Raw genomic sequence first — 120,183 nt, forward strand, 5'->3', positions numbered from 1 at the left:
CTTGCCAAGTTAGATGCTACACAGAGAAGACAGCTGGTGCAGGAGCCCCGGTAGTCATGGCTATTCTGCCTCCCACTCTCCCATCCAGACAGGGTGAATTCTCAGGATGCCAGGCTTCTGGCCAAGGCTTCTCAATGCACAGAATAGTCCTGTTTCACCCTAAGTACCCCTCCCAGTCAAAGACCCTGTGTACTGGGGCATTCTAACTTAGCCTGGCACCTAAGTGCCCTTCTGCTCCTCAGGTAAAGGTGGGATGCATCTCATCCACAAGCCTGGCAACAGCCACCAACCTCTGAGTCAAGCCAGCTGACTATCTCCCAGCCAGGAACACAGTGTGCCAGTCTCTTCTAAGAACAGCATCCCCAGCAGGCCCCATTCTCCCTCATTCTACCGCCTACCCCTTCAGGCTCTGTTGCTCATGCCAGGCAAGGAGGAGTTGCCAGACCTTTCCAGCAAAGACTCCTGGAGTGGAGACACTCCCTTCCTGGATACTTTCCAGGGTCTTCTCATTTCTTGCTCACTGACTCAGAGGCAGCAAAGTAGTGATTTGGGGTCCCATTTCACAGATGGGGAAAACTGAGCGAACTGACCCAGGGGTGCATAGTCTTTCCCACCTCAGGATGCTGAAGGAGCCCTCGAAGGCTTAGACCACTCACCTGAGCCACATCCAGTAGGTAGATCTGAAGGAAGAAACCCAGGGCACAGCCCGTCACCTGGTAGGGGGCTCCCCCAAGTGCATAGCAAAGCTTGTTGCAAACAGACAACTGTTGTTTCTTCTTTTTCGGTTCTTTCTGGGAAGAGGAGGAAAAGATGAAAGGCCCAAGGTTCTGGCCTCCATCCAAGAAGGTTCCACAGGAAGGACCATCCCTCTGGCCAGCTCTACCAGAACAAACAACTCTGCTTTGACCTGTTCCTATCCAGGAGATCCCACCTAATTTTTTTTTTCTTTTTTTTTTGAGACGGAGTCTCGCTCTGTCGCCCAGGCTGGAGTGCAGTGGTGCGATCTCGGCTCACTGCAAGCTCCGCCTCCTGGGTTCACGCCATTCTCCTGCCTCAGCCTCCCGAGTAGCTGGGACTACAGGCGCCCGCCACCACGCCCGGCTAATTTTTTGTATTTTAAGTAGAGACGTGGTTTCACCATGTTAGCCAGCATGGTCTCGATCTCCGAGATCCCACTTTATACAAAAGAAAGGTGTTCTCCATTCTTAGGAACATGGAAAAGGGGAATCCATACTTGTGTGAAAGTTGCCCCTAAGCCACCTCCCTCCTGGAGATTCTAAGGAAACTTATCAGCCCACCATCCCTAAAGAACTCCTCCCAAGGCCTCAGGCACTGCTCCTTTCCAGGTTTCAGGGGGAGCATGCTCCAGCAGCCGACCTGTCCCCACCTGGCACCAGCTGCCGCAACCTGAAAATCCGCTTGCTGCCAAGAGCTGCCCGAGCCCAGCCCAGGCTCCCACCCTGCCTCAGAGACAGGATCCACCTGACTACTCCTGGTGAGAGCTCTAGAGAGCTATGGGGGCCCGGCCCAGCTGGCTGCAGGCACAGCTGTTCCACCTATCCCAGAGCATCCCTGACCACTATAGGCAGCCAGAGCTTCAGGCGGACTCAGGAACTGTCCTACTCTCCAGCTTCCCGACCCATCGCCCTCCACCCCCGAGCTCCTAGAGGACCTTGGAGACGGGAGGAAAGGCCTCCAGGTTCAGGCCTGATCCCTCTCCGGGCGGGGCACTAGGGAGGTTGGGTTGCCCAGGGAAAGTAGATATTACTCATACATAGTAACAGCATAATTGCTCACCCAGCTCCTTCCAAAGATCAGTTAATAAAATTAAAAGGAAAAGGCAGTCACCTCCCACGAAGGTATCTATTGCCTGAGATCCTTTCCTAGGGGGCCGCCTCATTTTATTTGGTCCTTCAATAAGTCCCCAGGGCTGGGGATGTGGTCGATGGTCTCGATGCGCAAAGCACCGTTCCCGCGCGAACATCCACATTCAGACAAATGCCTGAGGGACGCGGCTCCTTTAAGAGCAGAGCTCTTGTTCTTATGAATGAACTTGAGCGGCCCTAACAGCAGAGTTGAGGCGCAAGAGTAGGTGGGTGGAGTGGGAGGTAGGGGATGAGAGATGGGGAACCAAGGGGAGTTTCCCAGATTTCTGGGGTCATCTCTGGCGTTTGGGGCGGCAAGCCCCAGCCGCTCAACACGGAAGAATGGAAACCGGCTAGGCAGAGCGGGGAATCACATGGGGCTGCCGGCAGAGCCTCTCCGCAGAGCGTGGAGTGCGGGCGAGCAAAGGGGGGCGAGGGCGCCCACAGCTTTTCTCCGTCACCCCCTGTCCCAGGGTACCCCCAGGTCCTCTCTGGCTCGTAGGCTTCCTGTCCCTGGCTATCCCAATGGTCCCCTGACCAGGCCGACCCCGGGACGCCCCTGATCCCCCATTTCCGCCTCCTCCCTCCCCTCGCCCTCCACGCGGGGTGCCAGGCCCTCACCTTCACCTGGGCCGGGCGTTCAGTGCTTTGGAGGATGCTGGTGGGCAGCAGCCCCGCCGCGGAGCCGCTCTCGGCGCCTTCTCCTTTGGCCATGACCCGCGGGCCACGCCGCCTGGGACCTGGTAGACGGGATGCTCCTCTGCCCCGCAGGCCGCTGCTCCTCCCAAGCTCGCGTCGTAGCAGGCTTAGCCACGGCCGCCGCGCGCTAGCCAAGCCGGCTGGCAGACGAGGTACGCACTCTGCTGCACGCCCCCTCCGCGCCTCTTATAGTTCTGCCCAGCCCTCTCGGTTGCGGCCAATCCCCGAGCCCCGCTGCCCCGCCTCCAGCCAATCCCGTCGCCCGCCTCCCTGCCCCCGCCTCGCCCGGCGGCTCTGTGCCACCGAGCCACGTTCTCCAAGCCCCGGAACCGGCATCTGCCTGCGCTGGCTCCTAGCAATCCGAGAAGCAGGCCGCGAGACCTCCCAGACACCGCGCGAGGAAACCGAGGCCCCAGGCTGAAAGTGATCTGCCCGGGGTCCCCGATCTGCCCGAGGTCCCCAAGGTCCGACTCTCCCCGAGTCGGGCCTACCACACATGACTTCTGACCCCCAGGCCTAGGAAAGGTAGGGGCTCTGAAGCCCACTTTAAAATCTGGAGTCAGGGCCTCTCCTTCTTCAAGCCTAGAGGACGTACGCTGACACTTTCCCTCCTGATGCCTCTCTCTCATCCCCGAAGACACACCATTCCCCCGTCCTGCCCTTGGCATCCGGGCAATGGGGAGAAAGATGAGGCAATCCAGTGGCTGCCCCTGCCAGAAGGGAGCTCCCAAGTCGTGGAGAGAAGCCGGGGCTACGCCCGCTAGTACACTATGACAACAGTGGCCTTTTATGGATAGCTTCCTCCATGCTTAATATGATCTCTTTCGGCCCTCAAAAACCACCAAGTGAGGGTGGTACTATTATTATCCCCATTTTACAGCACAGGAAGGGGAAACTTGGAGAAGTGAAGCAACTGTTATGTAGCAGAGCCAGGCTTGAAAGGTTTTGTCCGATACCAAAGCAGTTGCTCTCAACAGCCCTGCTCTATCCCTCTTAGCATAAATTACAGACGGCTGAATGGGGTGTATGTGTCTCCCCAACAAGAAGCCCTGGGAGATACAAGGCTCCAGAGGCACTGAGGGTTGAAACAGGGATAGTTTTGAAAAAGAGAATGCCCAGAAATATGGTCCTCAAAAGAAGATGGGAGGGCATTAGTTTGGAACAGAAGGCAGGCACGGATGCCAGAAAAGAACAGTCTTTAGTTCCACCTCTGAGTCCCTTATGTGAATGTCACCCTGGTCTTTCCAGTTCTCTGATTAGTGAAGGGGCTGCTGGAACTCTCAAAGGCCACCCACCCGGTTCCTGTGCTCCTTAATGTCAGCCTCCTTCTTCCTTTCTTTAAATCTCTGATTGCAGGGAGGAGAGATAAGGTCTATCTGCCCCAGGATGGTCACACCATGCTCCCTCATACACCAGCAGATCCCATCTGGGCACACAGCTCTTGGCCATTGCTGAGCAGAAGAGAGCCAAAGTGAGGCACTGAATACTGTGGAAAGGGAATGGCTGGCCCCATGACTCCAAGCTGTGTGACACTGTTCTGTCTCTTTTCCCCTCTCCAGGCTTGGTTAGCTAAGCTCCCTTGCAGCCCCCAAATCTTCTCTCCCACAGTCACACCATACCACAAGTGATCTGTATCCCCCGGTTGACAATGAGCTCCTCAGGTAGGAACCACATCTTTTTCACTTCTGTGTCCCCACCAACTAGCTTAGGGCCTGAATTATTGTGTTCAGTGAATGAATGTTCAGTCTTCCCCTGCTAAGGTACAAGCACACAGAAGCCCATTAGGAAAAGCCCTAAGCGTCTCCATTTACTAGCTGTGCGGCTGACTCTGAACAACTCAGTTAACCTCCCTGTGTAAAATGGTGATATTAATAGTAGCTACTGGCCAGGCACCCTGGCTCACGCCTGTAATCCCAGCACTTTGGGAGGCTGAGGTGGGTGGATCACGAAGTCAGGAGTTCCGGACCAGCCTGGCCAATATGGTGAAACCTTGTCTCAACTAAAAATACAAAAATAAGCCGGGCGTGGTGGGGCACACCTGTAGTCCCAGGTACTCAGGAGGCTGAGGCAGAAGAATCGCTTGAACCCAGGAGGCGGAGGTTGCAGTGAGCCGAGATCGTGCCACTGCACTCCAGCCTGGGTGACAGACAAAGACTCTGTCTCAAAAAAAAAAAAAAAAAAAATTAATAGTAGCTACCTAATAGATTTGTTTTGGGGATGAAACAAGAAAATGCACAGGAAGCATTTAGCACAAGTGCCTGGGAGCTGAAGCTAGGCTGGTCCCCCTCCTGGCCTGATTCCAGTCTGTCAGTGTAGCAACGCAAGATTCCAGATATGGCCTGACCAAGCGAGCACAATAGGCCTATTATTTTTTCCAGTCTGGACGCGACACATTGTTAATGCAGCCTAAGACTGCTGGGCTTCAGAGCCTTTCTCTCCCATGATTAGTTCCCATCAGGTTGTGGTCAACTAAATCATTCAGATCCTTTTCACTGGAGCCGGGGTCAAGTCAGGTCTCTCCCCGATCCTCTGCTTTCTGTAATGTCTTGAAGCTCACAACAGAACAATGTCATCTTGCTTATTCCAGCCTGTCGAAATTGTTGTGGATGCTGGTTCTATGGCTCACTGTTTTCTCTCACTCTAAATTTAGATCTGGCTGTCCCTTGCAACTTCAACTCCACCAGCCATGTTGTTGGTCAGGACAGAGCCCCATAACACAGCACTAGAGACACTCACTGTCACCACTAACTGAATCACGGCACCGCCAATACAACAGCTCCCAAATACCAAGCAGCCACTGGTATGCTGGGCAGCGTGCCCCATAAGTGCTTTAAATATACTATCTCATTTACTTCTGTTTTTTTTTTTCTTTGTATCTCATTTAGTCCCAACAACACCACTGGAGAGAGTTGTTTTTATTACCCTCATTTTATTTATTTTTATTTTATTTTCTTAGAGATAGGGTCTTGCTCTCTCCTCCAGGCTGGAGTGCAGTGGCACACACGATCATAGCTCACTGCAGCCTTGAATTCCTCAGCTCAAGTGATATGATTAGGCTTTGTGTCCCCACCCAGATCTCATCTTGAATTATATCCTAATAATCCCCATAACCCCACAATCCCCACATGTCAAGGGAGAGACCAGGTGGAGGTGACTGAATCGTGGGAGTGGTTTCCTCCATGCTGTTCTCATGACAGTGAGTGAGTTGTTACAAGATCTGATGGTTATAAAAGGGGCTCTTCCCCCTTTGCTCAGCATTTCTCCTTCCTGCTGCTTTGTGAAAAAGATGCCAGCTGTGTGCAGTGGCTTACGCCTATAATCCCAACACTTTAGGAGGCCAAGACAGGTGGATCACTTGAGGTCAGGAGTTTGAGACCAGGGTAGTCAACATGGTGAAACCTGTCTCTACTAAAAATACAAAAATTAGCTGGGTGTGGTGGTGCACGCTTGCAGTCCCAGCTACTTGGGACGGTGAGGCAGGCGTATCACTTGAACCCAGGAGGCGGAGGTTGCAGTGAGCCGAGATCACACCACTGCACTCCGGCCTGGGCAACAGAGCGAGACTGTCTCAAATAAAAAAAAAAGAAGAAGAAGATGCCTTGCATTCCCTTTGTCTTCTGCCATGATTGGAGTTTGTTGAGGCCTCCCCAGCCATGCTGAATTGTGAGCCAATTAAACCTCTTTCCTTTATAAATTACCCAGTCTCAGGCAGTTATTTATAGCAGTATGAAAACAGACTAGTATATTAAGCAGTCCTCCTGCCTTAGCTTCCTGAGTAGCTGGGACTACAGGCATGTGCCACCATGCCTGGCTAATTTTTAAGTTTTAAAAAAATTGGCTGGGCGCGGTGGCTCACGCCTATAATCCCGGCACTTTGGGAGGCCGAGGCAGGCAGATCACAAGGTCAGGAGATCGAGACCAGCCATGACCAACATGGTGAAACCCCATCTCTACTAAAAATACAAAAATTAGCTGGGCGTGGTGGTGTGTGCCTATAGTTCCAGCTAGTCAGGAGCCCGAGGCAGGAGAACCCAGGAGGCAGAGGTTGCAGTGAGCTGAGATCGGCCAAAAAAAACTTCTGAGAAGACTGGATTCAGAGAGCTTCTGGCTAGCATGAATACACAGAGCTTCCTGAGGGTAATGTCCCAGCCAAGGCATGGAAGCTCCACAAGCCTTCCTCCGTATCTCACCTTATGCATCTCTTCATCTTTATCCTTTGTAGTATCCCAAACCAGTCAACATGAGTGTTTCCTTGATTTCTGTAAATAACTCCAGCAAATTAATCCAACCCAAAGAGGGGATCATGGGAACCTCAATTTGAAGCCAGCTTGTCAGAAGTTCCAGAGGCCTGGCGTTGTGCTGGTGTCTAGGGTTCGGGAGACAGTCTTGGGAACTGAGCCCTCCACCTATGAGATCTGATCTCCAGGTAGGTAGTGTTGGAATTGAATGAGAGGACACCCAGCTGGTGTCCACTGTTTAGTGTGTGGGGGGAGAAAAGAAAACCCATACCCGTGGTCAGATCATTCTTCTATGTTGGTGATTGTGGTGATGGTGGTGTGACAGTAGAGGAAAAACACAGTTTGAGAGGTTTTTCCTAAACAACTGGTGTCAGGAGTGGGATATTCTGGGCTGATCCAGGCTCAAGGAAACATGTGGTTTGGGAAAAGAAAGTACAAAAAGATGAAAGATGAGGAACCTTTGATTCCTGGGTGGCCATGTGCTCACCCATAGTATGAAGCCACAGGGACACACGTAGTATGTACCTAGATTAGGTACTAAAAGTCAAAGATACCAGGGAAATTTAGAGATGGCTCCAACTCCCAGGGAGTTGATTGACTACATGCATAAGGAAATGCAAATTAATAAGAAAAAAAAGCTAAATATTCAGTTCCTTGGTTATTATCTGTAATGGCTAACGTGAAATTAAAAGAGAATGCTGGGTGAGACCTTGGTGCTAGACCAGCTTAGACCTCAATCAGTCTGAATTTAGGCCACCAGCCTCAAAGCTGCCCCCACAGGGCAGAATTATGCAGAGACAACAGAAAGTACTTCTAAGACTTGTGTTTACCAAGAAAGTAATCACTGTGGAAGGAGGGCAAAACCAAGTAACTATTGAAACCAGAGGGCATAGTGTGAAGGAATTATTCCATTTTGTAGATCCTTATCATCAGCTTCCTGAGGAACTTTTACGAAAATGAATTCTGAGAGTAAGTAGTTTAGGAGCAGGATCTTTGGTTTGAATTGCTGCAGAGTGGAAGAGCCTGTTTGGGTTGATGCAGGACCCACAGCTCACTAATGAACAATGGCAGATGGGTATATGTGATTCAGACACACAAAAGATGTATTTCTGAGGGAATGACCAGCCTTGGACTGGTTTTATCCAGTGGACTGGATAAAAGCCACTATAATATCTATTTACCCTGAGAAGCGGGGACTGTCCAACTCCACCTAGAAATGCCAAGGGGACCACCCCAGATGAAGCAGCCCATATGCTTCATATGCAAGCCATATGGGACTGGCTTTATGATGGCAGGGACATTCACCCACTGAAGACGCCCATTACCCAAGTCATGCTAAGTGCTGTGGTTAAAGGAGCCTCTTCTACACTGGCACCCCATGTAAGCTTACTCCTGCAGAATCAAACAGCAGTTCAAATTTGCTGTCTCAGCTTCCCTTCACGGGTCTTAGAGATGCTAATAAAAGCATAAGGTTAGTTAACAAGAGAATGAGAAAAGGCAAAAGGTAGAGTCAAAAGACTCATCCTAAGAAGACTGAAATTTTTAAACGGTTATTAAGAAATAAGATGAATAAAGAAAACATTTAGCCAGACGTTGTGGTTCAGGCCTGTCATCCCAGCACTTCGGGAGGCCAAGGCAAGCAGATCGCTTGAGCCCAGGAGTTTGAGGCCAGCCTGGGCAACATGGCGAAACCTGTCTCTCCAAAAAAATATTAAAAATTAGCCGTGCATGGTGGCACATGCCTGTAGTCCCAGCTACTCAGGAGGCTGAGGTGGGAGAATCACCTGAACCTGGGAAGTCAAGGTTACAGTGAGCTGTGATCACACAACTGCACTGTAGCCCAGGTGACAGAGTGAGGCCCTATCTCAAAAAAAAAAGAAAGAAAACATTGATAGGGTTGATGGGATGAAACTAAGAGGAAAAAGAAAGGGAGAGTTGGCCGCGCGCGTTGGCTCACGCCTGTAATCCCATCACTTTGGGAGGCCGAGGTGGGCGGATCACGAGGTCAGGAGATCGAGACCATCCTGGCTAACACAGTGAAACCCCGTCTCTACTAAAAATACAAAAAAAATTAGCTGGGTGTGCTGGCGGGCGCCTGTAGTCCCAACTACTCAGGCGGCTGAGGCAGGAGAATGGCGTGAACCCCGGAGGCGGAGCTTGCAGTGAGCCAAGATTGCGCCACTGCACTCCAGCCTGGGCGACAGAGCGAGACTCCGTCTCAAAAAGAAAAAAAAAACAGAAAAAAAAGAAAGGGAGAAGTTATGGGACTCATCCCCATGGGGTGAAAATCTTTAAATGGTTATTTTCAAAACTGAATGAATAAAATGAAAATTGATGGCTTTAAAACAAAGATCTTAATATAACACTTTTGAAGCCTGGGTGGACCAAAGGGAACCCTTACTGGTCCCCAATGTTAAAGGGCCCCAAACCAGTTTTCTATATTTCCCCCAGCTGGGAGAAATTGAAAAATCTGGAAGGCAGAGATTACAATCAGAAATGTGATCTGAAATTGCCTAGGGAAACAGTCAAACAGATTAATCAAGATGTAGATCAAGGCAGGGTGTGGTGGTTCACGCCTGTAATCCCAGCACTGTGGGAGGCCGAGGTGGGCAGATTACTTGAAGTCAGGAGTTCAAGACCAGCCCGGCCAGCATGGTGAAACGCCGCCTCTATTAAAAAATACAAAAATGTATCCCAGCTACTAGGGAGGCTGAGGCAGGAGAATGGCTTGAACCCGGGAGGCAGAGGTTGCAGTGAGCCGAGATTGCACCACTGCACTCCAGCCTGGACAACAGAGCAAGACTCCATCTCAAAAAAAAAAAAAAAAAAGATGTAAATTGAGGCCCTGTGTAGTGGCCTCTGTCTGTAATCTCAGCCCTTTGGGAGACTGAGGCAGGAGGATCACTTGAGGCCAGGAGTTCAAGATCAGCCTGGGCAACGTAAGGAGACCCCATATTAAAAAAAAAAAATTCAAAAAATTAGCCGGACATGGTGTCACGTGCCCGTAGTCCCAGCTACTCAGGAGGCTGAGATAGGAGGTACACTTGAGCCCAGGAGTTTGAGGCTGCAGTGGGCCATGGTTGTACCACTGCACTCCAGCCTGGGCGACAGGACGAGACCCAGTCTAAAAAAAAAAAAGATAAAGATAGCCAAAAGCAAAAGGGCCACGGTCCTTTGGCTCAACCCCTGGCTGGGAACCCAAAGCTTTTTGCACAAGAGTGGGTAAAATGGTCTAGGGATGGAGAAGTTCCTGAAACTAGGACATAAAAATGTAAGAGTTGATAGGATTTTGAAAGTTGGTATATTTGAATACACCTCATGTGAAGTGGTTGCATCTCTTTTACCTGATTGTAGCATGGGAATGAACACTGTATCTTATTGGAGAATGTTTCCCCTACCTGGTTTTGTAAAACAGAAGGCATGTAAATCTGCCCTTCAAGCATTATTAATTGAACATGCTAAACGGTAACCTATAAGTCTGCCAAGCCCACATGGTGCAGAGTAGAAGATATAATACCAGTAGGTTCAAATTCTTCATTCGATAGCCCTATGTTGAACATTTCCTGGCCTTTTGGCAAAAGGCTGTGAGCGCTTCCCAGCAACGACTCCTGGGACTTTGGACTAGAGAATTTCCACTTGAGGGGTATTTACTACCTTGTTATGGAACATAAACTAAAGCTGTCCCTATGACCGAAGGGCATAAAATAATCTTGAAACCTGAAATACCCATGATGTTTTCAGTGATATCAGAGAAATACTCTAATGGGGATGGCAGTGCCCAGAAGTGTTTCATAATAAAATCAAAATGGTTTATACAGGATCGTGCTACCTGAAGAGTGCAAGGAGGAGACACTCAAGCAGAGAGCCTCTTTACCCCAGGACAGACACTGAAACTGTGTGAGGAGCTGCTGGATTCCATTGACACTTGGACAGTCCAGTATGAACAGCTCTCAATTGACCAACAAGGAACTGCTTGGTTTTGTTGTGAGGTGCTTTTTTTGGAGGGGGGTGGGGGGGCGGGTATTTTTTATTTTTATGTTTTATTTTATTTTATTTTTTTTGGAGACAGAGTCTCGCTGTGTCGCCCAGGCTGGAGTGTACTGGCGTGATATTGGCTCACTGCAACCTCCATCTCCCGGCAAGCAATTCTCCTGCCTCAGCCTCCCAAGTAGCTGGGACTACAAGCACATGCTGCCACGCCTGGCTAATTTTTTGTGTTTTAGTAGAGACGGGTTGTCACTGTGTTGCCCAGGCTGGTCTCGAACTCCTGAGCTCAGGCAATCCGCCTGCCTCAACCTCTCAGAGTGCTAGGATTATAGGTGTGAGGCACTGTGCCTGGGCTGGGTAGGGAGTGGTTTGAGATGGGGTCTTGTTTTGTCACTCAGGCTGTACTGCAGTGGCTCAATCATGGCTCACTGCAGCCTTGACCTCCTGGGTTCAAGCGATCCATCCACTTCAGCCTCCCGAGTAACTGGGACTACAGGTACAAGCCACCATGCCTGGCTTATTTTTGTTTCTGTTTTTTAAGACAAGGTCTCGCTATGTTGCCCAGGCTGGCCTTGAACTCCTGGGCTCAGGTGATCCGCTTGCCTTAGCCTCCCAAAACACTGAGATTACAGGTGTGAGCCACAGTGGCCAGCCCAAGGTGCTTGGTTTACAGACTGCAGTTCCGAAGTGAATGAACAACATCCTGTTTGGATGGTAAAAATAGATCAACTTGGTGGGCTGAGCTGCATGCTGTTTTTCTAACAGTAATGGAAGAATTGAACAGTGATGGAAGCCCTTGTGTTTGGGTTTCTACTGACTTATGGGCAGTGACCAATGGCTTGGCCATACACTCAGGTAAAAGGGCAATGGAAACCTGGCTTATTAAAGGATGCCCATATGGAGCATGGCTCTATGGAAATTTGAGGGGTGTATTACAGTAGAACAAGTTAACACCTGTCAGAACTCCCTTTCGCATTCAGAAGGTGACTAGAATTGACAAGAAGATATCTCTGTGTACTCCCTAGAGGTGGCCACCTGTGTCCATGAAATGAGTGGATATGGGGGTATTGCAGCAGTATAGAGATGGGCTGAATCTAGACATGTTCCTTTTGCTTCCTCTCAGGCACATAATGCCAGTAAAAACTGCTCTGTTGGTCGGTAAGAGAGACAGAGACTGCCAATGGCTATGGAACAGATTTCCTGATGGGAAGGCCCTAAACACAACTGGCAAGTGAGACTGATGTTGGAAACCCGGGAAGGGCTAAAAATGGGTCTTTAAAAATTTTTGTTTAAACAGATACAGGGTCTTGCTATGTTGCACCAGGCTGGTCTTAAACTCCTGACCTCAAGGTATCCTCCCGCCTCTGAAAGTGTGGGGATTGAAAATGGGTCATGCCAGGCGTGGTGGCTCACGCCTGTAATCCCAGCACTTTGGGAGACCGAGGCAGGCAGATCACGAGGTCAGGAGTTCGAGACCAGCCTGACCAACATGGTGAAACCCCGTCTCTACTGAAAATAGAAAAATTAGCCAGGCATGGCGGCATGCACCTGTAATCCCAGCTACTCAGGAGGTTGAGGCAGGAGAATCGCTTGAACCCTGGAGGCAGGGGTTGCGGTGAGCCGAGATTGCACCATTGCACTCCAGCCTGGGTGACAGATCGAGACTCCGTCTCAAAAAAAAAGGGGGGGTCTTGACATGCCGGGCAGAGTGGCTCACACCCGTAATCCCAGCACTTTGGGAGGCCAAGGTGGGTGGATCACTTGAGGTCAAGAGTTTGAGACCAGCCTGGCAAACATGGCGAAACCCTGTCTCAACAAAAATACAAAAATTAGCTGGGCATGGTGGCATGTGTCTGTAGTTCCAGCTACTCAGGAGCCTGAGGCAGGAGAACTGCTTAAACCCACCAGGCAGAGGTTGCAGTGAGCCGAGATCGTACCACTGCACTCCAGCCTGGGCGACTAAGTAAGACTCCGTCTCAAAAAAAAAAAAAGAGTCTTGACAGAAATAAACACTGACTCTGAGGTGGGCTTTGCTTACACAGTGAAAGATAAAAATGCTCAGAGTGCCATTAAAAAAAAAACACACAGGCTGGTCTGAAGGTACTGAGTTATCTCAATTGTGCACAGTCAGTTACAGATGGAACTCCTTGTTCTACCCTTTCCCTGCTTCTTACTACTGCACTTGACTAGTCTTAAAAAACTAAATAAATAAAATTTAAAAATGAAACCAGAACAGAAGATATTGCACGGATTTGGATGCCCAACTGTCATTTTATCAGACCAAGGAACACACTGTACCGCCCATAATGTCCAACAATGGACAGAGGGAGATATCCTCCTTAGAGTAATAGTTTGACGGAGAAATAGAACAGGCAATTGAAACATATGGTTATGTAAAACAGGGGGAGATAAAAGCGAGGAGGGTCCTCATTACATTTTTGTTTTTCTGGTTGATGTGGGGAGGAGGAGGTGGGAGGATGCTGGTATGACTATGCAATTTTTGCCGAGAGAAGAGTACACTTTTTTCTTCCCCGAATCACCTAAAAAAAATTTTTTTTTCTCTTCTACCTCAGCAGTGGTCCTAGGACCACGGCTACAACTGAAGTGCTGGAAGCAGGGATGATTTCTAAGCAAGAAACTAACTGTGTTTTTAAATCTTATGTCAGAATTCCTAACGGCCTGATGGGAGTAGCCTTCACCCCTCTAGCAAAGTTGGGGTTAAGAATGAGTATGCCTGGCTGGGCATGATGGCTCATGCCTGTAATCCCAGCACTTTGGGAGGCCAAGGCGGGCGGATCACCTGAGGTCAGGAGTTTGAGGCCAGCCTGCCCAACATGGCGAAATCCCGTCTCTACTAAAAATGCAAAAAATCAGCTGGGCATGGTGGTGGGTGCCTGTAATCCCAGCTACTCAGGAGGCTGAGGCAGGAGAATCGCTTGAAGCCGAGAGGTGGAGGTTGCAGTAAGCCAAGATCGCACAACGGCACTCCAGCCTGGGGCGACAAGAGTGAAACTCTGTCAAAAAACAAAACAAAACAAAACAAAAACCAGAGTGAATACGCCTATATTGCCTGGTGGTAAAATGGCTCACTCCTTCAGAGCCGATGTAACCCTACGCTCTATGAATGGGAATGGACCGAGGGAGAGACACTTGCTAGACTAGCATTGCTACCAGTGATCTGGACCAGAGCACTGAATGAACCTCATGTCCCTTCTGGAGGTGGAAAAGTTTGGGTAAGAATAAATGACAAATTGAGAAAAGGAGAAATAACAGCTGAGAGTAAAGAAATGAATAGATGGGTTACATTAACACCTTAAAATAGGCTCAGAGCCGGAGATGACATTGTCTCTTAGCTCAATTACACAATGCCTGAAAGAGTGAAGCTCTATGTTTGCCAAGACCACTCCTGCTTTTGGAACTTAACAAGATTAAAAGGAAACCTGGGCCAGGTGCAGTGACTCACACCTGTAATCCCAGCATTTGGGAAGCTGAGGCAAGAAGATCGCTTGAGGCCAGGAGTTTGAGTCCACGTGGCCAATAAGCAAGACTACATTTCTATTTAAAAAAAAAAAAGTTAAAATAATAAAACAGAAAAAGAAACCTGCAAACCTGAGTGGCCTCAGTGTGGGAGATGTTCATACAATATGATGGACTGGACTAATTATTAGTGACTAAATGGGATTCTAATGATGTGGCAGTATCTTTTGAAATGTATATTCTTTTTTCTAATCTCTCAGCTCTGACTAAATGTATATTCTTTTGATGTAAGGGATCTGTGTTTGAAAACCAGGGGGTGGCCTGTGGTGTTAAATGTATGTATTGGTTTTCGTATACAGTTCCAGGCTCATAACTCCCACAGCCTTTGTTAGTCTTTTGTTATAATGTTGATATTAGGGCTCAGAGACAGGGCTCAGGAAACAGAATCTCTCTGACTTTCTCCTGCCCTCTCTTTACCTGCCGAGGTCCGAGGACTGGGTTTGGAGAGCTTCTGGCTAGCTGAACACATGGAGGTTCCTGTAGGGTGGGGTCCCAGGGAGGGCATGGAAGCTCCATGCTCCTTCCCCCATACCTTGCCCTATACATATCTTCATCTGTTTCCTTTGTAATATGCTTTATAATAAACTTGTAAATGTGTTCACCCAAGTTCTGTGAGCTGTTCCAGTAAATTAATAGAACTCAAAGAGAGGGTCATGGGAACCCCACTTGAAGCCAGTAGGTCAGAAATTCCAGAGGCCTGGGCTTGTGACTGGTGTCTAGGGTTAGGGTTGGGGAGCAATCTTATGGGCTGAGCCCTCAACCTGTGAAATCTGACATTATCTCCACATATCTGACACTATCACCAACACTATGCATTTGGTATGGGGAAAAATTCCCACACCTTTGGTCACAGATGTCTTCTGTGTTGATGATTATTGTGGTGGTAGTATGAGAGTAGAGGAAAAACACAGTTTGAGGCTTTTTCCTAAACACTTGAGCTCTCCAGCACTCATGCACCATTAACTGAATCAGGACACTGCCAATACAACATCTCCCAATTATTGAGCATGCACTGTATGCTGGGCAAGTACTGTGCTAAGTGTTTTGTTTTTATTTTTATAATAGAAATGGGGTCTCCTTATGTTGCCCAGGCTGGTCTGGAACTCCAGCCTCAAGCGAACCTCCCAAAGTGCTGGCATTATGGGCATAAGCCCATGGGGCTTTGCTAAGGCTCCAGTCCATAGTGGGCAGAGGGCAATCTCACCAGGAGACTGGAGCAGAGACCTGGGCCCCTTCTTCATAGCAATATTCTTTCCATCTAGAACAGCAGGAGCAAGAATGAGAACTTTTTCCTGAGGGACAGACAGCTTCACACTCTGTGGCAGCGTTACAGTAGGTAGTCACACATGAGCAGGGTAGGAGAGGCACTCCCGACATTCCCAAGAATGTCAGGCAACCATCAGGTGATAGTCAGGTGGTTGTCAAACTGTTTCTCTAAAGTATTAATTGGTCGCAGCCAGCAACAGGGAAAGACAATCTCCCAATAGATGGAAAAATCTGAAACTGGTCATCAGCAGCTTCCCGATAACATCTCAGGAGTTGGGTAAATAGGGTCAAGCATGTGCACTAAGAGGGAAAATGGTGGTTAACTGGTACATGAACTTCCTTTAGGAATGCTTGACTGGTAAAGGGAAAAATGCCTCAAGTGAGCGTGCACACAACTTCAGTAGACACACTGAGCATGCGGCCCCTCTCAAGTTCTGGCCAGTCCCTCTCAAGTACTGGCAGGCCAAGGGCAGAATCAGGGGAGAAGTAATTCAACCTCAGAAACATGCCAACATATAAAACCCCAAGTCATACGTCAAAATGTGCACTTGAATCTCTCATCACCCGCTTGGCACTCTCACATGTGCTCTGGTGGCTCGAGGTGGTATTTCCAACATAGTGGGATGCTGTCAGGGCAGGATTACCAGGTGGGGCTATTGGGGTGTTGGTGCTAGGAGACTGTTGCTGAGTGAAAGTGCTGCTGGATTCTGGCGTTGCCAGGTGAGGTAGCTTGCAGTCTATTATCCAGTGCTAAAATCTCTTCAGTCCCTAACTGGCAGATCTACCACCTGACTTCTGGAGAAAAGGAGCCATGCCCATGCCTTGAAACACACTTGGTTCTACGGTCACTAGGAAATTGATATCTTGGGAGGTGCTCTACGGGAATGGTCAGGTTGGAGAGGTAAAGGTTGGGCATGCTCTGCAGCAAGGGCTTCCTGGAACATCTGCTGTGATGGGGATGCCTCAGCCTGTTTCCTATCTTGCCCCTTTGTTTGCCCTGTGGGGAAGCAGGTAGGACAGAAAATAGGAAGGAGAGACTCTTGAGGGTCCCAAGAGAGGCTCTTTGGGCAGGAAGTATTTCAGGGCCCTTGAAGTCACTTGAGGCTGCCAGTTCCTGCCTGGATGTTGGTTGGGCAATAGTGGCATAGGTACAGCCTCATGGCTGATCCATCTGATCTCATGAGGCTATGGACCATGCCACAGGGAGGCCCTCTGTGGGCCTTGAGACTGGGCTGGCTGCTGAGCCTCAGTTCTTGGGGGGCTGAGGGGCATGGAGAGCACCCAGAGATTCTTTAGGACAGCTGGTGCCCTTCCCACCACCAACCTGTGTCCCAGCATCTTCTCATCCTAGACTTTCCCAAGGTCAGGATCCTCCCCAGAAGACAAAGACAGCTGTACTTTTTCAGGGAGACTGACTGCCAAGAAGACGTTAAGAATGACAGAGTGTGAGAAGCTGCGTAACGTCAGCCTTGGCACAGACAGCTACGCCATCCGAGGCCAAAGTGTACCTCTAAGGGAGCCCCAGAGGTTGGACCAAGCTACCAGGTGGCCTCAGAGGACAGCGAGGGGGCTGAAGCCTGAGGAATACCTCTTTCTTCCTGGCTGCCCAGAGCCCTGCCCTCATGCTCACACCACATTCCTGCAAGGAGACATTGCCTTGGTCTGCTAACCTGGACCCTCTCAGAGTTGGAAGGGCCTTTTAGAGTAAGTGACTTGCTGGACTCAGACCAGGGTGGCAGAAGTAGAATCTGCCTTGGGCACCCCTGGAGTCGTTCCCCCTCTTTGGGCCTCCTTTTGCCCATCTGCACAAAAAGCATGTTGGGCAACCCAGAGCTTTGTGACGGCTACTTCCTCCACTGTGGCAAGCCAAGACCTCCAGCTCTGGGTGGCTGGCTTCAGAATCAGCAGAGCGACGCTGTGATCTCATGCTGATTAAGAGCAAGAGATAACAGCATAGGTGGGGCTATGTGGGCCTGGAGTCAGCCGCATCAGGGCTTGAATCCATTTCTGTCACTAGCTAGCCATGTGACTTTAGGCAGGTCACAACTTCTCTGAGTCTCATTTATATGATCTGTAATAATACCTCATAGTGTTATCCTCAGGATCCAGTGAGACAATATGTGTGCAAAACAAGCGTTACAGTTTGCTCTCAACAAATGTTCATTTTGTTCCTTTATCCTTTCCCTCTGATTGGCAGGATATATGTCTTCGATTAATAGAAAATGGCAAAACAAGTTCCTTACCATGTTCCAAGATTAAAAATGTAGAACATGGGAACCTTAAGGAAAAAAATTATGTAAAAGGATACTTGGAGATATAAAGGTGGCCTTGTCAATATATTCATTAAATTTACTCTTGGCCCACCCAGCAATATATATGAATGAGGTATGGAAGATCTTGTCCTTTGAAGGAGTCACATCTAGTTGTGGAGATAAACACAGCAGACTGTTACAAAATTATTTTGGCCCAGGCACGGTGGCTCACACCTATAATCCCAACACTTTGGGAGGCCAAGGCAGGAGCATCTCTTGAGCTCAGGAGTTCGAGACCAGGGCAACATAGGGAGATTCTAGGGAGGATCTCAAAAATAAAAGAACAAAAATCTCCTTATGTTGTCCTGGGCTTGAACTCCTGGGCAACATAGGGAGATTTTTATTATTTATTTAATTGTTTTTTTCACAGAGTCTCACTCTGTCACCCAGGCTGGAGTACAGTGGCATGATCATGGCTCAATGCAACCTCCACCTCCTGGGCTTAAGCAATTCTGCCACCTCAGCCTCCTGAGTAGCTAGGATGACAGGGGCCTGGGCAACATAGGGAGATCCTGTCTCTATGAAAAATAAAAAATAAAAAATGAGCTGGGTGTGGTGGTGCACCCCTGTAGTCCTAGCCACTCAGGAGGCTGAGGTGGGAGGATTGCTCAGGAGGTGGAGGTTACGGTGAGACATGATTGCGCCACTGCACTCCAGCCTGGGCGACAGAGAGCGAGACTGTGAAAAAACAAACTAACTAACAAAATGATTTGGCAAAGGCCTAATCGAGGTCTGCCTGCATGTACAAAACTGAGAACACCAGATTCCATTTGGGCGTGGTGGTCTGGCAAGGCTTAACAGAGGAGGCGATAATGGAGCTGAGCGCAGAAGGTTGAGAAGGAGTTCCCGTGATGGGTAAGGGCATGCCCGGCAAAGGGAACACCACAGACATGGAGGCATGATGGAGGGTGTGGGGAGCAGAATCAGTGAGCAGCTTGGGCTGCTGTATGGGAAATTGGTGGCCCCTGAGGCCAAGAAGATAGAAGGAGGCCTTGCATTCTCATCCTGAAGACTGTGGGGAGCCACCGAAAGGATTCTTAACAGAAGAGTCAAATGACCACATCTGTGCTTTATAAAGATGACACTGCCACTTGCTATCTTCAGACCTTCATCCCATCTCTTCTGGACTGTTGCAGCAATGCCTAAGTGTTCCCCTCTGATCCAATCTCCAAAAACAGACCAATTTTTAAAATAAAATCAGATCATTTTATGCCCCTGTTTAAAATCTACTTACTGTCGCTGGGCGTGGTGGCTCACACCTGTAATCCCAGCACTTTGGGAGGCCAAGGCGGGCGGATCACCTGAGGTCAGGAGTTTGAGACCAGCCTGACCAACATGGAGAAACCCCATCTCTACTAAAAATACAAAAAAATTAGCCGGGTGTGGTGGCACATGCCTGTAATCCCAGCTATTCGGGAGACTGAGGCATGAGAATCGCTTGAACCTGGAAGGCCGAGATTGCGCCATTGCACTCCAGCCTGGGTAACAAGAGTGAAACTCAGTCTCAACAAAAAAAAGAAAAGAAAAATCTACTTATTGGGCCGGCACCTGTAATCCCAGCACTTTGGGAGGCTGAGGTGGGAGGATCGCACGAGCCCAGGGGTTCAAGACCAACCCAGACAACACACTGAGATCCTGTATCTACAAAAATAAAATAATTACCTGGGCATGGTGACGTGCACCTGTAGTCTAGCTACTCAGGAAGCTGAGGCGGGAGGATCACTTCGGCCCAGGAGTTCGAGGCTGCAGTGAGCTATGATGGCACCACTGCACTCCATCCTAGGCAACACAGCAAGACTCTGTCTCTAAAACAAATTTTAAAAATTAAATAATATAAATCTACTTATTATATGTGCTCAATAACTGTTTGATGAATAAAAGAATAAATGAATTAGCTGGGCATGGTAGTGCATGTCTATAGTCTCAGCTACCCGGGAGGCTGAGGCAGGAGGATTTCTTGAGCCCAGGAGTTCAAGACCAGCCTAAACAACATAGCAAGACCTGTCACTAAAAAGAAAAGACACAATTAAAAGGGTTATCTGTAATAGTCCCTTCCTCCATGTTTCTGGGTCTGTGGGTCTAAATAAAGCATCTTCTGATTTCCTCCTGATTTCCTTTCTGGGAAAAGTAAACCCAGAGAAGGTAAGGGCCTTGTCCAAGGTCACACTGCAATTTAGCAGTGCCAGCCCTCTGCATTCTATCCCCTTGGGGTTCTGAGGGGGAGCCCTTGCAGAGAAAACCCCAGGCCATGTTTTGCCTGGTCTCTGAATCCCCAGGATATACCCTCCAGACCACTACCAGGAGGACCACAGAACATTCCCCTTCTAACACACACAAACACCATTCCCTTGTCTTCTCCTGCCAGTAGTAGGGTTGGGGTCTGGAATCTCCCCTCCTGAATGTGCAGGCTTGGCTTCTTTCTTTGGGGCTGCCTCTAGGAGGAGCATCAAGGAACTGCTAGGCTGGGGTTAGGATTCTAGGCCACAATGACTATTAGGCTGGACTCAGTTCTGGAGCTAAGATGGAGTCTATCCTAGGTTCTTTGGAGTGAGTTCTGAGCTGGACTCTGGGCTCCTCTGGTCCCCAGACTGGGCTTAGCTTTAGTCTGAATTCTGGGCTCTGGGTCTGTGGGCTAGGCTGTAGATCCTGGGCTTGGCTCCAAGTTCTGAGCTCTGGTCTTTGGACCTGGCTGGACTTTGTGCCTGGACTGTGTTGTGCTTGTAGTTCTGTGGTCTGGGTTCTGGGCTCTGGGCTTTAGTTCTGGATTCTGAGCTGGACCTTAGACTAGGACCAGCCTGGCTTGGGCTTTGGGTTCTAGGCTCTAGGTTTTGGTATGAGCATGAGGATGGGTTTTGAGCTCAGGGCTCTGGATCTAGGCTGTGGGCTGGGCTGGGCTGGGTTCTAGACCTTAAGCAGTAAGCTATGGTCTCTGTCCTCTAAACTCCAGGCTCTAAGCTTATGATGGGAAGTGGGGGTTGGGGGAGAGGGTCACAGAAGGGAGAGTGGTAACTTCCTGACCCTGTGCCTTCTCTCCACTCCTCTTCCTCAAGACTTTCAGCCTTGCCCCCTCCCTCTAGGAGAGATGGTCAAAGTGAAAGTGGTAGTAGACTTCCTCAAGCTGCGTAAGGACTCCCCTGGCCACCAGGAAAAAGCGGTAGGTAAAGCATAGGGCAGGTGGCGCAAGAGTGTATCCTGAGGTGGCCAGAAGCCATCCTGCTTATCAAGGATGTTTCTGCAGAGCAGAGAGCAGTAAGGAAGCCTAGGCGCAGGCCCACAGCCTGGCTCCACGAGGGAAGGCAGGGTGGGTAGGCAGCAACCAGGGCCTGGGACTGAGTCTGAGGAGCTCCCCCCATCACTGTCCTACCTCATTCTCAGAGACTTTACCCCATCCTCCATTCCAGCCAGGAATTAGACTTGAAGCTTTCAGTCCCCAGAACAGTCTCTCCAGGGCTCTCCTAAGCCTCTTCTGGAGCCCTGCCTCTTATCCTGATCGCCTTGTCCTTTACAGAAAACTGCACCCCTTTTGTTCCCCATCAGGGTCCCCTTCCTCCCACCTCTGCCTGAGCCTCCCACCCAGCAGGATTCATCCGCAGCTGTACTGCTGGTCACGCTCGCCTGTCAAGGAAGTTTCCTTAACATAGACTTCCACAGGAGACGGCCAGGAGTAGGCTACACCCCCTTTATTTGCCCACCCCCTGACTTGCCCCTCTAGCGCCACAAACTCAAGGCCCATGTGCATGCAAGACTTCCCGAAGAGGCAGGAATTCTTGTAGGAAAATACAACTAGAAGAAATAATTTAAAATTGCACATATCACATAACTGCCCAAGGAAAAAACAAGCAAAACCTGTTATATTTTTTCACAGCGTCCCTCATGGGTACACTTGGTTCCTAACTTTATTCTCTCATCTCAGATCCTCCCTCTCCACACCCACAAAAAGACTACCTTTTCAATTCTCCACTGGGCAAAATATCCACCAGACTCTGTACAGGAAACCTCACCTAGTAAGCCACATGCAATAGGATCAAAAGGATAAGAAACACTTAGTAGGAGTATTTCTTCTTCCCACGAGTCTAGAATAGTATCAAAGGAGGATGGAAGGGTGCAGAAAATAGGTTTCAGCCAAACAGTCTAGGGTAGGCTTGGCAATTTTGATCCTCGTGGTCCTGTTCCTTTAATGTCTTTCTACCAATGAGAAGTGATGAGCTATGCCTCCTCCTCATTGTTCAGACTTGGCCTTTTAGAGCAAGTGAGGATGACCGTAGGGTGCTTAAATGCAGATCAAATATACACATACACACACCCTTACAAAAGACAAGTGTTTATTCTCAGCAAAGATGCAGTCTAAATCCATCTTGAGGAAGAGAAACATTTTCCTAAGAGCCCTATAGTCTGATCCCTGCCTGCAGTGGGGCTAACACTCAAATTATTTTTCAGGGTGATGTCAGATGCTCTGGGTGCATTGTCCTGCTTCCAGGCTGTGCCTCCACCTATCCTGTGCAAAAAATGGGCCTAGTAAAGAGCATCAACCCACAATGGCCCTCCTTGGATACATAATGTCCTTGTAAGAGCTTTGAAATGATTACTTTCTTTACATTAGACCAGATGAAAATCATGGGGGAAGGGGCTGAAATTCTTCCACCCCTAAGCAGAACAATCCAGAAGTGTTAGCTATTGGTTTTTCTCTTTTTTTTTTTTTTTTTGAGACAGAGTTTCATTCTTTTTGCCCAAGCTGGAATGCAATGGTGCAATCTCGGCTCACTGCAACCTCCACCTCCTGGGTTCAAGTGATTCTCCTGCCTCAGCCTCCCGAGTAGCTGGGATTACAAGTGCGTACCATCATGCTCGTCTAATTTTTTGTATTTTTAGTAGAGATGAGGTTTCACCATGTTAGCCAGGCTGGTCTCGAACTCCTGACCTCAGGTGATCTGCCCGCCTCGGCCTCCCAAAGTGCTGGGATTACAGGCGTGAGCCATCACGCCCGACCGCTATTGGATTTTCTAAGTATCTCCTCATTCTTTCCATCTCCACTCCAGTCTCCCACTCTGACCACCACATCCTCCCTTACAGCTCTGTTGGTCTCTCCTAGGAAAGCCTCAGGGGTGTGAACCTCTAGTCTTGCTCAGTTCTTGACATGTCTCACGTTGATTCATTCTGTCTCCCTGACCAGGCTGCAGCTTCTGGGTGCAGGAACTGGGCCAGGATCCCTTCATTCAGGCGGGCACTTACTGAGCCCTGACTCTGTGTCAGAGTCCTCGAGGAGTTCAGAGTCTGAGGGAGAAACCAACAGGTAAATAAATCATTGCAGTAAGAGTGTGATAAAAATTATGATAGAAGAAAACAGAGGAAAGATATGGGCAAAGTTGCCACATTGCACAACTCTGGGGGTCCGTATGACTCGTCTCCTCTGGGGTTGTGCAATGAGCCCTGGTCATGCGCAAGACCAGAGGAGGAGTCTCATCCAGTGTGGGAGGTCCCGGCAAGCGCCTCAAGGAGACCAGGCGTTAGCTGAGGCTCAAAGGGCAAGTTTGCCAGGCAGATGGGGAGTGAAGGGCAATCCAGGCAGAACAAACCACATGTGCAAAGCCACAGCGGGATGAGGAAACATGTTAAATGTTGGGAAATATCAGGAAATACATTTTGGCTGACGTACTGGGTACATGTGGGAGAATGCCTAGAGCTTGCTTGTTAAATGAATTAATGACTATAATAATAAAAATCATAATCACCAACATTTGTTAACCACTCTGTCTATGCCAGGCACTGTGCTAAGTGGTTTACATGCATTTGTTCATTCTAACTTCACAACAACCCCGTGAGGTAGGTTCTTTATTACCCTCCTCTCTGCAGATAAGGAAGCAGAGGCTCAGAGAAATTAATCAACTTGCTTAAGGTCACAGAACTAGTGAACTGCAGAGCCAGGTTGGAAACCTGGATCTCCTGATTCTAGAACACTGAGCCCTTGACCACTACTTCCCTCAACACTAGTGTCCTTGACTTTGGGCAGTCGTGGCTTCAGTGCAGACCGAGGAAGAGACCAGAAGTCACATCAGGCCCCCTTTAAGCTTCTCCAGCAGCAGGGCTGTCTGTGGGTATTGGCATTGACAAGGGTCAACTCCACTGAGACCTGGAGCAGGAAAAGGGGAAAATGGGGAGGGGGCCTCATGAGCTAATTCTCTCTGCATATATGAAAAGCCTCTGGGATTCCCAGAGCTCTCCAGAAGGAATTTGAGGGAGGCAGGGTCCTGCAGAGCCAGAAAAACACTATTTGGTGAAATTGGGTGTTTTTTGTTTTTTGTTTTTGAGACGGAGTCTCGCTCCGTCCCCCAGGCTGGAGTGCAGTGGCATGATCTCAGCTCACTGCAACCTCCGCCTCCCGGGTTCAAACGATTCTCCTGCCTCAGCATCCCAAGTAGCTGGGACTACAGGCACGTGCCACCACGCCCAGCTAATTTTTGTATTTTTAGTAGAGATGGGGTTTCACCATGTTGGTCAGGCTGATCTTGAACTCCTGACTTCAAGTGATCCGCCCGCCTCGGCCTTCCAAAGTGCTGGGATTACAGGCATGATTCACTATGCCTGGCCTGAAATTTTTTTTTATCCTGGGCATGATGTAGCCTGGTCACACCCTGAAAAATGTCAAATTCTCTTCTGTTCACTCACACCTGCATTCCTTCTCATGTCACCTGTTTTTTTTTGTTGTTGTTGTAGTTGTTTTTGTTTTTTATTGAGACAGTGTCTTGCTCTGTTGCCCAGGCTGGAGTGCTGTGGTGCAATCACAGCTTAATGCAACCTTCGCCTCCTGGGCTCAAGCGATTCTCCCATCTCAGCCTCCTGAGTAGCTAGGACTACAGGTACCCACCACCATGCCCAGCTAATTTTTGGATACTATTTTTGGTAAAGATGAGCTCCTGCCATATTGCCCAGGCTGGTCTCAAACTCCTGGGCTCAAGCTATCTAACCACCTTCACCTCCCAAAGTGTTGGGATTACAGGCATGAGGTACCACGCCTGGCCTGTCACCTGCTTTTTGGTTTTTGTTCTTTTTTTTTTTGAGATGGAGTCTCGCTTTGTCGCCCAGGCTGGAGTGCAGTGGCATGATCTCAGCTCACTGCAACCTCTGCCTCCCAGGTTCAAAGGATTCTCCTGCCTCAACCTCCCAAGTAACTGGGATTACTGGCACACACCACCACACCCAGCTAATTTTTGTATTTTTAGTAGAGATGAGGTTTCACTATGTTGGCCAGGCTGGTCTCAAACTCCTGACCTCAGCTTATCTGCCTGCCTCGGCTTCCCAAAGTGCCGAAATTACAGGCGTGAGCCACTGCACCCGGCCACCTGTTTTTGTTTTGTTTTGTTTTTTTGTTTTGTTTTGTTTTTGAGATGGAGTTCCACACGTTGCCCAGGCTGGAGTGCAATGGCACTATCCCAGCTCACTGCAACCTTCACCTCCCAGGTTCAAGCGATTCTCCTGCCTCAGCCTCCCAAGTAGCTGGGATTACAAGCATGCACCACCACGCCTGGCTAATTTCTGTATTTTTAGTAGAGATGGGGTTTCACCATATTGATCAGTCCGGATGGTCTTGAACTCCTGACCATGGGTGATCCACCTGCCTCGGCCTCCCAAAGTGCTGGGATTACAGGCATGAGCCACCACGCCCAACCCAGCCACCTGTTTTTTAACACCATCAGGACCATCCATCCTGCCACCCTTCCATCTTCTCCCCAACTAGAAGCCCGTCCTAGTTGTACTTTGTTTTTCCTCCCACAGGGCTGGTATTTCTCTTGCTATACCTTCCCTTGCCCTCATCCTGGGTTAGGCCCAAGTGATTCCTCTCCCAGTCTACTGTGAGCTGCTGAAGGAAGGCATGTGATCTCTGAGCTCGCCTGCTCTGCAGCCCTTTGCCTGGTCCTTGTCAGCTCTCTATCTCTTTCTCGGCCATATCCTAGGGCTTTATCTCCTCAACGTGACCTTAAATCATAAAGCTCTGAGGACCTCTTCCTTTAGTTCTCTTTTCTCTTTACCGCATCCTCTCCCACCACCTCAGTGACCATATTTATACCAATAACTCCCAAATCTATAACTCTGCCCAAATCTGGATACCTGAATGTGTATTTCACACATTTGTTCATACAACTGACATTTTTTTGGTTTGTTAGACACTGACATGGACACTGCCCTCGTGAGCTCCCAATCCAGTGAGCAGATATAACCAAGAAATTAGAATGAGGCTGGGCACAGTGGCTCACACTGTAATCACAGCACTTTGGGAGGCCGAGGCAGGCAGATCACTCGAGCCCACAAGTTCGAGATCAGCCTGGGCAACATGGTGAAACTCTGTCTTTAAAAAAAATAGAAAAATTAGTTAGGTGCAGTAGTTGCACCCTGTAGTCCCAGCTACTTGGAAGGCTGAGATAGGAGGATCACTTGAACCTGGGAGGCAGAGGTTGCAGAGAGCCAAGATCATACGATTGCACTCCAACCTGGGCAACAGAGTGAGACCCTGTCTCAAAAAAAAAAAAAAAAAACACAAAATACATAGACCGGGCGCAGTGGCTCATACCTGTAATCCCAGCACTTTGGGAGGCCAAGACAAGTGGATCACCTGAGGTCAAGAGTTTGAGACCAGCCTGGCCAACATGGTGAAACCTTGTCTCTACTAAAAATACAAAAATTAGCCAGGCATGGTGGCGGGCACCTGTAGTCCCACCTACTCAGGAGGCTGAGGCAGAAGAATCACTTGAACCCAGGAGGCAGAGTTTGCAGTGAGCTGAGATTGCACCACTGCACTGCAGCCTGGGCAACAGAGCAAGACTCCATGTCAAGAAAAAAAAAACAGAAAAAAATAAAGAAATTGGCCGGGCGCGGTGGCTCACGCCTGTAATCCCAGCACTTTGGGAGGCTGGGGTGGGAGGATTGCCTGAGCCCAGGAGTTCAAGACCAGCCTAGGCAACATGGCAAGACCCCCATCTCGAAAAAAAAAAGAAGAAGAAGAAAGAAAGAATAAGAAAAGAAAAGATAAATTAATTAATTAAAAACAGTTCCTGGAAGTTGCACAAAACACTTTGCATACAATCTGTTGGCTAGCACTTAGTTACACTTAGCTCCAGGAATTCCAGAAAACACGGTTTTTACTGCAGGCCAACCATGTGTGTAGCTAAAAATCAGCCTTTTATGATTAAGGACAAGCAAGATGATATGGATATTAGGGGAAAACTAGTAGTTTTAGCTTCAGAAAGCATTCGGACGAGCTGACGCTGAACCTGAATTTTGAGAGATGAATCAAAGTTAGCCAGGCAGAGTAGAATGTTTTTGGCAGTAGGCTACAGAGTGCGTTTTTGGAAATGCAAGTGATTCCGGGTGTCTCCAGCATGAAGTACATATTGGAGTGTAGTACGACACACCAACAAGATCACCTCATTTAAGCAGTCATTCTGAGAGGGGAAGCATGGCCCATTCTGAGGAAAGAGGCACACCTAGAGGTGGAGCACTGGGGGGCCAGCCTGGGCTAAAATTAGATTCTTCAGTAGAGGAGGCAGCTTGGGTATGGCTTGGCCCTAGAAGTCCCTAAACTCTCCTCCCTCACAGGCCTAAAGGTCCAAGAAACGCTGATTTGCAATTAGGACAACCCCCCTTAGCAAGGAGGTCCTGGAAGCTCTGGAGCTTAGCTAAAGTGCTGAGATAAGAGTCTAGGACTGGCTAGTGGCATTAAGGCCATTGGCCCCACCAGCCTCAGCCACTGGTCAATGGCAGGGCAGTGGGGAAGGGAATAGAGCCCGTATGGACTGCCAGCTGGAGCTCCTCCCCAGACACATCACCAGGACTTCCAAAGGTTGTGTTTATTTCCCTGATGTGTTTGCAGACATCAGGGCAAGGCAGCTGGCTGGGCACAGGGTGCCTGGCATTCTGGAGGAATGAACTCAACCCCCGTGGCTCTGCTTCCACTGCCCTTCTCTGCTCCTGCAGCAAGTGGACAATGACCCTGGCCCACGTCACCTCAGAGAGTTCAGCAGGGAATCTCAAATGTTCTAGCACCTGTCCACCAACTGGCAAAGCCCTCCAGCTCCCAGTGGCTCCTGTCCCCTCTCCCAAAGATGCACATCACATGCAGACACACCAAACATATTGTTGACACAAGTGGTCCCCAACCTTATTGGCACCAGGGACTGGTGTCATGGAAAACAATTTTTCCACAGACTGGGGTGCGGGAGGATGGTTTCAGCATGAAACTGTTCCACCTCAGATCATCAAGCATTAGTTCGATTCTCATAAGGACCGTGCAACCTAGATCCCTTGCAAGTGCAGTTCACAATAGGGGTCATGATCCTATGAGAATCTAACGCAGCCACCGCTCTGACAGGAGGCAGAGCTTGGGTGGTAATGCTCGCTCACCCACCACTCACCTTCTGCTGTGCAGCCTGGTTCCTAACAGACCACAGACCGGTACCAGTCTGCAGGCCAGGGGTTGAGGACCCCCAGCTTATACCACATACCCACGTCTTCATCTATCTCCAGATATACAGTTATACAGTTATTCACACACAAAAGTCACACACACTACACATATGCTACATGTAGATACATGTACCCACATCACTACCCACATCACACATAGAGACACCCACCCTGACACCCACATTACATACAGACATCTACACACTACACACGATAGTCTAACATGCTTCCACTCACGACACACCATACCATATGTACACATCCCACACATACATCCATACCCAAACACTCACCTAACATTACACCCAGACCCCCATCGATATTTGTTCCTATGTTTGGGGGGCAAGGATCTCCAAGTTCTCATATTCATAGGAACCCTTGTCTTCAGAGCTTTGATGGGGCAGAGACTCAGCTGTGCAGTTAGAGGGGAGAAGGAAGCACCCCTACCTCCCCAACTCAAATACATATCCTCAGCCCACAGCAAAGAAGGGAGACCAACCTTTCCCCCACTACCCCATGGACCTATGTTTGCCCCTGACATTGAGGACATGGAGTTCTGGGCAGGAGATCCAGTGTGATGCCTCGGCCCTGCCCAAGATGCCCTAGGGACAACAGTCACAGCCAGCAGCCTGGAATCAAGGCTGGGCCAGGCCGACCAATGTCACAGTGGCAGGAAAAGCCCTTATGCAACAGGCACTGGGGAATGTACAGGGAACCCACAGGAGCTGACCCAACAGGCCGGGAAAACAGTAAAGAGGAAAGGCCCTCACGGTTATTGACATCTGCTCTCTGCCAAGCACTGTACCCAGAGCTCCACAGCATTGTCTCCTGTCGTTCTCATACCAAATATTATCCCATTTTATAAACAAGAAAACTGGAGTCCAAGGAAGTGCTCAAAGCCTCACAGACCGTAAATGGTAGGGTCTTACTTTGGACCAGGGACTACCTGTTCCTACAGCACTGGCCAGCACCCTAGAGTTGGGCTGGGATGCTGCAGCCAGGTGACCCCAGGGCAGGGGTAAGGATCCCTGGCTGGATGGGGCTCTGTCCTGGGCCTCTGCCTCCTTGCCTCCCCCTAAGTGGGGAGCACTGAGGCAGGAAACTTGAGCCCAGGCACTGGGCTCAGGAGAGAGGCAAACAGATGGGTTATAAGTTTGGTCCGAATGCCATAGGCTAAGCCCACATTAGTCCTGGATATTGAGCCAAAGCTGGTGCCAGGCTAGGGGCTGGAACTACAGCTTGAGGCAGGTCAGAGCTAGAATCGAAGTTGATGCTGAGCCAGGAGCCAAACCTGGAACTGCTGCTGCTGCTGGAACAGATCCAGATCAGGGCAAGGAGCCAGAGATGAAGGGGACGGAAGACAGAGGCTCAGGTGCCCCCTCCACACACTCTCAGAACTCCTCAGCATATCAGGTACCACGCCGGGCACAGAAGAAGGGATACACAGGAGCTCAAACTGCTCAGTAGGGGAGAGAGAGAGGAACGCAAAGAACTTTAATCCAAGGCACACCGAGCTCTGGCCAAAAGGCACTCCATGAAGCTGGGCTTTGAAGGGTGGCCAGAACTTCAGTCATCAGAGATGGGTGAGAGAGATTGTGGTGGGCAGGGTCGGTGATGGGAACGAAGGCCCAGAGGCAAGAAGGCCCAGCCCAGGGCCTGTTCCCAGGAGGGAGAGTCAGCATTCTATTTGGTGAGAGTGCACAGCAGGCCAGCAGAGCAGTCAGCATGAGGCTGCTGAGGTCAGTGACAAGAGCCCACAGAACCTGGTGACCTGTGCGGGAAGTTGAACTTTAGCCAGAGAACAATGGGATATCATTAGCAGGCACTAAGAAGATCAGACTTGTGTTTTAGAAGGGCCCTCTGGCTGCTGATGTGGAGGAGAGATGGGGCAGGGTGGAGGTGGGAGAACTGGCAGGCAGGGAGACCAAGGAGGAAGCTGACGTCATAGCCAGGGCAGGAGACCATGAAGCACAAGCTGGGCGAGTGAGCCAGGGGTAGAGGGAAGGGGACAGATGCAAGATCTGTAGAAGGGGAGGGCTGACAGGACTTGGTGATGATTTGGAGGATGAGTGTGAGAGAGGGTGGAGGCTAGAAAGACATCCAGGTGTCAGGGAGGCAAGAGGCCGTTGCAGAAGTGGGGCCACCCCAGGGAAAACCAGAGACACAGAGCCTGAACTCCAGGCTTGTCCTCCCAACTCTGCCTGTCACCAGCTGTGAATCCTTGGCTTGGGACTTGTGCTCTCTGAACCTCAGTTTTCTCTTCTGTAGAATGGGGGAAATTGTATTAGCTTCCTAGGGTTTTCATGAGGATTAGACAAAACATGTATGAGAGTGTCTGGCATATAGTGAAAGTCAATGCATGCTGCATGTGCAGCCCTACTCAGCCCAGATCTCCAGCTCCCAAGCAAGATGCTGGCTTCTGTCAATGATGATCTCCATGCGTCATGGCCACAAGGAGTGGAGCTCACTACCCTGGCCTGCAGCCAGCCTGATGTCTCACTGGGGGCAGTCTGAGGAGCTAGTATGGCAGCCCTGGGCACCTCTGGCCTCCCAACTTCCCCACAGCTGAGAAGAATGTCCTGGGTGTCCTGTTTGCTCACTCTCTAACCAGTGGGGCCCAGTTGGGGCCTTCTTCTCAGCTTCCCTTCTCAGCAGTGTCCCAGAGGCCCACTAAGTGGCCCTGGAGAGCAGGAGGGAGCTGCTGAAGGGCACTTAGGTATCCTGAACTTGCCTAGAATCTTGTCCCACCTCACACTTTATCTGATGACAGCAGGCTCTGGTCAGAATCCCTCCTTCCCAACTGTTCCTCAGTCTGCCTCTGTAGTAAGGTTTTGGGAATAGGTCCAGCCCAGCAGGATGGAGGCTAAGGCCACCTGTGAGGCAGCTGGACCTGCAGTCTTTTGGGCTCCTCTCCTCCTCCTTTAACTTTCTTCCAATTCCTTAAAAACTTTTTTTTTTTTTTTTGGAGACAGGGCCTCACTGTGACCTAAGCTGGAGTGCAGTGGTACCATCACAGCTCACTGCAGCCTCAGCTCAGGTGATCCGCCTGGGCTCAGGTGATCTTCCCACCTCAGCCTCCTGAGTAGCTGGGACTACAGGCGTGTGCCAGCACTCCCAGCTAATTTATTTTGTATTTTTTGTAGAGACAGAATTTCACCATGTTGCCCAGGCTGGTCTTGAACTCCTGGACTCAAGCCATCCACCCACCTTGGCTCCCAAAGTGTTGCAATTACAGGCATGAGCCACTGTGCCCAGACCCCATAACCTCTTTTTTTTTTGAGACAGAGTTTCGCTCTCATTGCCTAGGCTGGAGTTTCACCATGTTGGCCAGGCTGGTGCTGAACTCCTGACTGCAGGTGATCCACCCACCTCAGCCTCCCAAAGTGCTGAGATTACAGCCGTGAGGCACTGCACCTGGCCACACATCTTTAATCCCTTAAATACAAATGGATCCTCACTGTGCATCCTAGGCCTCTGGCTCTTTGCAGACAGCTCAGTGAGGGTGATTTTACCACTCCCCAGAGCCTCTGTCTTACCAATGGTGAATCTTAAGCCCAGCTTCCTCTCCTGAGCACCAGAGCCCCAATATTCCACTGATCTCCTCATTGCTGACCCAGACTTGCAGACCCCACACAGCTAAAAGCAAGCCCATTCTCCTCCTCTGGATCCTCAGTTCAGTGAATGGCTCCTCCTTCCACCCATTCTCCCAGGCCAGAAACCCAAGAGTCAACCTTGTCCTCTCTCTCCTCCAGACCCCACATCCTATCAGTTCTTCCTTCTAAATACCTGTCCCCTGTCTGCCCCTTCTCTCCATCTCCACTCTACTTTCAGGTGAGATAAACACTTCTTCCACCCAGTTACTAACTTCTGCCCTCTAACCTCCAGTTATGCAAACCTAAAGGCCTACAAATCTTTTCCTTGGTTCAGGGGACTCAAATGGCATAACCAGCTCATTCTGACATGTTTGAGAAATCTTTCATTAGATGTCTCAGAGCCAGGTGTGGTGGCTCACGCCTGTAATCCCAGCAATTTGAGAGGCTGAGGCGGGAAGATTGCTTGAGCCCAGAAGTTCAAGACCAGCCTGGGTAACGTAGTAGACCCCTGTAGTTCCAGCTGTTCAGGAGGTTGAGGTGGGATGATCAGTTAGCCGGGGAGTTTGAGGCTGTAGTGAGCTATGATGGCACAGCTGCACTCCAGCCTGGGCAACAGAGCAAGACCTTGTTAAGAAGGAGAAGGAGGAGATTATTTCCAGAAAGCAACATTTTAATAATCAGGCAATCAAGAATCATAACTAAATAAGGCTGGGCTGGGTGGCTCACACATGTAATCCCAACACTTTGAGAGGCCGAGGAGGGCAGATCACTTGAGTTCAGGAGTTTGAGACCCACCTGGGCAACATGGTGAAACCCTGTCTCTACCAAAATACAAAAAATTAGCCAGGCCTAGTGGTGTGTGCTTGTGGTCCCAACTACTCAGGAGGCTGAGATGGGAGGATTGCCTGAGCCCGGGAAGCGGAGGTTTCAGTGAGCCGAGATCACACCACTGCACTCCAGCCTGGGTGACCCTGTCTCAAAAATAAAATTAATGAATGAGACCCTGTCTCAAAAATAAAATTAAATTAAAAAAAATCACAACTAAATAAAATATCTGCCTTTCAAAATAAACTTGCTTTTCAGACCCTTGTAACAGGGAAATTGTCTAAGAGTTTTTTTATTGTACAACTAACACCACTTTGCAAGAGGCTACAAATAATATTTAAAATAATGTATTACATTATTTTAAAAAGCCCCTTGCCCCCAGCATAACACTCTTTTTTTTTTTTTTTTTTTTTTTTTTTGAGACGGAGTCTCACTTTGTTGTCCAGGCTGGAGTGCAGTGGGGTGATCTCAGCTCACTGCAACATCTGCCTCCCGACTTCAAGCAATTCCCCTGCCTCAGCCTCCCGAGTAGCTGGGATTACAGGTGTGCACCACCACTCCCAGCTAATTTTTGTATTTTTAGTAGAGACGGGGTTTCACCATATTGGTCAGGCTGGTCTCGAACTCCTGACCTCAGGTGATCTGCCCACCTTGGCCTCTCAAAGTGCTGGGATTACAGGCGTGAACCACCGCACCCGGCCCTCTCTAGCATGACACTCATCAGCAACTTATATAACACAAGCATCTCAGATCTTCAATCCCTTCAAAAGAAGCCAAAATCTGAGTTTTAAATGAAATTTCATAACTTTTAAATGTTGACAATCAGTCCAGGCGCAGTGGCTCATGCCTGTAACCAACTCCAGCACTTTGGGAGGCTGAGGCGGGCGGATCATCTGAGGTCAGGAGTTCGAGACCAGCCTGGCCAACATGGCGAAACCCCATCTCTACTAAAAATACAAAAATTAGCTAGGCTACTCCGAAGGCCGAGGCACAAGAATCGCTTGAACCTGGGCGGTAGAGGTTGCAGTGAAACGAAATCACGGCACTGCACTCCAGCCTGGGCGACAGAGTAAGACTCAGTCTCAAAAAAAAAAAAAAAAAAAAAAAAAAAATCAGACCTCCGCGAATAAGTTTACTGAGAGTCTGAAGGAACTCCCCAAACCTCCATGATTTAGCAGGAGTACGGTCCCTGCGATCATGAACTATGTTTTTGTGCACTAACTCCTGCCGCAGCTCGATAACTGATGGATGCACGAATGAGTGGATGCGTGAATGAATGAAAGCCAGCGCAGATCTAGTATCCTCTGCCCGGTTAATACCTGTCTGAAAGCCGCGGGCCCTGCCCCAGCAGCGGATGCCAAGAGCGCGAGCCAGAGGTCACAGAGGCTCAGCGGGGAGCGGGGCTCGCACAATGCAGGTGCCGGCTGCTCCCTCCCTTCCGCCGCTTTGAGGCTCTAGGACAACCTTGGAGCCGCTTCCTGCGCGCAGCCTGGGGCCTGCGACGTCCGGCTGCCGACCCCCACCTCTGCCTCCTCCAAGCCACAGGCCTAGGTTGTCGGGGAGGATGGGTGGGGGTAGAAGCGCCCCTTGCTAGGCTTGGAACATCTGGCCGAGTCCTGGGCGGAGGGCTGCTGTCCAGTCCCTGGTCCACTTCCCGGCTGTGTGACTGGACACATCTGCCAACTGTGCTGTAATGGATTTGTTGCCTCCTAGTCCCGCCCCTCCTTCTTCCTTGACACACAGGGTGTCAGAGTAGACCCGCACTCAGAACCGATTTGAATTCGGCACCCCCCATCCCAAGTATGAAAACAATAATAGCTTTGACATCATGGAACACCTTCTAGGCGATGGAAACGCCCAGCTGAGAGTTTTGCATGGATGATCCTATTTAATCTTCACCACGGTCAGGCATGATAAGCAGGAATCTCCCTATTTGACAGGTTAGGAGACAAGACCAGTTTGGTTTAGATGCCTTTCTCAGGTCACACAGTTAGGGGTGGCGCAGCCTAGATGTGCCTAACTCCAGTGTCTTGCTTGTTCCTGGGTTTTCTGTGTGGCGGCTCCAATACTTAGGCCCAGGGACTTGAGCCAGGCCTGAGGATATGAACCGAGGTGGGGGCTTCCCTGCCCTTCATAAAGCTTCCTTTCTGATGGGGGATGATCGTTCTAGCACTGGATGATCACCAACCTTACTTCGTTGCTAGGCAGACAGAAAGGGATGCCTGAGCACTTAAGTATAGACCAATTTCCGGTGGATGGAACAGTTGCGCAAAGCTGGAGTCAGGGTGGGAACTTCCAGGTCACCTTCCTGCAACAACACAACAATGCTCCCATGATGCCCCCAACAACTTCTACCGGCTGAAATGGGGTGCTCCCTCCACAGGGATATCTCTGAGTGTGTCTGTGTCAGCAAGACCTCTGGAAAATTCCATGTCCTCCCCATAACACCTGATGTGGGGATGCCTAAGCAGCGATAGCCTGGCAAATGTTTAACAAACTGGAAGGTGGGCGGCAGGAGGTGGGGAACCCTGATTTGTAGCATTTGTGGGTTTCCATGAAGTAAATAATCTGTCATGACCAACTGCAAGCTACCAAAGTTGAAGTTGGGCCGGGCACAGTGGCTCACGCCCGTAATCCAAGCACTTTGGGAGGCCGAGGCGGGTGGATCACTTGAGCTCAGGAGTCTGAGACCAGCCTGGCCAACACGGTGAAACCTCGTCTCTACTAAAAAAATACAAAATTAGCCAGGTGTGGCAGCAGGCACCTGTAATCCCAGCTACTTGGGAGACTGAGGCAGGAGAATCACTTGAACCCAGGAAGCACAGGTTGCAGTGAGCCAAGATCGCGCCATTGCACTCCAGCCTGGGCAACAAGAATGAAACTCCATCTCAAAACAAAACAAAACAAAACAAAACAAAAAATCAAAGTTGAAGTTGGACAGTAGCAAACCACTACATAGTACTTTCACCATAACTGATACGATAGGCAGATAATAGTAAAACATAATAAAATAATTAGGGATTGATTTTTATTTTATTTATTTATTTTTGAGACAAGGGCTCATTCCATCATTAGGCTGGAGCGCAGTGGCGCAATCACAGCTCACCGCAGCCTCGATCTCTCAAGCTAAAGTGATCCTTCCACCTCAGCCTCCCAAGTAGCTGGGACTACAGGCGCTCACCACTATGCCCAGCTGATTTTTGTATTTTTTGTAGAGATGGGGTTTCACCCTGTTGCCCAGGTGGGTCTCAAACTCCTGGGCTCAAGTCATCTGCCCACCTTGACCTCCCAAAGTGCTGAGATTATATGTGTGAGTCACCATGCCCAGCCAATATAGTTTATTTAAATGTAAATTTATATAGTTTAATTTTTACTTTATTAATTTTGTGCCCTAAACCCATGACACATTATAATTTTTATTTTTTTAATTTTTATTTTATTTTTTATTTATTTATTTTTTTGAGACGGAGTCTTGCTCTGTTGCCCAGGCTGGAGTGCAGTGGCATGATCTCAGCTCACTGCAACCTCCACCTCCCAGGTTCACACCATTCTCCTGCCTCAGCCTCCCGAGTAGCTGGGACTACAGGCGCCTGCCACCACACTCGGCTAACTTTTTATATTTTTAGTAGAGATGGGGTTTCACCGCGTAAGCCAGGATGGTCTCAATCTCCCGACCTCGTGATCCGCCCGCCTTGGCCTCCCAAAGTGCTGGGATTACAGGCGTGAGCCACCATGCCCGGCCTTTTTTTTTTTCTCTCTTTTTTAAATTTGAGACATGGTCTTGCTCTGTCTCCCAGTTTAGAGTGCAGTGGTGCAATCATAGCTCACTGCAGCGTGGACCTTTCAGACTCAAGTGATGCTCCCATCTCAGCCTTCTGAGTAGCCGGGACTAGAGGTGCACACCACCATGCCTGGCTAATTTTTTTATTTTTTTGTAGAGACAAGGGTCTCCCTATGTTGCTTAGGATGGTCTCGCACTGGGCTTAAGCGATTCTCCCACCTGGGCATCCCAAATTGCTGGGATTACAGGTGTGAGCCACCGTGCCCAGCTATAATTTAATATTTAATGACCAAGTTTACCAACCAGCTCTCAAGATTCCTGAAAATGCAACAGTCAATTCTCACTAAGCTGATACAAGCCAGTTCCAGCACAGCACTGAACCTAGATCACTGAGTCCACTGGCTCCTGGGGCCGTCAGCTCCTTCTGTTTCCTCCAGCCTCAGGGCTCCCACGCATCTAGCCTGGGTTTCCCTCCCCATCTCTCTAGCCTGGGTTTCCCTCCCCATCTCTCTAGCCTGGGTTTCCCTCTAGTGGACAGAATTGTTATTTCCAGGTGATTATCTTGCTCCACCTGTGCCCAGAGCTCAGTACCTTAAGAAGGGTGCGGAGGAAGTTTGTCATCAATCCTCCTTAAGACGTTAAGGGGCTGCTCTGCCTATGGAATAGCCATTCTTTTATTTCTTTGCCTTCTTGATAAACTTGCTTTCACTTCAAAAAAAAAAAAAAAAGTACCTTAAAAAAGGTACATAACAGTCTCACAATTGCCCTCAAGCACAAGTCACTTAGTATTATGTCCCCGTGAGGGGGAGTGCCAGGAGGGCCTCCTTGGGCTTTAGTCATTATCACAATCTCCAGAGCTGCTCAGAAATCCCATCTCATCCTCTGTGTGGCAGCTCAGGCTGGCTATATTAGCCCTTCAGGTTTGGGAAATACCCCGCCTGACCCTGACCCCTGCAATTAATTAGCTCTATCTCTGAGAAGGTAAACTGGAAGATTCAGTTTGTGTTAGGAATCAAGCTCTCACACAATTCATAGCCCACTGGGGAAACACTGATGGAGGCCATTCATGTGTTGGGCAAAGATGAAACCATGGAGTCTGTTAGATGCAGATCTGGGGCTCAGGATGCTGCATCCTGCATTACGCCAGGACTCTTTTCTCCCAGAAATGATCTTTCCAAAGCACAGATATATCTGTCACTCTTCCGTTCACAAGCCTCCTATGATTCTCCAATGCTTTCAGCTTTAGTACAATTTCCTTAGCCAGGCTTTGAGGGCCTTGATTGGGACCTTACCCAGATTGTTTACCTTAAATGTCCAGGCCGGGTGCGGCAGCTCACAACTGTAATTCCAGCACTTTGGGAGGCCGAGGCCGGCAGATCACGAGGTCAGGCGATCGAGACCATCCTGGCCAACATGGTGAAACCCCATCTCTACTAAAAATACAAAAAGTAGCTGGGCATGGTTGCATGTGCCTGTAGTCCCAGGTACTTGGGAGGCTGAGGCAGGAGAATCCCTTGAACCTGGGAGGCGGAGGTTGCAGTGAGCCAAGATCGCACCACTGCATTCCAGCCTGGCAACAGAGCGAGACTCTGTCTCAAAATTAAAAAAACAAAAAGAAGAAGAGAAGAAAATTGACATTTTTGGAATTCTCCTCTGTGCCAGGCACTGTGCTAAAACTTTGCAGTTTAATTTAATTCTCCAATAATGCTGCTAGATAGGAAAAAACCTCTCTACAGATGAGAAAACTAAGGGTCAGTACAAGCCTGCTCAGCGTGACACTGCTTCAGAGTAGTTTTTCCTTCATCCTACTTCTGTTTATTTTTTATTTTTATTTTTTTGAGATGGAGTTTTGTTCTTCTCACCCAGGCTGGAGTGCAATGGCATGATCTCGGCTCACTGCAACCTTCGCCTCCCAGATTCAAGCAATTCTCCTGCCTCAGCCTCCCGAGTAGCTGGGAATACAGGTGCCCGCCACCACACCCGGCTAATTTTTGTATTTTTAGTAGAGACGGGTTTCATCATGTTGGCCAGGCTGGTCTTGGAACTCCTGACCTCAGGTAATCTGCCCGTCTCAGCCTCCCAAAGTGCTGGGATTACAGGCGTGAGCCACCACTCCTGGCCTGTTCTTGAAAGCTGCTGTTTTCTCTCTAAGCCTGGTCCCTTCCCCAGGTTGGCTGCAGAGGGAGACACAAGGTCTCCTGAACCCCTTTTTCACTGAACTTAAAGCAAGGCCACATTCCTTAGGGTTCTAAGGAAAGCACAGCTTTGCAGTGAAACCCAAGCCAAGGTAACAGAGCCACAGATATAGGATAAGAAACCAGATTTTAAACCTGGTTAATTCTTCTGGGGCCAGCTCCAGAGCCCTTCCTCTTCCTAACTCTCCCCTCCCTAAATCTTTTTTCTCCTCCTCTCCCCTCTTCACCTCCTTACTTCCACTAAAATCCTAGACATCTTATGGATCAGATCAAATTTCCCTCCTCCAGAAAGCCCTCTCAGACAACCTGGATCAGGAATCTGCCTAATGAAAATAAGAATTGTTGGCCGGGCACAGTGGTTCACGCCTGTAATCCCAGCACTTTGGGAGGCCAAGGTGGGCGGATCACGAGGTCAGGAGATCGAGACCATTCCGGTCAACAAGGTGAAACCCCATCATTACTAAAAATACAAAAATTAGCTGGGCATGGCGGCTCATGCCTGTGATCCCAGCTACTTGGGAGGCTGAAGCAGGAGAATCGCTTGAACCTCGGAGGTGCAGATTGCAGTGAGCCAAGATCATGCCACTGAACCGTAGCCTGGCGAGACTCCATCAAAGGAAAGAAAAAAAAGAAAGAAAGAGAGAGAGAGAGAGAAAGAGAAAGAAAGAAAGAAAGAAAGAAAGAAAAGAAAAGAAAAGAAAGAAAATTGTTGCAGCTTTAAAGGACTCCATCAAAGGAAAGAAAAGAAAGAAAGAGAGAGAGAGAGAGAGAGAGAAAGAGAGCGAGAGAGAGAAAGAAAGAAAGAAAGAAAGAAAGAAAGAAAGAAAGAAAGAAAGAAAGAAAGAAAAGAAAAGAAAAGAAAAGAGAAAAGAAAAGAAAAGAAATTGTTGCAGCTTAAAAGGAAGAACAGCCCAGATGCAGTGGCTCATGCCTGTAATCCCAGCATTTTGGGAGCCTGGGCAAGTGGATCACTTGAGTCCAGGAATTCAAGATCAGCCTGGCCAACATGGTGAAACCCTGTCTTTACTAAAAATGCAAAATTAATCGGGTGTGGTTCCGTGTGCCTGTAGTTTCACCTACTCCGGAGGTTGAGGTGGGAGAACCGTTGAGCCCAGGAGGTGGAGGTTGCAGTGAGCCGAGATTGTGCCACTGCACTCCAGGCTGGGTGACAGAGCAAGACCCTATCTCAATCAATCAATCAATAAATGGGAGAACAAATTTCTGGCTAAATATGAAGATTGTTCACATGTGCTTATCTTCACTCCTGAAATTCCACTAAAATGACAGCAAGTGGATTAGAAGAAATTGTTTTAATTTACAAGCACACACACAAAAAAAGGAACACCAGGGGTGGTGGCTCACGCCTGTAGTCCTAGCACTTTGGGAGGCTGAGGCGGGTGGATCACCTGAGGTCAGGAGTTCAAGACCAGCCTGACCAACATGGTGAAACCCCATCTCTACTAAAAATACAAAAAAAAATTAGCCAGGCATGGTGGTGGGCGCCTATAATCCCAGCTGCTCCGGAGGCTGAGGCAGGAGAATCGCTTGTACCCGGGAGGTGGAGATCACGCCATTGCACTCCAGTCTGGGTGACAGAGCAAGACACCACCTCAAAAGAAAAAAAAAAGTCTAGTATCCAGTTTTATCCCCACTGACACTGAGCTCTGAGTGGCTCTTAAAAATATATAAAATTTTATAAAAAGAGTCTAGTATCCAGACTATATAATAAATTCTTACAACATGACAACAAAAAGACAACTCAGTTAAAAATGGGCCAGGTGGCTGGGTGTGGTAGCTCACACCTATAATACCAGCACTTTGGGAGGCCCAGGCAGGAGGACCCTTTGAGGCCAAGAGTTCAAGACCACCCTGGGCAACATAGAGAGACCTCCTTTCTACAAAAGATCAAAAGATTAGCTGGGGCCAGGCATGGTGACTCACACTTGTAATCCCAGCACTTTGGGAGGCTGAGGCAGGTAGATCATTTGAGGTCAGGAGTTGGGGACCAGTTTGGCCAACATGGTAAGATCTGGGTATCTACTAAAAATACAAAAATTAGCCGGGCATGGTGGCATGCACCTGTAATCCCAGCTGCTCGAGAAGCTGAGGTAGGAGAATCACTTGAACCCAGGAGGCAGAGGTTGCAGTGAGCCAAGATAGAGCCAGTGCACTCCAGCCTGGGCGACCGGGTGAGACTGTGTGTTGAAAAAAAAAAAAAGATTAGCTGGGTGTGGTGGCTGGCCTCTGTAGTCCCAGCTACTCAGGAAGCTGAGGTAGAAGGATCACTTAAGCCCAGGAGGTAGAGGCTGCAGTGAGCCATGATCATGCCACTGCAGTCCAGCATGGGCCATAGAACGAGACAATATCTCAAATAAATAAATAAGCAAGCCAGGTATGGTGGCACATGCCTGTGGTCTCAGCTACAGTACTCAGGAAACTGAACGGGGAGGATTGTTTGAGACCAGGAGGTCAAGGCTGCAGTAAGCTGTGATGGTGCTACTGCACTCCAGCCTAGGTGACAGAATATGACCCTGTCTCAAAAAAAAAAAAAAAAAAGTGGGGAGTGACAAAGGATTTGAATAGACATTTATCCAAACAAGATATATTAACAGCCAATAAGCACATGAAAAGATACTCAACATTATTAGTTGTTAGAGAAATGCAACTCAAAACCACAAGAAGGCCCGGCACGGTAGCTCATTCCTGTAATCCTAGCACTTTGGGAGGCCAAGGTGGACGGATCATTTGAGGTCAGGAATTCCAGACCAGCCTGGCTAACATGGTGAAACCCTGTCTCTACTAAAATACACAAATTAGGGCCAGGCACAGTGGTTCATGCCTGTAATCAGAGCAGTTTGTGAGGCTGAGGCAGGCGGATCACCTGAGTTCATGAGTTCTAGACCAGCCTGGCCAACATGGTGAAACCCAGTCTCTACTAAAAAATACAAAAATTAGCTGGATGTGGTGGCATGTGTCCGTAATCCCAGCTACTCAGGAGGCTGAGGCAGGAGAGTTGCTTGAACCTGGGAGGCAGAGGTTGCAGTGAGCTGAGACATGCCACTGCACTCCAACCTGGGCAACAAGCGAGATTCCGTATCAAAAAATAATAATAGGCCAGGTGTGGTGGCTCATGCCTATAATCCCAGCATTTTGGGAGACCAAGGCGGGCAGATCACACGAGTTCAGGAGTTCGAGACAAGCTTAGCTAACATGGTGAAACCCTGCCTCTACTAAAAATACAAAAATTAGCCGGGCATAGTGGCACACGCCTGTAGTCCCAGCTACTCTGGAGGCTGAGGCAGGAGAATCGCTTGAACTCAGGAGGCAGAGGTTGCAGTGAGCCAAGATCACACCATTGCGCTCCAGCTTGGGCAACAAGAGCGAAACTCCATCTCAAATAATAATAATAAAAATAACATAAAATAAATCGGTAAAATACAGAATTACCCAGCCTTGGTGGTGCATGCCTATAATCCTAACTACTCAGGAGGCAGAGGTGGGAGGATTGCTTGAGCCCACTAGAAGGCAGAGGTTGCAGTGAGCAGAGATCATGTCATTGCACTCCAGCCTCGACAACAGTGTGGGACCCTGTCTAAAAAAAAAAAAAAAAAAAAAAAAACAAAATAAAAACAAAAAAAACAAAAACAAAAAAACCACAATGAGATACCACTTCCACACCCATTAAAGATGGCTGTAGTAATAATAATAATAAGCTCGAGAATAACGGGCGGGGCTGTGGCTCACACCTGTAATCCCAGCACTTTGGGAAGCCAAGGTAGGCAGACCACTTGAGCCCAGGAGTTCAAGACCAGCCTGGCCAACGTGGTGAAACCCCATCTCTACTAAAAATACAAAAAAAATTAGCTGGGGGTGGTGGCGCGCACCTATAATCCCAGCTACTCTGGAGGCTGAGGCAGAAGAATCGCTTGAACCCAGGAGGCGGAGGTTGCAATGAGCCGAGATCGTGCCACTGAATTCCAGCCTGGGCAACAGAGCAAGACGGCATCTCAAAAAAAGGGAAAAAAAAGAAAATAACAAATGTTGGCACAAATAGGCAAATAAACCACTGAATCACACACTTTATTTTTTATTTTTATTTTTTTTTATTTTATTTATTTATTTATTTATTTTAATTTATTTATTTTTATTGATCATTCTTGGGTGTTTCTCACAGAGGGGGATTTGGCAGGGTCATAGGACAATAGTGGAGGGAGGGTCAGCAGATAAACAAGTGAACAAAGGTCTCTGGTTTTCCTATGCAGAGGACCCTGCGGCCTTCCGTAGTGTTTGTGTCCCTGGGTACTTGAGATTAGGGAGTGGTGATGACTCTTAACGAGCATGCTGCCTTCAAGCATCTGTTTAACAAAGCACATCTTGCACCACCCTTAATCCATTTAACCCTGAGTGGACACAGCACATGTTTCAGAGAGCACAGAGTTGGGGGCAAGGTCACCGATCAACAGGATCACAAGGCAGAAGAATCTTTCCCAGTACAGAACAAAATGAAAAGCCTCCCGTGTCTACCTCCCTCTACACAGACATGGCAACCATCCGATCTCTCAATCCCCTCCCCGCCCTTCCCCCGCCTCTATTCCACAAAACCGCCATTGTCATCATGGCCCATTCCCAATGAGCTGCCGGGTACACCTCCCAGACGGGGCGGTGGCCGGGCAGAGGGGCTCCTCACTTCCCAGTAGGGGCGGCCGGGCAGAGGCGCCCCTCACCTCCCGGGCGGGGCGGCTGGCCGGGCAGGGGGGCTGACGCCCCCACCTCCCTCCCGGACGGGGCGGCTGGCCGGGCAGAGGGGCTCCTCACTTCCCAGTAGGGGCGGCCGGGCAGAGGCGCCCCTCACCTCCTGGACGGGGCGGCCGGCCGGGCGGGGGGCTGACCCCCCCACCTCCCTCCTGGACAGGGCGGCGGGCCAGGTGGGGGGCTGACCCCCCCACCTCCCTCCCGGATGGGGCGGCTGGCCGGGCGGGGGGCTGACCCCCTCACCTCCTTCCTGGACAGGGCGGCTGGCTGGGCAGAGGGGCTCCTCACTTCCCAGTAGGGGCGGCCGGGCAGAGGCGCCCCTCACCTCCCGGACGGGGCGGCTGGCCGGACAGGGGGCTGACCCCCCCACCTCCCTCCCGGATGGGGCGGCTGGCCGGGCAGAGGGGCTCCTCACTTCCCAGTAGGGGCGGCCGGGCAGAGGCGCCCCTCACCTCCCGGACGGGGCAGCTGGCCGGGCGGGGGGCTGACCCCCCCACCTCCCTCCCGGTCGGGGCGGCTGGCCTGGCAGGGGGCTGACCCCCCCACCTCCCTCCTGGACGGGGCGACTGGCCGGGCGGGGGGCCGACTCCCCCACCTCCCTCCCAGACGGGGCGGCTGGCCAGGCGGGGGGCTGACCCCCCCACCTCCCTCCCGGACGGGGTGGCTGGCCGGGCGGGGGGCTGACCCCCCCACCTCCTTCCCGGACGGGGCGGCTGGCTGGGCAGAGGGGCTCCTCACTTCCCAGTAGGGGCGGCCAGGCAGAGGCGCCCCTCACCTCCCAGACGGGGCGGCTGGCCGGGCAGGGGGCTGACCCCCCCCACCTCCCTCCCGGACGGGGTGGCTGGCCAGGCGGGGGGCTGACCCCCCCACCTCCCTCCCGGACGGGGTGGCTGGCCAGGCGGGGGGCTGACCCCCCCACCTCCCTCCCGGACGGGGCGGCTGGCCGGGCGGGGGGCTGACCCCCCCCACCTCCCTCCCGGACGGGGCGGCTGGCCGGGTGGGGGGCTGACCCCCCCACCTCCCTCCCGGACGGGGCGGCTGGCCTGGTGGGGGCTGACCCCCACCTCCCTCCTGGATGGAGTGGCTGCCGGGCAGAGACGCTCCTCACTTCCCAGACGGGGTGGCTGCCGGGCGGAGGGGCTCCTCACTTCTCGGGGGGTGGTTGCCAGGCGGAGGGTCTCCTCACTTCTCAGACGGGGCGGCTGGGCAGAGACGCTCCTCACCTCCCAGACGGAGTCGCGGCCGGGTAGAGGCGCTCCTCACTTCCCAGACGGGGCGGCGGGGCAGAGGCGCTCCCCACATCTCAGACGATGGGCGGCTGGGCAGAGACGCTCCTCACTTCCCAGATGGGATGGTGGCCGGGAAGAGGCGCTCCTCACTTCCTAGATGGGATGGTGGCCGGGCAGAGACGCTCCTCACTTTCCAGACTGGGTAGCCAGGCAGAGGGGCTCCTCACGTCCCAGATGATGGGCGGCCAGGCAGAGACGCTCCTCACTTCCCAGATGGGGTGGCGGCCGGGCAGAGGCTGCAATCTTGGCACTTTGGGAGGCCAAGGCAGGCGGCATGCTTCGCCAGGTGGTCAGAGCTATTTGCCCATAGTCCGTAGCCCAGAGCCGGGGCTGCTCGGCTCTCCGTCCCGGGGGGCCGGGGCCGGGCTGGAGGCGTGCGAGCCTCTCATCGCCGCCTCCCAGCGCAGCCCGACTCTGTCTCTTAAAAAAAAAAAAAAAAGCCTAGGCATGGTGGCTCATGCCTGTAATCCTAGCACTTTGGGAGGCCCTTTTATTTTTTTTATTTATTTATTTTTTTTTGCAACAAGTTCTTACTCTGTTGCTCAGGCTGGAGTGCAGCGGTGCAATCATGGCTTACTGCATCCTCAACCTCCCGGGCTTGAACAGTCCTCCCGCTTCAGCTCCCTGAGTGAGCAGCTGGGACTGCAACGCACAACACCACATCCAGCTAATACATTTTTTTTTTTTTTTTTTGAGTCAGAGTCTCGATCTGTCGCCCAGGCTGGAGGGCAGTGGCGTGATCTTGGCTCACTGCAAGCTCTGCCTTCTGGGTTGAAGCGATTCTCGTGCCTCAGCCTCCTGAGTAGCTGGGATTACAGGCCTGTGCCACCATGCCCGGCTAATTTTTTGTATTTTTAGTAGAGATGGGTTTTTGTCATGTTGACCAGGCTGGTCTCAAACTCCTGACCTCAGGTGATCCGCCCACCTTGGTCTCCCAGAGTGCTGGGATTACAGGTGTGAGCAACCATGCTGGCCAGCTAATATTTTTGTCTTTTTTTTGTAGAAATTTTACCCATGCTAGTCTCGAACTCCTGGGTTCAAGCAATTTGCCCACCTTGACCTCCCAAAGTGTTGGGATTACAGGCATGAGCCGCTGCACCTGGCCTGAATTGCACACTTTAAATGGTTAAAATGTTGAATTTTATGGCATGTGAATTTTTCCTCAATTTTTAAAAAAAGAAAATGAGGGGGAGAAGACAACAGCAATTGACAGATATATACAAACCTTGTGAAGCTTGAAAGCAGACAGATAAGGGCTGGCTGATTTAGCAAAAGGCCAGAAAAATCAGAAACTAACTGCTTATGGTGGGAGTGGGAGAAGGAGAAGTATCAACAAGGAGCAAGCCCATGAGTGCATCAGAACCCAAGAACAGCTCATCAACTGGAGGCACTGGATATTTCTAAAGGCAGGATGGTAGGATGGGGCTGAAAAGAAGAAGATTGGATGAAAGTAAAAGGAATTAGTCTCCTAAATTTTCTCCCTCAACTTCTGTAATCAGGTGACTGCCCTCTTCCTACCTGGTGGGAGACAGGTTGAATTGAGAGGCTGTGGATTTGGGATCACCAGGCACAGCTGAGAACAAGAGTGATGGACTGTACTGAAGTCAGGGAGGGATTAGCTGAACCATAAGATAGATCCCTTCATCTCCTTTCCCCTCTTGGTACCCAGAAGGCTGGCAGCCAGGTTTCTAACCTCGCCCTGGTAGATTAGAGGCCTTCTATATGTGAAAATAGAAAGGTAGGTGGCTCATGCCTGTAATCCCAGCACTTTGGGAGGCCGAGGTGGGTGGATTACCTGAGGTCAGGAGTTCGAGAACAGCCTGGCCAACACGGTGAAACCCCGTTTCTACTAAAAATAAAAAAAATTAGCTGCGGCTGGGCGCAGTGGATCACACCTGTAATCCCAGCACTTTGGAAAGCTGAGGCAGGTGGATCACGAGGTCAGGAGATTGAGACCATCCTGGCTAACACAGTGAAACCCCGTCTTTACTAAAAATACAAAAAAAAAAAGAAAATTAGCCGGGCATGGTGGCAGGCGCCTGTAGTCCCAGCTACTTGGGAGGCTGAGGCAGGAGAATGGCGTGACCCTGGGAGGCGGAGCTTGCAGTGAGCCAAGATCGTGCCACTGCACTCCAGCCTGGGCGACTGAGCAAGACTCCGTCTCAAAAAAAAAAAAATTAGCTGGGCATGGTGGCAGGCGCCTGTAATCCCCAGGTACTTGGGAGGCTAAGGCAGGAGAATAGCTTGAACCCAGAAAGCGGAGGTTGCAGTGAGCCGAGATTGCACCATTGCACTCCAGCCTGGGTGACAAGAGTGAAACTCTGTCCCAGAAAAGAAAAGAAGAGAAAAGAAAAGAAGAAAAAAGAAAAGAAAAGAAAGGAAAAGAAAAGAAGAAAAGAAAAAAGAAAAGAAAAGAAAAAGAAAGATGTACTCATACTGACAGTTGAGGAGTCCCCTGCTAGGTACCTGCCTAAAACCCTTTAGTGAAGCTCAGTAATCAATACCTCCCCACACACACATATAGAGCTTTCAATCAGCTTTTAATGCCTCACTGTTTTGTTTTGTTTTCTTTAACATGTGGTCTCACTATATTGCCCAGGCTGATCTTGAACTCCTGGGCCCAAGCAATCCTCCTGCCTCAGTCTCCCAAGGGATTACATATGCACACCACCATGCCTGGCTCTACTCTGTAATATACATAAACATCTATACCAAGGATTATCGGATGTTTGAGAAAGCCTCTAATGAAACACACAGAACAAAGTAAGCAAGGGAGAAGTCAGAGAAAACAGAGAAAACAGGGAGCAGGAAAGACTTTCAAAATTTATAATAAGTATGAAAACTATTATTAATAGCCTCAGAGGAAAATGGGAAAAAGATTGTGTCCATGGAAAAAGAACAGGAAGCTCCAAAAAGGGAACATTTAGGGAACAACAAGAAAAAGAGGTCTTAAAAATTAAAAAATATCAGTCAAAAAATGTTTAAGTTGAGAAAAGGATTGGAAGTTGAGAACATGAATAAAAGGATTGGACGTTTGGCTGGGTGTGGTGGCTCACACTAATAATCCACCTGTAATCCCAGCACTTTGGGAGGCTGAGGCAGGTGGATTGCTTAGCTCAGGAGTTTGAGACCAGCCTAGCAAATATAGGGAAACCCTATCTCTATTTTTATTTTAGAAAAAAAAAGGATTAGAAGTTTGACTCCTAGGAAGTTGAACAGAACACATAAAGGTAGAGATGAGAGAAAAGAAAAGACAAGACAGGAGTTTCAGAGAGGGAGAAGGGAAAAAAATGGAGGGGAGGAATTTCCCAAAGGAATAATTACAGAGTGAATTGGTTTCCAGATTAAAAGATTTAGGGCAGCTGGGTGTGGTGGCGCCTGCCTGTAATCCCAGCACTTTGGGAGGTCAAGGCAGGCAGATCACTTGAAGTCAGGAGTTCAAGACCAGCCTGCCCAATATGGGGAAACTCCATCACTACTAAAAATAACAAAATTAGCCAGGCGTGATGATGGGCACCTGTAATCCCAGGTACTTGGGAGGCTGAGGTGGGAGAATTGCTTGAACCCAGGAGGTAGAGGTTGCAGTGAGCTGAGATTGTGCCACGGCACTCCAGCCTGGGTGACAGAGCAAGACTCCGTCTCAATTTAAAAAATATAAATAGCAGGGCATAGTGGATCACGCCTGTAATCCCAACACTTTGGGAGGCTGAGGCAGGCAGATCACGAGGTCAGAAGATCAAGACCATCCTGGCTAACATGGTGAAACCCCATCTCTACTAAAAATACAAAAAGTTAGCCGGGCGTGGTGACGGGCACCTGTAGTCCCAGCTACTCGGAAGGCTGAGGCAGGAGAATGGCGTGAACCCAGGTGGCAGAGCTTGCAGTGAGCCAAGATTGCGCCACTGCACTCCAGCCTGGGAGACGAGCGAGACTCCATCTCAAAAAAATAAAAATAAAATAAATAAATAAATAAATAAAAAGGCTTAGCGCAAAGAATTCAAAAAGATGCTGCAATGCAATTCTGACACTATCTAGAGTTAGGCCAAACTTCACAAGTTAATGGCACAGTCTCCACAAGACTGCCTTCACTTCAGAAACCAGCTATTAATAGAAGCTCAGGGTTTCCCAGGCCACCCACACTTCTGACCAAATGACTACAAATCTGGGGGTTCCCGCTACCTACTTAGGTTCAATAATTCCACAGAACACCAAACTCAGGAAAGCACTAAACTTATAGTTACAGTTTTATTATAGCAAAGGCAATACAAATCAGGACCAGGCAAAAGAAGAGACACAAAAGGCAAGGTCTTGGAGGATCCCAAACTTAAAGCTTCCAGTGTCCTTTTCCCATGAAGTCAGGATGCATCATCCTCTGGCACATTGATGTGTAACAATACACACAGACTATTATTAACCAGAAAAGCTCACCAGAGCTTCAGTGTCCAGAGTTTTTATTGAGGGTTCATTATGTAGGCACGATTAACCGAATCATTGTCCAGATTATTTAACTAAATCTCCAGCCCTCTTCCCCTGCCCAGAGGTCAGATTGATTATCAAGTGGCTCAAAACCCCAGCACTCTAATCACATGGTTTGTCTTTCTGGCATGGACAGCCCCTATCATGAGTCATCTTAAACTATCTAGGGGTCCCCCATGGGCCACCTTATTAGCATAAGCTATCAGTGCCTGCCATAAATAACAGACACACCTATTACCTGGGAAATTCCAAGGATTTAGAGGTTATCTCCAAGGAACTGGGGAGAAAGGCCAATAAATTCTTTATTCCAACAGACCCACACCAAGGCACATCATTGAAAACATTTAAAATGCCAGGGACAAAGAATATATCCTAAAAGCTACCAGAGAAACAGGTCACATACAAAGGTTTGTAGATAAAATGACATCAGTCTTCTCAATAGCAATACTGGTTGCTAAGAAACAGAAAAAAAGTACTTTTAGAATTCTCAGGGGAAATTATTTTCTAATCTAATATTCTCTAGCCAGCCAAACCATCAACCAAAGGGTATACCAAAGAAAATTTCAGAAACACAAAGTCTCAAAACTTTTACTTCCCAAGTACCTTTTCTCAAAGCAGCTGCTGGAGGATATGCTCCACCAAAGTGAGGAAGTAAAACGAGAAAGAGGAAGAAACGAGCTCCAGAAAACAGGGGATGCGACACAGGAGAGAAGCAGAGGGAATTTCCAAGATGATGGTAAAGGGAAGTCACAGGATGACAATTGTGAAGCAGGCCAAGAGATCAATAAGTTCAGACTAGAACAGGAAGACAAAGGACTCCAACCAAGATGATTCCTAGAAAAAAAATGTAACTGATAGACTGATTACCTAGTGTGTTTGACAATATGGAGTAATCTTTGTAGCTCTAGTGGGAATGTGTAGGGTTAAATTCATAATAGGTATGTAGAAATCTAAGCAAAAGAAAAACTGAGGCAATTTAACACTGAAAAAAAATATTGTATAAGAAAGGAATTATAAACTGGGTACAGTGGCTTAGGCCGGCATTTGGGGAGGCCCAGGCAGGAGGATCACTGAGCCCAGGAGTTCAAGACCAGCCTGGGCAACATAGTCAGACCCTGTATCTACAAAAAAAAAAAGAAAGAAAGAAAAGAAAAAAAAATTTTTAATTAGCCAGGTGTGGTGGTGTGCACCTGCAGTCCTAGCTACTAGGGAGGCTGAGGTAAGAGGATCGCTTGAGCCCAGGAGGCTGAGACTACAGTGAGCCAAAATGGTGCCACTGCACTCAAGCCTGGGCAACAGAGTGAGACCTTGTCTTGAAAAAAGAAAAAGAAAGAAAGTAAAGGAAATTTAGGCTGGCTCTGGAAGCTCTACCTATGAGTATGAGTTAGGCTTGCTCTGCAAGGGCAATTTAAAAAAAGAAAAAGAAAAGAAAAAGAAAAAGGGCCGGGCATGGTGGCTCACGCCTGTAATCCCAGAACTTTGGGAGGCTGAGGTGGGTGGATCACCTGAAGTCAGGAGTTTGAGACCAGCCTGGCCAACATAGTGAAACCCCATCTCTACTAAAAATACAAAAATTAGCTGGGCATGGTGGCGCACACCTGTAGTCTCAGCTACTCAGGAGGCTGAGGCAGAAGAATTGCTTGAACTCAGGAGGTAGAGGTTGCAGTAAGCAGAGATCATGCCATTGCACTCTAGCCTGGGCAACAGAGCAAGACTCCATCTCAAAAAAATAAAGAAAAAGAAAGAAATTTAAAAATCAGGAAAAAGTAGATCTCTGTATTGGTCAAAATATGGAAAGAAATATGAGGGACAGGCCTGGCATGGTGGCTGAGGCGGCCAGATCGCAAGGTCAGGAGTTTGAGACCTGCGTGACCAACATGGTGAAACCCTGTCTCTACTAAAAATATAAAAATTAGCCGGGCATGGTGGCACACACCTGTAATCTCAGCTACTCAGGAGGCTGAGGCAGGAGAATTGCTTGAACCCAGTAGTCGGAGGTTGCAGTGAGCTGAGATCACATCACTGCATTCCATCCGGGGCGACAGAGTGAGACTTTGTTTCAAAAAACAAAAACAAAAACAAAAAACAAAAAGCTAAAACAATAGCTGCCTTTGGGGAGTGGGAATCAGTTGATGGCAAGACAGAAGATGGCCTTTTTTTTTACTTTGCCATATGCCTAATTGATTTTTTAAAAAATTATTACATGTATTTTGATTAAAAACATATTTTAGAAAAAATAAAGGAAATAAAATATTGCAGAAAAATGGAAGGTCCCTGGGGTAGCATTTGTTACCTTGGTAAATTCATCAGCATCCTGGGTCCAGCTTAGAAACCAGAGTTGTTAGCCCTAAAAGCAGCAGCATCTCTACAGAACAGACACACATTAACCAGGCTCATGAGACTGATATTTCAAATCAGATGCCAATTCATTAATTTATAAGAGGAAGCAGGGCTTTGAAGCAGACTGGATCTTCCTGTTCAATGATGAGTGCATTCTCTCCCTGTAGACTGATCTACATAGGAAACAGAATGGTTTTTGGAGGGTTGCTTGGTGATCCAGAGCATGAGTGAGGTAGGGGGTGAATTGAGTGGCTCCAAAGAATGGTACTTCCATCTCCCTTTTTCCTGGACCAGCATCTTTGTCCCCAGAGAATGGACACTGCTGGTGATTGTCTTGGCAACTCTCCCTGATCTCTGGCTTCCTTGGCTGCCCAGACCCTCCTAACTGGCACCCTCTTTCTTTTGCTGCATTGATACTTTTAACCAGGTTGTAGTCTAGACTGGGCCTGAGAGTTCTTCTGTCTCTGTAAGGTATAGTTTGGGTCTGCGTCTGCAACCAAATCTCATCTCGAATTGTAATCCCCATGTGTCCAGAGAGAAACCTGGTAGGAGGTGACGGATCATGGGGGCAGTTTCCCCCATGCTGTTCTTGTGATAGTGAGTGAATTCTCACGAGACTCGATGGTTTTATAAATGGCAGTTTTTCCTGCACTCACACACTTTCCTGCTGCTTTGTGAAGAAGATGCTTGCTTCTCCTTCCCCTTCTGCCATAATTGTAAGTTTCCTGAGGCCTCCCCAGCCATGCGGAACTATGAGTCAATTAAACCTCTTTTGTTTATAAATTACTCAATCTCAGGTGTTTCTTTACAGCAGTGTGAAAACAAACTAATACAATTGGCATATCTCTACTTTAAAGCATTAGAGGTGGGATGTGGTGGCTCACATCTGTAATCCCCGCACTTTGAGAGGCCAAGGTGAGAGGATCATTTGGGCCCAGGAGTTTGAGACCAGCCTGGGCAGCATAGGGAGACCCCATCTCTACAAAAAATTAGCCAGGTGTGGTGGTGCATGCCTCCTATGGTCCCAGCTACTCAGGAGGCTGACGTAGCAGGATCCCTGGAGCCCAGGAAGTCAAGGCTGCAGTGAGCCATGATTGCACCACCGCACTCCAGTCTGGGCAACAGAATGAGACCCTGTCTCCAAAAAACATAACAAAAAAATTCGGAGGCCAAGGCAGGTGGATCACTTGAGGTCAGGAGTTCAAGACCAGCCTGGCCAACATGGTGAAACCCCATCTCTAGTAAAAATACAAAAAATTAGCGGGGGGGGGAGGGATAGCATTATGAGAAATACCTAAAGTAAATGACGAGTTAATGGGTACACCAACATGGCACATGTATACATATGTAACAAACCTGCACATTGTGCACATGTACCCTAGAAGTTAAAGTATTAAAAAAAAAAAAAAAGGGACAGAAGCAGTAAGATCTTTAAAAAAAAAAATTAGCTAGGCGTGGTGACAGGTGCCTGTAATCCCAGCTACTCGGGAGGCTGAGGCAGGAGAATCACTTGAACCGGGGAGGCGGAGGTTACAGTGAGCCGAGATTGCGCCACTGCACTCTAGCCTGGGCAACAGAGTGAGACTTGTCTTAAAGGAAAAAAAAAAAACGCAAAAACTAAAACATTAGAGTTTTGTGTTCAGTCATATACTCAGCACCCATGATGTGCCAGGCTTTGTTCTAAAGCCCTGGGGTACAGCCATGAATAAGGCTGACATCTGTCTGCCCTCATTCAGTTTACAGTCTGACGAGGAAGACATTAAACAAACAAAAGTATGCAAAGTGAAGAAGCAGTGTAACTCTCAGAAGACAACTTAATTTCCTTTTTCCTACTTCTTGAGGAGGGGCAGCACCTCCTGGTTGCCCCCATATATCATCTACAATGAAACCATGGGAAGAGCTGCAGGGTGGGGGCTGTAGTCTAGGTAAAGAAGGCCCATTCTCCAAACATAAATTTCCAGCCTCCCTTGAGGTCTATACCACCAATTATTCCAATAAAGTCATTTTCTGCTTACATTTGTCTAAGGTTGGTTTTTTGTTTGTTTGTTTTGTTTTGTTTTGTTTTTTTGTTTTGAGACAGAGTCTCGCTCTGTCGCCCAGGCTGGAGTGCAATGGCGCAATCTCAGCTCACTGTGAGCTCCGCCTCTCGGGTTCACGCCATTCTCCTGCCTCAGCCTCCTGAGTAGCTGGGACTACAGGTGCCCACCACGACACCCGGCTAATTTTCTTGTATTTTTAGTAGAGATGGGGTTTCACCGTGTTAGCCAGGATGGTCTCGATCTCCTGACCTTGTGATCTGCCCGCCTCAGCCTCCCAAAGTGCTGGGATTACAGGCGTGAGCCACTGTGCCCTGCCTAAGGTTGGTTTTTGTTATTTGTAACCAATAACCCAGACTAGTACAGCAACCATCTCAGACATCTGTGGACCAGAGAAAAGTCACTAAAGGACAATCCAATGCCTGTGCCTTGGGGCTGCAACCAAACCTGGAACCCTTCTGATTTGTGTCTTCCGTTTAGCACAAAGCAGGGCACACAAGCTGTCTCAATGAAATCTGGTTGGCTGAGTCCCTCAGTAAGTCAGTTAGTTCACAAATGTCTGCCAGAAGCTGTTCTAGGTGCAGAAATCACAAAGCAAGTAGGAGCAGGTTTCTGCCTTCAAGATGTCCCACATGTAGCACAGACCCAACGTATCTAAAACGGAAGGCTGTCATTTTCCCTGCCTTCCCAACCCATATAACAACACACATCCGTGTCCCATGCTCCAACCACACTGAATTGCTTGCCCTTCTCACTTCCGTCTGCCAACAGTGAGTAGTTTGGTGTTCTTAGACCACAGGGGTGGGAGGGAAAGAGAGAGACAGAAGACAATCAGGCTGGGGTAGACAGACACCAGACCTTGATGCCAGGTGGAGGAATCTAGATGTATTGGCTGCTGTCCCAAGTTACTCTCCTCTGGCCTAAATCTCAGACTGGCCGTATAGTTTAATTTTTTCTCTTCCACCAAAGGTCATCTGTGTAGAAGATGACACAAAGGGGGACCCAGCACGGTGACCCGTGCCTGTAATCCCTGCACTTTCGGAGGCTAAGGAGGGAGGATCATTTGAGCCCAGGAGTTCGAGGCTGCAGCGAGTCATGATCGAGCCACTGCACTCCAGCCTTGACGCTGAGTGAGACCCTGTCTCTTAACAAAATATATTTAAAATTTAAAAAGAAGATTATACAAAGGGGTTATCTATCATCTTGGCCAGCAATGCAGGGCAAAACTTGAAACAACTTGGTCCTGCAGTATTTTCCAGATGCCAAATCCTCATTCTCTACTGTACAGCTCCTACAGTGTTTTGTGTGAGATGAGAGGGAGCATGGCGGGTCTCAGCCCTGGCTTTGCCCTGGGAAAAAATTCCTCATTTCTGCACCGCCTCCCCAAAGCGGGGGCTAAGCCAGCGCCGTCTGCCTCTCCACCTAGCCCAGGCCCCTTCCCTAGATGCTCTTATTTCCCTAAAGCCTCACAACAACCCTGTGAGGCAAGCATTACCATCCCTTCATTTTACAGATGAAACTGAAGCTCAGGAAGGTTACGTTTCGGGCTCTAAATCCCGGAATCTTCGCTTCGATGCCATCCAGGCTTGGGCCACTGAGCTCAAGAAACGGGCCGACGGGTGAGACCAGACGGACGCCGGGACCAGCCCAAGTTCAGGGCTGAGGGCCGCCAGGTGGCGCGTTTCCCTCCCCCTACCCCTCGCGGCGGCTCGGGCGCACCTGAACCCAGCGGGGTGCGCCGCGGAAAGTAGGCGCGCAGGGTGGGGCGGGGAGTAGCCCCAATTCCCCAGCTCGGAGTGGGCAAGGAGCACGGTTTAGCTCAGCCGGCTGGCACCGCCAAGCGGCCGCCGGGCCGCATCAGCCCTCCTCCTGTTTGCGCTCCCCAGCGTGCAATTTATTTGGGGGGCTACCGGGGATTGAACGGAGCGGGCGAGCGCTGCCAGGAGGTGGGGCCGGCCCCACCTGTCGACTGCCCGTAGTGGGCAGGGAGAGGGCGGGGTTTGTCCCATAGGGCCCGCCCCCCAGTCCCTGGGTCCCGAGCGCGCGACGAGATATAAGGCAGGCAGGAAACAATGCGGCTGCAGCTCGCGCTCCCGCGCCGATCCCGAGAGCGACCGGGCCGCCGTGCGCGAGCGAGGGAGGGCGCGCGCGCGGGGGGGCGCGCTCGTGAGTGCTGGCCGCGCTCTCGGCGGCGCGCATGTGCGTGTGTGCTGGCTGCCGGGCTGCCCCGAGCCGGCGGGGAGCCGGTCCGCTCCAGGTGGCGGGCGGCTGGAGCGAGGTGAGGCTGCGGGTGGCCAGGGCACGGGCGCGGGTCCCGCGGTGCGGGCTGGCTGCAGGCTGCCTTCTGGGCACGGCGCGCCCCCGCCCGGCCCCGCCGGGCCCTGGGAGCTGCGCTCCGGGCGGCGCTGGCAAAGTTTGCTTTGAACTCGCTGCCCACAGTCGGGTCCGCGCGCTGCGATTGGCTTCCCCTACCACTCTGACCCGGGGCCCGGCTTCCCGGGACGCGAGGACTGGGCGCAGGCTGCAAGCTGGTGGGGTTGGGGAGGAACGAGAGCCCGGCAGCCGACTGTGCCGAGGGACCCGGGGACACCTCCTTCGCCCGGCCGGCACCCGGTCAGCACGTCCCCCCTTCCCTCCCGCAGGGAGCGGACATGGACTACGACTCGTACCAGCACTATTTCTACGACTATGACTGCGGGGAGGATTTCTACCGCTCCACGGCGCCCAGCGAGGACATCTGGAAGAAATTCGAGCTGGTGCCATCGCCCCCCACGTCGCCGCCCTGGGGCTTGGGTCCCGGCGCAGGGGACCCGGCCCCCGGGATTGGTCCCCCGGAGCCGTGGCCCGGAGGGTGCACCGGAGACGAAGCGGAATCCCGGGGCCACTCGAAAGGCTGGGGCAGGAACTACGCCTCCATCATACGCCGTGACTGCATGTGGAGCGGCTTCTCGGCCCGGGAACGGCTGGAGAGAGCTGTGAGCGACCGGCTCGCTGCTGGCGCGCCCCGGGGGAACCCGCCCAAGGCGTCCGCCGCCCCGGACTGCACTCCCAGCCTCGAAGCCGGCAACCCGGCGCCCGCCGCCCCCTGTCCGCTGGGCGAACCCAAGACCCAGGCCTGCTCCGGGTCCGAGAGCCCAAGCGACTCGGGTAAGGACCTCCCCGAGCCATCCAAGAGGGGGCCACCCCATGGGTGGCCAAAGCTCTGCCCCTGCCTGAGGTCAGGCATTGGCTCTTCTCAAGCTCTTGGGCCATCTCCGCCTCTCTTTGGCTGAAGCTGCCCGTGTAGTCCCCAACCGTGTCTGTCTGGCACGTGGGTGTGTTGGTAAACAGTTTGGAGAAGTGGCGTGGGAGCCAGCCTCCCTTTGATGATTATTGGAGCCCCAGGGGACAAGGGATTTGAGGTGAGGGTTGGCGCTTAGAGAGGACAATACTGGGGTTGGACTGTAAGGGATTGAAGGGGGTACCTTAAGAGACACTCCAAACCTGAAGTTTTTTTGCTGCTGCCTCTTTCCCTAGGAAACTCACACTCCCCTAGGGGGAGAAGAAGCCGAGAGCCTTTTGTGCAAAGCCAAAGCCTTCATCCTTTTAAAAACCTAGGTCTCCAGTTGGCTTTACTTTAAAATGCCAATAATAAATGCCCTCTTCTCGTGCCTCCCCACCACCACTTACCACTCGTGCATCCCTGAGACAGGGAAGGAAGAATGAACACTCCCCATTAACAGATGGAAAAACTGAGGCTTAGAGATAGACAATCACTACAAGTCAGCTCCAGCTTTCTGCCATCTAGCCAGCCCCTCTTCCCCAATGCTCCATCCCAACCAGGCACCTCTTGATGTTTGGGTCTTTGTGGTAGCTTATCTTAGAAGCACTACACCTTGCTTTGCTGTTTGTCCTGAGATGGAAAAGTGTCCTTCTTGCTCCCCCTCAATAGATCTCCAGCGTCAGCTGCTCCCTGGCATTCAACAAATATTCACTGGCCCCTACTTTGTGGCAGTCTGTGGGCTACGTGCTGGGGTCAAGGCAGTAGAACTCCAGGCCCTCCTCTCCCATCCTTGATGCAAGTGCAACCTCGCTAAGGGCAGACTGGGGCATCCTGTGCCACTAAACTACATTGTTCTTATTCTGGCATCTTAGACCTCCACACCCGTGAGAATCCTGGAGAGGGTATTTTTGTAGAGTGTAGACTGTGGCTAGTGACAAATAAATTAGGACCAAGAAAGCTCACTGTAGCTTTTAGGAATAACTTTTACATGACCATTTGATAGGGAACTGGGGAATGGGGTATGGAAGTTTTCATACACTTGAGAGAAAAAATAGGATAACAAAAATTAAAAGTCTTTTTTTTCCTGGTCCACTGTGTTAAGGTCATTTTTAACCAGCTTGCTTTCTACACCAAGAGTTTATGTTTGTTTAATGGCTGGAAAGAGAATCTTGAGATCAAAAAACCAATAAAGATGTATCTCTACAACGGCTGGTGGAGTGGTAGAGTGGAAAGAGCATTGCTTTGGAAGTTGGACATTTTAGTTTGAGATCCAGAACGTTACAAAGGTGATATGTGGACTTCGCTGATCTGGGCCTCAGTTTCCCCATTTGCACACGATGGGGTTGGACTTGATTGTCCTGCTGATGACATTTCCTTGTCTGGGTAGAGTAAGACACTACTCTCTGAAAGGGAGAATGGTGTCTTAAATTATTTCTTTCTTAGATAGAATCTTCCTGAGCCACGAGGCTTAACACTGAAAATTAAAGGTTTGGGATGTAGGGAAGCCTGCTGAATCATTTTCTAACCTACCCTTTAACCTGAACCTGTTTGTGAGCTTCTAGTTCACTCACAGGCCACATGGCCTGGAACAAAATGCAACAGATTGCAAACAATGAGGCGGGGGGTGGGGAAAGTGATTGGCAGCAGAGCTCACCCAATAGGGGCTAGGGGCTGGGTAAGACAGAATTCCAAACACAGCGTAATCAGCCAATCATGGGCTTTGGGGCCAGGAGGGCTGAATGGTCAGGTTTATTAATGGAGAAATAATGCGATTGTCCACACAATGGAAGCCTTCCTGACAAAGGGGCTCAAGCTTCCTGATATGCAAAGAAGCTGAGAACGGAGCTCTTCCGTTGCGAGGCCGAGATCCATTAAGGTGGACTTCTGTGTGGAGGCCGCAAAATGTGTGGAGCAGGAGGAGACTTTTCTCCCAATTGCCCCTCTCCTGGTTAGGTTAACCTAAGAGACCTTCAAGCCAGTGAATGAGAAGGGCATGTCCAGGTGTCTCCAGGTCTCTGGTGTTTTGAGCCCCATATCTGGGACATTCTGCTGCCCAGTCTCTGCCTCTGGTGCAGGTAGTTTGGAAATGGTCGCTTGTACCTTTGTGAAGTTCCTGCAGCTTCGCCGACCTATGATTACAAATCTAACCTTCTAGTCCAGGGAAGGAGGTGGGGCAGGCGACCTATAAATGATGGATGACTTTAGAAACCCATTGAACCCAGGAGCAAAATGCTCCTAAGGGAAACCCTTTCCCTCCCCTCTGTGGGTGAAGAGGGATGGGTTGTAGCCCTCCCTTCTCTGAATCTTCAGCTGAAAGGGATGGCAGAATAGAGAGGTGGGGGAATAATAGGATTTATAACTTGTGAAAAGTAACAATTCCCCAAGTGCAGGCTGTGCTGGGCAGGAACAAAGGGCAGCTCTGCCCACAGACCCCTCATTTACAATTCTGATGGGGCATGAAAGAGCCCGACTGGGGAAGATCTTTATAGCTAAACTTTGTCCCAGGCCGGTAGCTCTTTCTCTCCAACCCCTCCGTGGGGGAGGGGAGAGCCTTTGCAGACTGGGGGCTGTTGGCTTGGGTCTGCCTTTTGTTCTTATCTAAGCCTTGCTGTGCAAAAGGAAATTGGAGAATATTTTCCTTCTTGCTAATGTCCCCTCCTTTCCTTCACTGTGCCCTTACCCCATTACAAATGAATCAGCTTTCTGCTCACCTCGATTTGTATATATCTAAATTGGAAAAATGTCACCTACCTTCCCAAGCACCAGCATAGACACTAAAGCTGTAGGGTCTATATTTGTGTTTCTCATGGGATGTGTTTCTTCTCTTGATCTCTTTTCTCGGACAGAGAATGAAGAAATTGATGTTGTGACAGTAGAGAAGAGGCAGTCTCTGGGTATTCGGAAGCCGGTCACCATCACGGTGCGAGCAGACCCCCTGGATCCCTGCATGAAGCATTTCCACATCTCCATCCATCAGCAACAGCACAACTATGCTGCCCGTTTTCCTCCAGAAAGCTGCTCCCAAGAAGAGGCTTCAGAGAGGGGTCCCCAAGAAGAGGTTCTGGAGAGAGATGCTGCAGGGGAAAAGGAAGATGAGGAGGATGAAGAGATTGTGAGTCCCCCACCTGTAGAAAGTGAGGCTGCCCAGTCCTGCCACCCCAAACCTGTCAGTTCTGATACTGAGGATGTGACCAAGAGGAAGAATCACAACTTCCTGGAGCGCAAGAGGCGGAATGACCTGCGTTCGCGATTCTTGGCGCTGAGGGACCAGGTGCCCACCCTGGCCAGCTGCTCCAAGGCCCCCAAAGTAGTGATCCTAAGCAAGGCCTTGGAATACTTGCAAGCCCTGGTGGGGGCTGAGAAGAGGATGGCTACAGAGAAAAGACAGCTCCGATGCCGGCAGCAGCAGTTGCAGAAAAGAATTGCATACCTCAGTGGCTACTAACTGACCAAAAAGCCTGACAGTTCTGTCTTACAAAGACACAAGTTTATTTTTTAACCTCCCTCTCCCCTTTAGTAATTTGCACATTTTGGTTATGGTGGGACAGTCTGGACAGTAGATCCCAGAATGCATTGCAGCCGGTGCACACACAATAAAGGCTTGCATTCTTGGAAACCTTGAAACCGAGCTCTCCCTCTTCCCTGACTCATGGGAGTGCTGTATGTTCTCTGGCGCCTTTGGCTTCCCAGCAGGCAGCTGACTGAGGAGCCTTGGGGTCTGCCTAGCTCACTAGCTCCGAAGAAAAGGCTGACAGATGCTATGCAACAGGTGGTGGATGTTGTCAGGGGCTCCAGCCTGCATGAAATCTCACACTCTGCATGAGCTTTAGGCTAGGAAAGGATGCTCCCAACTGGTGTCTCTGGGGTGATGCAAGGACAGCTGGGCCTGGATGCTCTCCCTGAGGCTCCTTTTTCCAGAAGACACACGAGCTGTCTTGGGTGAAGACAAGCTTGCAGACTTGATCAACATTGACCATTACCTCACTGTCAGACACTTTACAGTAGCCAAGGAGTTGGAAACCTTTATATATTATGATGTTAGCTGACCCCTTCCTCCCACTCCCAATGCTGCGACCCTGGGAACACTTAAAAAGCTTGGCCTCTAGATTCTTTGTCTCAGAGCCCTCTGGGCTCTCTCCTCTGAGGGAGGGACCTTTCTTTCCTCACAAGGGACTTTTTTGTTCCATTATGCCTTGTTATGCAATGGGCTCTACAGCACCCTTTCTCACAGGTCAAAAATATTTCCCCAAGACACAGGGAAATCGGTCCTAGCCTGGGGCCTGGGGATAGCTTGGAGTCCTGGCCCATGAACTTGATCCCTGCCCAGGTGTTTTCCGAGGGGCACTTGAGGCCCAGTCTTTTCTCAAGGCAGGTGTAAGACACCTCAGAGGGAGAACTGTACTGCTGCCTCTTTCCCACCTGCCTCATCTCAATCCTTGAGAGGCAAGTTTGAAGTTCTTCTGGAACCATGCAAATCTGTCCTCCTCATGCAATTCCAAGGAGCTTGCTGGCTCTGCAGCCACCCTTGGGCCCCTTCCAGCCTGCCATGAATCTTTCCCAGAATCTGGGCGTTTCTGAAGTTTTGGGGAGAGCTGTTGGGACTCATCCAGTGCTCCAGAAGGTGGACTTGCTTCTGGTGGGTTTTAAAGGAGCCTCCAGGAGATATGCTTAGCCAACCATGATGGATTTTACCCCAGCTGGACTCGGCAGCTCCAAGTGGAATCCACGTGCAGCCTCTAGTCTGGGAAAGTCACCCAACCTAGCAGTTGTCATGTGGGTAACCTCAGGCACCTCTAAGCCTGTCCTGGAAGAAGGACCAGCAGCCCCTCCAGAACTCTGCCCAGGACAGCAGGTGCCTGCTGGCTCTGGGTTTGGAAGTTGGGGTGGGTAGGGGGTGGTAAGTACTATATATGGCTCTGGAAAACCAGCTGCTACTTCCAAATCTATTGTCCATAATGGTTTCTTTCTGAGGTTGCTTCTTGGCCTCAGAGGACCCCAGGGGATGTTTGGAAATAGCCTCTCTACCCTTCTGGAGCATGGTTTACAAAAGCCAGCTGACTTCTGGAATTGTCTATGGAGGACAGTTTGGGTGTAGGTTACTGATGTCTCAACTGAATAGCTTGTGTTTTATAAGCTGCGGTTGGCTATTATGCTGGGGGGAGTCTTTTTTTTTTATATTGTATTTTTGTATGCCTTTTGCAAAGTGGTGTTAACTGTTTTTGTACAAGGAAAAAAACTCTTGGGCAATTCTCCTGTTGCAAGGGTCTGATTTATTTTGAAAGGCAAGTTCACCTGAAATTTTGTATTTAGTTGTGATTACTGATTGCCTGATTTTAAAATGTTGCCTTCTGGGACATCTTCTAATAAAAGATTTCTCAAACATGTCAGAGTGGGGGCAGCTTATGCCACCTGAGTCCTCCTCAACCACGGAAAACTATTTCAGGGTAGCCACAAGTGATCCAGAGGGCTGCACTTCTCTAACCATGTTGCTAACCTGGTCATTCCACTCTGGGTTCCTGAAATGCCATTTCAGACATGTTGAAACAATGTAGGCTCAGTACTCAGTGAACACGGAATTCTCTTGTGAATTGCAAAGAGTGCTGAATTTGTACTTTAGAAGGCTTGAAATCCTGGCTCCACCACTTCTGCAGCCTTTAGTTTTATCTTTCTGAGTCCTAGTTTCCTTATCGGTAAAATGGGGATAAATGCTACTTCACTGGGTTTTTGCAGGTATTAAATGAAGTGGTAGACTTCAAACTGCTTTCTAAACTGTAAAGCCTTATACTCTTTAGGATGGTGTTATTCTTATCTTAGTGGTATGATGACCTTCTGCAAGATGTCTTTTAAAATTTTTTCTGAGAATTTATGTTGCAATGTACTTTTTTCTTACAGAAAGATAGTTTTAAAATTCTTTCTCCTGGCTGGGTGCAGTGGCTTATGCCTGTAATCCCAGCACTTTGCGAGGCTGAGGCAGGCAGACTGCTTGAGCTCAGGAGTTCAAGACCAGCCTGGGCAACATGGCAAAAACCCATGTCTACAAAAAATACAAAAATTAGCCAGGCATGGTGGTACACGCCTGTAGTCCCAACCACTCGGGAGGCTGAGGTGGGAGGATGGCTTGAGCCTGGGAGGCAGAGGTTGCAGTGAGCCAAGATCGCGCCACTGCACTCCAGCCTGGGCAACAGAGCCAGACCCTGTCTCAAAAAAAAAATTCTTCCTCCTTAATTAATGAAAGAAAGTTTAAGCTTCATTTTCCTCCCATAGTTCTCATAAACTTGCTGTAAATGCAAGACAGGGGAATTCAGTAATAGCTGTTCCTCATAGGGCACTGCTTATGTCTGAACACTCTGCCATATCAACCATGTGTCAGGGCTACAGATGAGGAAACTGAGGTTCTAAGAGTAAACAAAGCTATGCAAATTCACAAGCTTGTAATTCAGTTGTGATTTGAAACCAGCTCTGCCTATCTCCAGAGCAAGAGGTCTTAGTCACTACATTATGATGATCAGCTTGTTTGTTAGCACGGGGCATGTGGAGAAGGTAAACGTGGAATTCCGTCATTTAACTGCTTGTTGTAACTCTCTCTCTTTGGGGCTATTGTGCCTGCCACTTATTGGGATGAAATGGAGCAAATGTCCCATGACCAGCAACTCTGAGGCATATGTGTGCTGGGTGGCATAGTCTTGCTGCAAAGGGGCCCCATCTGGGACTGAAAAGCAATCAGTTGCTGTTCAGGATGGCCATGAGCATCATGGTGAAAGAAGCCTCCACTAACTCCTCCCTACAGATGGGACTTGGGTTGGTATTGCCCACCCGAATTCCTATGGAGCCTCAGTACGGTCAAAAAACTCCTCTTAATTCCTCACATTTACAAAATGACCCTCTTGTGACCCTCCAACCTGGTAAGTAAGCAATATCTGCCTGATGGTACTGGAGCCCAGAGAGTTTTCTTGCTCAAAGTCACATAGCAAAATCAGGATTCCAAGCCCAGTCTCTTATCAGGTAAGCTTTTTCCCCCACTGCACATAGGTAACACACTTAGAACCTAAGAAACTGTTTGGTAAAACTGACATGGATTATTGGAACTCTTTTCTTAAAACTCCCAGTGTATTTTTCTTCCTTTTTTGAGGCCATTAGTCAAGGGTCTGGTTTGTAGGACCTATCTCCCTTTACTGGACCTTGAAAGAATTCAATAAAAATTTTTGAAAGCACTTAGTACAATAGTATGGACCCATGGGTACAGGCATGAATGTTAGTAGTTTTGCATATCTTAATTCTTACAATAACTTGGAGAGCAGGATGCTGTCAGCCCCATTTCACAGAAAAGCCAACTGAAGCTCAGAGACATTTAAGTTGTTTGCCTAAGCCCACACACCTAGTACCAGCTGCCTGACTCCAAGCTTCAGCTCTTTTGAGTCAACTCTGCTGAGAAAGGAGTGGGAATAAAGCCATCTCCTGGGGGAAGGGAGGGTGTTTCTGGAATGCGAAGTATTTTAAGCTCCTTCCTAGCTCATTTCTACAGACTCCTACCTCTATCTTTGTCTGAAAATAGTCAGAAGTTTATTCCTGGATTTCAGAGGACAATTTCTACAAATTAGGTTTGCCTCTGAATAATGCACCTAAGGATCACACTCCCAACTCAGGACATAGACAATACGGGGTGACCCAGAAGCCACACTTGGTGTAGCAAAGAGAGAAGGACATCATCTCTGTTAGACAATAAAAGGCTAAAGTGTATGTTTAACTTCTGCCTCTGTTGGCAGTTATTTTGGGGAACTGAGACAGGTTGAACTATCTTAGACGTGCTGAATTTGTCTACAGTGCTCCCGAGGTCAGGATATTCCAGAATATTAACTTTAAAAGGGGAAAAAGAGGATGGGGATGGCTTTGCTGATCTGTGATAAGTGATAGGAGGGAGTGTGAGAGAGGTTTCTTTTTAAGGATAAGATAACCAGCTGGGAGATGATTGATGACCGGGTGACTGGGAAGGCGGAAAGAGGAGGTGTCTAAATGTGTCAGCTAGAGTTCTGTTGGTTGGTGTGTGGGCATTTCTACTGTAAGCCCAGTGGGCGGCTCTTGTTAATGTCTGTTTATTTACACTCTTGGCCAAAGGGAGCAACTGTATTAATGTTACCATTCTCTTGGCAAGCAAATGTAAATATTTAAAAAAGAAAGTCTCTAATCAGGTGTGTTATTAAATGATTAGGCTCAGTGCCAAGGGTCCAGTAGGTGCCCAGTAAATAATGGATTTCTTTTAAACTTGTGGGAAGCAGTATGATTAAGTGGTCACCCACACCCAACAGGTCTCAGTTCCAAATCTTGGCCCTGCATTTTCTAGCATTTTCTTGACCTTGGGCAAATTATTAACCTTTCCTAACCCTAGTTTTCTTATCTATAAAATAGGTAGAAATAATAGCATGCACTTCATTGGGTCGTCAGGGCAATAGTAAGTGCTCAGTAAATGATTAGTATTATTTAAACCATGTTAACAAGCCACAACCAGAATATAGATTAGTCATATTTGAAAGATGATAGAAGGAATTGGTAAAATAATAAATCTTCCCAGAGTGCACATATTGATGCTTCAAGAGGTGGTAAATTATTAGGAAAGAAATAGCCAGGTTTGGGGAGCTTGAAATAGGCAGCGGAGGAGGGAGGGCAAAGACTGGAGCCTCAGACTGGTTCACAGCATTCACAGCCCATGGCCAGCATAGGTTGTGCATCAGCAAAGCCATTGCACATACAAACCCTCTACTTTTCCTTACTGGGCACTGTGGTGCCTTTAAACTGAGCTAGAGTCAACTGACTCCATTTAGTCATTAATGCCTATATTATTAAGACAGTGACTCTCTAACCTGAGTGTGTCTTAAGAATCTACCCACCCGGCCAGGCGCGGTGGCTCATGCCTACAATCCCAGCACTTTGGGAGGCTGAGGCGGGCGGATCACGAGGTCAGGAGTTCGAGAGCAGCCTGAGCAACATGGTGAAGCCCCGTCTCTACTAAAAACAAAAATTAGCCAGGCATGATGGCGTGTGCCTGTAATCCTAGCTCTTCGGGAGGCTGAGGCAGGAGAATGGCGGGAACCCGGGAGGCGGAGCTTGCAGTGAGCCGAGATCGCGCCACTGCACTCCAGACTGGGAGAGAGAGCGAGACTCCGTCTCAAAAAAAAAAAGAATTTGCCTACCGTAGGTCAGGGCCAGGAATCTGCATTGCTAACAAGCAAGGAGGGAGGTGAATTCCTGAGGGCACACTTAAAAAAATATTGATATAAGGGGTTGGAGCCCAGGTTTTGCAAAGACAAAAAGTATTCACAGAAGGTGGTGTAGATGCCATGGTTAAGAACTTGGGGCCAGGCACAGTGGCTTATGACTGTAATCCCAGCACTTTGGGAGGCAAAGGTGGGAGGATCACATGAGTTCAGGAGCTTGAGACCAGCCTGGGCAACATAGCAAAATCCCATTTCTACTAAGAAATTTAAAAAAAAAAAAAAATCGCTGGCAAGCGAGGGTCTGTGCCTGTAGTCAGTTCCAGCTACTCCGGAAGCTGATGCTGAGGTGGCAGGATCACTTGAGCCCAGGAGTTTGAGGAGTCTGCAGTGAGCTATAATTGTGCCATTTCACTCCAGCCTGAGTGACAGAGTGAGACCCTATCTCTAAAACAACAACAACAACAACAAAAAACAAGGAGTTGGGGTTACTACCTGTGTGATGTTGGGCAAATCACTCAACCTCTCTGAGTCCTACAAGTATCCTTCTTCTGTAAAATGGAGATAATAATGATATCTATGTCACAGGACTGTTGTGAAGATTAAAGGAGTTGTTACATGTAAAGTTCTTAGAACAGTGCCAGCTACATAGTGACAGCAATATGTTTGCAATGATACATGAAGGTATGGTTCCTTCCTTCTGGAAGTTTATGAGCACAGAAACACAATCAGAAAATATTCTGGTCTGAAGTAATATAATAATAACAAAAAGATAACACACATGATCACAAACTAAGGCAATATGTGTCTCAAAGAAGTGCTATGAACCTCAGAAGGGGAAGAGAACATTTTGTTTGGAGTCATCATGAAAGTTTTTGTTGGAAATTGTAACATTAACCAGAACTAGAAGTACAGGTAGTATTTGGCTAAATGAAAAGAAGGATGTTCTAGGCTAAGAGAATAGCTTTGGGGAAGAGCAGTTAAGAAGGTTGTGTCAAATCTGGGGACAGGGGAGAAATCTGGTCTGATTTGCTGGCAGGGTAGTCTCATTTTTACAAAATAAGGAGGATTGCACTAGATTTCTAAGGGGATCCTTTCAAGAGCAAACATCCTCTTTGAAATAGGGAAGTCAGGGGAAGAAACTGATTGTGGTTTGGGACATGATGAAATTAAAGTGATGGGGTCATCCAAAATGAAGTACCCAGCAAGTTGAAAATGTGATACTGAGGCTTTAGAAAGGGATTTGAATGGAAGATACAGGCTTGAGACTCATCAGGATATAAAGATGGCAGGGTAAAGTGGTTCATGCCTATAATCCCAGCACTTTGGGAGGCTGAGGCAGAAGGATCACTTGAGGCCAGGAGTTCAAGATCAGGTTGGGCAACATAGTAAGACCCTGTCTCTGCAAAAGAAAAATAAATAAATTAAAAAGCTGTTATTATTTATTTATTTTTTTTTTTTTTTGAGACGGAGTCTTGCTCTGTCACCCAGGCTGGAGTGCAGTGGCACAATCTCGGCTCCCTGCAACCTCCGCCTCCCAGGTTCAAGTGATTCTCCTACCTCAGCCTCCCAAGTAGCTGGGATTACAGATGCCAACCACCATGGCCAGCTAATTTTTGTGTTTTTAGTAGAGATGGGGTTTTACCATGTTGGCCAGGCTGGTCTCGAACTCCTGACCTCAGGTGATCCATCCACCTCGGCCTCCCAAAGTGCTGGAATTACAGGCATTAGCTACCATGCCCAGCCCTAAAAAGCTGTTATCTTGACACTGGGAGGCTGAGGCTGGAGGATCACTTGGGGCCAGGCATTTGAGACCAGCCTGGGCAACATAGTGAGACTCTGTCTCTTAAAAAAAAAATGAAACCGGGCGCGGTGGCTCATGCCTGTAATCCCAGCACTTTGGGAGGCCCAGGCGGGTGGATCACGAGGTCAGGAGTTCGAGACCAGCCTGGCCACCATGGTGAAAACCCATCTCTACTAAAAATACAAAAATTAGCCGGGTGTGGTGGCGCAAGCCTGTAATCCTAAGGAACAACGAAAGATTGCTGGCAACCACCAGAAGCTAGAGGAGGAAGGAAGGGATTCTTCCCTAAAGGGAAGCATGGGGGCATGGCCCTGTGGACACTTTGATTTCAGACTTCTAGCCTCCAGAACCACAAGAAAATAAATTTCCCTTTATTTTGTTTGTTTGTTTGTTTTTGAGATTTTTTTTTTTTTTTTTAAACAGCCTGTTGCCCAGGCTGGAGTACAGTAGTGCAATCTCTGCTCACTGCAACCTCTGCCTTCCCGGTTCAAGTGATTCTCGTGCCTAATCCCTGCCCCTGCCCAAGTAGATGGGGCTATAGGAGTGCTCCACCACGCCCGGCTAATTTTTGTATTTTTAGTAGAGATGGAGTTTCGCCATGTTGGCCAGGCTGGTATTGAATTCCTGGCCTCCTGCCTCGGCCTCCCAAAGTGCTGGAATTACAGGGGTGAGCCACCATGCCCTGCCAATTTCCCTTGTTTTAAGCCACCCAGTTTGTAGTAATTTATGACAAGCCTAGGAATCTAATATAGGAATAACGTTCATCATAAAATATCTCCCACAGAAAATATTTTTTACTTGGGGTAGCTAATTAGTGTGAAGATTGGGCTGCAAAGGCATCTTAGGTTGTACCAAAAAGCTAGTGTTGTCCGGGTGCCGTGGCTCACACCTGTAATCCTAGCTCTTTGTGAGTCTGAGGTGGGCAGATTAGTTGAGGCCAGGAGTTCAAGACCAGCCTGGCCAACATGGCAAAACTTCATCTCTATTATAAACTTGTATAAATCAATGTTTTAAAAAGCTGGTGTTGGTCTTTGACCCAACTTGCTTCCTTACCTTGGAGTTAGATGCTTCAGGCCTCCCATAGCATGTTCCTTTTTCTGTCCTAAATGTCATACTCTAAAATTCCATCTGGAACCTTTTGGATGATCTGCTTTAAATGGCCCTTTTACTGTAATGGCTTCATCCTTTGCCTTCTCCCTGTAAATTTCTTTCTTTTATTTTTTGAGATGGAGTTTCGCTCTTGTTGCCCAGGCTGGAGTGCAATGGTGCAATCTCAGCTCACCGCAACCTCCGCCTCCCAGGTTCAAGCAATTCTCCTGCCTCGGCCTCCCGAGTAGCTGGGATTACAGGCATGCACCACCACGCCCGGCTAATTTTGTATTTTTAGTAGAGACGGGGTTTCTCCATGTTGAGGCTGGTCTCGGACTCCTGACCTCAGGTGATCTGCCGGCCTCGGCCTCCCAAAATGCTGGGATTACAGGCGTAAGCCACCGCACCCGGCCAAATTTCTTTCTTTTTAAAAGAGATTTTGAATGAGTTATTTAAAGTATACAGAGGATAGGAAATACTACTGAATAAACACTCATGGGTCATCACTGAGATTTTCCTCCCTATCTTTTTGCACCTCCCACGTTCTCCTTTTCTGCCATCTTTCTGTGCCCATCCCACCCTATGTATTGCTTTCAATTTCCTAAAGAAGGTGAGGTAGGTGCAGAAATCCTAACTATATATCTGCCCTTGGGGTATGACTTACACACAGTGGGGATGAGAATTAAATGACTGACTGTGGGCTTTCAGTAGGGCAGGCAAGGAATTATTATTCTCCAAGTAATTTGAGTATCCCTGGTACCTCATTTCTACATTTTAGATATGCTCTTCCAGACTGAACTTATCCTGATACGTTTGCCTTTAAAACCAGGATTTCTTTGCCCATAATAATCTGTAATGCGTGGAGCACGTTGGAGATGGGATTCTGCATCTATCACCTCTAGACATATACATACATTTTAAGTGAGAGACTCTCTTTCTTTCTGAGCCTCCCTTCCAGAACACAGTGAGCTCCTTCCCCTCTGGCCTCACAGAAAGGGGAGGGGAGTCAGAGCCAATACCTAGGCATGAGTACAACTAGCTTCCCTGACTCCCTATTGCCTTCTTTTATCTCTTTTTTACCCTGAAAAGCTTCCCATTAGAGGGTTTTATGTAGTTTTTTAAAGAAATACTTATTATCTCTTGGTCATAGACTTCAATTCCCCAATTTTCCCTTGAACTTAATGTCTCCAATTAGGATTTCAAGTTACAGAATATCTTTCAGGACCTATTTTTAGTATAATTTAGAGTTCAGAAGATCGCTAGGGAGACAAACAAAGCTACAAATAAAATAGCCTAAGGTATTTTTAAAAATATGTTCCCATTCTCTTTTGGTAGGACTAATAGAATTACGATGAATGGAAATGGTCCTTTTTTTTTTTTTCACTTCTCCTCATTTGTTTTGGACCACAGGCTCCATTCTGATTTAGGAGTCTTTCCTGCTCAGCATTTTGGTGATAATTCTCCCCATGGTCTGTAGGATCCCTGTTCTCTTTGTTTCTATAGCAACAGTCCTGTGTTGCTTGGCTAGAAGCAATTTTCTGCTGCTATGGTGAAGCTCCATTTTTCCATTCCTTTCTCCCTAGTTGCCTTGGTAACGAGTCTCTTCATCTTCTGGTCTCTTGGTGTTAAATTCCACCCCCATCTTTTTTTCTCTTTCTGGTAATAGTCACCTGGTTCATGACTTAGACAGTGCTATCCCATCTGTGAGTGAGCATACTCTGTCATGGTCAGATTGTCATCATGAAATCAGCCTCCCTTTTCCTTTAATTGCATCATTTCTCTGGCCTGCCATCTTTCTGGTGGTTGTCATGGTAACTGTACCCTCTGAAAGTCTCCAGGCAAAGGTTCTACAGTTAACAACCATCATGTGAGAGTGTCTGCCAATATGTGGCCATGCATCTCCATTTTAAACCCAGCCCCAGGCGGGTACTACAAATTGGAGAGAACAGGGCTTTTGATCAAAGCAGGCTGGATTGAGAAAAGGAGGGACAGGGGACCCAGAACTGGGAACCGGTATTCTCCAAACAATGTACGTGGCAACAAGGTTTAGGCTGGATCTGCAAGAGTGGTCATTATGCCAATGGGGATTCAAGTGATTGATAAATGTATTAGCAGTCATTCCAGCAGGCCTGTCAAATGCTTGAAACTTGCAGGGGTCACTCCTTTGGCCCAGGGGATCCTGGTGATATGACCTGAGAGTTAGAGCCAATCTCAGTGAAAAAGCAATTATAACTCTTTTTTTTTTTTTTTTTGAGACAGAGTCTCGCTCTGTCGCCCAGGCTGGAGTGCAGTTGCGCGATCTCAGCTCACTGCAAGCTGCGCCTCCCGGGTTCACGCCATCCTCCTGCCTCAGCCTCACGAGTAGTTGGGACTATAGGTGCACGCCGCCAAGCCTGGCTAGTTTTTTGTATTTTTTTAGTAGAGACGGGGTTTCACCTTGTTAGCCAGGATGGTCTCGATCTCCTGACCTTGTGATCCACCCGCCTCGGCCTCCCAAAGTGCTGGGATTACAGGCGTGAGCCACTGCGCCTGGCCTAGAACTCTTAAATTGGCTAACAAGGGGTTAGTAGAATAGGTATTTAGGCACCTTTACACATTACTGAAAATTTCTCTGCCCTTAGGCTGCTGCTTTTACCTCTTTAGAGAGGCAGATGGGGTGTTACCATTATAATAACACAAAGTGTTCAACCAATAGTGGGTGTTATGTGCCAGGGCATTGTAGCAGGCACTCTTCAGATATTACTTCATTTTCTCCTCATGGCAATCTTTAGAGGAATTTAAAGATAAGAACACCGAGGTTAAGAGGTAAAGTTAGGCCAGAAGTGCTGGCTCACTTCTGTAATCCCAGCAGTTTAGGAGGCCCAGGCAGGAGGATCACTTGAGCCCAGGAGTCGGTCACCAGCCTGGGCAACATAGCAAGACCTCATCTCTCAAAAAGAAAAAAAAAATAGTAGGCGTGGTGGTATGGGTCTGCAGTCCCAGCTGGGGTGGGGTGATCGGGTGCTGAGTGGGAGGATTGTTTGAGCTCAGGAGGCCAAGGCTGCAGTGAGCTGTGATTGATTGCACCACTGCGCTGCAGCCTGGGCAACAGAGCAAGATCCTGTCTCAAAAAAAAAAAAAGAGGTGAAGTTAATGAAGTTCACAGAGCTGATAAATGGCAGAGCTGGGATTTGAACCCAGCTCTATATGACTCCAAAGGCCTTTCTTAAAATGGTGTGGTCTCTGGAATTTTGGTCCTCTCTGGTCCTAATTTTTTCCACCTCCATTTTAACCTCAGGGTTGCTACAACTTTAATCCTTTCTTTCTTTTTTCTTTTTCTTTTTTTTTTTTTTTTTTGAGACTGAGTCTTGCTCTGTCGCCCAGGCTGGAGTGCAGTGGCTGATCTCGACTTACTGCAACCTCCGGCTTCCGGCTTCAAGTGATTCTCCTGCCTCCCGCGTAGCTGGGATTACAGGCATACGCCATCAGCACGCGTGGCTAATTTTTGTATTTTTAGTAGAGACAGGGTTTCACCATGTTGGCCAGGCTGGTCTTGAACTCCTGACCTTGTGATCCACATGCCTTGGCCTTCCAAAGTGCTGGGATTACAAGTGTGAGCCACCGCGCCTGGCTATTTATTTATTTAAGAAGGAATTTAGCTCTTGTTGCCCAGGCTGGAGTGCAATGGCATGATCTTGGCTCACTGCAACTTACGCCTCCCGGTTCAAGTGATTCTCCTGTCTTAGCCTCCCAAGAGCTGGGATTACAGGTGTGCACCACCATGCCCAGTTAATTTTGTATTTTTAGTAAAGACGGGGTTTCACCATGTTGGTCGGGCTGGTCTCGAACTCCTGACCTCAGGTGATCCACCCGCCTCGGCCTCTCAAAGTGCTGGGTTTACAGGCGTGAGCCACGGCTCCCGGCCAACTTTAATCCTTTCTACCTGCGTTCCTTTTCCCTTTCCTATTTTGCGGATTGTAGTTTACTTGCTTGTTTTTCTCTGTTCTCACTCCACATGTTGCATTCTTTGGCCAAGGAGATGAAAATGTTTGCCTTCTGTTTTTTTGTTTTGTTTTGTTTTGTTTTGTTTGGGACGGAGTTCCGCTCTTGTTGCCCAGGTTTGGAGTGCAATGGCGCGATCTCGGCTCACTGCAACCTCCGTTTCCCCGGTTCCCATGCCTCAGCCTCCCAAGTAGCTGGGATTAAAGGCATGCGCCACCACGCCCGGCTAATTTTTGTATTTTTAGTAGAGACGGGGTTTTACAATGTTAGTCAGGCTGGTCTTGAACACCTAACCTCAGGTGATCCACCAGCCTTGGCCTCCCAATATGCTGGGATTACAAGCGTGAGCCACTGTGCCGGGCCAAAGGTTTGCTTTGTGATTGAGTATGAGGTCGTACTATGGGATGAAAATATTAGAGCAGCTGCCCTGGCCTGAGAACTGGGCAGACCTCATTCTGGAGAATGCCACACCTCTGAGCTTACTGCCCCGGGCACTAGACCGGCAGGTCATTCTCCTCTTCATTGAACAAGTATTGGGTGTCTCTTGGGTACCAGGTACTGTGCTAGACACTGGAGATACAGCAATGATCTAGGCAGAATTTGTCCCAATAAGTCAGACAAAAAAACAAGAGACCTATTTATAATTTTATATTGTAACAAGTACTGTAAAGAAAAATAACTTGAGTGCTGTGAAAGAATAATAGGGACGGATCTATTTAGATAGGGTTGCCATCTACCATTTAAGACGGCAGGTGGTCTGGCGCAGTGGCGCACGCCTGTAATCCCAGCACTTTGGGAGGCCGAGGCGGGTGGACTGCCTGAGCTCAGGAGTTCGAGACCACCCTGGGCAACACGGTGAAACTTCGTGTCTACTAAAATACAAAAAATCAGCCGGGCATGGTGGTGGGCGCCTGTAGTCCCAGCTACTCGGGAGGCTGAGGCAGGAGAATCTCTTGAACCCAGAAGGCGGAGGTTGCAGTGAGCCGAGATCGCGCCACTGCACTCCAGCCCGGGCGACAGAGGGAGACCCCGTCTCCAAATAAGAAGAAAAAAAAAAAAGACGGCGGGTAGTTGAGGTTCTGACACCAGTTAGTTGACTGCAGTCATGTCGCCTGGGTCCTGCCGCTCCCTCCTCCCTAAGCAACCTCGCTACAAAGCCTGAGATCCGCGCAGGCGCATAGACGGTTGCCATGGGGACAGCTGCTCCGGCGCAAGCGCAGACTGCCATAAGATGGCGTCCGTGGCGGCTGCACGAGCAGTTCCTGTGGGCAGTGGGCTCAGGGGCCTGCAACGGACCCTACCTCTTGTAGTGATTCTCGGGGCCACGGGCACCGGCAAATCCACGCTGGCGTTGCAGCTAGGCCAGCGGCTCGGCGGTGAGATCGTCAGCGCTGACTCCATGCAGGTATGGCAGTGCGGCTGGCCCGGGCGCCTGGGGACCCCGGAGGCCGCGTGGACACCCTGTGGCAAAGGTCTTAAAGGGTGAACCCCGAGGCTTGTAGGGGCGGAGGGGGTAGGTAAAGGGAGCCCATACTTACTAAGCACCCGCCGCATGCCAGACACAGTGCCAGATGTTTCCCTTATCATCGTCTCATCAACTTCTCACGACGTTACTATTTGGTAGATACTATTATCTCCTTTTATGGAGAAAGGAATTGGGGCTTAGGGAGGTGAAACGATTTTTTTCCATGTCACATAGCGAATAAGTGGAAGACATGGTATTTGAACCTACAAGGTCGACAGATAGGTATCCAGTAAATATCTTTTGAATAAAAATTATTCCAGAGCTTTTGTTGTAACTCTAACCCTAACCCAGCGAGATCAGGATAAATTGGATACCACCTATGGTGTCTGCTGGGGGAGTGGAATAGGGTTGACAGTCAGGAGACCTGGATTCTAGTCCTGAATCTGCCATTGGCCATGTGACTTCGGATCAACAATGTCGTTTATTTGGACGTTATTTTATATATCCGTGAAGTGAGGAAAATGTCACCTACCGCACAAGGTTATAGTGCTTAATAAATGGGATCATGAGCGTTAGAACGAAGAACAGAGTGCCCTGTCCGGAATAAGGCCAGACTTGTGGTAAATGCTTTTTTAAGTAGAGGTTTTAAATCATAATGGCTGATTTAAAGTTGAAGGGGCTTTGTCCTCTTCTTCGAACTGGGAGGCCCAGAAGGGGTGTACATCACATCTGGGAGCATTTTGCTCCATTAAGAGTGGGTAGTGGGTGACATTTTGGGTAAATCTCTGATGGAGGAACTACAGCAGCTATTTGTTGAAGAGAATTTACAGTTATGAGTCTTCACAGAGTAAATGAGATGTTGAACATGAAATGCCTGGCACTGAACATAGCACCTGATGAGTACTCAGCAAAGAAGGGCAGTTCCTTTCCCCAACTCACCCAGAAGCCAGTGGGCATAGTTTCTGCTTTCATTAGTTTATGTGGCATGACAAGACCATCAGCACACATGAAACGATCGGATAATTCAAAAAATAATTTGTTTGCAGTCTACTTTGTGCCAGCTTCAGAAGACAATTTACCTCAAATCCCAGCTGTCTTTTCCAAGATATGCAGCTATAGCCTAACCTCTTCATGCCTTTGTTTCTTCTTCTGTAAAGTAGGAAGAATAATATTAATAACACAACATTATTGTGATGATTAAATGAGATAAAGTATGTGCAGTACTTAATACAATATATGGCACATAATAAGAGCTAAAAATACAGTAGCTGCTATCTTCTGCAAGGCCCTACTGGAGAGACAAAATCATAATTTCTGCCCTTGAGTTTTAGTCCAGCTGAACATAAAACAAGGCAGAGCTAATAAATGTTTGGACAGAGATATTAATGGATTTGCAAGATGATGGGAGGAGAGAGACTACAGATGCTAGATTTTATGACAAGTATTATAGAATTTCTGAGACAGGAGAAATTATCGAAGGCTGGCTTAGTATGGAAAGCTCTCTGAAAAAGGGCTTGAAAAATAGGTCAAGTTTGGATAGGTAAGAAAGAAGAAAAAGCTTATTAAAGGAAAGAACATGAAGCTGGTCCAAAGGTATTGAGTTGTCTCAGTTGATTGTTCACAGTCAGTTACAGATGGAACTCCCTTTTCTACTCTTTGGCCCTTTCTCACTACTGTACATGACTAGTCTTAAAAAAAAAAAGGAACATGAATGAAGATGAAGATTTAGAAGGTGAAATGGCCATAGTGTGTAGGTAGGATAGTAAAAGGAGACTGTTCAATTGCAGATATGGAATGTGAGATGAGCAACATGATGAAGGCAGTGTGTAAGGAACATTCATTTGTGAGCAGTACGTATGGTACTTGGATAAAAAATATCCAAGAATGGTATAATAGTAGATCTTTGGTCTGATACCTCAGAGACTTAAGTAATAAGAGTTTCAGTAAGATGGAGTTACACTGATGACACCTAAGGTCCATGCCAATATTTATGTTCTATCATTTCTTTCTTCTTTTTTTTTTTTTTTTTTGGAGACAGGGTTTCGCTCTTGTTGCCCAGGCTGGAGTGCAGTGGCGCGATCTTGACTCACTGCAACCTCTGCCTCCTGGGTTCAAGGATTCTCCTGCCTCAGCCTCCCAAGTAGCTGGGATTAGGGTGAGGGACAGGCACCTGTCCCACACCCAGCTAAGTTTTGTATTTTTAGTAGAGACGGAGTTTCGCCATGTTGGCCAGACTGGTCTCGAACTCCTGACCTCAGGTGATCCACCCGCTCCAGCCTCCCAAAGTGCTAGGATTACAGGTGTGAGGCACTGCACCCAGCCTTACATCTGTTTTTAAGCAGGTTACTGGGTTCTGGCAGTGAGGGTTGGATATAGCTCTATAGTAGCTATTATGTCTCGTTACTCATAGCTGTGTACCATAGAAATGTTTCTTTCCATCTTTTTTCTTTTCTTTTTTTTTTTTTTGAAACGGAGTCTTGCTCTGTCGCCCAGGCTGGAGTGCAGTGGCGCAATCTCTGCTCACTGCCCCCTCTGCCTCCCAGGTTCAAGCAATTCTTCTGCCTCAGCCTCCCGAGTAGCTGGAATTACAGACGCCCGCCACCATGCTCGGCTAATTTTTGTATTCTTAGTAGAGATAGGGTTTCATCATGTTGGCCAGGCTAGTCTCAAACTCTTGACCTCATGATCCGCCCGCCTTGGCCTCCCAAAGTGCTGGGATTCCAGGCATGAGCCACTGCGCCTGGCCCAACTTGTGTTTTCAACCAGTGAAAGGAGATGCTGCTTTTCAGTAACTTGAGGTTGACTCAGTAGTATTTGGTAAACATGTAAACAAAATGATATTGTTGATGTTGAATCACCAGCTACTTGAAATAACATTTTCAATTTCAAGTAACTCCACAGGCAAAGCAATAATAAATATCAACAACTCAAATTTGCAAAGCACTGTTTACCAAATGTTTACAGTTTCTTCTTTTTTTTTTTTTTTTATTTGAGGTCTTGCTCTGTTGCCCCGGCTGGAATGCAGTGGTGTGATCATAGCTCACTGCTATAACTTTGTTTTTGTTGTTGTTGTTGTTGTTTTGAGACGGAGTATTGCTCTGTCACTAGGCTGGAGTACAGTGGCACTGTCTCAGCTCACTGCAACCTCCGCCTCCAGGATTCCAGTGATTGTCCTCCCTCAGCCTCCCGAGCAGCTGGGACTACAGGCACATGCCACCAGGCCCAGCTAATTTTTGTATTTTTAGTAGAGATGGGGTTTCACCATGTTGGCCACGATCGTCTTGATCTCTTGACCTCGTGATCTGCCCACCTCGACCTCCCAAAATGCTGGGATTACAGGCGTGAGCCACCATGCCTGACCTTTTTTTTCTTTTTTTTTTTGAGATGGAGTTTCGCTATTGTGGCCCAGGCTGGAGTGCAATGACACCATCTTGGCTCACTGCAACCTCCACTTCCCAGGTTAAGTGATTCTCCTGCCTCACCCTCCCTAGTAGCTGGGACTACAGGCATGTACCACTGCACCTGGCTAATTTTGTATTATTAGTAGAGTTGGGGTTTCACCATGTTGGCCAGGCTGGTCTGGAACTCCTGACCTCAGGTGATCCGCCTGCCTTGGCCTCCCAAAGGGCTGGGATTACAGGTGTGACACACTGCGCCTGGCACTGCTATAACTTTGAACTCCTGAGTTCAAGCAGTCCTCCTGTCTCAAGTAGCTGGGACTATAGGCATGGAACACTGTGCTGGTGATAAATATATATATATATATTTAAAATCCTCACAATAGTCTCATAAAATGGATATTATCACTTCACAGTTAAGAAAATAGGCCTAAGGTCTTAGAATAAGTAGCAGACCTGGAGTCTGAACATGAAAGTGTCTGCTTTCCATGCCCAGTGGCATATCTGCTACACAAAGCCATTTCCTTTAAGATGACCAGGGGCTGTGGGGTTCAATCAGTAGGGAGTTTTTTATTTGTTTGTTTGTTTGTTTGTTCGTTTTAAGATGGAGTCTCGCTCTGTCACCCAGGCTCATGATCTTGGCTCACTGCAACCTCTGCCTCCCATGTTCAAGCGATTCTCCTGCCTCAGCCTCCCGAGTAGCTGGGACTATGAGCGTGTGCCACCACGCCTGGCTAATTTTTTGTATTTTTAATAGAGACGGGGTTTCACTGTGTTAGCTAGGATGGTCTCGATCTCTTGACCTCGGGATCCGCCAGCCTCGGCCTCCCAAAATGCTGAGATTACAGGCATGAGCCACTGCGCCAGGCCGGGAGTTTTTAACTTGTATGCCAGTTATCCTTCTTAGGAGTGTGCAACATTTTGATCAGGAAAAAGATGTATTTTAGGATTCATATTGTAAATCACAGTGTTAATTCATAGTGATATCTGTCAAGTGGAGTGTTGAGCTGACTGGAAGCCACCTGATGTACTTTGGGGATAAAATTTGCTGCAGCTAAGAGATATTAATAGAATCTAATGTCAAGTTCGTATCAAAGACAGATAGTGTTTATTGGAACAAAGGGTAAACTTGGACTTGTGGAGAGCCTAGACAGAACAGTAAACTTCTTTGTTGTAACACACCAAAGGGTGACCAAATAGAAAGTGTGATCACTAGAAAGTTTTTTCAAGTTTCTAAATTGGGTTTTTTAAAACCAATATTTGCATTTTAATAATTCCTTTTGGTGTGCTGCTGAAAATTTTCTATTCAGAAGTGTACCAGTAACTCAGAAACTATTGTACAACACTATCTTAAATGTTAAATTGTCTCGTACTTTATACTGCTTTTGTCATCCCTTTGTCCTGCTTTAAAATGTAGGGTCATCCAAGGCAACACCTACCCAAGGTCAACCCTACAGCACCTACAGGGCAGTTCCTATCCAGAGAAAGTATTTGTTTTTGTAAACATTGAATAAGTACTTTAAGCTTTGAGGTAAAACTACAATGGGGTTGTTAAAGGTATTGTGTCTATGGTGATCATTTCTTCAGGTAGCCTGATATGCAGTGACTTGCTTCTGTAGCCATCTAGCATCTGAAGGTACTGCCTGTCCTCTTTCTTCCCAGTGTTCTTTTTTCTTTTTCTTTTTTTTTCTATGACACAGCCCCAGGAGGTCCTGAAAACACATGCCCTTCCATGATTCTTATGCAAGGTAGTTGTGGATTGGGAAGTCAGAACTACTTTCTGAGGGGATTACCTTCTTTGGGATTTCTCTTGGGTTTTGCTGAGGATTTCTACATGGCCATTCTGACAGAAGTGAGAAACAACATTTGTGCTTTATTTTCTGAGTCTTCTGAATGCTAGTTGTTTCACAAATTATAGAAATAAAAATATTCTCATTCAGTAGTAAGAGTCTGAATTCAAGGAGGGACAGGTAATACAATCCCTGTTTTCCAGGATGGAAAAACTGGAGCTACAGAAGATTAAAGAGCTGTCTAGAGATCACACTGCAAGACACTGGGAATTGGATCTGGGTCTTCTAACTCATTTGTAGAGTCTGATATATTTCAGGAAGATGATACCGAAGGTCTTCTTTTCAGTCTGAGTCTTTTTCTTGGCTTGTAAATTCCAGGTACAATGCCGGGCCTTCAGTGACTGGATGAAACATTGTACCGAGAAAATTGAAGGCCCTTGCCAAACATGTACAATGATGGCCTGGAAATACAAACTACCAACTATATGCTAAGAGAAAAGAAACAAAGTGTTTTGTTCGGGTTTATAGAGAGGAAGTGTCTCTAATGCCTCAGTTTTTCAAGTCCTGTGGAGAAGCAGTAGCCGTACATAGGAGCACAGTTCCTTTTGTGTTTGTTTAAACCTACAAGAGGAGAAACAAATGATTTTTGGCAGTCTGACTAGTAAGCAAGCAGAATATGTGTCATCTCGTCATCCAATAGATGTGGAGCTCTTTGTTCTTTTTTTTTTTTTTTTTTTTTTTTGAGATGGAGTCTCGCTCTGTCGCCCAGGCTGGAGTGCAGTGGCGCGATCTCGGCTCACTGCAAGCTCCGCCTCCTGGGTTCACGCCATTCTCCTGCCTCAGCCTCCCGAGTAGCTGGGACTACAGGCGCCCGCTACCACGCCCGGCTAATTTTTTGTATTTTTAGTAGAGACGGGGTTTCACCGTGTTAGCCAGGATGGTCTCGATCTCCTGACCTCGTGATCCGCCCGCCTCGGCCTCCCAAAGTGCTGGGATTACAGGCGTGAGCCACCGCGCCCGGCCTTTTTTTTTTTTTTTTTAATAGAAGCACCATGTTGCCCAGGCTGATCTTGAACACTCTTGGCCCCAAGTGATCCTCCTGCATTGGCCTCCCAAAGTGCTAGGATTACAGGCATGAGCTACCCCACCTGGCCTCTGTATTCTTTTGGTTTGCTTTGGGACATACTGTAGGAGCAGTGTTTGTACCAAAAGACTGTCTGATTAAGGGAGATATGGGATGCTTGGGGGAGGGATATGAAAGGAGAGATGGGATGGTGGATCACAGTGGCTTAATAAAATGTGAAATAAAAGGCTTGAAGACCTGTTTTTTTTTTTTTTGAAGACCCATTAACCAGGAGAAAAGGGGTCTATCTGGAAGGTATTTGCCACAACTGACAAAGGCAGTCCTTTTTTTTTTGTTTTTTTTTTTTTTGAGATGGAGTCTTGCTGTGTCACCCAGGCTGGAGTGCAGTGACTCCATCTCGGCCCACTGCAACCTAAGCCTCCCAAGTTCTAGCCATTCTCCTGCCTCAGCCTCCTGAGTAGCTGGGACTACAGGCGCCCGCCACCATGCCTGGCTAATTTTTTGTATTTTTAGTAGAGACAGGGTTTCACCGTGTTAGCCAGGATGGTCTCGATCTCCTGACCTCAGGTGATCCGCCAGCCTCGGCCTCTCAAAGTGCTGTGATTACAAGCGTGAGCCACTACACCCAGCCAAAGGCAGTCTTTTAGAAGGACTGAGACTTACAAGAGGCTAAAAAGGAAATCTCAAAATTTTCGACTCATCATTCATATAGATAGATAGATAGATAGATAGATAGATAGATAGATAGATAGATAGATAGATACACATATAAATAATGAGTTTCTAGGTCCCTTGGTTCACCTCCATTGTAAGTGAATTTAGTTTTCCTTTGGCTGCAGTATTAAGCTGTGTATATTGTACATATGTGGTCATGTTTTTGCACCTACAGGGAGAACTTTGGAGTCAAATCTGTGTTATATAAGGAAGGAGAAGTGACTACTGGCCAAACAGGAAACCATAGGAGAGCACAGATGAGGCTTGCAGATTCAGATTCATGAGGATGAGTGCTACCCTGATGTTTCAGTGCCTGAGGCAGGGTGTTGAAGCAGCTCCACTTCAAAAAGAAATATATATTTGAGGAGTAAAAGTTACTTGGGGTATATAGGAATTCACATATGTGCTCCATTATGATTTAATGGAATTGGTTTTGTTTTTCTGTGTAGTTTTGGATTCCTCAGAAACTTGAATCAGACCAGGATCCTGTTGGCCTCTTGATCCCTTTGGGGCTCTGCTTGTGAGTAGCAGCCTCCCTGTACCTCCCTCATTGTGGCAGTCAGAGTTCAAGCCCTCATTACAGGAATGATCATAATAATTATACTACTGAAGATAATAGCAAGAATAATATATATGTCAGGCAGTTCTAAAAGTTTGACAAATATTATCTAATATCCTTACCGTAGCCTTTTGACGTGGGTGCTGTTATTGTCTCATCCCTACCAAAAATTACTTTATTAAATCCTCATCTCCATGCTGTTTTATACTTTTTCCTCTAACTCTTATTTATTTATTCATTCATCCTCCATCCCATTCTTTTCCTCTGTACCACTGTGTACATTTTATCAAGCAGGGAAGTGGGAAGAATAATATTACTGACAAAAGAACAGTACGGGCAAAGTTAAGAAAATGCATGGTATGTTTTCAAGGAATGACCAGCAACTATCTGGCATAGAGGGTACTTGAGGGACAGTGGTAGGAGGTAAAACTAAAAATATAGACCCTGGGAACAAATTTTTGAGGCCCTCAAAAGTCATGCCATGAGGTTTGAGGTTTTAAAGAGGGAAGTGGTAGTAAGTCTATTTTTTTTTTCGAGACAGAGTCTCGCTCTGTCACCCAGGCTGGAGTGCAGTGGCGCAATCTCAGCTCACTGCAACCTCCACCTCCCGGGTTCAAGCAAGTCTCCTGCCTTAGCCTCCTGAGTAGCTGGGATTACAGACGCATGCCACCACGCCTGGCTAATTTTTGTATTTTTGGTAGAGACAGGGTTTCACCATGTTGGTCAGGCTGGTCTCGAACTCCTGACCTCGTGATCTGCCCACCTCGGGCTCCCAAAGGGTTGGAATTACAGGCGCGAGCCACTGCACCTGGCCTGTAAATCTATTTTATGAAGTAACTGGGTGGAGAGTGGGTTAGAGAAGGAAAAACAGTTTAGGATTCTGTTACATTAGTCTGGGTGAGAGAGGCTGGAGTTGGGCTTTGGCTGGAGAGAATAGGTAACCATTTTGATATTTTGGAAACAGAACCAACAGGATTTTGGTTATTGAATTGGAAGCACTATGAAAAAAATGAGAACAAAGCATTTTTGTGTTCAGAAAAATGAGACATGCGGGGGCCGGGCACAGTGGCTCACGCCTATAATTCCAGCACTTTGGGAGGCTGAGGCGGGCAGATCACCTGAGGTCAGGAGCTCGAGACCAGCCTGACCAACATGGAGAAACCCTATCTCCACTAAAAATACAAAAAAATTAGTCAAGCATGGTGGTGCATGCCTGTAATCTCAGCTACTCAGGAGACTAAGGCAGGAGAATCACTTGAACCCAGGAGGCGGAGGTTGCAGTGAGCCGAGATCACGCCATTGCACTCCAGCCTGGGCAACAAGAGCGAAACTCCATCTCAAAAAAAAAAAGAAAAGAAAAATGAGACATGCTTATTTAAAAAATCCAATAATACTGAAAAGTACAGAGACAATTTAACCATAGTCTTAGCATCCTGGAGTAATGGTTTTGGTTCACATCCTTCCAGACATTTGTATATATATTTAAGCACATGTGTCATGTGTGTATATGTTATTACATAAATTGACTCAGAGGTTAGATGCTATTCTATTTTCTTTTAACACTATGTTATGGATATCTTTATATGTTAATGTATATAGCTATATCAGTAGTCTCAACTTGGGGTGATTTGGCCTCCTAGGGGACGTTTGGCAATCCCTGGAGACATTTTTGGTTCTAATAACTGGGGAGGTGGGTTCCTGGCATCTAATGGGTAGAGGCCAGAGACATTGCTAACATTCTAGTAGGCACAGGACAACTTCCCATAACAGAATTATTTGGCCCCAAATATTAATTGTACTAAAGTTAAGAAACTGTCCTATATTATTGTTTTTATAATTTTTTATTGATTGATTGATTGAGACACGGTCTTACTGTGTTACCCAGGCTGGTTTCAAACTCCTGGGCTCAAGCAGTCGTCCCACTTCACCTTCCAAGTAGCTGAGATTACAGGTTTAATTTTGATTTTGAAATAGTTGTAGATTTTTATTTTTATTTTTATTTTTTTGAGACAGAGTTTCGCTCTTGTTGCCCAGGCTGGAGTGCAATGGTGTGATCTTGGCTCACTGCAGCCTCCATCCCCCGGGTTCAAGCAATTCTCCTGCCCCAGCCTCCTGGGACTACAGGCATACGCCACCACAACCAGCTAATTTTGTATTTTTAGTAGAGATGGGGTTTCTCCATGTGGGTCAGGCTGGTCTCGAACTCCCGACCTCAGGTGATCCATCTGTCTCTGCCTCCCAAAGTGCTGGGATTACAGGTGTGAGACACTGTGCCTGGCCCGAAATAGTTGTAGATTTACACAAGAGTTTCAAAGATAGTACCAAGAGTTCCTGTATACCCTTCATCTACCTTGTCCTAATATTAATATCTTACATCATCACGGTACATTTATTAAAACTAAGAAATTGATATAGGTACAATACTATTAACTAAATTGTAGTCTTGGATTTCACCAGTTTTTTCACTTATGTCCCTTTTCCATTTCAGGATTCAATTTAGGATACTATACTGCAGTTAGTCATCATGTATCTTTAGTGTCCTCCAATCTTTGACAGTTTTCAGTCTTTCCTTGTCTTTTACGACCTTGATACTTTTGAAGGGTACTGGTCAGCTCTTTTGTAGATGTCTCTCCATTTGGGTTTTGGTTTCTCATGATTAGACTTGGCATTATGGATTTTGGGAAAGTATACCACAGAAGTGAAGTACCCTTCTCATTGGATCATATCAAAGTATGATATCAACATAGTATTAGCATGGCTTATTACTGGTGATGGTAACTTTGATCATTTGGTTGAGATTGTATACACGTTTCTCCACTGAAAAAGTCACGATTTTTCTCTTTTTGTGTTATTTATCTTTTCCATTTCCATAAAATGACAGTACCTAGTCATATTTGTTGGAAATCATTTGCCAAGTCTAGCCCACACTGAATAGAAGGAGAATTAAGCTTCATTTCCAGGATGAAAGCTTATCAAATAATTTGCGGACATATGTTAAAAGCACCACAGTAATTAATAAATATTTTAGGGGAGATACTCTCAGGCTATGCAGGTGTCCTATTTCTCCTTAAAGTTTCACCCTCTGATTTTAGCATTCATCAGAGTCTTTCTTTTCTTTCTTTCTTTCTGTTTTCTTCCTTTCTTCCTTTTCCTTCCTTTTCCTTCCCCTCCCTCACTTCTTCCCTTCTTCCCTCCCTCCCTCCCTTCCTTCCTTCCTTCCTTTCTCTCTCTCTCTTTCTCTCTCTCTGTGTGTGTGTGTGTGTGTGTGTGTGTGTGTGTGTGTGTGTGTTTAGTACTTCCTGTCTGGTACTACAAGATGCTTCTAGTCCCTTTCAGTGGAAAGAGCTAGGAAATGTATGTATGTATATTAATCTATATATTACACACATTTATATTTATTTCTCTATCTGTATGTATATTAAAATAAGCATGGGTTTATACTGGTATCTCTGACTAATCCAGCACCACAAGATTCATTCTAGTCTTCCCCCCTTGCTTATTTGTGACTTCTTTCTCAGAGTAAGAAATTTAGCTCTCATTCCCTATAGTATATTTACTTATTTGTGTAACCTGTAGTTTCAGTGATTACTCCTGTGAGAAACAAATTTACCAACTAGAGTACAATGTTTGCCTACAGTTTGTTTGTTTTTATCCTTACAGTATCGAGTAGTAACATTGTTTTATGAAGTTACTTAGATCAGCTCCTTTTGTTTTCCTCCCTGAGGTTATATCAGACGTTTGTAATGCAGTTAGATTTCATTTGTTACAGTCTGTAGTCTACCCTGGGTTCCCAGATACTCTGGTTATTTTTAAAAATTTGCATACAGTGGCCAGCTGCAGTGGTTCACACCTCTAATCCAAGCACTTTGGGATGCCAAGGAGGGAAGATTGCTTGAGCCTAGAAGTTTGGGATCAGCTTGGGTAACATAGTGAGAGCCCATCTCTACAAAAAAAAAAAAAAAAATTAGTCAGGCCTGGTAGCACATACCTGTAGTCCCAATTTCTCCTGGCTCAAGCAGGAGGATGGCTTGAGCCAGGGAGGTCAAGGCTGCAGTGAGTCATGATGGTGCCACTGCACTCTAGCCTGGACAACAAAGCAAGACTCTGTCCCAAAAAAACATTTTTTAAAATTTTTTGCATACATATAGTAAAGTGTACTCTTTATGATGTTTAGTTCTATGGGTTTTGACAGATGCATAGAGTCAGATATATACCCCACAGTACCATACTGAACAGTTCTGTCACCCTAAAAAATCCCTTATAGTGGCCCCTTTGTAGTCAACCCCTCTATCTCCCCCAATCTCTGGCAACAACTTACCTGTTTTCCATCCCTATTGTTTTGCCTTTTCCAGAATGTCTTAAAATGTAATCATACAATATGTAGCCTTTGAGGTTTGGCTTTTTTCACTTAGCAAAATACATTTTTTTAAAAGGTAGATTGATTGATTGATTGGAGACAGGGTCTCATTCTGTTGCCCAGGGTGGGGTGCAGTGGCGCCATCTCGGCTCACTGCAGCCTCAACTTCCTGGGCTCAAGCAATCCTCCTACCTCAGCACCCCAAGTAGCTGGGACTATAGGCGTGTGCCACCACACCTGGCTCATTTTTGTATTTTTTGTAGAGACGGTTTCACCACGTTGCCCAGGCTGGTCTGGAACTCCTGAGCTCAAGCAATCCACCTGCCTCAGGCTCCGATTATAGGCGTGAGCCACTGCACCTGGCCAGCAAAATACGTTTAAAATTCTTCCATGTTGTTGCATGCGTCCAATGCTCTTTATTGCTGAGTAGTATTCCACTGTTTGGATGTACCATAGTTTGTCTAGTCACCTTTCTTTTTTATGAGACGGAGTTTCTCCCTTGTTGCCCAGGCTGGGGTGCAGTGGTGCAATCTTGGCTTACTGCAACCTCCGCCTCCCGGGTTCAAATGATTCTCCTGCCTCAGCCTCCCGAATAGCTGAGATTACAGGCATGTGCGACCACGCCCAGCTAATTTTGTATTTTTAGTAGAGACATAGTTGCACCATATTGGTCAGGCTGGTCTTGAACTCCTGATCTCAGGTGATCCGCCCACCTCAGCCTCCTAAAGTGCTGGGATTACAGGCGTGAGCTACCGCGCCTGGTGTCTATTCACCTATTAAAGGACATCTGGGTTTCTGGTTTTTGGTGATTATAAAGAAAGCTATTGTAAACATTCATGTACAGGTTTTAGTGTGAAATTTCATTTGAGTAAATACCTAAGAGTGGGATTGCTAGGCTGTTTGGTAACTTTATGGTTTAACTTTACAGGAGACTACCAAACTGTTTTCTAAAATGACTGTACCATTTTGTATTTCTCCCAGTAGTGAATGAGAATTCGTGTTCTTCTGTATCTCTATATTATTTCCAGCATTTGGTATTGTCGGGCTTTTTTTTTTTTCTTTTTATTTCCGCAGCTCTATGTACTGGTATCTCATTGTCGTTAATTTACATTTCCCTAAAGACCAATGATGTTGAGCTTCTTTTTTATTGATCATTCTTGGGTGTTTCTCGCAGAGAGGGATTTGGCAGGGTCATAGGACAATAGTGGAGGGAAGGTCAGCAGATAAACATGTGAACAAGGGTCTCTGGTTTTCCTAGACAGAGGACCCTGCGGCCTTCCGCAGTGTTTGTGTCCCTGGGTACTTGAGATTAGGGAGTGGTGATGACTCTTAACGAGCATGCTGCCTTCAAGCATCTGTTTAACAAAGCACATCTTGCACCACCCTTAATCCATTTAACCCTGAGTGGACACAGCACATGTTTCAGAGAGCACGGGGTTGGGGGTAAGGCCATAGATTAACAGCATCCCAAGGCAGAAGAATTTTTCTTAGTACAGAACAAAATGGAGTCTCCCATGTCTACTTCTTTCTACACAGACACAGCAACAATCTGATTTCTCTTTCCTTTCCCCACACTTCCCCCCCTTCCACTTGACAAAACCGCCATCGTCATCATGGCCCGTTCTCAATGAGCTGCTGGGTACACCTCCAAGACGGGGTGGTGGCCGGAGAGAGGGGCCCCCCACCTCCCAGATGGGGCGGCCAGGCAGAAGCGCCCCCCGCCTCCTGGACGGGGCGGCTGGCCGGGCGGGGGCTGTCCCCCACCTCCTGGAGGGGGCAGCTGCCGGGCAGAGACGCTCCTCACTTCCCAGATGGGGCGGCTGCCGGGCGGAGGGGCTCCTCACTTCTCAGATGGGGCGGCCGGGCAGAGACGCTCCTCACCTCCCAGACGGGGTGGCGGTCGGGCAGAGACACTTCTCAGTTCCCAGATGGGGTCGCGGCCGGGCAGAGGCGCTCCTCACATCTCAGACGATGGGCGGCGGGGCAGAGACGCTCCTCACTTCCTAGACGGGATGGCGGCCGGGAAGAGGCGCTCCTCACTTCCCAGACTGGGCGGCCGGGCAGAGGGGCTCCTCACATCCCAGACGATGGGCGGCCAGGCAGAGACGCTCCTCACTTCCCAGACGGGGTGGCGGCCGGGCAGAGGCTGCAATCTCGGCACTTTGGGAGGCCAAGGCAGGCGGCTGGGAGGTGGAGGTTGTAGCGAGCCAAGATCACAACACTGCACTCCAGCCTGGGCAACATTGAGCACTGAGTGAGCGAGACTCCGTCTGCAATCCCGGCACCTCGGGAGGCCGAGGCTAGCAGATCACTCGCGGTTAGGAGCTGGAGACCAGCCCGGCCAACACGGCGAAACCCCGTCTCCACCAAAAAAATACGAAAACCAGTCAGGCGTGGCGGCGTGCGCCTGCAATCCCAGGCACTTGGCAGGCTGAAGCAAGAGAATCAGGCAGGGAGGTTGCAGTGAGCCGAGATGGCGGCACTACAGTCCAGCCTCCAGTCGGCATCAGAGGGAGACCCTGGAGAGAGAGGGAGAGGGAGACCATGGGGAGAGGGAGGGGGAGGGGGAGAGGGAGAGGGAGAGCTTTTTTTGAGACAGAGTTTTGCTCTTGTTGCCCAGGCTGAAGTGCAGTGGCACGATCTCGGCTCACTGCAACCTCTGCCTCATGGGTTCAAGCGATTCTCCTGCCTCAGCCTCCCGACTAGCTGGGATTACACATGCCTGCCACCACGCCCAGCTAATTTTTATATTTTTAGTGGAGACGGGGTTTCACCACGTTGGCCAGGATGGTCTAGAACTCCTGACCTCAGGTGATCCACCCGCCTCGGCCTCCCAAAGTGCTGGGATTACAGGCGTGAGCCACCACGCCCAGCCAGTGTTGAGCTTCTTTTCATATCCTTATTTGCCATCTGTATATCCTTGGTGAAGTGTCTCTCAGATCTTTTGCCCACGGGAGTGGGGTTGTTTTCTTATTGTTGAATTTTAAGAGTTTTTTTTTTTTTTTTTTTTGAGAGGAAGTTTTGCTTTTGTCGCCCAGGCTGGAGTGCAATGGCGCGATCTTGGCTCACTGCAACCTCCACCTCCCGGGTTCAAGTGATTCTCCTGCCTCAGCCTCCTGAGTAGCTGGGATTATAGGTGCTTGCCACCACGCCTGGCTAATTTTTTGTATTTTTAGTAGAGATGAGGTTTCACCATGTTAGGCAGGCTGGTCTCGAAGTCCTGCCCTCAGATGATTCACCTGCCTCAGCCTCCCAAAGTACAGGGATTACAGGCGTGAGCCACTGTGCCTGGCCAAGAGTTCTTTATATATATCCTGGGTACAAATCCTTTATCAGATATGTTTTTCACAAATATTTTCTCCCAATCTGTGGCTTATTTTTTCATTCTCTTCACAGTATCTTTCACAGAGCAAAAGTTCTACATTTTTATAATGCCTAATTTAATTTATCTTTTTTTTTCTTTTATGGATCATGAGGTCAGGAGATCGAGACCATCCTGGCTAACACGGTGAAACCCCGTCTCTACTAAAAATACAAAAAAAAATAGCCAGGCATGGTGGCGGGCTTCTGTAGTCCCAGCTACTTGGGAGGCTGAGGCAGGAGAATGGCATGAACCCGGGAGGTGGAGCTTGCAGTGAGCCGAGATGGAGTCACTGCACTCCAGCCTGGGCGACAGAGCGAGACTCCATCTCGAAAAAAAAAAAAAGAATCTTGAAGGGGTTCAGTGTGTGGTAGCTGTCTTTTCCTCAGTTTCTGGAATTTAATTTCACCTCAGTAGGAATTCATTACTTGAAGCAAACAAACATACCAGAGTCAAATGGGGATAAAAATTCTAGTGAGTGGCAGCAGAAATAGCTTGGGTTATAGGCAGAGCAGCCTGGCATTAGTCCTGTCTCTGCTTCCAGCCAGTTATATGGCCAGGGGAGCCTGAGTATTCTCGAATATAAAATGTTGGGTGTTTGGACTGGATGCAGAGCTTCTCCAGTGTTTGTTTGCAGGTGGACTCCAAGCAGCCACTGCAGAAGCTCTGTGTCGCAGTTTCTCATGTTTTAACTTAAAAATATGTGCCAATTTTGCATTCTCTGCCCTAATGTTTGTTTAGATGTAAAAATGTTTCAATTTTTTTTTTCTGCTACCTAGTAAGATTGATACTTCGGAAGAATGTATCACATGTATGTTATACACATCTCAGTTTGAAAACTATGGCCTTGGCCAGGCGCAGTGGCTCACCCCTGTAATCCCAGCACTTTGGGAAGCCAAGGCGGGCGGATCACCTGAGGTCGGGAGTTCGAGACTAGCCTGACCAACATGGAGAAACCCTGTCTCTACTAAAAATACAAAATTAGCCGGGCGTGGTGGTGGATGCCTATAATCCCAGCCACTCGGGAGGCTGAGGCAGGAGAATCACTTGAACCCAGGAGGTGGAGGTTGCGGTGAGCCGAGATTGTGCCACTGCACTCCAGCAAGGGCAACAAGAGCGAAACTCCATCTCAAAAAAACAAAAGAAGAAAACTATGGCCTTATATGATTCTGGTCCCTTTTCCCTTAAAGAGAAGAGCCGTAGGAAAGAATAAAAGCCATAATCTGCACTATAAATTCCAAACCATGAGTCTCATCACACTGACTCAACAGATCAGGCACAGATTCTCCTGCTTTTTTATTTTATTTTTTGAGACAGTGTCTCACTTTGTCGCCCAGGCTGGAGTGCAGTGGTGCAATCATGGCTCACAGCAGCCCTGACCTCCTGGCTCAAGCAGTCCTCCCACCTCAGTCTCCTGAGCAGCTAGAACTATAGGCACGTGCCACCATGCCTGGCTGATTAAAACTGTTTTTTTGTTTTTGTTTTGTTTTTTTTGTAGACATGGGGTCTTTGTGTTGCCTAGGCTGGTTTCAAACTCCTGAGCTCAAGCGATCCTCCTATCTTGGCCTCCCAAGGTGTTGGGATTACAGGTGTGAGCCACTGTGCCTGGCCTTCTCCTGCTTTCTGAGCATCTTAATGTGTCCAGTTTATTCAGCATACCTACAGTTGAATTTCTGCCAGAGTTGAAAAGAGTAATTGCCTTGATGTTCCTGCAGCAAACTTATTAGTCCTAATCTACTGAAGTTATGTTTAAAAAAAGTTTTCTTTTAATTAAAAAAGTAAAGTGAGTCAAGAAATCAGCCTTTCCCATACTCTTCAACATCTCTTCAGTTGAATTTGTCTAAAGGAAAATCAACTTCCCAGTGAGTGTCAACATCTTTAAGAAAATAATTTTTCCTTTCATCTACCTATGCTAAAACTATCTTTTCTCCCGAAGCTTGGACTATTAAAACTAGAAGAAATTAGCTGGGCGTGGTGACAGGTGCCTATAATCCCAGCTACTTGGGAGGCTCAGATAGGAGAATCGCTTGAACCTGGGAGGGGGAGGTTGCAGTGAGCCAAAATCATGCCACTGCACTCTAGCCTGGGAGACAGAGACTCTGTCTAAAAAAAAGAACTAGAAGAGATGTTAGATGTGAGAAACTTGAGGTTCCAAAAGAAAAACTTGACCTTCCTCCTTCCTTCCTTCCTTCCTTCTTTCCTTCCCTCCCTCCCTCTCTCCCTCTTCCCTTTCTTTTCTTTTTCTTTTCTTTTCTTCTCTTTTCTTTGTTTCTTTTCTTTTCCTTCCCTTTCTTTCCTCCCTTTCTTTCTTTTCCTTTTCCTTCTTTCTTTCCTTTTCTTCTTTTCTTTCTTTTTCCTTTCATTCCTTCCCTCCCTTCCTTCCTTTCTTTTTCTTTTCTTTCCTTTATCACTCTCTTCTTTCCTTTTTTTCCTTCCTTTCTTTCTTTCCTTTCTTTCCTTCCTTTCTTTCTTGTCTCATTGTGCTGCCCAGGCTGGAGTGTAGTGGTGCAATTATGGCCCACTGCAGCTCGCCCTCTTGGGCTCAAATGACCCTCCCATCTTAGCCTCCTGAGTAGTTGGGACTACAGGTGCACACCACCATGCCTGACTAATTTTCTTTTTTTTTTTTTTTTTGTAGAGACAGAGTCTCACAATGTTGCCCAGCTGGTCTCAAACTTTGGGCTCCAGTGATCTGCCTGCCTCAGCCACCCACGGTGCTGGGATTACAGGCGTGAGCCACCATGCCTGACGAGAATCCTTACTGTTAACCACTTTTCTATATGCTATGTGCCTCTCAATGATGGAATGTCCACTAGACAGTTGAATATACAGGTCTGGCACCACAAAAAGAGAACTAGATTGTGGATATGGATTTTGGGAGTTATCAGCACAACAGTGGTTGTAGAAGCCATGGGTGTCACCCAGAGAAAGTTCATAATACAAAAAGGCAGATGGATGCCATAAAGACTGCCATTTCTCAATATTGTTTCCTGACAGATACTGCTAATAGATCAGTGGCTGGCCTCAGTAAAGTAGATGGAGGAAGGTCTAGTGGGATAGGAAGAAAAACCTGGAAAGAATGGTGCCCTTGAAGCCCCAAAGGGGAGTGATTTATGAAGGGGAGAGAGCTCAATAGTATCAGATTGTTGCTTTTTCCATTACTTGCTTTGAGAGCTAAGTAGAAAAGTGTTATATTTGGCAGTCAGTGTTCATTAATGATCTCAGTAAGATATCCATAGGGCAGTGGAGGGCAGCAAGCAGTGATTATATTGAGCCATAATCCAAGGTTGTGGTTTTCAAGGCAGGTGTAATCCATTGAGGCAAGAAAGTGATTGAAGGACTTTAGGATCTAATTTGAAATGGGAAGGACATAAGTGAAAAGGTGGAAGATAACTTGCAGGGAAGGAACCAAACCAGGGGGCAGCTTTTCCTTTTGCTTGTAGACAGCTATGTTGGGACATCACAGCCAGCACTCAGAGCTCTGGGATCTGCCCACTGCCACGGACACTGCTGCTGATTAGCACACTCAGGGCCACCCTACAGCAAGGCTGCCCAAAAGGATGGAGCCTTAAAAGGATGGGATCTTTGGCTGTACACTTAAAAAACCTGGGGGGAGTATCTGCAAGGTGAAATTTCTTTAGATCAGGGTTTCTCAATTTCAGGACTGTTGACATTTTGGGGCCGGATAATTTTTTTTTTTTGAGACGGAGTCTCGCTCTGTCAGTGCAGTGGCGCAATCTTGGCTCACTGCAAGCTCCGCCTCCCGGGTTCACACCATTCTCCTGCCTCAGCCTCCCAAGTAGCTAGGACTACAGGCGCCTGCCACCACGCCCGGCTAATGTTTTGTATTTTTAGTAGAGATGGGGTTTCACTGTGTTAGCCAGGATGGTCTCGATCTCCTGACCTCGTGGTCCACCTGCCTCAGCCTCCCAAAGTGCTGGGATTACAGGTATGAGCCACCACGCCTGGCCTGGGGATGCATAATTCTTTGTGTTTGGGGCTGAAGGCTAGACCAGAGTGCATCATTGGATGTGTAGCAGCATCCTTGGCCTCTACCCTCTAAATGCTAGTAGCACCCCCAGCCCTACAGTTGTGACAATCAAAAACGTTTCTGGCTGGGTGCAGTGGCTCATACCTGTAATCCCAGCACTCTGGGAGACCGAGGCTGGCGGATCACCTGAGGTCAGGAGTTCGAGACCAGCCTGGCCAACATAGCAAAACCCTGTCTCTACTAAAAGCACTAGCCAGGCGTGGTGGCAGGTACCTATAATCCCAGCTACTTGGGAGGCTGAGGCAGGAGAATTGCTTGAACCTGGGAGGTGGAGGTTGCCGTGAGCTGAGATCACACCACTGCACCCCAGCCTGGACATTGCCAGATGTCTCCCAGTGAACAAAATCACTTGAATTGAGAACCATGGCTCTGGATTCTGCTGGTTTTCTTCTTCTAGTTCTCTGTTATGGATTTCTTTTTTTGTTTTTTGTTTTTTCCATATCTTTTGTTGTTGTTGTTGTTTATAGTTTTTTTTCATATCTCTTTTTTTTTTTCTCTGTTGTAGATTTCTTTTACCTTCATTAGTTCCTCCAGGCATTGCAGCTCTGTTGATTTGGAGAGTTCAGGTTATTTCAGCGTTGTACCATTTTTACAAATTTTTTTTTTTTCAGTGTGGAAATAAACCATCAATAGAGGTGCAACAAAGTGGTATATTTTTCTATAATGCCCAATTTAATGCCTAGAACATTAAATGTTTAGTGGTTATACACTCTTGTATCATGTATCTTCTTTAATTACAGCTATTTGTGTCTAACTTGGACTCTGAGGACTAGGACTCTTTTTTTTTTTAAGAGACAGGGTCTTGCTCTGTTGCCCAGGCTGGAGTGCAGGGGCACCTTTTTAGCTCACTATAGCCTTGGGCTCCTGGGCCTAAGCAGTCCTCCTGCCTCAGCCTCCAAAGTAGCCGGGAGGCACGTGCCACCACACCCAACTAATTTTTAAATTTTTGGTAGAGATGGAGTCTCACTATGTTGGCCGGGCTGGTCTTGAACTCCTGGTCTCAAGTGATCCTCCTACTCAGCCTTCTAAAGTGCTGGGATTATAGGTGTGAGCCACCATGCCCGTCCATGGGACTTTCTTAATCTTCTTTTCATAACTAACATGTTGCAGTATACCTAACACATAGTAGACGCTTAGTAAATGTTTGTAGAGATAAGTCAATTATGTTAGATAATTGATGAAGTGGATTAAACCTGGAATTTTTCAGAATATTTCGGTCATCAGGCCTTACAAAGAAGCCAGTTGTCCCTTAGTATTGTCAAAATATGGTTTGTGCAGAGAAAAGCATTTCATTCCAAATCATTTCCATGCACACAGATCACAAGTATCCTTTGGGAGAAGGGGAAATGGAGCAGAGTGGCATGCTGTCTTTGAAAGATAACACAGATCCTTTTGGCTCTTCCCAGCATTCAGGCTGATTGTAGGTAGAGTGATGCTGAAACTGTAATTGAAGCTGAAAAATAGGGGAAGTGTAAGAGATTCAGCTACAAATCTCACATGTGAATGTTTTCTAGGCTGGTAATAAAATAATAAGCCTGATTGTGGCATTTAGAGCATGGATGTGACCTAAACCTCTGGACCAAATGTGATACTTACAAAATTGATTAATTTCTAAGTTTGTTTAGATATTTATGCCTGGTACAAATGTGAAAAATGTTGTGTTTTTGCTTCTTAACTGTGCAGTATGATTTTATTTGATAAATAAAGGATACCCATAAAAACACATAATTAATAACTGTACAGCTCAATACAATAACAAAAAGTTAAAATATCTGTGTAACCACAACTCAACTGAATTTCAATTCAAGAAACGGAATATCACAAGAAATAGAACATTACCAGCTCTTAATAATTTTGAAAATTTTATTTCATTGCTGCTATTCGCTAGTTTCTTATTGTGCCTAAAAGCTATCATCCAAGTCTTTTTTTTTTTTTTTAATTGTGATATAACATTGACCATTAACCATTTCGGTGGCCATTTTAGCCATTTCAGTATTTCAGTGGCATTAAGTACAATAGCATTGTTCTGCAACCATTACTACCTTCCATCTCAATAGGTTTTTATCTTCTTAAAATGAAACTCTGTACCAGTTAAACAATAAATCCCTATTTTCCCCTCTCCCCAGCTCCTCGTAACTAATATTCTACTTTGTGTCTCTATGAATTTGACTACTCTAGGTACTTCATATACATGAGATCGTACAGTGTTTGTCCTTTTGTGATTGGCTTATTTAACTTAGCATAGTATGTTCAAGGTTATCCATGTTGTAGGATGTATGATAATTTCATGCCTTTCTTTTTTTCTTTTTTTTTTTTTTTTTTGAGACAGAGCCTTGCTCTCTTGCCCAGGCTGGAGTGCAGTGGTGCGATCTCGGCTCACTGCAACCTCTGCCTCCTAGGTTCAAGCAATTCTTCTGTCTCAGCCTCCTGAGTAGCTGGGATTACAGGTGCCTGCTACCACGCCTGGCTAATTTTTATATTTTTAGTAGAGATAGGGTTTCACCATATTGGTCAGGCTGGTCTCGAACTCCTGACCTCAGGTGATCCATCCACCTCAGTCTCCCAAAGTGCTGGGATTATAGGCACGACCCACTGCCCGGCCAACTTCCTGCCTTTCTTAAGGCTGAATAATACTCATTTGTATGCATAGACCACATTTTGTTTGTCTATTTATCTGTGGATGGATACTTGGATTACTTCATCTTTTGGCTATTGTGAATAATGCTGCTGTGAACATGGATGTGTAAATATCTGTTTAACACCCTGCTTTCAATTCTTTTGGGTATGTACCTGAAGTGGAATTGCTAAGTTGTATGTTAATTCTGTTTTATTTTTTGAGGAACTGCCATATTGTTTTTCTTCCAGTTTTTGTTGTTGTTGTTGTTTTTAAGTTCTAGAGATCGGGTCTCGTTATGTTGCCTAGGTTGATTTTGAACTCCTGGGTCTGCCTCAGTCTTCCAAAATGTTGGGATTACAGGCCTGAGCCACCTTGCCCTTCCCGAAACTGCCATATTGTTTTCCGTAATAGCTGCACCATCTTACATGCCCCTCAGCAATGCACAAGGGTTCCAGTTTCTCTACATCCTTGCCAACATTTGCTATTATCTGTTTCTTTTTTCTTTTTCTAATAGCCATTATAATGAGTGTGAAGTACATCCATGTCTTTTTTGAGACAGAGTCTTGCTCCGTCGCCCAGGCTAGAGTGCAGTGGCACCATCTCAGCTCACTGCAACTTCTGCCGTCCGGGTTCAAGCGATTCTCCTGCCTCAGCCCCTGAGTAGCTGAGATTACAGGCGCGTGCCACCACGCCTGGCTGATTTTTGTATTTTTAGTAGAGACGGGGTTTCACCATGTTGGTCAGGCTGGTCTTGAACTCCTGATCTCATGATCTGCCTGCCTCGGCCTCCCAGAGTGCTGGAATTACAGATGTGAGCCACTGCGCGCGGCTTTTTTAAAATAAACTTTTTGTCATGGAAATTTCCCAACATATAAAGAAAGAAGGGCAAATAATGAAATGAACTACCCGTATATCCATCACCTAGAGTCGATAATTATGAACACTTGGCCAATCTTGTTTCACTTAGAGTTTGTCTCTCCTTTCCCTATTGTTGCAATGCAGGTCACAGTCATATACTTTCATTTATTGTACTTTAATATACTGTGGTACAGGTTGAGTATCCATTATGCAAAATGCTTGGGACCAGAAGTGTTTTGGTTTCCTAGTTTTTTCTGATTTTGGAATATTTGCATTATATTTACCAATTGAGCATCCCAAATCTGAAAATCTAAAATCCAAAATACTCCAGTGAGCATTTCCTCCGAGTTGTGTGTTTGGTGCTCAGAAGTTTTCAGTTTTAGATTTAGTTAACGACTATAAAACATACCCATAAAACCATATTATATGTAAATCAGATGTCTAGTCTGTATCACCCACATCTTTATGACCCATTTCTTTTAATCTGAATGTGTAAGAGGCAAAGAGTTAACAGACTACCCAAAGATGACAATTTATATTAGTAACCAAGATTTAGTACTTTTATGAGTTACAGTTTTTGTTAACTATGAGTAAGAGCTCTGCTTTCTTTAAACCATTAATACTCTTTTCTTCTTCCTGATATTTGGTGGCATTTGTATTATCTATCATAAGCAGTACAATAGGCCACTTCCTTTAGTAAATAAGGTGAGCTAGCTCTGGGTTACCTTCTGTTTGAATTATATTTATGTGTCCGTTTGTTTAAGCTCACCATTTTAAGGGCCTCTAGAAGATACACCTAAAGGCAGATTACAGGAAGAAAGTTTATCTAGCCTTCTAGGGTTTCTGATAGAAGGTGCTGGTAGAGATATTTACATTTTGTCCTTGTTGGAGGTGTGGGTAATTGTACATTTGCAGCTATGCATTTGACACTGATCAACATTAATCTCAGTGTAAAAATATAGAATCCTTTTTACTGTAACATACTTAACAGGATTTAGAAATCCTCTACTAGCCAAATCAAGTTGTTGCTATGTGAGCTCTTTAAAATGGGATCATTTGGAATTCTAAGCTACAGCAGAGCCAACCAAGGGCTGTGAGAAAAAGAGAGAGAGAGAGGAATAAACAGTTATTATTAACTCTTTTCCTCCCTTTAGTTTTCTTTTCTTTCTTTCTTTTTTTTTTTTGAGACAAAGTCTGGCTCTATTGCCCAGGCTGGAGTGCAGTGGTATGATCTCGGCTCGCTGCAACCTCCGCCTTCCAGGCACAAGGATCCTCCCACCTCAGCCTCCCCAGTGGCGGAACTACAGGTGTGTGTCACCACACCTGGCTAATTTTTGCATTTTTTATAGAGCCGCAGTTTAGCCATGTCGCCCAGGCTGGTCTTGAACTCATGAGCTCAAGTGATCCACCCACCTCAGCCTCCCAAAGTGCTAGGATTACAGGTGTGAGTCTCCGCACCTGGCCTCTTTCGTTTTTTTTTTTTTTTTTTTTTTTTTGAGACGGAGTCGCGTCTCGCTCTGTTGCCCAGGCTGGAACGCAATGGCGTGATCTTGGCTCACTGCAACCTCTGCCTCCTGGGTTCAAGCGATTCTCCTGCCTCAGCCTCCTGAGTATAGCTAGGATTATAGGCACACGCCACGACACCCAGCTAATTTTTTGTGTATTTTTAGTAGAGATGGGGTTTCATCATGTTGGTCAGGCTGGTCTCGAACTCCTGACATCGTGATCCGCCTGCCTTGGGCTTTCAAAGTGCTGGGATTACCGGCATGAACCACCGCGTCCGGCCTCCCCTTTAGTTTTCTTAATGTGCATAGAAGACACCAGTGTATAATAACCATATGACCTTGTATAACATTAGAAGGAAGTCTTGTTCAAGATACACAGAAAAGAATACTCTATGATTTATGATTCCATTAATTTTCAGGTATGAGAATGTGAGTCTGCTGTCAGGCACAAATTAAATGAGTTAAAAAGGCAGAGTTGATGCTTTCCTTATGGCTCTTATTTACATTATTTTTTATTTATATGCTGTTTTACTATTTACCGATTTTATTTCATTGAAGATAGCTTATATCCTTGCTTGGTAAATGACCTCAGTCACTAAGAGCATAGAGCCTTCTGAGTATTAAACAGTAACACTAAAATTATTTCCCTTTCTCCTTTAGTTATTGTGATAGTAGTAGTGATAATGATAGCAATTAGGTAATAGTGACCCTCAATGTGGCCCTTAAAATGTGCCAGGCAAAAACTAAGTGCTTTTTAGTAGTAACTCATTTAATCCCCACAACAACCCTATGAGGTAGATATTATTATTTTCATTTTACTGATGAGGGATTGAGGCCCAGAGAGGTTAGTAACTGACTTCTCCAACTACGAATAACTAGTAAGTGGTAGAGCTAGGAAATGAGCTGAGGCAGCCTGGCGCCAGGGTCTTTCCTCCTAACCATTACACTGTACTGTACTTATTTGACACCCATGTAAGTAAAGGGAAACGTGAGATAAAAATGCTTTTAACATCTTTGTGGGCTCTACGGAACTTATTATTTGTTCATTCAGTGCTCCCTGTAGAATCAGTGATTACAGAGAACATTTAATCTCAAAGTATTCATCCCTATTTTCAAACTGGTATTTTCAGATCTGTTCTTGGAGACCTTGCATTTAGAAAAAGTACACTTGAACTTTTTAGTCGAATTGGCAGATCAAGAGCTCACAGACAGGATATTGCCTTTGAGTATTTAGATTGTCCTTGCTGACCCCTGAAGCAGTAATTTTGATAGATCACAATGTTTCCACTAGAGTACAGCAGTATTAGGGGTTCTGACTTCAAAGTGTGTATGTGTATGTTTTATATGTATTTTTGTAGACTCCTTCTCCACAAATGGAACCAATCTTACACAAATTCTGAAAACCTTTTAGAGCTATTTAAATCCAAGAAATACCTAAGCATTTTGAAGTAGAACTATGAGCAGTGAATGCAAATGTTACCTTTCTGGAGTCTTGTGATAAGTAAAATAAATAAAACAACCCGCCCAATTTTCAGTGCTTTAAAGTTCTGGCCATGCAGAATTCGTTTTTACTAATTCTGGGCATGTATTTACATATCCTTCTTACCTTTAAGTCTGAGCTAATAGCTACTATTTGATAAGAAAACCAATGCTGTATTTTCTTCTTTCTTTGTTTTGGGTTTCGTGGATCTGGCTGTGCTGTTTGTTAGAATACATCTACCCTGGTGCTTTGGGTCAGTGAAGTGTTTGGCAGGAGGGAGAAGTAGATCAAAATTTCTATTCATTAAGTATGCATTTTTTATGGAGGTGGTTGACTTTCTCATGTTAATTTTCTTTCCCCTAGGTCTATGAAGGCCTAGACATCATCACCAACAAGGTTTCTGCCCAAGAGCAGAGAATCTGCCGGCACCACATGATCAGCTTTGTGGATCCTCTTGTGACCAATTACACAGTGGTGGACTTCAGAAATAGAGCAACTGCTCTGATATCCTTAGGAAAGGCAGCAGCTGGGTTTGGTGGGTGAAAGCAGCCCAAGCCAAGAGAGAAGTTTTCTTTCTAGTGGCAATTTCTTCTCAGAAGGGGCACCCAAGGCCTAAATACTGATAGATGCCATCCCCATCAGACTATGGACTGAAAGATACAGTGTCTTTGTCACTCAAATTCTTGTCCTTAGACTGTGGCATCATCATTCTCTGGGAACTTGTTAGAAATGCTGATTCTTGGGCCCCACTCCAGACCTACTGAATTAGAATCTGCATTATAACGGGAGTCCCCAGTGATTCATATACACATTAAAATTTGAGAAGCACTGTTTTAGTGATAAGAACACCAATTTAAGAATTAGAAAATTTGTGTTACAGTCCTAGAACTGCCTTTTTTACCATGTGAATTTTACTGGGTAAAGCATTTCCTTAACCCCACTGAGCTTCGGTTTTCTATCCTTTAAATGGAGATACGAAGTTAATCTATAAATATAATGGAATTATAGTTAGAATTTCAAAGGGATTGTTAGATGGGAGAGGACTGGAAAATATAGTTCTGGGTAAAACCAAGAAATTTTTGCAAAAAGAATAATATAAGGGGGATTGCCCTTATGTCTTAACATGCAGACTGCCTTTAGTATCTGGATTGCTATATATTAAAAGATTGAAAAGTCATAATAATTATAATAGCATGGAACTTATTTAGTACTAGATATATTTGTGGCACAGAATAGAAAACCCAGATATAGATTCAAATGGAGGTACGTGAATTTTTTTTTTTTTTTTTCTCCTAGAGACAGTCTCACTCTGTTGCCTAGGTTGGAGTGCAGTGGCACCGTCATGGCTCATTGCCACCTTGACCTCCTGGGCTCAGGTGATCCTCCCACCTCAGCCTCCTAAATATCTGGGACTACAGGTGCTTACCACCACACCCAGCTGATTATTTCCATTTTATTATTATTATTATTTTTTGAGACGGAGTCTTGCTCTGTCACCCAGGCTAGAGTGCAATAGCGCGATCTTGGCTCACTGCAATCTCCGCCTCCCAGGTTTAAGTGATTCCCCTGCCTCATCCTCCTGAGTAGCTGGGACTACAGGCACATGCCACCACACCTGGCTAATTTTTTGTATCTTTGGTAGAGACGGGGTTTCACCATGTTGGCCAGGCTGGTCTCGAACTCCTGACCTCGTGATCCACCTGCCTCGGCCTTCCAAAGTGCTGGGATAACAGGCGTGAGCCACCATGCCCGGCTATTTTATTTTTTGTAGAGATGGATTTTGCTATGTTGACAAGCTGGTCTTGAACCCCTGGGCTCAAGTGGTCCTACTGCCTCGGCCTCCCAAAGTGCTGGAATTACAAGTGTGAGCCACCACGCCTGGCCCCAATCAGCCTTCTTGATTCGACAGGTGAAGGTACTAGATACTGAGGCCCAAAGAGTAGAAGGGTGTTTGCTCAATATCACAGTCATTTCATGGCTTGCACAAATAAGTTAAACCTTTTCCCGTGAAGTATGTCCTATCCCATCTTCTTTCCGCTTTCCACTGTCTCCTCTTCTGGAATCTTAACATTTTTCCCTTCCCCTTTTCATTTCTTTGCTCACTTTCCCTTTGTTAATCATACTACAGGTTGAACATCTGAAAATCTAAAATCCAAAATACTCCAAAATCTGAAACTTTTGGAGTGCTGAGATGATGCTCAAAGGAAATGTTCATTGGAGCATTTCAGTTTTCAGATTTTCAGGTTTGGGATGCTCAACCAGTAAGTATAATGCAACTAATTCAAAATCTGAAACATTTCCTTGGTCCCAAGTATTTTGGATAAGGGATATTTAACTTGTGTATAATTGACATTTTATCTTACTGTGGAAATTGTATGCTCCCTATACTTAATTTAAAGGGGGAAATAGAGAATTTGTTTTCTCTTTTTAAAGCAAACAGTGTTTTTTCTTTATGATCCTTGATTGGTAACATCTTTCTTCCCACCCTGCCTTAGCCGCTTAAGGGTTAGTGGGATTCTAGTAGAAAAGAGGTGGTCTGTCTCTATGCCTGCAGATTGGCTGGCAAGGAGAAATGTGTAAATGATTATTTACCTGGATATTGAAAGTCTTTTAAAAAAAGTTATTTTCGGCCAGGCACGATGGCTTTCGCCTGTAACCTCAGCACTTTGGGATGCTGCAGTGGATGGATTGCTTGAGCTCAGGAGTTCAAGATCAGCCTGGGCAAGTAACATCGTGAAACCTTACCTCTACAAAAAATACAAAAATTAGCCAGATGTGGTGGCATGTGCTTGTAGTCCCAGCTACTTGGTGGCGGGAGCTGAGGTGGGAGGATGACTCGAGCCCTGGGAGGTCAGGGCTGCAGTGAACTGTTTTCGCGCCACTACACTCCAGTCTTGGTGACAGAGTGAGACCCTGTCTCAAAAAAAAAATTATTCTCAGGAGCAAAGGCCTTCTTAAAGCAGATAATTATCTCTTCAACGGAGATTCTAAAGAGAAAAATTTAAAGTAGCAGAGATGAAAAAACAATAGTGGCTATAGTAAATTGAGTGCTTACTATTTTTTAGGCATTGTGATAGGGGATTTCTATGAATTGTCACATTTAAGGCTCATGGGGATTTTTACAGGTGAGAAAACTGAAACTCAGACAGGCTGAGTAATTGTCCAAGAGCTGAACCTGGAAATTGAAGTCTATTTATCTTCAGAACCTGTGCATCTCACTTAATTTGGTGAAGCCTCAAGTGGCAAAATGTGATAGTCTCTCCATGATGGTAGAGACTGACTAAGTCTAAGAACCTTAGAGAAACCAGCTTGTGTTTTGCCTTAGAAGGCAAAGTCATGCAATGGATGTCACCTTGATGGCCTCCTGAGCAGCTGACACTTGGTTCTGTGAGAGTCCTTGGGCTTGTGCTTATTGAACTGATTTGGAATACTAATAAAACTTTGACTTTTAGCAGCAAGACCTAGAAAGTTCTAGAACTGGAAGGAATTACCACTATGCATTTGTCTCTGGTTTCTGCAAGTCCCTCCAGAACTGATTGGACATGATTCTGGAAATTTGTTGGAAACACTGAGGGCTGGTATCAACGCATTTTGGTTCCCACCCTTTCTCCTCTGCTCTGCAGATAAATGAATGTGGTTTCTTGCTAATGGTGTCCTTCCAAAGTGAGTCAGGATTCTCTTGATATCATGATATCTTTCTTAATGTTCACATTGAAGATATATTTGCCCGAGACAAAATTCCTATTGTTGTGGGAGGAACCAATTATTACATTGAATCTCTGCTCTGGAAAGTTCTTGTCAATACCAAGGTAAGTTTAGTTCACTCGTAACTCACTGAGGAAATGGATTGCTCTTTCTTGCTGGCTAATTTCAGTGGGAGAAAGGTTGACTCTTGCCTATTTCTTATACCCAGCAACTATAATTTTCCTACTTAATATTCTCAAGCAAATGCCACCTCCATGTGTGAAGTGTGTTCCTCCAGGCTGGTCTATGGGAAGGGGCTCTGTGGGAAAAATGTTGCTGTGTGGACTAATTAGCATCTCCATATAAATTAACAGTTCATTAGGCCGGGCGTGGTGGCTCACACCTGTAATCCCAGCACTTTGGGAGGCCAAGGTGGGTGGCTCACCTGAGATCAGGAGTTCGAGACCAGCCTGGCCAACATGGTGAAACCCCATCTCTACTAAACCCCGTCTCTACTAAAAATACAAAAATTAGCCAGGCGTGGTGGCGCGCACCTGTAATCCCAGCTACTAGGGAGGCTGAGGTGGGAGGATCACTTGAGGCTTGAGGCGGAGGTTGCAGTGAGCTGAGATCGCGCCACTGTACTCCAGCCCGGGCAACAGAGCGAGACCCTGTCTCAAAAAAAAAAAAACAGAGAGATGCGATTCAAGAAAAAAATATGTATAATTCTTTAGAAAAATTACATTTAAAAAAAACCAGTACATTAGCCATTAGCCTGATTCAGTATTTCCTGGCTGGCAGCACAGTATGTATATTAGGGAGATGTCCAACACTGACCTTATTTACGTAGGTGCTACTATGTAGGGTAAGACTGTGTAAACTCTAATTCACTGGCAATCCTGGTCTCCTTGTTCACCCTTGCTGAGAAGACTAGACTCCTGGATATGCTAAAATAGACATATTAGCCCTGGTACCTGTTTGAACTTCTGACAGGGAAGCAAATAGCCAGGTGTTTCCCTGTGCTGTAAGTCTTCTGTCTTTTTTGTTTGCTGTGGCCTCATAGCACTTACCACAGCATATTGGAATTTTCTGTTTATGATCTCTCACTATATGGCAAGATCTTCTGATTATTCTGTATTCCTGACAGTTAGCAAAGTGCCTGGCACATACACTGTCTCAGTGTTGGTTGAATTAAATTTACTTCTAAACCATCATTTAATAGCCCCAGGAGATGGGCACTGAGAAAGTGATTGACCGAAAAGTGGAGCTTGAAAAGGAGGATGGTCTTGTACTTCACAAACGCCTAAGCCAGGTGGACCCAGAAATGGCCGCCAAGCTGCATCCACATGACAAACGCAAAGTGGCCAGGTAAGAAAGCCTGGCCCGCTGACCCCAAATTCCTTTACAACTAGCGAGCAGTCAGTTCTTCAGTTTGCCCAGATGATGAGAGAGATTTGGTAATAGCAGTTAGTGGAGATTGATGTGTTGTTCTAGCTCAGCAGGTTGGGAGGCCCTGAGTTATTGCTTCAGTTCAACTCCCTCAATAAATAATTGCAGCCTACTTTGTTACATTTTAAATGCATAGTACAATATCGTTTTCCCCTAGGGCCTATATAATGTTGCTTCATTTTCTATTTGATCTTTGCTTGTATAACAGTTTTCATATACATTTTTTCTGGCATGCAGTTTGTTTACATTGTGATTTGGGTTTCATAACTGATTATGCAATGCCGTGTTCTGCCCCAGCAGCTTTCCCAGTGGGAGGTGGATTTTATTAACTGTCTCACAGATCAGCTCACCTTTGCACATGGAAACTATCTGGTAGGGAAGAGAGGTAGTGAATGAACTCACAAGGTCATGTTTTTTTAGGTTGTTTTGGAATTGCAGCCTCATGTTAGGTTTATTTTTCTGCAGTATTAGGAGTGATACCACTTCCGGCATAGTAGAACATCTAATGAAGGACCTGTTCTATTGATGGTTATACAGATTAAATATTAAAGTAACATCTCATATTCGTAGGGGTTGTGAAGTATTCCACTCAAATGAATTTGATATTTTTCCTCCTAATTTTACCCCCCTCAGTGAAACTTAATGTTAGAATATAGGATTTAAAACATTCATTATTATTATTACTTTTTTTTTTTTTTTTTTAAGAGATAGAGTCTTACTTTGTTGCCCAGGCTGGAGTACAGTGGCACAATCATGGCTCACTGCAGCCTTGACCTCCTGGGCTCAGATGTCCTCCTGCCTCGGCCTCCTGAGTAGCTGGGACTACGGGTGTGCACTACTATACCTGGCTAGTTTTTTAAATTTTTAATTTTTTGTAGAGATGTTTTGCTGTGTTGCCCAGGCTGGTTCCAAACTCCTAGGCTCAAGCGATCCTCCTGCCTCAGCCTACCGAAGTGCTGGGATTATAGTCATGAGCCACAGTACTCAGCCAAGAAAAGGATTTCTTCAGGTAGGGTTGTCCTTTGCACGGCAGGGGGGTGGGGCACAAATTGTAATATCTAAGTTTTTTCACCCCCTTAAAGGCAATGTATAATCTCATTAAGAATGCATGTTTTAGATTAATGAAGTTTATAGTTTCCAGTATCCAAACATTTTAAACACTTTAATAGAAAACATTCAATTTTTTTTAAACCTAGGAACATTATGATAAACATTCATTTTTATATTGTTTTATTACATGATTCTAGAGCTTGGTGTTTATTATTCTCTCCTTTTACTAATCAGTTCTTTCTTATCACTTCTCATTTTGCTGCGTCTAAACGAGTAATGAGTTTGAGAATTTTTTCTTAGTAAGAGTCAATAGGTTCTAAGCAAGAGCTCTAGAGTCTCATTTAGAGAATGAGGACTTTCTTTTTTTTTAATCTTTCTTTTGGCTTGAGGCTGTGTTTTAACTCCAGATAAGTGAGATATCTATTACTACATTTTTTCTCATAGATCTTCTTTGAGAAACCAGTGATACTGAAAGACAAGGGGGTCTACACTCTTGCGTTAGGGTTTCAGGAAGTAGAATTGGGTCAGGAAGAGAAAGATCACTTTCAGGCTGATAAGTTGCAATCACCCAGAGTGGTAGAGTGTAGATTTGGGAGTTAAATTACCTAGTGCTGCATAACATAATAGATACGGACAGAAGTGGATGGTGGCTTAAGAATAAGTATGTGAGTTCTTTTCTCAGTGATCTTTGTGCCAGTAGAGCACTGGATTAGCCAGGAGCATTCTTCATTAATTTGACATATTTAAAAAGAAAGCTGATGAGCTGGATGTACAACATGCTTTTGTACTGTGGGAAAGGCACGCCAGCCAGACCAGACTTGTTGGCTTGTTACAAAGTGTCCCAAACAAGCTCTTTTACTGTTTATCTGAAAGTGAGTGAGTACCATTCTGTTTGTGTAGAAGAAACCTGTTGTTTCTGAACCTATTTAACTGATTTCAGAATAATTTATATATCTTTAGAAAAATAATATTATTTCTTACTTTACCTAAAGTTTTCTTTAGTACCCTTTTCTGAGTAGCTGTAGGACTGGAGTAACCCTAGACCTTCATGTCTTTTGGAACTTAATGCAGTGAAAATGAGAATAAGCCTTTCTGCATGCCCCCTTTTTGAAGAGACAGGGTCTATTGCTGCTTAGGTTGGTCTTGAACTCCTGAGCTCAAGCAGTCCTCCCAGTTTGGCCTCCTGAGTAGCTGGGACTACACATGTGCACACTGTCGTGACTGGCTTTCAAGAAAGAGGCTTTCTGTAATAAACAGCCTTTCTCCTTGTTTTACTTGAGAATGAATATTTTCTATTGGTTTTTATGGGTGTGCCCCCTCCCTCCCCTTTTAAATTACTTAGGAGCTTGCAAGTTTTTGAAGAAACAGGAATCTCTCATAGTGAATTTCTCCATCGTCAACATACGGAAGAAGGTGGTGGTCCCCTTGGAGGTCCTCTGAAGTTCTCTAACCCTTGCATCCTTTGGCTTCATGCTGACCAGGCAGGTAACAGCCCTTTGATGCCCTAGAGTCCATCTGTGATGGAACTTGGAGTAATAAGTTACTGTATAGAAAATGCTGAGAACCATGGGTGGCTCATAATAAACACTAAACAAGTATTAGCTATTAATTTTATTATCATTATCATTATTTGTTGACTTAGGCACAGTGCCATTCCCCTAGATATCTGTTTGGAAAGGGAGAAAGGATAGCCCTGGCATTAGGAGAAGACATCACAGGTAGAGTGGGATGGGATGGACGGAATGGGAAAGAGACTGCCATCCAGCGAAGGTCCAAAGGAGAAAAAGAAGGCAGTCTCTTGTGGAAGGTTGGCTGGAGGCTAGAATGTTCTAGAAGCAGTATGCCTTGTAATTAGCTTGCTAGCCTGATGGTATTTTGTTGCTAAAGTATAATTATGTCCGTGATAGTAGCAACTTATTCATCCAGCAAACATTCAGTAAGCATTCAATGAAGTGCTGGGTATTCTGTGTGGTACTTCGGTTTCAGAGTTGAAGAGACAGTGCCTTTTCTTAAGGAATTCCCAGTCTAGTGGGACAACAGACAAGGAGATAGATACTATCTGTCTGTCTATTATTTATGTGATAAATGCTGGGCTAGATATATTTTCAGAGTGCTGTAGGGCCACAGAGAAGGGATGACGAATATTATCTTGGGGGGAATCAGAGACCAGTTTGCAAAGGTAGCCTATGATAGGCCTGGAAAGATGACATCATTATGTGGACAAACAGTAGAGTGTAGCACTGAAGAGCACAGGCTCTTGAGGCAGACTGTCTAATAGCAAATTCCTGCTCCACTAGCTTCTAGTTATGTGAATTGTTAAGACAAATTAGTTTACCTTTCTGTGTCCCAATTCTCCTGTAAAATAGAGATAATAGTAATAACACATATTTCCTAGCTTCATCAAGGATTAGATGAATTAATACATATATAGTGCTCAGAATGTGCCTGACACATGACGGGTCCTCAATAAATGCAAACTTTCTAGGAAGGTTACTGTTGCTGTAGGCCAATAAATCACAATGGTAGAGATGTAGAAGAACATAATTAAAATGGTGACAATCTGTTGTTAAATTAATCTGCCATAAATTGATAAAAAAGGTAATTTTTCAATAATGAAATTTTATAAACAAAAACTTTTACTCTACAGTCAGCATAAAATAATGGTATCTGATTCATAGTAAAGCTGTTTGTCACATCTGAACAATTACGACCTCTCACTCTTTGCTCCTTTGCTTGGCTCAGTAGTTTAGAATGTATCTAGGATGTCTTTTTTTTTTTTTGAGACAGAGTCTCGCCCTGTTGCCCAAGCTGGAATGCAGTGGTGCGATCTCGGCTCACTGCAACCTCCGCCTCCCGGGTTCAAGCGATTCTCCTGCCCCAGCCTCCCAAGTAGCTGGGATTACAGGCGCGCGCCACTACGCCCAGCTAATTTTTGTACTTTTAGTAGAAACAGATTTCACTGTGTTGGTCAGGCTGGTCTCGAACTCTTGACCTCATGATCCACCCGCCTCGGCCTCCCAAAGTGCTGGGATTACAGGCGTGAGCCACCTTGCCCAGCCGTATCTAGGATGTCTTTGGATTAAAGTTCCATGTTCTTATCCAAGGTGTCATCTAGGGGTTCTTAAACATAAAGTAACACTAAGTTACAGTATAATGACATATTAAATTAAAAATAAGAAAGGTAAACCAGGGGATCCTCAGCCACCTCTAAAACACATTCCATATGAGAATAAAATATTTGTCCTTCACAGTTGCTGTAATTGTATGCTTTCTCTATATAATGAGGAGGCATGTGCTTCATTCTGACTATGCTTCCTTTTTATTTGGAGTTGCAAAGTCTTAAATGTGAGTAAAGTATGAATTATTATAATAATCTTTGGAATCTGAATTCTTTCTTCCGTTTGGACAAATTCTCTTGTGACCACCTGTTCACTCGTCGTGTAAGTATATAGTAGGTACCTACAACTTGCTTGCTGGTTGATGGGCTAATTTGATTCAAGTTCTAGATGAGCGCTTGGATAAGAGGGTGGATGACATGCTTGCTGCTGGGCTCTTGGAGGAACTAAGAGATTTTCACAGACGCTATAATCAGAAGAATGTTTCGGAAAATAGGTGAGGATTTGGCTGTTATTCTGACCTACTGTCCATATTTTGCAGACAATCAAAAGACCATAACGCTAATACTGGCTTTGGGTCTACTTGTTTATCAGCCTTCTTTGCAGATGCAGTTTTTTAATCTTTCAGACAGTCCCAGGAGTTAACTTTTCAAGAAAGTAACCTGGTGGGTAGGGGAGGGGAAAATTTCAGAGAATCAGTAACTGCTCAGGATCTCAATTTCCTTATCTGACAGATGAAATGGCTCAACTAGGTCCATCTCCAAAGCCCCTGCTAGCTTTTAGGAGCAATGGCTTATCTGCTGATACCCTCCTGTTCCCAGCCAGGACTATCAACATGGTATCTTCCAATCAATTGGCTTCAAGGAATTTCACGAGTACCTGATCACTGAGGGAAAATGCACACTGGAGACTAGTAACCAGCTTCTAAAGAAAGGTGTGAATTCTTCCATCTAATCTAGTCTTGGACATCTTTGGGTGGCAGGGTACTCTGCTGGTATGGTCTGAGAAAGAGCCAAGGCTTAAAAGCGTCCCAAATAGCCTTCAGCTCAGAACTGAGATTTTTGTCCACCAAGTCTGACATTGCACTGCCGTGGCTGACTTTTTCCTGCTGGGCTGGGAGGGCCTGCCTCTCTGCAGGGTAAGGAGTGCTTACCTAGATGTTCTTAAATCTACTGTATCTTTCAGGTATTGAGGCTCTGAAGCAAGTAACTAAGAGATATGCCCGGAAACAAAACCGATGGGTTAAAAACCGTTTTTTGAGCAGTAAGTCTCATGTTTTTCTTTATCCTATGGGTCTGTTTTCAATAGAATATAGATGTCCTCAGCTCACCCAGAAAATGAATTTTAGATTCTGGGCCTGTTCTAAGATTTTGGATCTGACCTAAGGGAAGTTCTATAACATAAATGATTATCCAGGGATATTTTCTTGGGATGTCTCAGAAAAAAAAAAAATTGTTTGCATTGAGGAGTCTGCCTTCTGCCTTGAACAGATGGATACTGGCTGCAAACAGCTAAGAACAACAGCAGCATCTTTTTTGGACAGTTGGTGTTCAGGGCTGATTTTTAGCTTCAGTTTTGTACCTGAAGAGCAGTGAGATTTCTGTAGGGAAGATTTCCTAATTACAGTGTTTTTGGGGGGCCAGATGAGTTGTATAAAAAGACACCTTCACCATTTCTCCCAGCGTCTCCACATGGTGCTTCAGATTGCTTCAAATGAAACTTTAGTTGAACAGCATTTTTGAGGGAAAAGAAAGGAAATTCTCATTGATTTGGCCCTGTACTGTGTCTTTGGCACTAAATTTGGTGTTATACATATATTATTGAGTCTTCAAGGTAGGTGTTATTCTTTTATTTTTACAGATAAGAAAATGAAGGCCTAGTGAAGTTAAATAACTTGCCAAAAATCACCCAGCTAGTCGGCAGTAGATAACTGAATGCAGGCCTGACACAGAGTCCACACTCCTTTATACTACTCTTACTTCCTTTAGCTGTAACTTTAGCAAGACAGCATTAGTATTGGACCATGGGTAAAAACTATGTGGTTATGAGCTAAAGGAGATTAATTTAAGCATAAGTGAAACTTCAGTTTTATCTTGTGGACATGTTTTAAATATGCTTCTGAATCATCTTGTGTTTACCTTTTGCTGGTAGACTTCTGCTCTCGATTACAGACAGGGCCAGCTGAAGCCTCTGCCCCACTCGGTGCCTCTGAAAATACATACCTTGATCCCTGCTGTTGACCACTAAACTGCTAACATTCTTTCTCCCAGCTCCCACTCTCTGCCTGAGCTCTCCAGTGGAGTTCTGGTGTGAAGAGGCTCGTTGTGCTTTCCTCTACTTATCCTGTTTTCTCTGCATGTCCTGGTAGATAGAAGTCTTAGTGTCATCTGAAGTTGAAGCTCAGTGCTGTACTACAAATTTCTAATGCAGCTTCTCTTATCCCCATGTCTGACAATAAGCCTTTAACAGAAGACTTTTTGGTAATAATTTAGAACTTCTTCCTGTAGTAAAACCACAATAATTCCTCCATCTCTGTGGTAGGAGGAGTTGATGGCACAGTGTGTCATATGCCTGTTCCTCATTCGTGTGTATGCCGGCATCGTCCTGGTGCTGGAGTGAAAGGCACAGCTGCCCTGTAAATCAGGAGCTGTGCGTGATTGGCCAGGGCTGGTCTGCTGGGATATGGTTCTGGCAGGAAGCCAGGGGGACTTCCCCACCCCAGCATGGCCTTGGACCCAAGCCAGAAATAGCAGCTGGGAGCCGAGAACTTGTTGAAAGGTGCTTAGACAGGGCACAGAAGCCCAACAAAGGGCTTAGAGGAGAAAGGAAAATGTAGAGTGGCCTGGAAACAGGTGCAGAGCTTAGCCAAGGCCAGGTGTGCTGTGGATGCTACCTGCACCCTCCTAGTCTCACCTTTCCTGTGGTAGCAGGTGCAGCCCAGTCCAGTTTATGAAGAATCTTATTTGGGGTTGGCACAATCAAAAGGCCAGCACCTGCCAGTCGTTGGCATCCCAAGGCCTTTGATGTTTTTGCCCATGGGCGATGCTCCTTTGCCTTTAGGCAACTGACTTAACCTAGTTGTGGAAGGCAGTTTAGTGTGTATATAGGCAGGGAAGCTAACCACAGAGACTAAACTCTTGCAACATGGTTGGCTCAGGTGGGTGAAATACCTGTAGCTGCACTCTTTGCTACCTTCAGTCTCATCTTCATTCAAAAGTGTCTACCAGGGAGTGTTTCTTGAATACTCTCCAGATCAGGTTTTTAAAAGAAGTTGCTCAATTACATCAATTCTAAGACTTCTTTCTGGTTCGCAGATTCTGCGGCTTATTGGCTGATATGATTCTGTTCCCAGCCCATGCTTTCAGAGCATTTCATGAGTCCCAGGCCGCTGAGGGAATATATGCAAACCCGAGACTAGTATCTGCTCCTAAAGAAAGCTGTGAATTCTCTTGCCACAGATCGCCATCATTGTAAGATGATATGGAACTTAGAATAGGCACTTACTTAAAGCTGTTAGTTTATTTCTTCTTACGATGTGCTGTCTTCGTGTTGTAGCTCACACAATGGTCACTTGAGCTGTTAACTCTATTCTGGTTTTCTGGCTGATCTGGAAGATCCTGCACCCATGTATCCAGATTATGTAGCTAGTCTTATTAGCTGCAGAGCAGTTAAACCTCTAGGTCTTTCTTGGATTGTGGTTCATGTTTAGTTAGAATTAACAGCATGGTCAGAATGTTTACTCCTTTGGCTCTGTGTATTTCCCTGGAGGATTTCAGAGTCCTGGCTGCAGAATAGATTGGGTCTGAGGCTGACCTCTCACAACCTTTCTTTGTCATCATTAGGACCTGGTCCCATTGTCCCCCCTGTCTATGGCTTAGAGGTATCTGATGTCTCGAAGTGGGAAGAGTCTGTTCTTGAACCTGCTCTTGAAATCGTGCAAAGTTTCATCCAGGTAATTATGAATCATGATACATTCTATTTTCTGGTTTGCAGAGCACTTTCATTAGCTGACACCTTTGTTGCTATATTGAAGAACCAGGCCTTCTTTTCCATAGAATAAAGCAGAAGGGCTGGCTGCTTTTTAATACCTGGAGACTGCTTTTCTACTTTTACATTCAGAAAGGTTGTTGCTAAAATCTGTATACAGCCCATCTGCTCTCTGGGTTGAGAAAAAGGAATTTTAGGAAAATCCCATTTCCCTTAATAGAGAATTATATCCAGATCTCTTTGAATTGAATACTCCCTTCCACCTTTGTTCTTTTAGGGCCGCAAGCCTACAGCCACTCCAATAAAGATGCCATACAATGAAGCTGAGAACAAGAGAAGTTATCACCTGTGTGACCTCTGTGATCGAATCATCATTGGGGATCGCGAATGGGCAGGTAGAGTATGGGGAGGGGCATGAAGAAATCTATAAGGGTGGGTTCACATTGACTTCATGAAATTTAGAGTCTTTGGCAGATTGAACCTGGAGTCTATTTATTTGTAAAGGGACAGCTAGATTCCTCTAAGAGCCTGTGCTCAAATTCCTTGGAGGCTTCTGGGAATTTGTCTCTGTATTCTGAGATTCAGAGGAAGATCAGATGCTCTCCATCTTCAGCTGGAATTAATATTTTATACTAAGAGATCTGCAGTTAACTTTCTAGAGCTCCTTTGACTTTGTGGTCCTGGCTTGGAGGAGTTTCTTGGCCTTTCATGTTTATAATTCAGTGGGGGTGGGATCAGGAAGTAAGGGTGTAAGGGAAGCCAGGCAGCTCATCCAGGAGACTGGAAGAAGCAGAAGCATAGCTGGGAGGGGGCAGGAAGTAGAGTTACTACTCCTGAGTGCGGTTTTTAAAAGTGGTATCTCTTCAGTAACTTTTGAGGTAATTGTTGGCATAGTGGTAGTTGCTAAAACTGTGATAAAAAGAAGTTAAGAGAAACTGTGTGAAAGTAAGCCTGTCACACATGTATAAAGAAGGTTAGTTCCCCACCACCTCAGGGCCAGCCCCACCCTAAGGCTCTATCCCTGCATTAGAGCCTGGATCTGCCTCTGCCACAGAGTCACACTGCACACACATCATTGGATTTTCAGATTTCTGTAGTCATCCAGTCAAAGCCCAGGACTTCTTCCCCAAGCCTTGAGTTTACATGGTATTTAGAAATAGGTGTAAGGTTTGCTGCTTTCAGGCACAGTGGGGCTTGTCGTTTACTCAGCAGCTGGGATCCTTCTGTTCAGAGTACTGTTTTGCATGGGATTCTCAGAGAAGTAGATTTTTCTCCCCAAAGCAACCAATAGGATGATTAGGTCTATTAACTGGTAACTGGCAAAATGAACTCCATTGTCAGAGACTGGGGACGGCTGTGATTGCCCAACCAGCAGAAGAAGCCTCGATTGTCGTTGGTTTATAATGATGAAAGGGGAAGAGAAAGAGAGTGTCTGATTGTTTTTTTCTAAAGGAAACTTAGTGGTTCGATTTGTTGAATGTCCTTCAGGGATAGCCTTAGAGAAGCAACATGTGTGAGCCTTTGTGAGCTTAGCTTGTGTAAGCCCTTCTGTAGTGCCATCTGTCAAGTCCTTACTCCCATCTCCTGCTGCCATGGAGAGCCAGCCCAGAAGCCCATTTTTTGCCTTAGGCTCTAGCTGGAAAACAAAGCTGACTTCTTCCCCAAGTAAACTTTTCTCTTAATTCTAACCTCTACCTTACTTATTCTTGCTTCTAAACTCTTAAAAATGATGTTTTTAATATGTATAAAAGAGAATTTAAACTAGTTGTCTATCTCTTTCAGTGTTCCCAGATGAGATTTCCTTGAAAAAAGAACAGGATAGTGAAAATAAACCTGTATGAGTTAGTCAGAAGGTGGGAACTGTCTTAGGGGTGACAGGTCAGCAGTTGATAGCAGGCAACAGTGGCCCTTTAGCTTGACTTCCTTCTTGGACCCTCAGAAGAGATCGTCGGTGATAAATGCACCTTCCTGTCTCCCTGGAGCAGTGTGTGCCTAGAGAATAGGAATCTTGCCAGAGAGTCGTTCACATGACCTTTTTGACCCAGGCACAGGGATGCCAGACCAGGAAGGACAACAGGCAATGCCCTGCAATACAGATGAGGATTTGAATTTCTAACTTTTCAACCTTACAAGTTAAAAATGCATCTATAACAGGAAGCCCCATACTACAGAGACCTGATTCTGGAAAGTGGGATCTCTTTTTGGAGCTATAGGTCTAAGTAGAAGAGTTTACCTGCTGTGTGACCTTGGACATTTTGTAAGACCTCTCTGAACTTCAGTTTCCCTTGTATAAAATGAGCAGAATAGTACCATCTTACAAGACTGCCATGAGGATTGGTGATGTAAAGTACCTAGCAGGGAGCACTTGATATGTGGTAGCTCACTCTATTTTGCTAGCTGGCTGGCCATATAATTTATTCTTCCCTTAAAAATGCTAAGCAGCTATACCAGTACATGTGTTGATCTTGCTGTTTATTGTTGAAGAAAAGCATTGTATAGTTAATTTTACTTGCTTCTAGGATTAATTCTAGAAAATTCCTAATGAGTTTTTTTGTTTGTTTGGTTTGATTTTGTCTTATCAGCGCACATAAAATCCAAATCCCACTTGAACCAACTGAAGAAAAGAAGAAGATTGGACTCAGATGCTGTCAACACCATAGAAAGTCAGAGTGTTTCCCCAGACCATAACAAAGAACCTAAAGAGAAGGGATCCCCAGGGCAGAATGATCAAGAGCTGAAATGCAGCGTTTAAGAGACATGTCCAGTGGCCTTTGGAAAGGTGGTGGGGATCCAGTTCAGGAGGGAGGGGTATGTTTGTCTCCCAGTCTGGGCAAAGGAGTGCTATGCGGAATTTTCTGCATAGCAGAAAAGCTCCCACCATTTTCTTTTGATGTGGTTTTAAAGTCTCACGTTCTCTATAATAGAAACAGCAGGTCTTGTCAGCTCCTTGTGTGGCTGATGTGTCTGGAAATGATGTAGTTCAGGAAAGCATTTTTTTTTCTTTGAACCTTAAAGGTTCTATTATTAAAAGCAGCACAGATTCCACATTTGTATACATGAGGATCTTCTTTGTGGTGAATACCAGGATTGACTGCATCCCTTTAAAGAAGTTTTATGTCCCTGACTCTGGCTAAAATTATCTAATTTCCAGATGCTTTTGTAGATGACTGAAGTATTTGTGAGCCACATATTGGGAGTTCTAGATTTGAGTGAATGGCAGGAAAGGGCCATCTCCATTGAGATGATTAAGTGAACCAAACTAGTTCTCGGAATTCTACAGAGAAGGAGGGAATCAGACTGAGGAAGCTGTGACATAGGACTTGAAGACCAAAGACTTTGAAATTTGCGAGCTGCTCATGTGTGAGTTATTATCACTGCTGTCTTTCTATTGAGTTACAAATCTATATTTTTATTGAAGTTTAAATAAAGAAAAAATTTACAAGAGCCTCTTTGATCCTTAAAAAGATATACAAGTCCATGCCTAGTTTATACACAGTATGCTCTGTTATCAATGTGATAGCTTTTTCTCAAATTTGACATTTTTTGTAGATCATGCTGTCTGTTCATTTATGTAGCAGGTGTTTATTTAACACGTTATAGTCCTTGAAGACATCTAGAGAGGGTCTTTTATTGGAGATCTATTACTTCCAATTGAAGCCCTCTTTCTGGAGTGACCTGAGCTGCCAGCAATGTTAAACAGATACTTATTTATATATAACATCAAATATAGCATTTTTAGGGTATAATTCAGCAGCATTAACTACATTCACAGTGTTGTGCAATCGTTGCCACTATTTCCAAAATGTTTTTGTCACTCCAAACAAACTTTGTGCCCTTTAAGCGTTAACTCCCCATTCAAATACATTTTGTTTGTGCAGAATCTACTCTATGAGAGGCCCTGAATTAGGCTAAAGGGAATGCAGAGATGAGATGTGGTTCTTGCCTTCAGGGAGCTTATAAATAATTGCATGTGTACACAAACACCGATCCAGGCAAGACAGTATCAAAGGCCGTAAGAGCTGTGTAGAATTTCAGTTTAGAAGGAAGGGAAGGGATCATGGAAGGAGGAGCATTTCTGCTGCACCTTGAAAAGCAATTCTTGGTAAATGTTTTGTTTCCTATGCATATAAGACTTCATAGAGGAGAAGGTAGAGTAAAAAAACTATCTAACTTGATTGACCTTTTTAAACAGTGCTGAATTCCAGAGCCTCACCCACTTTTAACTGATTTGAATCTCAAAAATAAATTTATTCTCTGGGCAAAGAAGTTTATTAACTACTTTAGGACCTAACAAGGTGGGAAGCCACATCTTCCCGGTGGAAGTGGAGATGAGTACTTACTGTGAGCCAAGCAGTGCCAAGTCGTTTTTATATGTTATCTTCTCACACAGCCCTGGGAGGGAGATGCTGTTTCCTTTGCTGTTAAACCAGGGAGGAAACTAAGGCTCAGCAATGGAGTACAGCTAGCAAGAATTGAGGTGAGGCTGGTAGACTCAAGCTATTAAGCACTGTGTTAAGCTGGCAGTTTGTAGGGAAGAACCTTTAGTTTCTCTGAAATATTCTTCGTTCAAGTTGCTAAGTATGTTTTAAAGCCTAAAAAAGTTTCAGTAGACAAGCAGGAAAAACTAGTTTTAATAATTGTACGTCAAAAAGCTTTTAATCCTTCCATCTGAAATACCTGGAGCAGTAACTTCTCATTGAACTCATTGTTATCTCTATGGCAATTGGAAATCAGGCCTTTTTTACCAAAAAAAAAGTGTCTAATATTTATGAAGCACTTACTAAGTATAAGGCACTGTGGTTGAGCCCACTGTTCATATTCTTAGAAATTGTAAATTCAGCCAAATGAAATTCCTTTATCAGCAGCAAAGAGCCTGGGAAAGGCAGAACACTCACTAGAAATCTGCCTGGTGCTCTGGTCTGAAGCATTGCCCTGAGTAGATTTCCCCTTTTGTGCCTGCTCCCCTATGAATGACTTCGCTGTTGAGTGTAGGGAAGGAAAGTAATTTGTCTTGTGGTGGTCGTAGATGTAGAGATGAAAGAATTCTTTATCTCTTGTATGGATGGGGAAACTGAGGCCTAAAACATGGATGTTCCAGTCACAGAGCAAGGCAAAGCCGGGACAAACCTTAGATCACCTTTCTTACTCTATTACTAAATCTCATACCAAATCTCATTTGAGAGCTGAAAAGTACCATAGAGCTTTGGGCTATTTGCTCAGCCTGGAGTGAGAATGAGGAATGCCATTTTGTACCATCTGGCCATAGCAATCCCAAGGCAAGCAGAGCCCTCCAGTCCAGGTATCCAGAGCCTCCAGTCCATCACACCAGCAGTGCTATCTAAATGGCTTTGGCAATTAATTCCAATACTCAGTGAGCTATTAGGTTCATCTGCTTCTGTCAGTAAAAATCTTGATTAGGCTTTAGATACTTCTTACAGTTCAGGCAGTGCTGTTGTAAGTGGGTAGAAAGTACTTTGATTCTGAAGAGAGATCTAGACTTGAAAATACTTTGCTTGATTCTTAGGGCTAAGCAAGAGAACAGCTCATCTGTATTCCAGGAATATGGCTTGATCCTTCCTAACTCTCAGTAATTTTTTGTCCTCTCTTAGCTCTCTTTAGTTCCAAAGAGGATTTTTTTGCTTAAAACAAAACAAAACACCCAGTATAACATTAAAAAATAACAGTCCGGGAGTGGTGGCTCACGCCTGTAATCCCAACGCTTTGGGTAACTGAGGCAGAAGGATCACTCAAGCCTAGGAGTTTGAGACCAGCCTAGGCAACATGGTGAGACCCAGTCTGCACAAATATATACATACATACATACATACTTACATATATATATATGTATGCATGCCGGGTATGGTGGGTCATGCCTATAGTCCCAGCTACGTGGAAGGCTCAGGTAGGAGGATGGCTTGGGCCTGGGAGATTGAGGCTTCAGTGAAACATGATCATGCCACTGCATTCCAGCCTGGGTGGCAGAGCAAGACCATGTTGCTCAAAAAGAAAATAAAACTAACAACCCCCTCCCCCAAACACAAATGCATGAAATCAACCTTTTATGAATGCAGTGACTTGTCAATATCCCTAGCACCTAGACACAGTCAAATATTTGTTGAATCAATTGCATGAAAGCATAAAAACTAAGTAGGTCTCTACATAAGTGATCTGCTTCAATTGTTAAATACTTTTTAACCAGGATGAAGAAATTTTGGGATAGCCACCAGCAGGAATTTCTGTATTTGATTATCACCTACTTGGGCAGTTAAGGCTGTTTTCTAAAATGATGGCTAACTGGTTATTTGTAAAGCTACTCTGAATGCTTACAAAGGAAGCTGCATGTTTGTATTAGTTCAGGTAAAAGGCTAAGTTGCTATAACAAAGAGACTCAACAATACAGTGGCTTAAAGAACAAAGGAGTTTATTCTTTCTCACGTAACAGCTCTGAAGGGAATTAACCTGTCTGAAGTGAGTGATCCAGGTCATTGGGGCAGCTGTGCACCAAATGGTCATTCAGGGACACAGATTCCTCCTATCACGTTGCTTCTCCATCCTCTGGAGCATTGTCCTCATCTGCTGCATGCTTGAAGCTGGGTCATCACTGGTCCTAGCTGATGGGAAGGGGAAAAGGAACAGGGAGGAGGTAGACCCGCTGCCTGAAGGCCTGGAC

The 120,183-nt window shown here is 46.6% G+C and overlaps 3 protein-coding genes across 3 annotated transcripts in view; 2 read left to right on the plus strand and 1 right to left on the minus strand.

Annotated features, from left to right (window-relative positions):
- The window catches only part of MFSD2A (MFSD2 lysolipid transporter A, lysophospholipid), a 14,750-nt gene extending 11,980 nt beyond the window's left edge, over positions 1-2,770 (minus strand). The window contains exons 1-2 of the mRNA XM_003815415.5: positions 2,487-2,770; positions 657-791 (exon numbers count right to left, since the gene is read on the minus strand). Coding sequence (XP_003815463.1) covers positions 657-791; positions 2,487-2,579 — 228 coding nt within the window. The 5' untranslated portion in view covers positions 2,580-2,770. The remainder of the gene's footprint in view (positions 1-656; positions 792-2,486) is intronic.
- Positions 2,771-55,755: 52,985 nt separating this feature from the next.
- Positions 55,756-62,290, plus strand: MYCL (MYCL proto-oncogene, bHLH transcription factor). The gene is made up of 3 exons (XM_034962112.3): positions 55,756-55,924; positions 56,289-56,793; positions 59,755-62,290. Exons 1-3 carry the CDS (start codon positions 55,844-55,846, stop codon positions 60,351-60,353), a joined length of 1,185 nt encoding a protein of 394 aa, XP_034818003.1. The 5' UTR covers positions 55,756-55,843; the 3' UTR covers positions 60,354-62,290.
- Positions 62,291-73,766: 11,476 nt separating this feature from the next.
- Positions 73,767-116,977, plus strand: TRIT1 (tRNA isopentenyltransferase 1). The gene is made up of 11 exons (XM_003815413.6): positions 73,767-74,393; positions 100,591-100,731; positions 103,938-104,036; positions 105,134-105,279; positions 107,753-107,895; positions 109,911-110,022; positions 110,348-110,460; positions 110,712-110,789; positions 113,369-113,478; positions 113,791-113,908; positions 116,096-116,977. Exons 1-11 carry the CDS (start codon positions 74,220-74,222, stop codon positions 116,263-116,265), a joined length of 1,404 nt encoding a protein of 467 aa, XP_003815461.1. The 5' UTR covers positions 73,767-74,219; the 3' UTR covers positions 116,266-116,977.
- Positions 116,978-120,183: the final 3,206 nt, after the last annotated feature.

This window comes from Pan paniscus, chromosome 1 (assembly GCF_029289425.2).
Source record: "Pan paniscus chromosome 1, NHGRI_mPanPan1-v2.0_pri, whole genome shotgun sequence".
In the NCBI taxonomy this organism is placed as follows: Eukaryota; Metazoa; Chordata; class Mammalia; order Primates; family Hominidae; genus Pan; species Pan paniscus.

Coding starts and splice junctions, on each gene's coding strand:
- MYCL (XM_034962112.3), top strand. CDS start 55,844: ATGTGCGTGTGTGCTGGCTGCCGGGCTGCCCCGAGCCGGCGGGGAGCC. Junction 55,925..56,288: donor TGGCGGGCGGCTGGAGCGAG/GTGAGGCTGCGG, acceptor TCCCTCCCGCAG/GGAGCGGACATGGACTACGA. Junction 56,794..59,754: donor CGAGAGCCCAAGCGACTCGG/GTAAGGACCTCC, acceptor TTTCTCGGACAG/AGAATGAAGAAATTGATGTT.
- TRIT1 (XM_003815413.6), top strand. CDS start 74,220: ATGGCGTCCGTGGCGGCTGCACGAGCAGTTCCTGTGGGCAGTGGGCTC. Junction 74,394..100,590: donor TCAGCGCTGACTCCATGCAG/GTATGGCAGTGC, acceptor TCTTTCCCCTAG/GTCTATGAAGGCCTAGACAT. Junction 107,896..109,910: donor GCTTCATGCTGACCAGGCAG/GTAACAGCCCTT, acceptor ATTTGATTCAAG/TTCTAGATGAGCGCTTGGAT.